The 144,179-nt window shown below is 42.6% G+C and overlaps 1 protein-coding gene across 1 annotated transcript; it reads left to right on the top strand.

Moving 5' to 3' along the window:
• The first annotated feature begins 52,708 nt into the window (after nucleotides 1-52,708).
• On the top strand, nucleotides 52,709-117,176 carry LOC123742560 (uncharacterized). Its single transcript, XM_045717628.2, has 3 exons — nucleotides 52,709-53,059; nucleotides 105,906-106,119; nucleotides 113,258-117,176. The coding sequence occupies exons 1-3, from the start codon at nucleotides 52,709-52,711 to the stop codon at nucleotides 114,199-114,201; spliced, it is 1,509 nt and encodes a 502-aa protein (XP_045573584.2). The 3' UTR covers nucleotides 114,202-117,176.
• Nucleotides 117,177-144,179: the final 27,003 nt, after the last annotated feature.

Below are 144,179 nucleotides of genomic sequence, written 5' to 3'. Positions count from 1 at the left end.
TTTTGAATTCAGTCTGTAACACAACAATATGTGGAATTAGTCAAGGGTTATGAAAATGTAAGGAGTGTAAAAGAAAAAGTACGTATTTACCTGATTTATTTGATATTAATGTTTAACAATTTATATTTAACTAACAGTAAGATATCTGTCCTTCTAATGCTGTGTTTTTATGATCTCCACTCTAGCTTCCTGCAGTTAGTCTGGGCGTGTGGTCAAGAAATGGGTTTTGATAGAGATAGCTTGAGCTGACATTGACTTTGTGATAAAAATCCATTAGCCGGCATTCCATAGACAAGATGTGGTGTGTGTGACCCGAGATAGAGATAGCCTGAAAGAGTTTGGAACAATCCCTCATTGTTCTAATCATCCTGGCATCTGGGAAACTAAGCCGGGGTCAGGTTAAAATGCCACCGGGTTGAGATGACCACAGGATGAACCCAGGATGGCTTGTGGTGCCCCATATCAGCATGGGAGGGGTGGAACCAGCCCTGACTAAGAATTTTAGTGTCAACCATATAAAAACTCTGCATTGTCTGTAAAGTTTAGGCTCTCGACTAGTCTCATTATTGCAATAATTCATCGATATTGAATAAAGATGATTGTTTGTGTAACGGCTGTTGAATGGATTAGACCAAGGCGCAGCGTGGTTAGTGCTCATCATGAAATTTAATGGAAAATGCGAAAACTTTACAACTAAACAAAAGACAACAGCCAAACAGTTCTGTCAGGTAACAAATGACTAAACAGAAAATAACCACCCACAAAACCCACAGGAAAACAGGCTGCCTAAGTATGGCTCCCAATCAGCAACAACGATATACAGCTGTCCCTGATTGAGAGCCATACCCGGCCGAAACAAAGAAATACCAAACATAGATAAAAGGACATAGAATGCCCACCCCAACTCACGCCCTGACCAACCAAAATAGAGACATAAAAGGATCTCTAAGGTCAGGGCGTGACAGTACCCCCCCCCCAAAGGTGCGGACTCCGGCCGCAAAACCTAAACCTCTAGGGGAGGGGTGGGCATCTACCCGTGGTGGCGGCTCAGGAGCAGGACGCAGACCCCGCTCCACCGCTGGCTCACCCCACTTTAATGGCTCCCCTAGAGCATGGTCTCTTGCCGCCGACCACGGACTGGGGACCCTCGCAGCGGGCCCCGGACTGGAGGGCGACTCTGGCTGCGCCCGGCTGGCGGGCGACTCTGGCTGCGCCCGGCTGGTGGGCGACTCTGGCGACTCAGGGCTGAGGAGCGTCTCGGCAGGCTCCGGACTGTGGGCCGTCTCGGCAGGCTCCGGACTGTGGGCCGTCTCGGCAGGCTCCTGACTGTGGGCCGTCTCGGCAGGTTCCGGACTGTGGGCCATCTCGGCAGTTCAGTTCAGTTCAATTCATTTTGATTCAGGAAATCCAGACAAGCATTTGACCAATTATTCTTAATAGCAATGTCTAAACATGTGTCAAAGAGAATAACAACACATTCTATTGAAACTATTTTTTCAAATTGGCTTATACTCCCCATCACACTGTCAACTTCATCACAGAGCCACAGGATCAGGAAGTTAGACCTATAACCCATCGGGAGAAATCCCAACAATCCAGCAGACCTAATCTGGTGAGATTTGTATCAAAACAGAACAGAACAAACTACACAAAAATACACTCCTTCACATAACTCACAAAAATACACTCCTACATATCACTCAAGGTGTGGAAACTTCAATCCAAAACCCCAGAGGACTGTTACCTCCCCCATTTTGACACATAACTCCCCATGTGAGTAATGTGTAAAAAAAAACCACTACTCCTGGTCAATAAATAAAACAAAAATAATTTCAAATAATTAAATCGAATTAGAATCACTACCCTTAATAACTCCATAAATAAAAATAATTGTACCCATGCGGTCATAGGAAAATAGACTTAAGATAGCCTACCCTTAGTTAAAGGCAACACCCTCTCCTTCTTCACATTGGTCCAAATCACAAATATGGCTAAGAACTATAAACTTCATTATAATTATTAATATTACAAATTACCTTCAAATCAGTATTACAAATAAACTTAAATTCATTATCCAAATGGCTTTCCAGTGAAGGTGATCAAACCACACTGGAAAGTCATGACAGAGGTCTGAGGTCATACAAATCCTTCAAATAAGTGTTTCTTATTATATTAGACAAATTAATTAAAAACAGTCAAACATTTCATACATGTCGTATCCCAGGTTTCCCATACATTTCTTTATCCAAAGAATTCATGTGTTTAATTAAAACTTCCGAAAATTCCATGTGTGTCTGTGCCCCTTTAATTAAGATACCTTGGCACTAAGACAAATGGAAAACTCACTAAACCCCAAAGGAAATAGAACACACAATAAATCAAACATAGTATTTTGAAAACACCAACACATAGTCATAACAAGTGTGCTGTGTGTGGGTAGTAGCAAACCTTAAGGTAAAACAAACTAAAATGGCCAGGCCTTATTTAATTTGGTAGTTTACGGCATCAATGGCAATCACTTCTCTCCCCAAGACTACAGTCCCGGGAAACATTCTATAAAGAGAGGCAATGAAACCCCCATTTTCCCAGAAAAAAAACACAAAACATTTAGTTTGCATTCACGATACTACACCGATTCAGCAACCCAACATTTTTTACTATAAACAAAACCTGATAATAATGATAAGTCCACTGTACTCCCTCAAATCATGAATCGTTTGTTTTAATCTACCCCAATGTTTATGTGGGCTTAATTTAGCATGCGCTACCCTTAGACACAGCAACATGTATCCTCAGGGTTTTGCCCGATTATTTTAACAGTTTTAGAAACTTTAGTGTGTTTTCTATACAAATCTACCAATCTACCAAATCTACCAAATCTATATGCATATCCTAGCTTCTGGGCCTGAGTAGCAGGCAATTTACTTTGGCCACGCTTTTCATCCGGACGTCAAAACGTCAAAATACCACCCCCTATCCCAAAGAAGTTTTTAAGTACCTTGGCATCATACTTGATTCAAACCTCTCTTTTAAAAAACAGGTGAAAAAAGGTAATTCAAATAACCAAATTCAACCTAGCTAATTTGCGATATCCACTACCGTTCAAAAGTTTGGGGTCACTTAGAAATGTCCTTGTTTTTGAAAGAAAAGCACAATGTTTGTGCTTTTCTTTGGATTAGCTAACACAATGTGCCATTGGAACACAGGAGTGATGGTTTCTGATAATAAGATATTCCATTAAAAAATCTGCCGTTTCCAGCTACAATAGTCCTTTACAACATCAACAATGTCTACACTGTATTTCTGATCAAGTTAATGTTATTTTAATGGACAAAAGAATGTGCTTTTCTTTCAAAAACAATGACATTTCTAAGTGACCCCAAACTTTTGAACGGTAGTGTATATGAAATTGTTTGACTATAGAGGTAGCAAAACAGTACATCTATGATACTCCCCCACTTAACATACTGCTTGACTAGTTGGCCCAAAGCTTGCTGTACAACATTAAAACGCATTCAGTCTGTCTGCAAACAGGCTCTCAAAGTGCTTGATAGGAAGCCCAACAGCCATCATCACTGTTACATCCTCAGAAAGCATGAGCTCCTGAGTTGAAAAAATCTTGTGCAATACACTGACGCATGTCTTGTATTCAAGATCCTTAATGGCCTGCTCCCCCTCCACTCAGCACTTTTGTTTAACAGAAAACCCAAACCTATGGCTGTCACATCTGCTCCTGCCACACCCTCTACTGCTCATCCTGTGTCTCCTTGACCTGCCGCCACTCCCCCAGTACTCTCTCCCTCTCCCTCTCCCTCTCTCTCTCTCTGTGTGTGTGTGATTGTGTGGGCCGAGACAGATGTGCTGGAGTGAGAGCAGATCCCCACCAGCTGCAACCATTTCTATAATCAAGACCTCCACAAATACTCAACCCTGCCACTTCCACGCTGCCAGATTGTAATCTCTGCTCAGTCAGTATATGCTTCTAGCCATTTGTTACTGTTAGATCCTGTTATCCTGTTGTGCCTGTTTTCCTTGCCTGACGCTGTTTTCCTCTCTGCTACAGTTCCGCCCGCTCTGACTCTGGTCCCTGTCTCCAGTTCCACGTCTCGTCATCCTGCTACTCTGTCCTGGATTCCCCACTCTACTACTCCCTTGGATTCCCCTCCGGACCTGCTTACTCTGTCCCAACCCCTCTCGCTCCAGCCTCAGCCTCTACACCTGGTTCCCTGCAACCCACCCGAGCTTCCCCTGGCCTGCACTCCATCTTCCCACTGTGTTTTAATAAATACCTTGGTTACTTCATCCCAGTTTCCTCATCTGAGTCTGCTCTTGGGTTCCCCTGTTCCACTCCACGTAACAATGGTAGCAGATCCACAAGGTCTGTCATGAGAGGTGACTGTATAGTTCCCTTAAGGAAAATCACCTTTAGTCAAGCTGCTTTCTCTGTAAAAGCTTCCCATGTCTGGAATACCCTGCCATCAGACACACACAGAAATAACATGAAGACATGGCTAAAGGCCAATCAGACTAGCGGAAATAATCCCTAGCTGTGTATTTCCGCTTTCTGTGTTGTCTGTAACTGGTGAAGAATGGAAACACTTTGCTGCTTTTATTTATTTTGTTTTGTTGCTTTTTGCATGCTAAGTGTTGCTTGTTCTATGTTGCCCTGCGTGTGCTCACTGCTCCTTGATTGTCTGTATTGTAATTGTTTTTAATAACTGCGGTTGAAAATTAGCTGGCTGGCTAAAACCGGCACTGTTACTGAAATGTTGATTAATGTGCACTGTCCCTGTGAAAATAAAAAGAAACTTAACTTCTTATGGATGGTGGCAGTATTGAGTAGCTTGGATGGCTGACGTGCCCAGAGTAAACTGCCTGCTACTCACTCCCAGAAACTAAGATATGCATATTATTAGTAGAGTTGAAAACACTCTGAAGTTTCTAAAACTGTTTGAATGATGTCTGTGAGCATAACAGAACTCATATGGCAGGCAAAAACCTGAGAAAAAACAGGTAGTGGTCTGTAGGACTTCAATTAATTCCCTATCCAAACTACAGTGTCTGTGGGGTCATTTTGCACTTCCTAAGGCTTCCACTAGATGTCAACAGTCTTTAGAACCTTGTTTGAGGCTTCTACTGTAAAGGGATGATGAATAAGAGCTACTGGAGTCAGAACACTGCCAGCAGGGCATGAGCCTCAGGCATGCGCGCTCATGTGAGAGGTACCTCAGTTCCATCTAATTTTTTGAAGACAAAGGATTTCTCCGGTTGAAACTTTATTGCGGATTTACGATAAAAACATCCTAAATATTGATTCTATACATCGTTTGGCATGTTTCTACGAACTGTAATGGAAATCTTTGAGTTTTTGTCTGACCTGCGCGTCCTGAATTTGATTTGTGAACTGAAGGCGCGAACAAAAAGGAAGTATTTGGACATAAAGGATGGACTTTATCGAACAAAACAACCATTTATTGTGGACCTGGGATTCCTGGGAGTGCATTCTGATGAAGATCATCAAAGGTAAGTGAATATTTATAATGCTATTTCTGACTATTGTTGACTCCAACATGGCGGATATATTGCTTGGCATGTTTTTGTGTCTGAGCGCCGTACTCAGATTATTGCTTTTTCGGTAAAGCTTTTTTGAAATCTGACACAGCGGTTGCATTAAGGAGAAGTTTATCTAAAGTTCCATGTATAACACTTGTATTTTCATGAACATTTATGATGAGCATTTCTGTAAATTGATGTGGCTCTCTGCAAAATCACCGGATATTTTGGGAGCAAAAGATTACAGATTTTTCTATATAAATATGAACTTTATCGAACAAAACATACATGTATTGTGTAACATGAGTCATATGAGTGTCATCTGATGAAGATCATCAAAGGTTAGTGATTCATTTTCTCTCTATTTCTGCTTTTTGTGACTCCTCTCTTTGGCTGGAAAATGGCTGTTTTTGTGTGTAGGCGCTGACCTAACATAATCATATGTTTTGCTTTCGCCGTAAAGCCTTTTTGAAATCAGACACTGTGGCTGGATTAACAAGATGTAAAGCTTTAAAATGGTGTATAATACTTGTATGTTTGAGGAATTTTAATTATGAGATTTTTGTTGTTTTGAAATTGCCGCCCTGCACTTTCACTGGCTGTCGTCATATCGATTCCGCTAACGGGATTCAAGCCATAAGAAGTTTTAAACTGCAATCCACCTTAAAACCTGTTGTGGATAGGGGGCAGTATTTTCACGGCCGGATAAAAAAATGTACCTGATTTAATCTGGTTACCACTCTTGCCCAGAAACTAGAATATGCATATAGTTAGTAGATTTGGATAGAAAACACTCTAAAGTTAAAACTGTTTGAATGGTGTCTGAGAGTATAACAGAACTCATATGGCAGGCAAAAACCTGAGAAGATTCCATGCAGGAAGTGGCCTGTCTGACAATGTGTAGTCCTTCTGTTGCATCTCTATCGAAATTACAGCATCTGAGCTGTTACGTGACACTTTCTAAGGCTTCCATTGGCTCTCTAAAGCCTTCAGAAAGCGGATTGATGCGTCTGCTGTCTCTGGCCAGATAACAGGAGCAGAGTTTGTCAGTGGTCTGCCTGGGGACAGAGAGACTGGAGATGCGCGGTCACGAGACCTCGCCATTTTTTTCTTTCCCTCTTTGAATGAATACAACGTTGTCCGGTTGGAATATTATCGCTATTTTACGAGAAAAATAGCATAAACATTTATTTTAAACAGCGTTTGACATGCTTCTAAGTACGGTAATGGAATATTTTGAAATATTTTGTCACAAAATGCGCTCGCGCATTACCCTTTGGATAGTGACCTGAACGCATGAACAAAATGGAGGTATTTGGATATAACTATGGATTATTTGGAACCAAAACAACATTTGTTGTTGAAGTAGAAGTCCTGGGAGTGCATTCTGCGAAGAACAGCAAAGGTAATCCAATTGTTCTAATAGTAATTCTGAGTTTAGTGAGCCCCGAAGTTGGCGGGTGTCTGAATAGCTAGCCTGTGATGGCTGAGCTATGTACTCAGAATATTGCAAAATGTGCTTTCGCCGAAAAGCTATTTTAAAATCTGACATAGAGTTTGCATAAAGGAGTTCTGTATCTATAATTCTTAAAATAATTGTTATGTATTTTGTCAACGTTTATGATGAGTAATTTAGTAAATTCACCGGAAATTTTCGGTGGGAATGCTAGTTCTGAACATCACATGCTAATGTAAAAAGCTGTTTTTTTATATAAATATGAACTTGATTGAACAAAACATGCATGTATTGTATAACATAATGTCCTAGGAGTGTCATCTGATGAAGATCATCAAAGGTTAGTGCTGCATTTAGCTGTGGTTTGGGTTTTTGTGACATATATGCTTGCTTTGAAAATGGCTGTGTGATTATTTTTGGCTGGGTACTCTCCTGACATAATCTAATGTTTTGCTTTCGCTGTAAAGCCTTTTTGAAATCGGACAATGTGGTTGGATTAACGAGAGTCTTATCTTTCAAATGGTGTAAAATAGTCATATGTTTGAGAAATTGAAGTTACAGCATTTTTAATGTTTTTGTATTTCGCGCCACGCTCTACCATTGGATATTTGGCGAGGCGTTCCGCTAGCGGAACGTCTGTCCTCAACTGGTTTTAATGACAGGTTTTAATGACCGGACATTGTTGTACATAATGGAAACAGATTATAATGCTAGAATACATTAACTAACCTCTCAAATTTACTGGTGTTACCTAAACTATGAAACCCAGCAACAGTAATCAGAAATGATCACAGAACGTTTCTGATTGAACTATTCAGACTTCTGCAAATGTCCCACTGAATCCTTTACAGCCCGATATAGCCCAGCGAGCACGACTTGCTTTCACCAAGTCTTGTATTCTTACCAGTAGACAAAAAACTATATATAACCCATTCTCAACAATGTTCAGCGTTTACTGTACCTCTACCGTAAGGTTAAAAACAAACTTGACAACTTTCTTTTCTCTTTCGGCTTCACACTTATGAAATGTCCAAGACTTTAAAAGTAACATGTAATGCGCCAAATGTATAAAATACATCAGTCAATCCATAAGAGGAAAAAAAACATTTCAGTGGGCACAGCTCTATTGCAATTACCTATCCACTATTATTAGAATTCATTTAGGTAACATTTAGGTAACTGTCTCTTCTTTGATTCAGTTATTTAAATATGACTCCATTCTCAATATGTTATTCCAGCAGACCATTTAGGTAACAGACAATGTATTACATTCAAATTGCCTCGCTATATATGTTGAATCAATTTGCCTTTCAATTTGAACTAAGCATGTTGTTAAAACATTCCGTTTATATTTTAAACAAACACTGGCGGCAGAATCTGTCCAGGCCAAACATACCAATACTTGAATTACAATCAGAAACCCAGATTTTAGTCAATACCATAGACCCAATGCTATTGAAATGATGAAGAAATCCCGCAAATAATCCAATTTACAATTGTCTGTAGTCGTAACATCAGGCACATAATAATGACACAATTCCCAGAAAACAGCCTTAATTAAAGGTCCAAGCGTTTCTCCGCAGAGATTCTCACATGCGCAAAAGGAATAGATTAGCAGTCAACGAGTTAAATCGACATTCATTCACTAGGAAACAGATCTTGAACTTTTTAATAAAAGCAGATTATGTTTTCTCATGCAACATATTTAAATTACTTTACTACATCACATTAATCCTGCAACGATAATTAGTTTGATGAATACCCTAGGCTTTGTACGACGTTATAAATTACGTTGAGATTCCATCTTAATTCGCTCTAACTTTATGGAAAAAGGTTTATTCAATAAATAAAGCAACTCCTCTCATACTGGGAAATAATTATAATAATTCAGGCCCTTAAGGGCAGTTTTATTTCAAATGTAGTACCCGGACAGAGAAAATCCAATAAGCATTTCATAGTTACATCGTTATGGTAAGTTAACCAAAAGTGGACACACTCCAATCAATTTCTGAGACAATTGTCCAGACTTTGTAGACAGTTTAATAATTTTTAAACCTCATCTTTATCCTTTAAAGAGACCAACTCAAAACCTACGTACATCTACGTATGGGTTGTTTAAGTTGCATTTAATTTTATTCCCAATATTACGTTTATCAAATCTCCAGTTACCGATTATACACACATACTGTAGAATTCATCACATATTCATATCTTCACAGAATCTATATAAAACGTAGGAAATTCTTAGGTACTCACATCAACCATCCCATTTGCATTTTCAAGGACTCTCCACAGCTACGAAGCAGCTCTCCAAACATAAGAAAAAAAGAAAAAAAAGTTGTTTCCCGGACAATGACCGGCCCGTCATGGGATCCTCAATGGTTCTCTAACCTCCCAGAAACCACCGCAAAATCAACCACCCCAGGAACTATAGACCATCCGCTGCTTTCTAAAATATCATCCCACTCTCAATACCACCCCGTGATATTCTATGATGGGCAGTGAAGGAACGGAACCCCAAGATAACATTATATCAAAGCTTATTAACCAAATGTATAATTATACAAATGTATATATCTTATTTACACACACACAACTTTCATATCACATTCACACTGTCATTCCCTAACATACCTAATCAACAAGTTGTTTTTCAACAATTTTTCGACAGTCTTCTCCCCTTTTTTGAACCATTAACCCCACTCACAAGGTGTATAAACAACAACAATAAATAAGATTAAATAAGTTATTTATAACTCAAAAATGACCCTAAGACAATCTTTGAACCCCGGTGATGTACAGCTTTCATGGAAATATGAACAAAGGCAATGTTTCACTTTTTCTAATGTTAGGGTCACTCTAGGAAAAGTAATCAAATTTCAAGTTGAAAAAATATCATTTAGTTTATTTTTTCTGCTATTAAACATAGTGGAGGATGTTTTACCCTTAAGACAACACAAGGGTTAAATCATCTTATTATACACATTTCTATATCTTATTATCCAAACTTCAGATTAACCCTTATTTCCACACGCACACAACTCTCATTCACATTCACACAGTACTGTTCCTAAAACATACTTAATCATTTAGTTGTTTTGTACAATATTTTTATAACTTGCAGGAATATTTTTTGAATTTCTTTCTCGGGGTTAGGTCCTGAGATAACGCAACTCATATATTTACATCTTACAATACTAACCCATGGAACAGGATCTCATAACCTTAAAACAGCAGTAACTTCAGAACTTATTTCTAAAATGGGGTTTGTTCTAAAACAATTACAGATGCAACTTACTATCTTATACTATATCATTATAATGCATTCTCTAATGCATTCTCTAATATTTCTCCAGCGCTTTTTTTGAGTCCACACAGGTCTCTAACCCACACAGGGTTTTTTGCTGGACTCTGTTTAATGTGATTTTCTCTACATAGTAAAATCCAGACTGGAGCTGTGAAAACACATGATGTAGCAGGTGACCTGAGAATGAAGTCTTAACTAGTCCACACAGGTCTTGTTTCCATCCAGTCCACAAAGGTTTGGATGGTCATCCTCTCCCCAAGGTTCTGGTCATACATCTGGTCACCACAGATTTAGATGCACAAGTTATTTTGATCAAAACTAGTTTCCACAGGTTTGGATGCTAATGTTAATTGGTCTTAACTAGTTCATACGGATCCTAGTCGTCATCCGATACACACAGATTTGGATGTTATTAATATGGCTAGGCGGCACACCTCGGCAACATCCGGTGAAATGGCAGAGCGTGAAATTCAAATTACAGAAAAATAAATATTTAACATCCATGAAAATACACGTTAAACATCAAAATAAAGCTTAACTTCTTGTTAATCCAGCCGCGGTGTCAGATTTCAAAAAGGCTTTATGGCGAAAGCACACCATGCAATTATCTGAGGACAGAAACATATTTCAACCAGGCAGGTGCGCCACAAAAGTCAGAAATAGCGATATAATAAATGCCTTACCTTTGAAGATCATCTTCTGTTGGCACTCCAAAAAGTCCCGGATGCATCACAAATGGTCCTTTTGTTCGATAATGTCCTTCTTTATATCCCCAAAAACTCAGTTTAGCTGGTGCGCTTCAGTCAATAATCCACCAGTTGCCCTCCTTCAAAATGCATACAAAATGAATCCCAAACGTTACCAATAAACTTATCCAAACAAGTCAAACAACGTTTATAATCGAACCTCAGGTATCATAATACGTAAATAAACGATAGAATTTAAGATGGAGAATCGTTATTGTCTTTACTGGAGATAAACAACAAAGAACGCACACTCATCCACGCCCATGAAAACACTACAGCCAAAATGGGAGCCACTTAGAAAAACTACAAATTCTACCTTATTTTTCCAAAAACAAGCATGAAACTCTTTCTAAAGACTGTTGACATCTAGTGGAAGCCCTAGGAACTGCAATCTGGGAGGACTTTGCCTTTAACTTGTTATGGATAGGGGGCAGTATTTTCACGGCCGGATAAAAAACGTACCCGATTTAATCTGATTATTACTCCTGCCCAGAAACTAGAAAATGCATATAATTATTAGCTTTGGATAGAAAACACTCCAAAGTTTCTAAAACTGTTTGAATGGTGTCTGTGAGTATAACAGAACTCATTTGGCAGGCCAAAACCTGAGAAGATTCCAAACAGGAAGCGCCCTCTCTGACCATTTCTTGGCCTTCTTGATCATCTCTATCCAAAACAGGGGATCTCTGCTGTAACGTGACATTTTCTAACGCTCCCATAGGCTCTCAGAAGGTGCCAGAACGTTGAATGATGACTTTGCAGGCCATGGCTGAAAAACAGTAGCGCATTTGGATAGTGGTCGTTCTGAGAACAATGAGTGTGGTGCACGCGTGCACGAGACGACTCCATGTTTTTATTTTCAGTCTTTGAACGAAAACAGGGTTTCCCAGTCAGAATATTATCGCTTTTTTTACGAGAAAAATCGCATAAAAATTGATTTTAAACAGCGTTTGACATGCTTCGAAGTACGGTAATGGAATATTTTGACATTTTTTGTCACGAATCACGCCGGGCGCGTCACCCTTCTTTACCCTTCGGCTAGTGTCTTGAACGCACAACAAAACGCCGCTATTTGGATATAACTATGGATTATTTGGAACCAAACCAACATTTGTTATTGAAGTAGAAGTCCTGGGAGTGCATTTTGACGAAGAACAGTAAAGGTAATCCAATTTTTCTTATAGTAAATCTGAGTTTGGTGAGTACCAAACTTGGTGGGTGTCAAAATAGCTAGCCATGATGGCCGGGCTATCTACTCAGAATATTGCAAAATGTGCTTTCACCGAAAAGCTATTTTAAAATCGGACACCGCGATTGCATAAAGGAGTTCTGTATCTATAATTCTTAAAATATTTTTTTTTTGTGAACGTTTATCGTGAGTAATTTAGTAAATTCACCGGAAGTGTTCGGTGGGAATGCTAGTTCTGAACGTCACATGCTAATGTAAAAAGCTGTTTTGATATAAATATGAACTTGATTGAACAAAACATGCATGTATTGTATAACATAATGTCCTAGGAGTGTCATCTGATGAAGATCATCAAAGGTTAGTGCTGCATTTAGCTGTGGTTTTGTTTTTTGTGACATTATATGCTAGCTTGAAAAATGGATGTCTGATTATTTCTGGCTGGGTACTCTGCTGACATAATCTAATGTTTTGCTTTCGCTGTAAAGCCTTTTTGAAATCGGACAGTGTGGTTAGATAAAGGAGAGTCTTGTCTTTAAAATGGTGTAAAATAGTCATATGTTTGAAAAATTGAAGTTTTCGGATTTTCGAGGAGTTTGTATTTCGCGCCACGCCCATCATTGGATATTGGAGCAGGTGTTCTGCTAGCGGAATGTCTAGATGTAAGAGGCTAATAAACATGACAGCCATTGGAAACAGTGGTAGGCTGAAATTTTATTTTTGGGATGGTTTGTCCTCGAGGTTTCGCCTGCCATATCAGTTCTGTTATTCTCACAGACATTATTTTAACAGACTTTGAAACTTTAGAGTGTTTTCTATCCAAATATATGCACATCCTAGCTTCTGGGCCTGAGTAACAGGCAGTTTACTTTGGGCACGCTTTTCATCCAGATGTCAAAATACTGCCCATCTAGCCCAAAGATGTTTTAAAGTCAAATGGCAGTTCCCTCAGAACCCCATGGTACATGTTTTTATATATTTTTTTTTATTGTTTCCAAGAAATGTCAGTCTCACATTATTTATGTGTTCAGAACGCCATAACCACCCACCTGACACCCTCCTAAAGATTTTAGGCAGGTCCCTGGCTTCTCCTTCAGTGGAGCACGGAAGTGTTGCCCCGTGCACAGTTAAACCCAGGTCCTCAGGAGCCATCAGCAGATGGAGTTTGGTGTCCCATCTGGGTCGCCAAATATTGTGGTGGAAATTCTAACCAAGTGAGAGAGACTTTGTCATTTCTTCAAACAATCATCCTTATTCAATATCGATGAATTATTGCAATAATGAGACTAGTCAACCCAACAGTCTTGACAGTTGGGCAGAGAGCCTAACCTTTACAGACAATGCAGAGTTTTTATATGACTGATACTAAAATCCTTAGTCAGGGCTGCTTCCACCCATCCCTTGCTGACCGGGGCGGCATCACAAGCCATCCTGGGTTGTGCTTAGCTCCATTCTGTTTCTTTTTTATTCTGAAAAACTCCCCAGTCCTTAACGATTACAAGCATACCTATAACATGATGCAGCCACCACTATGCTTCAAATATGGAGAGTGGTACACAGTAATGTGTTGCATTGGATTTGCCCTAAACATAACACTTTGTATTCAGGACAAAAAGTTAATTGCTTTGTCACATTTTTTGCAGTATTACTTTAATGCCTTGTTGCGAACAGGATGCATGTTTTGGAAAAAATGTATTCTGTACAGGCTTCCTTCTTTTCACTCTGTCAATTAGGTTAGTATTGAGGAGTTACTACAATGTTATTGATCCATCCTCAGTTTTTCTTCTATCACAGCCGGCAGGTAGCCTAGTGGTCAGAGCATTGGACTAGTAACGGAAAGGTTGCAAGATCAAATCCCTAAGCTGACAAGGTAAACATCTGTCGTTCTGCCCCTGAACAAGGCAGGTAACCCACTGTTCCTAGGCTGTCATTGAAAATAAGAATTTGTTGGTAGAGCATGGTGTTTGAAACACCAGGGTTGTGGGTTTGATTCCCACAGGGGACCAGTATGGAGGAAAAAAAATATGTATGCATTCACTACTGTAAGTTGCTCTAGATAAGAGCGTCTGCTAAATGTAAACAATGTCACTTTTTTGATTTCACTACTGGCCTCATGGTGAAATCCCTGAGCAGTTTCCTTCCTCTCCGACAAATGAGTTAGGAGGGACGCTTGTATCTTTGAAGTGACTGGGTGTATTGATACACCATCAAAGTGAAATCAGTAACTTCACCATCCTCACAGGAATGTTTACTACCAATAGGTCCCTTCTTTGTGAGGCATTGGAAAACTCGACTGAGGGACCTTACAGATAATTGTATGTGTGGAGTACAGAGATGAGTCAGTCATTAAAAAATCATGTTAGACACTATTATTGCACACAGAGTGAGTCCATGCAATTTATTATGTGACTTGTTAAGCAAATGTGTACTCCTGAACTTATTCAGGCTTCCAAAGGGCCTGAATACTTATTGACTCAAGACATTTCAGCTTTTCATTTTTAATTCATTTGCAAAAATGCCCAAAAAACATAATTCCACTTTGACATTATGTGGTATTGTGTGTCAGCCAGTGACAACAAATCTCAATTTAATCAATTTTCAATTCAGGCTGTAACACAACAAAATGTGGAAAGAGTCAAGTATTGTGAAAATTTTCTGAAGCCTGCGTGACTCCAGAGAATGCTTTAAGCTTTTAGAGGTCAACTGTTGGTTGTCAGCGCGTTGTGGGCCTACGCAGGCACACAGCTTCTGCAGGTAAAATATTTGTCTTATTCAAAGAATTCAAGACAGTTGTAGCTTCCTGGTAGCAAGTGGATGTTATTCTGGTTACTATGCTTATTGTTCTATTGATCAACCGGTAATATGAGTTCAGCAACTTTCCAAAAAATGAGAGACAGACATCTATTGAGATTACTTTTATATGTCTCTATGTACTATTTAATCAATATACAGTATTAAAGGTAATACACAACATCAGAACCGCCAGTCATTTTTGTTTGTTGAATTACATTCTCAAAGTTGAACATTATTGCATTTCTGTATTGAATATTGATTTGTTTTTTTTGTTATATATTTCTTATATACAGTTGAAGTCGGAAGATTCCATACAGTTAGGATGGAGTCAATAAAACTTGTTTTTCAACCACTCCACAAATTTCTTGTTAAGAAACCATAGTTCTGGCAAGTCGATTAGGACATCTACTTTGTGCATGACACAATTCATTTTTCCAGCAATTGTTTACAGACAGATTATTTCACTTATAATTCACTGTATCACAATTCCAGTGGGTCAGAAGTTCACATACACTAAGTTGACTGTGCCTTTAAAGGCTTGGAAAATTCCAGAAAATTATGTCATGACTTTAGAAGCTTCTGTTAGTCTAATTGACATATTTTGAGTCAATTGGAGGTGTACCTGTGGATGTATTTCAAGTCCTACCTTCAAACTGAGTGCCCCTTTGCTAAAGTGTAAAGTAAAGTGGTTGTTCCACTGGATATCATAAGGTGAATGCACCAATTTGTAAGTCACTCTGGATAAGAGCGTCTGCTAAATGACGTAAATGTAAATGTAAACTGAGTGCCCCTTTGCCTGACATCATGGGAAAATCAAAAGGAATCAGCCAAGACCTCAGAAAAACTATTGTACACCTCCACAAGTCTGGTTCATCCTTGGGAGCAATTTCCAGATGCCTGAAGGTACCACATTCATCTGTACAAACAATAGTACGCAAGTATAAACACCATGGGACCACGCAGCCTTCATACCGCTCAGGAGGAGATGCATTCTGTCTCCTAGATATGAACGTACTTTGGTGCGAGAAGTGCAAATCAATCCCAGAACAACAGCGAAGGACCTTGTGAAGATGCTGGAGGAAACAGGTACAAAGTATCTATATCTGTAACGGTTGTTGCAAGGAGTAGACCAAGGCGCAGCGTGGTGAGAGCTCATCATAAACTTTTAATAGAACACTTTCAACAAAACAAGAAAACAAACGACAGCCAAACAGTTCTGTCAGGAACATCAACTAAACAGAAAGTAACCACCCACAAAACCCAAAGGAAAACAGGATGCCTAAGTATGGCTCCCAATCAGAGAAAACGATATACAGCTGTCCCTGATTGAGAACCATACCCGGCCAAAACAAACAAATACAAGACATAGAAAAAAGGACATAGAATGCCCACCCTAGTCACACCCTGGCCTAACCAAAATAGAGAATAAAACCCTCTCTATGGCCAGGGCGTGACAATATCCACAGGAAAACGAGTCCAATATCGACATAACCTGAAAGGCCGCTCAGCAAGGAAGAAGCCACTGTTCCAAAACCACCATAAAAAAAGCCAGATTACGGTTTGCAACTGCAGATGGGGACAAAGATTGTACTTTTTGGAGATACGTCCTCTGGTCTGATGAAACAAAAATTGAACTAATGACCATCATTATGTTTGGAGCAAAAAGGGGGAGGCTTGCAAGCCGAAGAACACCATCCCAACCGTGAAGCACGGGGATTTCAGCATCATGTTGTGGGGGAGCTTCGCTGCAGGAGAGACTGGTGCACTTATCAAAATAGATGGCATCATGAGGATGGAAAATTATGTGGATATATTGAAGCAACATCTCAAGACATCAGTCAGGAAGTTAAAGCTTGGTCGCAAATGGGTCTTCCAAATGGACAATGACCCCAAGCATACTTCCAAAGTTGTGGCAAAATGGCTTAAGTCAAGGTATTGGAGTGGCCATCACAAAGCCCTGACCTCAATCTTATAGAAAATTTGTGGGCAGAACTGAAAAACCGAGTGCGAGCAAGGAGGCCTACAAACCTGCCCCAGTTACACCAGCTCTGTCAGGAGGAATGGGCCAAAATTCATTCTTTATGACAGGCAGCCCTGAACTGTCCACGTATGTATTCATGTATAAGAGCCATGTGTCAACCCATTTCAAAAAGGTATTTCCTCTCCCATGTCTACTCCTATGGGGACATATGACCAGTCCGGGTATGTTAGCTCGCCTTGCTCTTTCCATGCACGTAATGTACATATAACTGCCAAAATAATGGAAAAAATACATGTATTTCAGAATAAGACGACATAAAATGTCGCATGAGATTAAAACCCCCCAAGGTTTTCTGAGTTACCAGGTGTGTTTGTCCAGATACATTTGTTACCTCTTTAGAATCCATCCCCCTGGCATTTCGCCTAGATTCTTCAACCCAAAATACTTTTTCCTGTGGCAAATTCAACCAATTTATCATCATCAGGAATCCACAATATTTGATCCCTGGCATCTTTTAAAAAGTTGTGTACAGTGGGGGGAAAAGTATTTGATCCCCTGCTGATTTTGTACGTTTGCCCACTTACAAAGAAATGGTCAGTCTATAATTTTAATGGTAGGTGTATTTGAACAGTGAGAGACAGAATAACAACAACAAAATCCAGAAAAATGCATGTCAAAAATGTTATAAATTATTTCCATTTTAATGAGGGAAATAAGTATTTGACCCCTCTGCAATACATGGCTTAGTACTTGATGGCAAAACCCTTGTTGGCAATCACAGAGGTCAGACGTTTCTTGTAGTTGGCCACCAGGTTTGCACACATCTCAGGAGGGATTTTGTCCCACTCATCTTTGAAGATCTTCTCCAAGTCATTAAGGTTTCGAGGCTGACGTATGGCAACTCAAACCTTCAGCTCCCTCCACAGATTTTCTATGGGATTAAGGTCTGGAGACTGGATAGGCCACTCCAGGACCTTAATGTGCTTCTTCTTGAGCTACTCCTTTGTTGCCTTGGCCGTGTGTTTTGGGTCATTGTCATGCTGGAATACCCATCCACGACCCATTTTCAATGCCCTGGCTGAGGGAAGGATGTTCTAACCCAAGATTTGACGGTACATGGCCCCGTCCATCGTCCCTTTGATGCAGTGAAGTTGTCCTGTCCCCTTAGCAGAAAAACACCCCCAAAGCATAATGTTTCCACCTCCATGTTTGACAGTGGAGATGGTGTTCTTGGGGTCATAGGCAGCATTCCTCCTCCTCCAAACACGGCGAGTTGAGTTGATGCCAAAGAGCTCCATTTTGGTTTCATCTGACCACAACACTTTCACCAGTTGTCCTCTGAATCATTCAGATGTTCATTGGCAAACTTTAGACAGGATTGTATATGTATTCTTGAGCAGGGGGACCTTGCGGGCGCTGCAGGATTTCAGTCCTTCATGGTGTAGGGTGTTACCAATTGTTTTCTTGGTGACTATGGTCCCAGCTGCCTTGAGATCATTGACAAGATCCTCCCGTGTAGTTCTGGGCTGATTCCTCACCGTTCTCATGATCATTGCAACCCCTCGAGGTGAGATTTTGCATGGAGCCCCAGGCCAAGGGATATTGACAGTTCTTTTGTGTTTCTTCCATTTGCGCATAATCACACCAAATGTTGTCACCTTCTCACCAAGCTGCTTGGCGATGGTCTTGTATTATTATTCCAGCCTTGTGTAGGTCTACAATCTTGTCCTTGACATCCTTGGAGAGCTCTTTGGTCTTGGCCATCGTGGAGAGTTTGGAATCTGATTGATTGATTGCTTCTGTGGACAGGTGTCTTTTTTAGAGGTAACAAGCTGTGGTTAGGAGCACTCCCTTTAAGAGTGTGCTCCTAATCTCAGCTCGTTACCTGTATAAAAGACACCTGGGAGCCAGAAGTCTTTCTGATTGAGAGGGGGTCAAATACTTATTTCCCTCATTAAAATGCAAATCAATTTATAACATTTTTGACATAAGTTTTTCTGGATATTTTTGTTGTTATTCTGTCTCTCACTGTTCAAATAAACCTACCATTAAAATTATAGACTGATCCTTTCTTTATCAGTGGGCAAACGTACAAAATCAGCAGGGGATCAAATACTTTTTTCCCCCACTGTATATATTTTACCTCTTGGTGATGTCATTCGGAAACATAATGTTAACTTTCACTGCTATGCGGATGACACACAGCTGTACATTTCAGTGAAACATGGTGAAGCCCCAAAATTGCCCTCGCTGAAAGCCTGTGTTTCTGACATAAGGAAGTGGATGGCTGCAAATGTTCTACTTTTAAACTCAGACAAAACAGAGATGCTTGTTCTAGGTCCCAAGAAACAAAGAGATCATCTGTTGAATCTGACAATTAATCTTGATGGTTGTACAGTCGTCTCAAATAAAACTTTAAAGGACCTCGGCGTTACTCTGGACCCTGATATCTCTTTTGATGAACATATCAAGACTGTTTAAAGGACAGCTTTTTTCCATCTACGTAACATTGCAAAAATCTGAAACTTTCTGTTAAAAAATGATGCAGAAGAATGAATCCATGCTTTTTTCACTTCTACGTTAGACTACTGCAATGCTCTACTTTCCGGCTACCCGGATAAAGCACTAAATAAACTTCAGTTAGTACTAAACACGGCTGCTAGAATCTTGACTAGAACCAAAAAAAATGATCATATTACTCCAGTGCTAGCCTCCCTACACTGGCTTCCTGTTAAGGCAAGGGCTGATTTCAAGGTTTTACTGCTAACCTACAAAGCATTACATGGGCTTGCTCCTACCTATCTTTCTGATTTGGTCCTGCCATACATACCTACATGTACGCTACGGTCACAAGACGCAGGCCTCCTTACTGTTCCTAGAATTTCTAATCAAACAGCTGGAGGCAGGGCTTCTATAGAGCTCCATTTTTATGGAATGGTCTGCCTATCCATGTGAGCGACGCAGACTCGGTCTCAACCTTTAAGTCATTATTGAAGACTCATCTCTTCAGTAGGTCCTATGATTGAGTGTAGTCTGGCCCAGGAGTGTGAAGGTGAACGGAAAGGCACTGGAGCAACGAACCGCCCTTGCTGTCTCTGCCTGGCCGTTTCCCCTCTATCCACTGGGATTATCTGCCTCTAACCCTATTACAGGGGCTGAGTCACTGGCTCACTGGTTCTCTTCCATGCCGTCCCTAGGAGGGGTGCGTCACTTGAGTGTGTTTAGTCACTGATGTGATCTTCCTGTCTGGGTTGGCACCCTCCCTTGGGTTGTGCCGTGGCAGAGATCTTTGTGGTCTATACTTGGCCTTGTCTCAGGATGGTAAGTTGGTGGTTGAAGATATCCCTCTAGTGGTGTGGGGGCTGTGCTTTGGCAAAGTGGGTGGGGTTATATCCTACCTTTTTGGCCCTGTCCGAGGGTATCGTCGGATGGGGCCACAGTGTCTCCCGACACCTCCTGTCTCAGCCTCCAGTATTTATGCTGCAGTAGTTTATGTGTTGGGGGGCTAGGGTCAGTCTGTTATATCTGGAGTATTTCTCCTGTCTTATCCGGTGTCCTGTGTGGACTTAAGTATGCTCTCTCTAATTGTCTCTCTCTCTATCTCTCTTTCTTTCTTTCTTTCTTTCTTTCTTTCTTTCTTTCTTTCTTTCTTTCTTTCTTTCTTTCTTTCTTTCTTTCTTTCTTTCTTTCTTTCTTTCTTTCTTTCTTTCTTTCTTTCTTTCTTTCTTTCTCTCCCTCTCTCTCTCGGAGGACCTTAGCCCTAGGACCATGCCTCAGGACTACCTGGCCTGATGACTCCTTGCTGTCCCCAGTCCACCTGGCCGTGCTGCTGCTCCAGTTTAAACTGTTCTGCCTGCGTCTATGGAACCTATTCACCGGACATGCTACCTGTCCCATACCTGCTGTTTTTAACTCTCTAGAGACAGCAGGAGCGGTAGAGATACTCTGAATGATCGGCTATAAAAACCAACTGACATTTATTCCTGAGGTGCTGACCTGTTGCACCCTCGACAACCACTGTGATTGTTATTATTTGACCCTGCTGGTCATCTATGAACATTTGAACATCTTGGCCATGTTCTTTTATAATCTCCGCCCGGCATAGCCAGAAGAGGACTGGCCACCCCTCATAGCCTGGTTCCTCTCTAGGTTTCTTCCTAGGTTCTGGCCCTTCTAGGGAGTTTTTACAAGCCACCGTGCTTCTACACTTGCATTACTTGCTGTTGGGGTTTTAGACTGGGTTTCTGTACAGCACTTTGAGATATCAGCTGATGTAAGAAGGGCTATATAAATACATTTAATTTGACAGAACTCCCGAGTTCCTCTGTGGAGGCACATGACAACCCACTTTGAGTTTGCCAAAAGGCACCTAAAGGACTCTCAGACCATGAGAAATAAGATTCTCTGGTCTGATGAAACCAAGATTTAACTCTTTGTCCTGAATGCCTAGCGTCACGTCTGGAGGAAACCTGGCACCATCTCAACGGTGAAGCATGGTGGTGGCAGCATCATGCTGTGGGGATGTTTTTCAGTTGCAGGGACTGGGAGATTAGTCAGGATTGAGGGAAAGATGAACAGAGAAATACAGAGAGATCCTTGATGAAAATCTGCTCCAGGACCTCAGACTGGGGCGACGGTTCACCTTCCAATAGGGCAACGACTCTAAGCACACAGCCAAGACAACGCATGAGTGGCTTTGGGACAAGTCTCTGAATGTCCTTGAGTGGCACAGCCAGAACCCAGACTTGAACCCAATCAAACATCTCTGAAGAGAGCTGAAAATAGCTGGACAGTGACCCTCCCCATCCAACCTGACAGACCTTGAGAGGATCTGCAGAGAATGGGAGATTCTCCCCAAATACAAGTGTGCCAAGCTTGTAGCGTCAAACCCAAGAGGACCCGAGGTTGTAATCGCTGCCAAAGGTGCTTCAACAAAGTACTGAGTAAAGGGTGTGAATACTTATGTAAATGTGATATTTCAATTTTTAATTATTAATAAATTAGCTAAAATGTAAAAAAAACAGTTATTGCTTTGTCATTATGAGGTACAGTATTGTGTGTATATTGATGAGGAAAAAATATATTTTATACATTTTAGAATAAGGCTGTAACGTAACAAAATGTGGAAAAAGTCAAGGGGTCTGAATACTTCCCAAATGCACTGTAAGTAATAACTCCAGAGAGACTGAATGCAACCGGTCATCGCTGGATGGTGGAGCTGTCTAACTTCAATTTCAAAGTGTTGCTAGGGCAAGAGGGGAGCACATGTAATAGCAGTAATCCAGCCTCAGAAAATATTATATTTTGAAATAGAGCTCAAAGGGTAATTTTTAAGAATTTGGCAATTTGCAAAAGTCGCTTTTGGCACTCCGTTTCGTTTCTCTGCCTCTGGGTGCGTTCGTAAATTCGCTCTGACTATCTACTATACAGAGCGCAGAATAAGTAATGAATTTACGAACGCTCAACACCATTTGAATATGGAAGCGTAATACAATTGTTGCCAACAGGCACAATGAAAACAGCCTAACCAGCTCTGCTAGGGGGAGTAAAATGGTCAGAGTGAGGTGTTCTTTCATTTGCATCTGGAAGTAGCTTGTAAGCTTGCCAACGTTAGCCAGTTAGCTTGGGTACTTGACTGACGTTGTGAGGTCAGAACTCTCAGATCAACCCTACTCCTGAATGCTCGTAGAGCGAAACACTCTGAATTTACGAACACCCTGAGCACAGTCTTGCACTCCAGATTGAATTTACGAACACACCCTCTGTGTCAATTCTGCTGTGGATAACTTTTGTTGACGGATTTATCAGCACTCCTACTTCCCAACGCTATGGACATGTTCTCTTAAAACTGCTTATAACACAAATTCTGTAATTAAAAAAGTTTGTTTTGAGTCAATATGATGCTCTCTGCTCTCTTAGTGTTAAATAGTTACATTTGTGGCCTCCTAGCCTAGCCTCCTATCTCCTGGTCGCTGAGACTAGCCTACTAGCTCCTGGTCGCTGAGCCAGTGAGATGTTGCCAAGCCTATTGTGATTATTACTGTTAGTTCAGGGCATTATGTTCTAGTCTCATAGCCTATTAATTATAGGCCTATGATTTATTATGTGTGGGTCTATTTGAGTCAAATGTTAAATGCAAGAGTCATGGATTTACGTAGGCCTAAAAGGCTATTTGGTCTGTAATGCGAAATCACATGTTACATGGTTTGTTGTTGTGATCGATTACAGTAGGGTATTGGGTAAGCTATGATTTTATGATAATTTTATGATGATTTGAGTGCCCATCAATGGATTTCTGCCTACGCAACTGGCCCCAAGTGTAATGATCTGAGAGGATTGAAGAAGTAAAATCAGGTTCGGGCAGATGCCAAAGGCAGAACAGAGACACTGCCAGCCAGAAATTATTGGAACCACAACTATGTACCTACCACCATAGCTTACCTTGAGAGGAATGCAGACAGAAATACCAGATCAATGTTAAATAATTCAGGTCTTAAAACATTGAGGTTGGACTATAAAGATTTATTATACCTATAAACTGAACAGTTGAAAGTGTTTTTTATATTATTACGTATCGGTTTTCTGTTTGACTGTCATAATTTCCAACATGTTATGATTAGAAACCGTCAAAATGCTGACATCTTGGCATATTATCTTTATGTAACCTATAAACTGGCATATGGGTCTGTAGTTCTATTTCATACAAGGGCTTTGCTCTACAGTTGTACATCACGTCAACGGACATATCAGCTATATGTCAAATATCAGTCGTATTTTAAATACGTCAGTTACCTATGTAGCATACATTTCAACCAGTTTTTCTCACTGGATGTCTACATACTCTCATGTACAGTATCTATTCATATAATATAGTAATTTAAAAGCTACAATCTGTAATTCAAACAACAACAAAATGGCAGCCCCACCACTTTTTGGTTAACAGCTGAGCGATGGGGATAAAGAAATGAAACCACTGTCTAATTCAGAACTATGAAGGCAAGGACCGACCATCCATGGGATCAGAATTATGCTATAAAGCTATACAGTGTTTGTTTTCAAACTAAAACAAGCCTATTTGGGTTTTGTTGAGGTAAGACAGTTGAACTGCGCTCATGAGGCATTTATATGTTATATTCATCAGAACTCGATGACTATATTAATAAAATACTCTGATACTATATAGATAAATAAAAAAAATCGATGTGCAAATCACTTTAAGGAAAGATGCATACGATCAAAGTGAAAGGTGATGACATGGACACGTGTAAAACAGGATTTATTGGTCTCGGTTCATTGAGTGCATTTTAAAGGGAAACTTCTGGAAGTTTCTGAGAAGTCTTATGTATTATGAGAAATGATTAAGTCGTTAGATTGCACCAGGTGTGTTCCAAATGATCCAAGACGATAAAGCTAAGTCATGAAAAAACCCTAACACAACTTTGATGAATACTTGCTCAAGTATTTAGTTAATCACTGGTTACGTCATCTCACATTTCATTTTAGATGCTGAATATAGATATAGATGTATATTGATAATAATATACGATTGATTATTGAGTTTATTGATTATAATGTAGATACTTATTGACAATGCTGGTGTGATCAGACAAACTCAGAAGTCCCATGACAATAATTTAGAAGTCCCATTTCATTAATTTAGAAGTCGCATGACAGTATTCTCAATAATGGAAGAAACAATGATTATTTGACTCTATATTCATGAATCCTTTTCAATTAAATTATGAGGTGCATGCTCTATCGTCATTAGCAATTGTCGAACCCAGTAAGCAATTTAGAGACAGTAAGAAGTATTTTCACAACTACTCCCCTCTTACCCCATTCAACGAAAGAGCATAAACTAATATCATACTGTGATATCAATAACTGGCAATAACAGTGATATTATATACTGTATACAACTATTTGTCTAACTGAGTAAAGAAAAGATTAGTCTTCATTATTTGTTGACATACTTACAGGTCAGTAGTGTCAGATCTTAAGTGTGTGTACACAACACTGGTGGTGTTTTCTCTACGGGTTCTATCTAATCTAACTCAACAGTACACCCCTTGTAGTTGCTCGTAGTTCTTTGCAGAGGCCTACTGAGCACTTGGAGGTGGAATTGTAAACACTTGAATGCTGATTCATTCATGTAATGCTTAATATCTAAAAATATAAGAACTCGCTGTTTATTATCTGTGCATAGTCACTTCACCCCTACCTACATGTACAAATAACCTTGACTAACCTGTACCCCCGCACATTGACTCGGTACCGGTACCTGCTGTATATAGCCTCTTTATTGTTATTTTATTGTGTTACTTAAAAAAAGGTTTTTACTTTACTTTATTTGGTAAATATTTTCTTAACTCTTTCTTGAACTGCACTGTTGGTTAAGGGCTTGTAAGTAAGCATTTAATGGTAAGGTCTACTATTTGGTTTGATTTGATTTGATGAAATATGTATGTATTCCAATACAGTATAATATATGATGCAGATAATATAGTACAGACAGAGCATCTATTTACAGTTCCTAGATTGGGATTTTTCACTGATCTACACAACCTACTCCACATTTTCAAAGTGAAAGACATTGTCCTGATCCAGACAATTTTGTCTATTTCCTTCTCAGCGAGGGAGAAGACTTGGCATATGGTTTCAGGTTACAGAAATTCCCACCATGAGACGTCATAGTTTTGTGCTGCTACGCATATATACAGTACCACCACCAATAATAGCTCGACCAACAGCATCAGTAGTTCCATGACGTTTACACCTTTTGAATATTTGGAACGCACGAGGACTCCACTTTGCCAATAAACTGGTGTAAATAGCCCTAGTAATCTGACCGATCATCTCAGTACATGAGATCTTTTGAAAGACAACCGTGTGTTGCCCTGAAGTCACAAAGTGCACATTCCCCAACAAACCTCCCACTGAGTGACAGAAAGACCAGGTTAGGTAGGGCTGTCTGAAAGGGACAGAGAGGACCCAAGAACAAAAGCAGTCACTCATCACAGGTGGCAGTCAATAAACACATTGAGTCCAAAAATAGATTCCTTTTCATTTACCTGCACATTCTTGTCTTATGCCTCAACACCTAAACAGCAATAGAAATGTATAAAAGGGCGACCGTGAAGCAGATGAAGGAGACATAGGACACCTGCTATGACCAGATAAGAAGTTCAACCTGTTCTGTTCATCCTCCTTTCACTGCTACACATGTTGCTACTCAGTTATCTATTATTGTATTGGTTGTAATGTTGCAATGTTTAATATCAAGGGTGACCAACCATCCTCCTAGAGAGCTACTGGGTGTGCAGGCTTTTGTTCCAGCCCCCCTCTGACACAGCATATTCTAAAAATCAGCTGCTCAACAGGACCTTGATAAGCAGATTCGGGTGTGTTTCAGGGCTGGATCAAAAGCCTGCATTCCCAGTAGCTCTCCAGATGGAGGGTTGGCCACATGTTTTATACAGTGAAGTTAAGTGCCGTGCTCAAGGGCACAATGGCAGGAGATGGTACAGGAAATCAGAGAGCAGCCTCTCAGTATTAATAGCACATTTATGCTTACTTTTTCATGTATACTGTACATAGAGATGTATTGGTCATGGAAATGTGGTTAAAAGTAATGAGAAGTCATATAAAAGTAATGAAATTCCATCTCTCAAAATGTGTATGAATTCTGATCTATATACTGTCTTTACTTATATTTTTCAGAGAAAGTAATGCTTCTGCATCCAGAGGTGGAGACCTTGAGTGTGGCTCACTGCCAGAGAAACTTTCAACCCCCCAGAAATGCTTGTCAGGGAAAAATGTTAATAGTTAATTCCTTAGATTTTGATCGAATTCATTCTTTACAGTCTTGTTTTTACGTCGTATATGTAAATGACTGTATGTCAATAGCTTTTATTGGTTTAAATATAACTTATTTATATTGTTACAGTTACCATAGAACAAGTAGTTCACCAAAAAGTACCACATGAACATCCCAGTCAAAACAGCTGTGGTGAAGCTAAGACTACATGATAAACACATGCAGTGACTTGGGAAAGTATTCAGATCCCTTGACTTTATCCCCAATTTGTTACGTTACAGCCTTATTCTAAAATGGATTTAAAAAATATATATAATCCTCAACAATCTACACACAATACCATTTTTGCAAATGTATTGAATATAAAAAACAGAAATGCCTTATAAGGATTCAGACCCTTTGCTATGAGACTTGAATTTGAGTTCAGATACATCCTGTTTCCATTGATCGTCCTTGCGATGTTTGTACAACTTGATTGGAGTCCACCTATGGTATATTCAATTCAATGGACATTATTTGGAAAGGCACACATTTGTCTATACAAGGTCCAACAGTTGACAGTGCATGTCAGAGCAAAAACCAAGCCATGAGGTTGCGAGAATTGTCCGTAGAGCTCCGAGACACGATTGTGTCAAAGCACAGTCTGGGAAAGGGTACCAAAACATTTTGGCAGCATTTAAGGTCCCGCAAAACACAGTGGCCTCCATCATTCTGAAATGGAAGAAGTTTGGAACCACCAAGACTCTTCCTAGAGCTGGGCGCCCGGCCAAACTGAGCAATCGGGGAGAGTGGCCCTGGTCAGAGAGGTGAACAAGAACCTGACGGTCACTCTGACAGAGCTCTAGTGTTCCTCTGTGGAGATGGGAGAACCTTCCAGAAGGACAACCATATCTACAGCACTCTACCAATCAGGTCTTTATGGTAAAGGGGCCAGACGGAAGCCACTCCTCAGTAAAAGGCACATGACAACCCACTTTGAGTTTGCCAAAAGGCACCCAAAGGACTCTCGCACCATGATAAACACGAGTCTCGGGTCTGATGAAGCAAAGTTTGAACTCTTTGGCCTGAATGCCAAGAGTCACATCTGGAGGAAACCTGGCACCATCCCTACGGTGAAGCATGGTGGTGGCAGCATCATGCAGTGGGGATGTTTTTCAGTTGCAGAGACTGGGAGACTAGTCATGATCGAGGCAAAGATGAACGGAGAAAAGTACAGAGAGATCCTTGATGAAAACCTGCTCCAGAGCGCTCAGGACCTCAGACTGGGGCGACGGACAAGTCTCTGAATGTCCTTGAGTGGCCCAGCCAAAGCCCAGACTTGAACCTGATCGAACAGCTCTGGAGAGACCTAAAAATAGCTGTGCATTAACGCTCCCCATCCAACCTGACAGAGAGGATCTGCAGAGAAGAATGTGAGAAACTCCCCAAATACAGTTGTGCCATGCTTGTAGCGTCATACCCAAGAATACTCGATGCTGTAATCACTGCCAAAGGTGCTTCAACAAAGTACTGAGTAAAGGGTCTGAACGCTTATGTAAATGTGATATTTCAGTTTTTTATTGGTTAGAAATGATCAACAATAATAATTCAGACCACAGGAGTAAATGTCAGTTGGCTTTATACTGCCGAGCATTCAGAGGTTTAGACAGCAGTTGAGGTAGAGAGAGAGAGACAGAAAGAGAGAGGGAGAGGGTTGAAACAGCAGGTCCGGGATAAGGTAGCACGTCCGGTGATCAGGTCAGGGTTCCATAGATGCAGGCCAGGTAGTCCTGAGGCATGGTCCTAGGGCTCAAGTCCTCCGGGAGGAAGAGAAAGAGAACTAGAGAGAGAGAGCATACTTAAGATCACAGGACACCAGATAGGACAGACTGACCCTAGACCAACGGCACATAGACTTTTGCAGCATAGATATTGGAGACTCAGACGGGGGGGGGGGCCCGTCCAAAGTAAAGGTTAGACATATTAGTCCAATCAACAATAGATCATTGAACAACATGCAGGCTATTATTAATAAAACATAACTTCAGATGAACAAAAATAGTTAAACCTTGTTCCACTGATTCCTGATCTACTGGGTGAGCAGACTTCTATTCCAGCCCAGCAATAGCACCGTTTATTATCAACTCATTAGGTTGAATCAGTTGAATCAGGTGTGTTAGTGCTGGGCTGGAACAGAAGCCTGCACACCCAGCAGACTATACAATAGGGCTATTGTGTATGACTTTTAACTGTATACAACCTTTGCTAATAGGTACACATATAGCCTGTGGTATATAAGGATATACCCCTAGTCTCTTGGGACATTCATTGGGACCTCTTCATCTGCGGACAGGTTTTCACAGCTCTCCATATCTGAGGACAGAAAACATAAAAAAACGGGCTTCATTATACTAAAATTAGACCGCATTGAATATGATGTTACTATTATGTCTCTGTCCTCGAAGTTTTCCTTACTAGGGAATGGAACTGGAGAATGTTTTCATGATGCTCCCACATAATGACCTGCCCTATCCTGACTCGGATCGGCCTCTTAATTGTTTAAGTTCCCTGTTTCGCTCTGATGCTGAGAAACATGTACCATACAAAAGACTAAGGGTAAAAGACTGATGCAATGGTGTACGCATGAATTGTCTGAGAAATTACAGGAAATAAATGTAGCTTGGGCTATGGCTAGACGGACTGATTCTACATCTGCTTGGCAGTCCTTCAGAGGTTTGAGAAATCCAGTGCCTTCTGACAGTATTCACACCCCTTGACTTTTTCAAAAATGTATTGTGTTACAGCCTGATTTTAAAATAGATTACATTGAGATTTTCTGTTTCTGGCTGACACACAATACCCCATAATGTCAAACTGGAATACATTTTTTTCCCCAAAATTGTCCAACCCCTTTGTTATGGCAAGCCTAAAGTTCAGGAGTAAAAATAACTAATCTCTGTACCCCACGCATACAATTATCTATAAGGTCCCTAAGTCGAGCAGTGAATTTCTAACACAGATTCAACCACAAAGACCAGGGAGGTTTTTCAATGCCTTGCAAAGAAGGGCATCTATTGGTAGATAATCTGAGAAAATTCCTCTCATCCCACTAGACCTTTAGGCACCTGAGAACAGAATGTAGAGAATGATGCACTAACATTCTTACGTACTTTATTTTCATTTTAACCCTTTGATGTCTATGATTTACTAAGTGCTTTGCTAAAGATTGAGGTAAAAAAAAACAACAAAAGGGCTGATTCACACGATCCTTCTTACTGCAGCTTAATGTGCACCAATCCGGTTTTAGACCTGGATATAGCACAGTTTCAGCTGTTACGGTTGTTTTAGATGATGTGTTAAATTGCCTGGATGATCAAAATAATTGTGCTGCCTTATTTATAGACCTTTCCAACGCCTTTGATACCGTTGACCATCACATTCATAATCAACGGATGACTGAAATCGGCCTGGATCAGGCTTCTTGCAAGTGGCTTGACAATTATCTGTCAGACAGGACTCAATGTGTGATCTCTGATTGTCACGCTTGTCGTCGTAGAGAGAAAGGGACCAATGTGCAGCGGGTTTCGTGCTCAACATATTTATTTATAAAATAATGCGAACACCACGGAAGAAAACAATAAACAAACTAGCGACATGAAACAGTGACAGCAGGCTCAACAAAAAGCAGTGCTCTCAAACAACTACCCACGAAAAACAAAGACAAACACACCCTACTATATAGGACTCCCAATCAAAGGCAACTCAACACACCTGCCTTCAATTGAGAGTCCAACCCCAATCAACTAGACATAGAAACATAGACATAGACCAGTGACAAACCCCATAATACATACATCAACTACCCTCTGCCACGTCCTGACGAAACTACAATAACCAAATATACTCTATAATGGTCAGGACGTGACACTGATGGTGTTAAATCTAGTTTCCTGGATATCACAAAAGGTGTACCGCAGGGGACGGTCCTAGGACGTGTTCTCTTTACTATTTATATAAATATATATATCTGTTAAAACGTGTAATATTAATCTGTATGCAGATTTACACAACTTTTGACCAGGCTATGTTAGATCTCCAATCTGACCTTGTTACCTTACGGAAAGCTCTGGTTGGTTTAAAACTTGTACTTAATGCGGGCATGAAAAAAACATATTGTTCTTAAGTTCTCACATTTTTTTCAGATGGACTACATAGTTATTCATTGGATGGGACTCCCATTGATCGGGTTCCTGCCTACAAATATCTTGGCATTTGGATAACAAAGACTTAATGTTTAAAAAACATGGTTGAGCTAGTTAATCCCTAATAGCAGAAAGCAGATTGTTCAGTCAACTTCCTGACAGTTCTTGATTATGGTGACACCATTTACCAGATTGCAGCAGTCACTACTTTTAAATCTTTAGATGCCGTCTACCATAATGCCATTTGTTTTATCACTGGTGACAGTTTTAATACTTAATACCACTGCATCCTGTATCAAAAGGTTAGCTGGTCCTCATTGAAGTCCCATAGATCAATTCATTATTCCCTTTTTGCAAAATGCAATTGGTTGCTCTAATGCCACTTGGGTCTCAACGGTCTCAATGGTGACCTCCTGTTGAAATAAAGGTAAAATAAAATAAAATATCCAGTAGCCTACACTCTCCATTTTTGGAGCGAGTAGGGAAGAGTTGAGGTCTGAGTAGGAGGAATGAGGAGGAGGAATGAGGAAGTTCCTCATATTATCGTTGCCACTGCATCTTTGCCCCTATCTTGAGTATAGTAGGCTACACAGTGGATACACTTTTTGAAAGGCATGAATGATGCTCATCAATGGCAGCTGCCAAACGAGTCCTGCAAGTTTGAACCACCAAGCCTATAATTGGGTTAAAACCACACTGGTTGGCCAAATTTCAAGTCCCATTCTTTGTCATCATACAAAACACATCTGCCCAGAAGTTGTTCATCTTCAGTTTTCAGAAAGCGAGGAGGAGAAGGTATTCGTGCATCATTTCTCATTTGAGAAGGCTACAATCTGCAGGTCCTAGCTGACAACGTCTCGGATATAGGACAATTTATTCTCAGGTAAAATGCAGCTGTAGTGAATTTGATGGCCTGATTGCTTGATCAAATTTCACAGCAATTTGTCTTCATATGTCAAGACCTTGAAGGCTTACCTATGCAACTGAAAGCTGGCACATCTGCACCATCTTTTATTAACTGGACATCTTCCAAAGACAATAGGGCCAATTAATTCAGAGTTTTTTTAGAACTGTTTTGGTGGCAATTAAAGGCGTGGTGCATCTATAGGGAAAACCCATGGATGTACAACTGTTGAGTAATTGCTTGACAGGATATTTGTATAGCGGTGCACACAGTTGTTTATGTAGCCTAGGTGTTGATGTAGCCATTGTTTCTCAAACCTCTCCTCGGGGATGCCTGAACTGGTTTGATGATAAGTTGACAATTTAAAATAATATTTAAATAATATCTGCAGTAATTTTTTATGTATTTCCTATTGGTCAAACACATATTTCAGAAAACGTCCTTAATTGGGTTAATGGATTAAGACACCTAGTCATAAAAGTAGATGTACATGCACACTAATAATTAGACTAATATTAAACTAATTATAGAAATAGACTGAAGAAACATAAACACAACATGCTACAATTTACGATTTTACTGAGTTACAGTTCATATGAGGAAATCAGTCAATTGAAATACATTCATTAGGCCCTAATCTATGGATTTCACATGACAGAGAATACAGACATGCATCTGTTGGTTACAGATACCGTCAAAAGAATTGGCCTCGCAATGGGCCTCAGGAGCTCGTCGGCACCATGTTGTTCACAATGTTGACATCAGCAAACAGCTTGCCCACATGACACCATACACATGGTCAGCAGTTGTGAGGCCGGTTGGAAGTACTACCAAATTCTCTAAAACAATGTTGTAGGCGGCTTATGATAGAGAAATTAACATTCAATTATCTGGTGGACATTCTTGCAGTCAGCATGCCAATTGCATGCTCCACCAAACTTGAGACATCTGTGACATTGTGTTGTGTGACAAAACGGCACATTTTAGAGTGGTCTTTTACTGTCCCCAGCACAAGGTGCACCTGTGTAATGATCACCTGTCAGGTGGATGGATTATCTTGGCAAAGGAGAAATGCTCACTTACAGGGATGTGCAAAACATTTGAGAGAAATTAGCTTTTTGTGCATATGGAACATTTCTGGGATCAACACATGAAACATGGGACCAACACATTTCATGTTGCATTCATATTTTTGTTCAGTGTAGTATGGAAATAGTCATTTAAACAACTTACTCTGCTTATCTTAATCGGCATCAGGTTAAAATTGAAGTAAGCATACGCTGAATAAAACGCCTGGTTTTCTGAGCAATCTTTTGAATTATCAGGACATGTAAACAGCCTAATTGGGCAGCGGTTAATTTGATCTGCGCATGTGCTAGCACCGATAGAGCAAGCCTCGTTCTTCCAGCCGAGATCTTTTTAACATGTAAATACGGATAGCCAAGCTTGCTTTGCCTTCATGTTGGTGCTAGCAAGCTATCAAGCAGGCTAGGTAGTGCTACGTATCAACATCCAATCCAGTAGGGGCTGGAAACTATTGTGAGCTTCCATTATTATGAGCCGCCCTTCCCTCAACAGCCTCCTGTGCATCTTAGAAGTAGTTTTCACATACACACTTTATATGTCCGAACTCAGAATAAAAAGGCTTCACAAAAATAACATGGTCTCTGTGGTAGAATGTTTATTTGGTTGCCGATTTTCTGCATTCCTCAAAAGTCCCATCAGGCAGCCTAATGTCTGATTTCCATGTAAGCAGGATTATTAGCGAAATCGTTTTTCTTTCAAAGCATATAAGCGTTTTAAACAAACTTTTATATTAATCTGACTATCCACAATAATCGTATTATTGTGTGCATGTAACCGTGCTCACTTCAAGTAATGTCAGACTTGAGCATCTTCTCAGAATGCATATCTCTACCTTAAATTCTCTGAATAACCTCCATAAGTATATGAATGACTCGATATGAATGATTGTCCTATCAACTAAACCACTAAATGGTAGCCATTCTAACGTGACGATGGGGCTGCCTAACATGCTACCCTGCAAAGAAATATAATTTCTCCCACTGCAAAGACTAGAAGTTCTACTTTGATTGACGTTGTCATTGATAAAAGGTTCTTTGTTTTATGAACTTTATGATGCATGTGAAATATTCTACTCTGAAAGTGCGCAGGCTTTGAAAATTGATAAAAATCTGATCTTCCACATTGATACCAATGACTTATATATAGACTAGATGACCGATAGGGAGTGCTGTGTTGGAGCCACTGTGCCTCCTTCTTGGCACTCCATCACCGTTGTAGAAAATATTTTGGAAGCTTTAGAAATGCATTTATGAATTAGTTTTTGCCATGTTTATCATATTACAGACACCTTAATGCATACTTTTAAATTACATTACACAAACATTTTACTTAAAGTATAATTTTTTGGAGATGTCTAATGTTACTCACCCCACTAGAAAAATAATAATACTTAAATACATGTAATTTTGTCCTTGAAACATTTAATTGAAATACTGAAGAATCCCATTAATTCCTATGGGGGACTGCTCCTATGGGAAGTGGCAATATTATGGCCGACCGGTGGCTTCAAAGCCTCTTAATGGCCAATACATAGCAATCAGCAATCAAGGGTTTATATGCATCATTGATTGATACCTGTTCTGAAAATTGCACTGTCTGGAAAATAAGTTATTGTATATTGCATTATGTGATAATGAAGGATCCAACACCAAATGTTTGCAGTTCTATTGTGACATTGAAAGTGATCTGAGGATAAAGAGGGACACAATAATGAGTTCTATTGTGGTTAAATACACATTGTGTTCTTTGGAGGAGGTGGGGTTTTAAAGTCTTTAAAGATATAACAACTTGGGCTGCATTTCCAAAGATGTCAGCTGAAACCGTGAAGGCAAATTTTGTGAGCGGTAAATATTATTCTTCTGTAAAAATGTCAATTTACTTCCTGATAGACTGGGATCATTAGAGAACCATTTATAAAATAACATGTCCTTCAGCAGCGCAACGTGTACTAGCCAGCAAGTTTGTCAATGTGGGGGCTTATTCTAGTACAGAGAAGGATGATGCTCATCACCTTCGCAAGAAGTAGTTTCACAATTCATTTGTATAAAGCCCGCCTCAAATAGCCTGCCCCCAGGTTTGTCACAGCTAGTGACTTGACAGTTTGCTGCTCCAAAGTAAAGAAACAGAAACCTTAAACAGACACCTACACTAATGAGGTCATTTTGCTGAGTAATGTGAGTCACTTAGGAAGTTCTCCACTTGTTCATTGAGTTTTTACTTCAGTTGTTCAGAATTAGCTCAGTGTTTGTATTATTTATTTGATATAGTATTTTTTGCTGATCTTTATCAGTGGTGCCAATAGTTTTGGACCTGACTGTATCTATCAAGGTTTAAAGTTGATAGGTTGATAGCACAGACAAGACAGGTAATAGTTGATGCATAGTTGAGTTGCTTTGATATCAAATTAACCATCTTGTCATGAGAGAGAGAGCGAGCGAGAGAGAGAGAGAGAGAGAGAGAGAGAGTTGGCATAATCACTCATCCTCTCCAAGACTGGTTCTGTGAGCTTTGTTTGATTGCCAAACATTTACCCCCCAACAGGTTTTAATGTGTTGCTATAAATGGTTCTCATCTTTCAGCAGCACTGGGTGTTTGAAAGTCCAGATATAGATGACAGGGACAGATGAACAAGAAATGCAAAGTAGGCCGATGTTGAGCTGAGATAAAACAGAAATGGTTTTAGTCCATCTCTCTCAACTGTTTTAGAGTCTATTACATATAGGGGTTGTAACAACACTCACTAGGATAAGATCTACAAAGATTACACAGTAACATAGAATGGGGATGTGTAGGTTTGGATGTTATGTTTTGAAGTTCTGATCTGGTTGGATAAACTCATCACTGTGTGTGTACATTACAGTATGTACTGTCAGTGAAATACCAACCTACGGTTTGTCATCATAGGTTTGGACAACAAGTTTCTCTATGAAGTTAAACTCAGACATCTCAAAATTCATAAAGTCAAACACAGACTGCGCATCTCACCCACTTGACACATCAAAGTAGCCCAAGAAACGTTCCTGAATAAAGCCCTGATCATCCACATACCTGACGATAACTGACGATAACTGATAACTGCAAGCAGACTGCTGCCACCATAGGTCCCAGAGCGGTGGGGCAATTTTTATCTCTTAGCACCTGGAGTTTTTCCTTATATGTTAACCTAACTAGGAAAACTCTGGACCCTATAAGGTATGACAGTGATTAATCAGTTGTAAAAAGGTCTATATGGGCTATGATGGGACCAGTTTTTCCTAATAAAAAAACTCCTGAAAAAAAACTCCTGGCCCTGGGGGGGATGAAAACCCTGTCAAACTGCAGTTACCTTATGTTTGTTCATATAAATTATATTTAGACCAGATTTTGAGGGGAATTTCCTCTACCCAGACACGTAGACAACAACTGATAGACAGTATAACTCAGAGGGCTGAGCTTGCTTTATACATGTTTATATCATGCAGGTCTATGCAACTGTATTCTAAAAAAAATACTCACATCTGCCATCACTATTATATCGATTGATTAATTCCAGGTAATCATTTTGTAATAATTCCAGGTAATCATTTTTTTAAACATTTTGGATTTCATCTTTGCTCAGTAAATACCAGAGGAAAGTGCAAAGCCTACTTGAGTGCACGTGAAAACATTTGCTGCGTCAACCTCTCTCTTTAAACTAACTTTTAATGGATGATGCAATGGAAGCTATCAAATCATTTGGAATTGTTTTCGACAGAAAAAATGATCAGCGTGTAAAGCATCGTAATGTGCAATTACAGGCGGCTTGATGATAGTTAACCAGCTATACATTTGATACCAGTTGGTATTGAACGCTCTCACCTTTTCATCCTTCTTCATGAAACTAATCTCAGGCAGAGGTCGACCCTCGCTTCTAATTCCCACCTTTTCCGTGTACCCCAGAGAATGAAAGGGGTTTTTCAACATAGAACCCCCATAATGCTCTGTGGCATAATCCTAGTACAACACACTAGGTTCGTTCTCTGATCCTACATCTATGATTGGATGGACAACATGTCAGTTCATAATGCAATAGCTTTGATTGGTTGGAGGATGGTGGGGCCTAGCAGCCTCCTAGGTTTTGTATTGAAGTCAATGTAGCCAGAGGAGGACTGAAGCTAGCTGTCCTCCGGCTACACCATGGTGTTAGCCCAGACAGTGCTGTTGAAGTTACTGTAGACCTTCATTGCAAAACAGTATATTTTAACCAGTTGTTTGGTAAATATATGAATATATTTAGTATAGTTTTATCTAAAAAGGATAACTTTTTAATGTTTTCCCTTCCTCCTCTGAGGAGTCTCCACTGACAAAGTAGAGAACAGGGTTGAATGCATTTATCAAGCTTATGAGACATTGGCCTACGAGTTAATGCATAGGGATACTGTTAACAACTGTAAGTAGTTAGGGGATTTCTTTTTGAATATCAATTAACATTACACAGTTTTATCTCGATCTCTTCATTCAAAGACTCAATCATGGACTCTTACTGACAGTTGTGGCTGCTTTCCGTGATGTATTGTTGTCTCTACCTTCTTGCCCTTTGTGCTGTTGTCTGTGCCCAATAATGTTAGTACCATGTTTTATGCTGCTACCATGTTGTGTTGCTACCATGTTGATGTTATGTTGTGTTGCTACCATGCTGTGTTGTCATGTGTTGCTACCATGCTGTGTTGTCATGTGTTGCTGCCTTGCTATGTTGTTTTCTTAGGTCTCTCTTTATGTAGTGTTGTGTTGTCTCTCTTGTTGTGATGTGTGTTTTGTCCTATATTTATATTGTATTTATTTAAGATTTTTAATCCCAGGCACCCGTCCCCGCAAGGAGGCCTTTTGCCTTTTGGTTGGCCGTCATTGTAAATAATAATTTGTTCTTAAGTGACCTGCCTAGTTTAATAAAGGTAAAATAAAAATAAATAAATGAAATATATACGATTTTGGAATATTGACTGATCTCACATATTGTGGACTAATTAATATTAGTCTATATGATATGATAATTTCTTCAACATTGGTTAATGTAAGATCTAATTGGGTTCATTGATGATTGACATAAGTTAACATATTATGGACTAATTAATATTAGTCAATATCATGGATAATCAACTAGATTCAGCTGCGGGATGATTTTTTTGTTGAGCGGATGGTCAGGGGGCCGGAAACATAATTACAAATAATTAGTTGACTGCAAATAGACCGCAATAATTGACCACAATAAATTGACCGCAATAAATTGACCGCAAATTGACACCAAACAGATATAATATTTGAAAAAACAATAATTTAAACTTTGTTTACATTTGCATACAATCACATATATCTCTATATTATGTTAGGGAATATTTCAGAATAGATTTCCAAAATAAAAATCTATTTAAGCTGATTCTCTGGTGTTTTTACAGTCTTTTATGTCCAACAATAATAAAAAAATATATATATTCTCGGAGAACTTAGGGGGGCCAAAAAATCACCAGTTGGGGAACCCTGGACTATATCATAAGTATTTCAATATGGGTTAATGTGAGCTGTAATGGGCTTATTTTAAGATTTGATGTGCATGGATTGATGTTGTATACCTCTACAGGGACATCACAGATATGGAGCCTCTGATGATTCTCCTTCTGCTAGCAGGTAAAACACTTGGTGTGTGTGTTTTGTGTGTATGTGTGGGTAGTTATGTATGTATGTGTGTGTGTGTGTGTGTGTGTGTGTGTGTGTGTGTGTGTGTGTGTGTGTGTGTGTGTGTGTGTGTGTGTGTGTGTGTGTGTGTGTGTGTGTGTGTGTGTGTATCTGTGTGTGTTTTGTGTGTGGGGGGGGGTGGTTGTGTGTGGGTGTGTTCCTCAGTGGCTAACCTGATAGGTTCCTCAGGGGTTGCACTGCCACCTTTTACCACTATAGTTGGAAATAATAATTATGACTTTATCAGCCTACTTGGTGTTTCTTGGACAGTGTATAAGGTGGATGGATATACTGGACTCTAATGTATAGGCTTGTCTTACATTTGTATTAATTGTTTTCTAACAGGACTAGTAGGGAAGACATCAGCGACAAACACAACGGCAATGGGTAATGTACCTTCATATTAATAAAAATTCCAACTACTTCAACATAATCCATTGAAACAAACCCCACTTGGGAAACATATTCAATGTTAATTGATGCAGTAAAAATCCCTGCCTCATAACATTTAGAATGACAATATGCAGTTATCAACACAGCTACTGAACCTTGCCACAAACAGATGCTACCAAGTGGTTAGGGTAAACGTACAAAACAAAATGTATTCTATATGTCAGATATACAGGCGACTTTGACACTGACAAACTGAGCATCTGAGATGAATAAAAATGACCCTGTTTTGAATCCGTCAATAGCCTAGGTGTGTGAAAACACATATTGTACAACATTAAGATCATATTATAGTCCTCAAAAAGCTTTCAAGTTTCACTGACTCACCAAATGATGTGCAGCTCACTTGCGATGACCAATGCGCTGGTGAAACAAAAGCCTATCTCTCTTGTTTTACTTTCTAAAACAATGTTCTTCGCTCAATAGGCTTATTGGAAGTTGATTACATATTTGGTCGCCTACAGACAGATTAGTCTTCCCTTTCCGCAGGAGCCATTTGCTTTCCAACCTGTGTTTTCCCGCTATTGTATTTTAAATATTGTGAAAGACCTGTTTTGGTTGCATGTTGTTCACTGACAGATTTCCACGTGTTCCCAACTTTAGCTAAATAAGCTATTGATCCTCTGTGGCTAAATTATAGGTCTACTCCTGGTGTAGTATTCTGAATAATACATTTTCTTTCTGGACAGCAGTAATTCTATAACTATGGCAAATACATTTTTATTCATCAGGGGTGTTCAGCACTTTCAGCACCCTTCTAGGAGCTATGATTCTATGAGGAAATACATGAAGTGCAATGCTGGACAGATGAGAGTTGCAGGCTCATTGTCTATCAGGGCAAGGAGAGAGAGATCATAGAAAGAGAGATCATGCTGGTCCTGTAAAAGATACAGGTGTGCTTCTCTCTCACCACAGCAATGGCTACGCATTGGTATAGGCTAGAATGTTGCGCAAACCGTAAACCAGGGCCGGACCAAAACAAATAAATTCTTAGAATATCAGGAACATTTTTAAATTACAATTTTTTTAGAGGGTGGGATAATTACAGAGGAGGCAACTTGAATTAACTCTGAATGCTTTCATTATCATTTTTACACTGCAAAGAGTGACAATTATTTTTCATGCCACAAGAGGTACTAGATTGTGGCAAATGGATTCCGGAACTAAACAAAACAAAACACAAGGCATGTTTTTTATGTATTATGTTTTTGTATATCCTAAAGCACTCAACGCATGTTATTGCTATTTCAGAATGTGTGTGTGTGTGTGTGTGTGGGGGGGGGGGGCACATCCCCAGTGAAAGATGCGCCCCTGCCTATAGGGCGCAAAATTGCTGGGACCATGGCTGGCAAGTGAGCTGCATCACATATGACTAAAATAATATTGCGGGACTGCAGTTGGGTTTGGGACCAGATCTTGTGGTAGCGGGTGGGAGTCGGACAGAAAGCCAGCGGGTGCTGGTGGAGTGTGGAATGGAAACCGTGTGGGCGGTAGTGGGATGAAGAAATCAGTCTCGCACAGAACTCTACCTCCAACTACACATATCACTGCAATGACATCATATACAAATGCTACATTGACAATAAAAGCAATATTTTCTACACAACCAGGCAACAACTCCACTTCCACAACACCAGCCCCTCCACCACCAGAGGTTAAGCTGGAGTTCATATCGGAGAAAAACTTCACCGCAGACTTGAATAATGCATCATCACCACATTTTCAAGCTTTAGCAGCAAGTGTGGCTACAGTGGTAAATTCTGATTAATATTCCATCCTTTTCAAGTCACGCCTTTACTTTTCCTCACCAACAGGCTTAAAGAAGCAGTTATTACATAAATGTTTTTTACTTATATATTAATTATAATATATATGTACCTATTGTAAAAAATTAAATATAAACAATCATGTATAGCCTTAAAACATGGTTAAAACTATTATTTTGATATATTGGATGGTCAGTCCTTGCATCCATAGCTCTGGTCTATGAACTTGAGCGTGACAATATTTCTCCAGCCCCATCCCTCAGCTTCTTATTGAAACAGTGGCGGGAAGTCTCTTTGTTATTGTTTCAACTGCTGATTGGTCCTTTAAGTCACTTTCAGTTAATTAAATTAAGTAAAGTATTTCAAATTGTATTAATTCAATGAATAAAAGGCAACTCTTTATTTGAAGGTACTACTTTCTGTGAACAAATATGTGAACATATTCTATATGATTTATAAATAGTTTGAGGAAACTATTAAATATTTGATCATGATAAGCAGTTAATAAGCAGACCTTCAAATAAAGTCAATGATTTTAACTATGATTAGTTATGCCTTTTTTATGTTATAATATCTATCTTCAGCTGTACCTTCTGATAGATTTTCTAAGTAATAGGATCTATTCATGACTAAATATGATAAATAACACTTATATTTACAGCTGGACATTGAATACAAAGAAACATTGGGATCCATTTTCAATCACACAGTGGTTCTTGGTTTCAGGTAGGTAGTTATTGACATTGGGACATTCATGGGTTTCTTTTGTAGATTCACATTATATTCATCAATTAATTTAGAGGTTAATAAGTAATGTATTTAATTGTATATAATTCCAAAAATAATAATAATATGAACATGATTTGCTGATGGACTAATAAAAAAAGGTTTTGTTTTGTTTTCCAGTGAAGGTTCGGTTGTAGCATATACTGTGCTAGTATTCAACAATAACACCACAGCTGCTCCAGCAACAACCACAGCTGCTCCCACAACAACGACAGCTGCTCCTACAACAACCACAGCTGCTCCCACAACAACCACAGCTGCTTCCACAACAACCACTTCTGCTCCCACAACAAGCACAGCTGCTCCCACAACAACCACAGCTGCTTCCACAACATCCACAGCTGCTCCCACAACAACCATAGCTGCTCCCACAACAACCACAGCTGCTTCCACAACAACCACAGCTGCTCCCACAACAACCACAGCTGCTACCACAACAACCACAGCTGCTCCCACAACAACCACAGCTGCTGCCACAACAACCACAGCTGCTCCCACAACAACCACAGCTGCTCCCACAACAACGACAGCTGCTCCTACAACAACCACAGCTGCTCCCACAACAAACACAGCTGCTTCCACAACAACCACAGCTGCTCCCACAACAACCACAGCTGCTCCCACAACAACCACAGCTGCTTCCACAACAACCACAGCTGCTCCCACAACAACCATAGCTGCTCCCACAACAACCACAGCTGCTTCCACAACAACCACAGCTGCTCCCACAACAACCACAGCTGCTCCCACAACAACCACAGCTGCTCCCACAACAACCACAGCTGCTTCCACAACAACCACAGCTGCTCCCACAACAACCACAGCTGCTTCCACAACAACCACAGCTACTCCAACAACAACCACAGATGCTATGACCACAGTTACAACTCGTTCTTCAACCACTACCACAACACCGGCACCTCCACCACCAGAGGTTAAGTTGGAGTTCAAACTGGAGCAAAACTTCACAGCAGATTTGAATAATGTTTCTTCACCAGAGTTCCAAACATTAGCAAATACTGTGGCTACAGCGGTAAATACTGTTTTACTTTCATTTTCAACCCTTTTAATATCATACTTTTAGATTCCCTAACAAAAAAGGCTTAGTCTAGTCAATTCAGTAAACAACATATCATGTTATTAAATCAGGGAATAAAATCTAAAACTTTTCTACTCAATGATTGCTTCGACTGAATTTAAATGATTGATTGATATATTGATTTAGAAGTAGATTACAAGTAATGAAGAAAATATTTCATAATGATAAGCAAACCTTTACATTAGGGTTAGGGTGAGTTGTAAAGTATATTTCAATGTAAAACCAACGCAATGTCTCAGGACATATTCATGTATAAAACATGATATATTCATATTATTTTTACAGCTGGAAGATGTGTACAAAAATAAATATGGATCCAGTTTCCTTCGCATAGAAGTTATAGGTTTCAGGTAAGAAGTAATTCTAAGCATTTTTTCTGACATCGTGTTTGGGGTTATATTTAAGGTAGAAGTGATTTGTTTAATTGTTCAGAATTATCATAGAATTTAAACATAAATCTGATCTGTTGATGAAATCATAATTTAATAGAATAATTGTGGTTGTTTTCCAGTCAAGGTTCAATTGTGGTAATCACTAAGCTGGTATTTAACGATACCAGCTCAGTCCCTGCGAACAGTGATGTAGCTAACACGATGAAAGAGGCAGTTTCAAGCAACAGCTCTAATTTCTCTCTCCCAGTGAACACAGCCTCTATTGTGGCAACACGTAAGACTCACATATTATTTGTACTAGTTGTTCAACACAGATTTACAGTTACTAATTTGTTATAACATATCAGTTAATTATAACTTGCATATGCAAGGAATGGTCAATTCAAGACTGTGCAATTCTATTAAAATAAATCACAACATAGGGGTTGTGATATGGTACCAAACAGGTGAAGTCGGTCATTTAAATTTAACTACACAGCCTGGAGTTGATTATCTGTCTTTTATATTTTCTACTTGACATAGAAAACAAAGTAACAAATGAGGTTGTAAAAAATTAACGACATCTACTTCCACAACAACCACAGCTGTCCCTGCAACAACCACAGCTGCTCCCACAACAACCACAGCTGCTCCCACAACAACCACCGTTGCTCCCACAACAAGCACAGTTGCTAACACAACAACCACATCTGCTCCCTCAACAACCACAGCTGGAACAACAACAACGACAGCAGCTCCCACAACAATCACAACTGCTCCCACAACAACCACATCTGTTCCACAAACAATCACATCTGCTCCCACAACAACCACAGCTGCTCCCACAACAACAACAGCTGCTCCCACAACAACAACAGCTGCTCTCACAACAACCACAGCTGCTCCCACAACAATCAGCGATGCTCCCACAACAAGCACATCTGCTCCCTCAACAACCACACAAGCTCCCTCAACAACCACAGCTGCTCCAACAACAAATACAGCTACTTCCACAACAACCACAGCTACTTCCACAACAACCACAGCTTCTCCCACAACAACTACAGCTGTTCCCACCACAATCACAGCTGCTCCCACAACAACTACAGCTGCTCCCACAACAACCACGGCTGCTCCCACAACAACTACAGCTGTTCCAACAACAACCACAGCTGCTCCCACAACAACCACAGCTGTTCCACAAACAACCACAGCTTCTCCCACAACAACCACAGCTGCACCCACAACAACCACAGCTTCTCCCACAACAACCACAGCTGCTCCCACAGCAACCACATCTGTTCCCTCAACAACCACAGTTGCTCACACAACAACCATAGCTGCTCCCACAACAACCACATCTGATCCCACAACAACCACAGCTTCTCCCACAACAACCACAGCTTCTCCCACAACAACAACAGCTGCTCTAACAACAACTACAGCTTCTCCCACACCAACTACGGCTGCTCTCACAACAACCACGGCTGCTCCCACAACAACCACAGTTGCTCCCACAACAACCACAGCTGCTCCAACAACAACCACAGCTGCTCCCACAACAACCACAGCTGCTCCTACAACAACCACAGCTGCTCCAACAACAACGACAGCTACTTCCACAACAACCACACCTGTCCCCACAACAACCACAGCTGCTCCCACAACAACCACAGCTGCTCCCACAACAACCACAGCTGCTCCCACAACAAGCACAGCTGCTCTCACATACACCACAGCTGCTTCAACAACAACCACAGCTACTTCCACAACAACCACAGCTGTCCTGTCAACACCCACAGCTGCTCCCACAACAACCACAGCTTCTCCCACAACAACCACGGCTGCTCTAACAACAACCACGGCTGCTACCACAACAACCACAGTTGCTCCCACAACCACCACAGCTGTTCCAACAACAACCACAGCTGCTCCAACAACAACGATAGCTACTTCCACAACAACCACAGCTGTCCCCACAACAACCACAGCTGTCCCCACAACAACCACATCTGCTCCCACAACAACCACAGCTGCTCCCACAACAACCACATCTGCTCCCACAACAACCACAGCTGCTCCCACAACAACCACAGCTGCTCCAACAACAACCACAGCTGCACCCACAACAACCACAGCTGCTCCTACAACAACCACAGTTGCTCCCACAACAAGCACATCTGCTCCCTCAACAACCACACAAGCTCCCTCAACAACCACAGCTGCTCCAACAACAAATACAGCTACTTCCACAACAACCACAGCTGCTCCCACAACAAGCACAGCTGCTCTCACAGCAACCACAGCTGCTCAAACAACAACCACAGCTACTTCCACAACAACCACAGCTGTCCCCGCAACACACACAGCTGCTCCCACAACAACCACAGCTTCTCCCACAACAACCACGGCTGCTCCCACAACAACCACACCTTCTCCCACAACAACTACAGCTGTTACCACAACAACTACAGCTGTTCCCACAACAACCACAGCCTCTCCCACAACAACTACAGCTTCTCCCACAACAACTACGGCTGCTCTCACAACAACCACGGCTGCTAGCACAACAACCACAGTTGCTCCCACAACAACCACAGCTGCTCCCACAACAACAACAGCTGCTCCCACAACAACCACAGCTGCTCCCACAACAACCACAGATCCTCCTACAACAACCACTGTTGCTCCCACAACAAGCACATCTGCTCCCTCAACAACCACACAAGCTCCCTCAACAACAACAGCTGCTCCAACAACAACGACAGCTACTTCCACAACAACCACAGCTGTCCCCACAACAACCACAGCTGTCCCCACAACAACCACAGCTGCTCCCACAACAACCACAGCTGCTCCCACAACAACCACAGCTGCTAACACAACAAGCACAGCTGCTCTCACAACAACCACAGCTGCTCCAACAACAACCACAGCTACTTCCACAACAACCACAGCTGTCCCCGCAACACCCACAGCTGCTCCCACAACAACCACAGCTTCTCCCACAACAACCACGGCTGCTCCCACAACAACCACAGCTGCTCCCACAACAACTACAGCTGTTCCCACAACAACCACAGCTTCTCCCACAACAACCACAGCTTTTCCCACAACAACAACAGCTGCTCTAACAACAACTACAGCTTCTCCCACAACAACCACAGCTGCTCCAACAACAACCACAGCTGCTCCAACAACAACCACAGCTGCTCCTACAACAACCACAGTTGCTCCCACAACAAGTACATCTGCTCCCTCAACAACCACACCAGCTCCCTCAACAACCACAGCTGCTCCAACAACAACGACAGCTACTTCCACAACCACCACAGCTGTCCCCACAACAACCACAGCTGCTCCCACAACAACCACAGCTGCTCCCACAACAAGCACAGCTGCTCTCACAACAACCACAGCTGCTCCAACAACAACCACAGCTACTTCCACAACAACCACAGCTGTCACCGCAACACACACAGCTGCTCCCACAACAACCACAGCTTCTCCCACAACAACCACAGCTTCTCCCAACACAATTACAGCTGTTCCCACAACAACCACAGCTGCTCCCACAACAACCACAGCTTCTCCCACAACAACAACAGCTGCTCTAACAACAACTACTGCTGCTCTCACAACATCCACGGCTGCTCCCACAACAACAACAGTTGCTCCCACAACAACCACAGCTGTTCCAACAACAACCACAGCTGCTCCAACAACAACGATATCTGCGCCCACAACAACCACAGCTGCTTCCACAACAACCGCATCTGCTCCCACAACAACCACAGCTGCTTTTACAACAATCACCTCTGCACCCACTACAACCACAGTTGCTCCCACAACAAGCACATCTGCTCCCTCAACAACCACAGCTCCACCAACAACAGACACAGCTACTTCCACAACAACTACAGCTGCTCCCACAACAACCACAGCTGCTCTCACAACAACCACAGTTGCTCCCACAACAACCACAGCTGTTCCCACAACAACCTCAGCTGCTCCAACAACAACGATAGCTACTTCCACAACAACCACAGCTGTCCATGCAACAACAACAGCTGCTCCCACAACAACTACCGCTGCTCCCACAACAACCACAGCTGCTCCCACAACAACAACAGCTGCTCCCACAACAAGCACAGCTGCTCTCACAACAAGCACAGCTGCTCTCACAACAACCACAGCTGCTCCAACAACATTCACAGCTGCTCCCACAACAACCACAGCTGCACCCACAACAAACACAGCTGCTCCCATAACAACCACAGTGGCTCCAACAACATCCACGGCTGCTCCCACAACAAGCACGGCTGCTCCCACAACAACTACGCCTGCTCCCACAACAACCACATCTTCTCCCACAACAACCACAGCTTCTCCCACAACAACCACATCTTCTCCCACAACAACCACAGCCTCTCCCACAACAACCACAGCTGCTCCAACAACAACCACAGTTGCTCCCACAACAAGCACATCTGCTCCCTCAACAACCACAGCTGCTCCAACAACAACGACAGCTACTTCCACAACAACCACAGCTGTCCCCACAACAACCACAGCTGCTCCTACAACAACCACAGTTGCTCCCACAACAACCACAGCTGTTCCCACAACAACCAAAGCTGTTCCAACAACAACCACAGCTGCTCCAACAACAACCACAGTTGCTCCCACAACAAGCACATCTTCTCCCTCAACAACCACAGCTGCTCCAACAACAACGACAGCTACTTCCACAAAAACCACAGCTCTCCCCACAACAACCACAGCTGCTCCCACAACAACCACATCTGCTCCCACAACAACCACAACTGCTGCAACAACAACCACAGTTGCTCCCACAACAACCACAGCTGTTCCAACAACAACCTACGCTGCTACAACAACAACGATAGCTACTTCCACAACAACCACAGCTGTCCATGCAACAACCACAGCTTCTCCCACAACAACCACAGCTGCTCCCACAACAACCACAGCTGCTCCCACAACAAGCACAGCTGCTCTCACAACAAGCACAACTGCTCTCACAACAACCACAGCTGCTCCTACAACAACCACAGCTACTTCCACAACAACCACAGCTGCTCCCACAACAACCACAGCTGCTCCCACAACAACCACTTCTGCTCTCACAACAACAATTGCTGCTCCCACAACAACCACGGCTGCTCCCACAACAACCACGGCTGCTCCCACAACAACCACAGCTGCACCCACAACAACCACAGCTGCTGCAACAACAACCACAGTTGCTCCCACAACAACAACAGCTGTTCCCACAACAACCACAGCTGCTCCAACAACAACCACAGCTGCTTCCACAACAACCACAGCTTCTCCCACAACAACCACAGCTGCTCCCACAACAACCACAGCTGCTCCCACAACTACCACAGCTGCTCCTACAACAACCACGGCTGCTCCCACAACAACCACATCTGCTCCCACAACAACCGAAGCTGCTCCCACAACAACCACAGCTGCTCCAACAACAACCACAGTTTCTCCCACAACAAGCACATCTGCTCCCTCAACAACCACAGCTGCTCCAACAACAACGACAGCTACTTCCACAACAACCACAGCTGCTCCCACAACAACCACAGCTGCTCCCACAACAACCACAGCTGCTGCAACAACAACCACAGTTGCTCCCACAACAACCACAGCTGCTGCAACAACAACCGCAGTTGCTCCAACAACAACCACAGCTGTTCCCACAACAACCTCAGCTGCTCCAACAACAACGATAGCTACTTCCACACTAACCACAGATTTCCATGCAACAACCACAGCTGCTCCCACAACAACCACAGCTGCTCCCACAACAACCATGGCTGCTCCCACAACAAGCACAGCTGCTCTTACAACAAGCACAGCTGCTCCCACAACAAGCACAGCTGCTCTCACAACAACCACATCTGCTCCAACAACAACCACAGCTACTTCCACAACAACCACAGCTTCTCCCACAACAACCACAGCTTCTCCCACAACAACCACAGCTTCTCCCACAACAACCACAGCTGCTCCCACAACAACCACAGCTGCTCCCACAACAACCACAGCTGCTCCCACAACAACCACAGCTGCTCCCACAACAACCACAGCTGCTCCCACAACAACCACGGCTGCTCCCACAACAACCACGGCTTCTCCCACAACAACCACAGCTGCTCCAACAACAATGATAGCTACTTCCACAACAACCATAGCTGTCCTTGCAACAACCACAGCTGCTCCCACAACAACCACAGCTACTTCCACAACAACCACAGCAGTCCCCACAACAACCACAGCTGCTCCCACAACAACCACAGCTGCTCCCACAACAAGCACAGCTGCTCTCACAACAAGCACAGCTGCTCTCACAACAACCACAGCTGCTCCTACAACAACCATAGCTACTTCCACAACAACCACAGCTGCTCCCACAACAACCACAGCTGCTCCCACAACAACCACTGCTGCTCAGACAACAACCACGGCTGCTCCCACAACAACCACGGCTGCTCCCACAACAACCACGGCTGCTCCCACAACAACCACAGCTGTTCCCCCAACAACCACAGCTGCTCCCACAACAACCACAGCTGCTGCAACAACAACCACAGTTGCTCCCACAACAACCACTGCTATTCCCACAACAACCTCAGCTGCTCCAAAAACAACGATAGCTACTTCCACAACAACCACAGCTGTCCATGCAACAACCACAGCTGCTCCCACAACAACCACAGCTGCTCCCACAACAAGCACAGCTGCTCTCACAACAAGCACAGCTGCTCTCACAACAACCACAGCTGCTCCTACAACAACCACAGCTACTTCCACAACAACCACTGCTGCTCCCACAACAACCACAGCTGCTCCCACAACAACCATTGCTGCTCCCACAACAACCACGGCTGCTCCCACGACAACCACGGCTGTTCCCACAACAACCACAGCTTCTCCCACAACAACCACAGCTGCTCCCACATCAACCACAGCTGCTCCCACAACAACCACAGCTGCTGCAACAACAAGCACAGTTGCTCCCACAACAACCACAGCTATTCCCACAACAACCACAGCTGCTCCAACAACAACGATAGCTACTTCCACAACAACCACAGCTGTCCCTGCAACAACTACAGCTGCTCCCACAACAACCACAGCCGCTCCCACAACAACCACAGCTGCTCCCACAACAACCACAGCTACTCCCACAACAACCACAGCTGCTCACACAACAACCACAGCTGCTCCAACAACAACCACATCTACTTCCACAACAACCACAGCTGCTCCCACAACAACCCATGCTGCTCCCACAACAACCACAGCTGCTCCCACAACAACCACTGCTGTTCCCACAACAACCACAGCTGTTCCCACAACAACCACGGCTGCTCCCACAACAACCACGGCTTCTCCCACAACAACTATAGCTGCTCCAACAACAACCACAGCTTCCCTTATAACATCCATAGCTGCGGCTATAACAACCACAGCTGCTCTGACAACAACCACAGCTCCTCCCACAACAACCACAGCTTCCCTCATAACAACCACAGCTGCTCCCACAACAACCACAGCTGCTCCCACAACAAGCACAGCTGCTCTCACAACAAGCACAGCTGCTCTCACAACAACCACAGCTGCTCCTACAACAACCACAGCTACTTCCACAACAACCACTGCTTCTCCCACAACAACCACAGCTGCTCCCACAACAACCATTGCTGCTCCCACAACAACCACGGCTGCTCCCACAACAACCACGGCTGTTCCCACAACAACCACAGCTTCTCCCACAACAACCACAGCTGCTCCCACAACAACCACAGCTGCTCCCACAACAACCACAGCTGCTGCAACAACAAGCACAGTTGCTCCCACAACAACCACAGCTATTCCCACAACAACCACAGCTGCTCCCACAACAACCACAGCTGCGGCTATAACAATCATATCTGCTCCATCAACAACCACAGCTGCTCCCCTAACAACCACATCTGTTCTAACAACAGTCACAGCTTCTCCCACAACAGTCACAGCTGCTCCCACAACAAACACAGCTGTTCCAAAAACAACCACAACTGCTCCCACAACAACCACAGCTGCTCACACAACAACCACAGCAGTTCCAAAGACAACTACAATTGGGGCTACAACAACCACGGATAATCCAACAACAACCACAGCTGCTCCCACAACAACCACAGCTACTCCAACAACAACCACAGCTGCTCTGACCACAGTTACAACCCGTTCTTCAACCACTACCACAACACCTGCTCCTCCACCACCAAAGGTTAAGTTGCAGTTCAAATTGGAGCAAAACTTCAAAGAAGATTTGAAAAATGTTTCTTCACCAGCGTTCAAAGCATTAGCAAGTACTGTGGCTACAGAGGTAAATTCTGTTTTACTTTCCAGTCTTTTAATACTGTTCATCTTCAGTTGTACAGTTGTCAGGTTCTTAAAGGGGCATTTCATCCCCCAAATAGGTTTCATATTTGTCATTATGTCGGACACATTCCCTCAAATTGTTTATGTCAACATTTCAGTTCTCAAGATAAATTGCTAAAATTGCTAGTAATACTTTTACAGCTGGACACAGTTTATCGAAACAGATATGGGTCCAGTTTTAATCGCACAGAGGTTCTAGGTTTCAGGTACGTAGTTATTCTTGAGTTTTTATTTTGGGACATTATTGGAAATAATTTGAAGATAATTGTATTAATCAATTATTTTGTGTAAGTGTTCATAATTGTCATAGCATTTAAATATGATTCTGCTTTACTGGTATCATATTAATTGTTTTTCATTTTGTTGTTTTCCAGTCAAGGTTCGATTGAGGTAGACACTAACCTGATATTTAACAATGCCAGCTCAGTCCCTGAGTCCAGTGCAGTGGTTGCAACCTTGAAAGAGAATGTCTCAAGCAACAGCTCTAATTTCTCTCTCCCATTGAACACTACTTCTATCGTGGCAACAAGTACGACACCTTAATAATATTCTAAATTCTGAACTCTAAATTACTTAGTATTTCCCTGCATTCTCTCTACCTCATGTGTTTTAAATACCAAGTTATCATACAGCTGCACTTCTTTATATGTCTGCATTTTATCGTCCTAAGTTTGAGTATATTAAATTAATTATAGTTATCTGGTCTCTATATTACTTAACTGTTTAACATTATAAGAATATTATAACAACTGAAACAAATTCCTAGAAACGATTATTGATTGGACATTAAGTAATCTATTCTATCGTGTCATGTCACAATAAAATTCTGATAGTTAACAATGATCAGATGTTGTCAAAGCTGTGTGCAATGCTTATTGTTTATTTTTTCTTTAAGATCAACACATCTTCTGTTATACACACATAATGATATCTGATGATTTGCTGTCTTGCAGGAGTTGTTTCAACCTCAGCTCCAACTACTACTTCTACTCCAGATCCTCCAATATCAACACCATATATGGTCATAAACGCAACTTCGGCTCCCTCAAACAGGTCAACTACAAACATGATTGTCAATGCAACATCGGATCCTATGAACATGCCAACAACACACATAGTGCCCATAGCAGCCACCACCACCGCTGTTCCGGCAGCAGCCACCACCACCGCTGTTCCGGCAGCAGCCACCACCACCACTGTTCCGGCAGCAGCCACCACCACCGCTGTTCCGGCAGCAGCCACCACCATCGCTGTTCCGGCAGCAGCCACCACCACTGCTGTCTTATCAACTGACCCTCCATCTTCTAGTGAAGGAACCCTGATTTTTCGGTTCAGTCTCAATCAGGCATTCACCGTGGATCTTGCCAACCAGTCCTCTTCAGCATTCAAGGCTCTGGCTGGCAAAGTGGTCTCGGAGGTAAGTATCTAGATCCCTTTTCATCAATACACACCACACCAAAGAGACTGGATATGAGTGGGCATCCTATTGTTAGGTAGAAAAAAATATTATTCAGTACAAAGATGTCGTACTCTGGGACATCCCCATTGAGAACAATGTCCAGACTTTTTTTACGGTACTTTTAGTGGACATGAACCCTTGTGCCTGCCTATAAATCCTTGTGCCTACCTAACTGCTGTTATGGGCAACAGAGAGTGCAATGTGCACAACATGGGAAACATTTACAGTTTTGCATGTCAGTTATCAAGTCATTAAGATATACAACTTTGAAATGCAGAAATGCAGCCAGTGTGATGCATTTTGCATCATATGAAGCAAACGCAGCATCTTATGATGCAAAATGGATCATACCTGCTGTGTTTCTGTATTTTGAAGGTTAAATATCTTGAAAATGTGATTGCTGACATGCAAACATTTTTGGGATTATATCAACAATGGACTAATGAAACAAATACCAAAAGACAGTTTTTGAGTGGCGTTTTCCTAACTTTGAAATTTGAAGTTGTATAGCATGTCAGCATTTATGTATAGCATAACACCTTTTCCATTAATGGTTAAGGTTTTTGATAGGGTTAAAACAGTACATTTAGGCATTCATTCCAAAAGGTTAAGTTAACGGTTAATGTTTGGGATAGATTTGAAACAAAAACATAAAAAACTAGTGCCTACAACTGATATTGAACATGCAACCTTTGAATCCGTTGTTATGGGATTATGGGATTTCCCGATGTCTTTACGACATGGACAGGCATCCAATTCAAGGTCAATTTTGAGCAATCTGTCTGGGCTTTGTTCTATGACATCAAAGCGTTATTTATTATAATCCTCAACATCTCATTTTTCAGAACACATCAAGTCCTCTTGATTTACACCATTCCCCTTTCTCAGACAAAAAAAACAGCTAAAGTATCCCAATTAGGAGGAGGGTCTGGGGCACCTTCTTGTAGCGCTTGGTGTTTTGACTCTGTGAGTTCTGGCCCTGTTTTAATTTTCATGCGAATTATGTTAAGCTTTGGTAATCATATTGTAATCTTTCAATGCAGGTGAACAAGATTTTTGCTAAAACCCCAAGCTTCCTTCGTTCCATTGTCAACTCATTCAAGTAAGTATGAATTCTCATTACCGACTTAAAAACTTTGATGATGACAGTGATGATAATGATTTCTGTGGGTTGTCTATTTTCTTTCCTAGGAAAGGATCTGTAGTTACCAACATGACTCTCGTGTTCAGAAACAAATCTTCAGTTCCCAGCGCATTCAGCGCACAGGCAACTTTCACCATCAGTAATACCTCCCTGAACTTCATATCGGACAGCGTCAGTGTTGGTATGTATTAATCGTCACCATACAACTACACATCTGTAAGAGCAAAGTCAACATTTGAACAGAAACATGAAAAGACAATCCACTTTCATCATTCACTGAACCATATCTCTATTTTTCCTACTTTTTCCAGAGTCATCAGTCAATTCAGGAAGTGCTCCCCGACCCACTGCCTTCTGTCTGGTTGCCTTGCCTCTCACTTTGGCACTGCTAATGGTCCAGTTGCTGGCTAACTAATAGCCTGTGTCATAGCTCCTGTGGCATTGGTTTCACCAATGAACGGTTTTCCAGCTCTCATAGAGACAGCCTTAAGATTAAGGACCTGCTTTGGCAGAAGAATGCACAATGGATTGTGCCTGTGTTAATTGGCAAAATAGATATGTATTTCATGTACATTCCCGCAAATACATACACAAACAAAAACACACCTAATTGTACTTTTTGATGTGAAGTATGATATTTGTGACAATCCTTAAGAATTCATATACTTTTTTTTCTGCTTATGAATATTAAATGCATATTCCTTTTCTTTGAAGTGACTGTATTTATACTTAACCATATAGGCTCTCAAAGACATTACTTATTTATTTGCATCTTGTACACAGCAGCTTGCACTTGTTTTATCTGTTAGATTAATATGGATAATAACTGAAAGATTAGAAAACCTTTCCTTCAACATGTGACATCCAAATCCTATTGTATACTTTTTTATTGTGTTATTTGATCATAGTTGCATTTTTAATTATTAACTGATTGGTACTACTTTATATCTGTATTTAAATTCACCAAGACAAAATACCAATTACCTTTATTACATTTACTTTGAGTTATTTTGGGAATATCACTGAAGTGTGTCAAAGGGGCCGAGGAACTAATGCTGACCACTGCACTGTTTTTAAAACATTGTAACGTCTTATCTTGTTAATATTCAATCCAGTATGTAAAACACGTAGAAGTACATTTTCTTCATTACTGTTTTAATATAATTCTATTTTGGGTTATGTAATTGGGTTGAATAATTTATCCATAAAACATTTACAGTATGAGTTACCATGTGAGTAACAATTTACAAACCTGCACCCCAAATTATGTTTATAAACAGTAATCTTATATTTACACTGAACAAAAATATAAACACAACATGTGAAGTGTTAGTCCCAAGCTTATTTTTCTCAAATATTGTGCACAAATTTGTTTACATCCCTGTTAGTGAGAATTTCTCTTTTGCCAAGATAATCCACCCCCCATAACAGGTGTGGCATATGAACACTTTACACGTTGCATTTATACATTTGTTCAGTATACCTGTCCATCTATCTATGTATCTTTCTATCTATCATTAAATAAACTTTTTGAATGAAACATTGAATAATTGTTTTTTCTTTGAGAAACTAGTGTTCCAATTTCTAAACACAGTAGAAAATGGTGACTTGCACTCAACATTGAAAAATACCAGTTCATATTCTGAGCGAAACCCTGACCAAGGAGGTCCTGCTCCTCCTCTCAATGGCAGACGCAGGAGGGATGACGCTTACTTCCATCCACCCCCGTCTGACCAACACTCTACAACTAGCGTCTCGTCGGCTTCCAGTGGTAGTTTTTTCGGGGTAAGAAGAAGCGACTATCAGAGGCAGAGGAGACCGTTCACACGGTCCCAGAACCCACGGGACTGATTGTCTTTCATTTTTCAAGCAAGATATTTAGCCCTGCTCATGTCTCTTTGATTAATAAAGCGTTATCTTTGTGCCTACAACCCAGTGCAACGATTTTGATGTTAAGGTAGACATGTTTAAGTTTTTTTAGAAACATCCGTTTTAGGGAATACTTTAGCTCCCGTAATCGTGATGTTTCTATTGAACCAGTAGGTTTCTCACCTGTACATACTCCGACTCCTTTTAGAAGTAAGAGTTATTTTGTACCTCCAGCCAATCGCAATCACTCTATTGAGACAAATTGCAGACTCGTTGAAAAAGATGTTGTTCATCTCCTTAAGAACAAACAGGAGTCCAAATCTTTCCATAATTTACCTAAGGATGAAAAACAAGCTTTGCTTGATTTACAATCTGATACGTCAGTCCTTATTCGTCCTGCTGATAAGGGTGGGTCGGTGGTATTCATGGTGGACAGCTTATGTAAATGAGTGTCATAGACAGCTGCTTGACAACACCTTTTACAAGAAACTCAGAAGTGACCCTACTTCCCAATTTCAGAATATTATCTTTTCTGTCCTAGATGGGTATTTAAGTTCTGGTCAGATAACCAAAAAAGAACATGACTTTTTGGATATTCAACACCCTAAAATTGCCACTTTCTATACTTTGCCAAAATTACACAAGAATGTTACAAAACCTACAGGGCGCCCTATTGTACCGGGCAGTGACGCCGTAACGGCCCCTCTATCTACTTTTGTTGATTTTTTTATTAGACCACTCACAGAACAGCTCCCCTCCTTTGTAAAGGACACCAGCGGTATGATCTCTATCATTGAATCTCTCAATCCTCTCCCTGAGAATACCTTGTTAGTTACTTTTGATGTTGAGTCGTTATACACTAATATTCCACACGAGGGTGGTATTGAAGCTATGGAACATTTTCTTCTGCAACGTGACCCTAATGAACTACCTTCCAGTGCCTGCATTATAACATTGGCTGAAATAGTGCTCACACATAACTATTTCATGTTTCTAAATGATTTGTTTATTCAAACGAAGGGTACTGCTATGGGATCCCCCATGGATCCTAACTATGCTAATTTGTATGTGGGTTACATGGAGAAACAGTCTATTTTCAATCATCTCAAAAATGTTTTCTTGCCTAACATCATTATTTGGAAACGGTATATTGATGACATTTTTGTTCTATGGAGGGGTGATGCAGAACTGCTCCAGGCATTCCATGCTTTTCTTAACTCTTGTTCTGAACATTTGAGATTTACTATGCAATCTGATACACGTCAAATCAGTTTTCTTGATCTTCTGATCTTGTGTGAAAATAATGTTCTATACACTGATCTTTACAGGAAACCTACTGATCGTAACAGTTTGTTGAGGGCTGACAGTTGTCACCCACTTCCCTTGAAAAATAGTTTGCCATATAGCCAATTCTGTCGAATCAAAAGAATTTGCCCAAAAAATCTGATTTCGACAGAAATATGGCTGAGACGCAAAGAAAATGATCAGATTAATATTGCCATTGATACAATTCAAAACAAAACGAGACATGACCTTTTTCAAGGTCAGTCTCACAAAAAGACGCATTCTTGCGTTCTAACTACCCGCTATTCAAAGTGCTCTGAACAAATTAAGGGAATCGTTCACAAACATTGGCACATTCTATAATAGATAACCGCCGCTGGAGGATCTGGGCTGCAGGCCGCCGCTGGAAGCCCTGGGCTGCAGACCGCCGCTGGAGGCCCTGGGCTGCAGACCGCCGCTGGAGGCCCCTGGCTGTGAGGCGTCGCTGGAGGTCCCGGGCTGAGAGGCGTCACTGGAGGCCCCGGGCTGAGAGGCGTCGCTGGAGGCCCCAGGCTGAGAGGCGTCACTGGAGGCCCCAGGCTGAGAGACGTTGCTGGACGCCCCGGGCTGAGAGGTGTTGCTGGACGCCCCGGGCTGAGAGGCGTCGCTGGAGGCCCGGGACTGGAGAGCGTCGCTGGAGGCCCGGGACTGGAGAGCGTCGCTGGAGGCCCCGGACTGGAGAGCGTCGCTGGAGGCCCCTGGCTGTGAGGCGTCACTGGAGGTCCCGGGCTGAGAGGCGTCACTGGAGGCCCCGGGCTGAGAGGCGTCGCTGGAGGCCCGGGACTGGAGAGCGTCGCTGGAGGCCCGGGACTGGAGAGCGTCGCTGACACAGGCATCCTTCCTAACTAATCTGTTGGAGAGGAAGGAAACCGCTCAGGGATTTCACCATGAGGCCAATAGTGACATTAGAAAAGTTACAGTGTTTAAAATGGCTGTGATAGGAGAAAAACTGAGGATGGATCAACAACATTGCAGTTACTCCACAATACTAACCTAATTGACAGAGTGAAAAGAAAGAAGTCTGTACAGAATAATTGTTTTCCAAAACATGCATCCTGTTAACAACAAGGCACTAAATTACTACTGCAAAAAATGTGGGAAAGCAATTCACTTTTTGTCCTGAATACAAAGTGTTATGTTTAGGGCAAATCCAATGCAACACATTATCAAGTACCACTCTCCATATTTTGAAGCATAGTGGTGGCTGCACCATGTTATGGGTATTTGTTGTTTAACTAGGCAAGTCAGTTAAGAACAAGCTCTTATTTACAGTGACGGCCTAGGAACAGTTGGTTTTTCAGAATTACATATTTATACTTTGTCAGCTCGGTTTGTCAGGCTGATTGAGGTAGTATGTACATGTAGATATGGTTAAAGTGACTATGCATATATGATGAACAGAGAGTAGCAGTAGTGTAAAAGAGGGGTTGGCGGGTGGTGGGTGGTGGGTGGGACACAATGCAGATAGCCAATGTGCGGGAGCACTGGTTGGTCGGCCCAATTGAGGTAGTATACACACGAATGTATAGTTAAAGTGACTATGCATAAATGATAAACAGAGAGTAGCAGCAGAGTATAAAGAGGGTTGGGGTGGTTGGGAGGGGGCACCAAATGCAAATAGTCCGGGTAGCCATTTGATTACCTGTTCAGGAGTCTTATGGCTTGGGGATAAAAACTGTTGATAAGCCTTTTTGTCCTAGACTTGGCACCCCGGTACCGCTTGTCATTCGGTAGTAGAGAGTACAGTCTATAACTGGGGTGGCTGGGGTCTTTGACAATTTTTAAGGCCTTTGACACCGCCTAGTGTAGAGGTCCTGGATGGCAGGCAGCTTAGCCCCAGGGATGTACTGGGCCGTACGCACTACCCTCTGTAGTGCCTTGCGATCAGAGGCCGAGCAATTGCCGTACCAGGCAGTGATGCAACCAGTCAGGATGCTCTCGATGTCGCAGCTGTAGAACCTTTTGAGGATCTCAGGACCCATGCCAAATCTTTTTAGTTTCCTACTATCTCCTGGTCGCTGAGCCTAGCCTATTATCTCCTGGTCGCTGAGCCTAGCCTTCTATCTCCTGGTCACTGATCCTAGACTAGCCTACTAGCTCCTGGTCGCTGAGCCAGTGAGATGTTGCCAAGCCTATTGTGATTATTACTGTTACATCAGGGCATTATGTTCTAGTCTCATAGCCTATTAATTATAGGCCTATGATTTATTATGTGTGGGTCTATTTGAGTCAAATGTTAAATGCAAGAGTCATGGATTTACATAGGCCTAAAAGGCTATTTGGTCTGTAATGCAAAATCAAATGTTACATGGTTTGTTGTGTGTGAGATCGATTACAGTAGGGTATTGGGTAAGCTATGATTTTATGATAATTTTATGATGATTTGAGTGCCCATCAAGGGATTTCTGCCTATGCCACTAGCCCCAAGTGTAATGATCTGAGAGGATTGAAGAAGTAAAATCAGGTTCGGGAAGATGCTAAAGGCAGAACAGAGACACTGCCAGCCAGAAATTATTGGAACCACAACTATGTACCTACCACCATAGCTTACCTTGAGAGGAATGCAGACAGAAATACCAGATCAATGTTAAATAATTCAGGTCTTAAAACATTGAGGTTGGACTGTAAAGTTTTATTATACCTATAAACTGAACAGTTGAAAGTGTTTTTTATATTATTATGTATCGGTTTTCTGTTTGACTGTCATAATTTCCAACATGTTATGATTAGAAACCGTCAAAATGCTGACATCTTGGCATTTTATCTTTATGTAACCTATAAACTGGCATATGGGTCTGTAGTTCTATTTCATATAAGGGCTTTGCTCTTCAGTTGTACATCACATCAATGGACATATCAGCTATATGTCAAATATCAGTCGTATTTTAAATACGTCAGTTACCTATGTAACATACATTTCAACCAGTTTTTCTCACTGATGTCTACATACTATCATGTACAGTATCTATTCATATAATATTGTAATTTAAAAGCTACAATCTGTAATTCAAACAACATAAAAACGGCAGCCCCACCACTTTTTGGTTAACAGCTGAGCGATGCGGATAAAGACATGAAATCACTGTCAAATTCATACACAGAACTTTGAAGGAAAGGACCGACCATCCATGGGATCAGAATTATGCTATAAAGCTATACAGTGTTTGTTTTCAGACTAAAACAAGCCTACTTGGGTTTTGTTGGGCTAAGACAGTTGAACTGCGCTCATGAGGCATTTATAAGTTATATTCATCAGAACTCGATGACTATATTAATAAAATACTCTGATACTATATAGATAAATACATTTTTAAAAATCGATGTGCAAACCACTTTAAGGAAAGATGCATACAATCAAAGTGAAAGGTGATGACATGGACACGTGTAAAACAGGATTTATTGGTCTCGGTTCATTGAGTGCATTTTAAAGGGATAGGTCTGGAAGTTTCTGAGAAGTCATATGTATTACGAGAAATGATTAAGTTGTCAGATTGCACCAGGTGTGTTCCAAATGATCCAAGACGATAAAGCTAAGTCATGAAAAAACCCTAACACAACATTGATGAATACATGCTCAAGTATTCAGTTAATCACTGGTTACGTCATCTCACATTTCATTTTAGATGCTGAATATAGATATAGATGTATATTGATAATAATATATTTTCGACAACTATTTGTCTAACTGAGTAAAGAAAAGATTAGTCTTCATTATTTGTTGACATACTTACAGGTCAGTAGTGTCCGATCTTAAGTGTGTGTACACAACACTGGTGGTGTTTTCTCTACGGGTTCTATCTAATCTAACTCAACAGTACACCCCTTGTAGTTGCTCGTAGTTCTTTGCAGAGGCCTACTGAGCACTTGGAGGTGGAATTGTACACACTTGAATGCTGATTTATTCATTTAAAGCTTAATATCTAAAGATATAAGAACTCGCTGTTAATTATCTATGCATAGTCACTTCACCCCTACCTAGATGAACAAATTACCTCAACTAACCTGTACCTCCGCACATTGACTCGGTACAGGTACCCCCTATATATAGCCTTGTCATTGTTATTTTATTGTGTTATTTTTTTTATGATACTTTAGTTTATTTGATAATTTTTTTCTTAACTCTTTCTTGAACTGTGCTGTTAAGGGCTTGTAAGTAAGCATTTCACGGTAAGGTCTACACATGTTGTATTTGGCGCATGTGACAAATAAAGATTGATTTGATTAAATATGTATGTATTCGGATACAGTATAATATATGATGCAGATAATATAGTACAGACAGAACATCTATTTACAGTTCCTAGATTGGGATTTTTCACTGATCTACACAACCTACTCCACATTTAAGTGAAAGACATTGTCCTGATCCAGACAATTTTGTCTATTTCCTTCTCAGCGAGGGAGAAGACTTGGCATATGGTTTCAGGTTACAGAAATTCCCACCATGAGACGTCATAGTTTCGTGCTGTTATGCATATACAGTATCACCGCCAATAATAGCTCAACCAACAGCATCTGTAGTTCCATTGTGTTTACACCTTTTGAATATTTGGAACGCACGAGACTCCACTTTGCCAATAAACTGGTGTAAATAGCCCTAGTAATCTGACCGATCATCTCAGTACATGAGATCTTTTGAAAGACAACCGTGTGTTGCCCTGAAGTCACAAAGTGCACATTCCCCAACAAACCTCCCACTGAGTGACAGAAAGACCAGGTTAGGTAGGGCTGTCTGAAAGGGACAGAGAGGACCCAAGAACAAAAGCAGTCACTCATCACAGGTGGCAGTCAATAGACACTTGAGTCCAAAATTAGATTTATTTTCATTTAACTGCACATTCTTGTCTTATGCCTCAACACCTAAACATTAATAAAAATGAATGAAAGATAAGCATAAATACCACATTTATGCTGACTTTTTCATGTATACTGTACATAGAGATGTATTGGTCATGGAAATTTGGTTAAAAGTAATGGAGAAGTCATATAAAATTTATGAAATTCCATCTCTCAAAATGTGTATGAATTCTGATCTATATACTGTTTTTACTTATATTTTTCTGAGAAAGTAATGCATCTGCATCCAGAGGTGTAGACCTTGAGGGAGACTTGCTGCCAGATTGACACATTTTCAACCCCACCAGAAATGCTTGTCAAGGAAAAATATTAAGTGTTAATTCCTTAGATTTTGTTCTAATTCATTCTTTACCGTCTTGTTTTTTTACATCGTATTTGTAAATTACAGTATTTCAATAGCTTTTATTGGTTTAAATGTAACTTATTTATTTTGTTACAGTTACCACACACCAAGAAGTACCACAGGAACATATAGTCCCAGTCAAAACAGCTGTGGTGAAGCTATTTACGTCATTTAGCAGACACTCTTATCCAGAGCGACTTACAAATTGGTGCATTCACCTTATAATATCCAGTGGAACAACCACTTTACAATAGTGCATCTAAATCTTTTAACCTGTTGGGGCTAGGGGGTAGTATTTGCACGGCTGGATAAAAAAATGTACCCGATTTAATCTGGTTACTAATCCTACCCAGTAACTAGAATATGCATATACTTATTATATATGGATAGAAAACACCCTAAAGTTTCTAAAACTGTTTGAATGGTGTCTGTGAGTATAACAGAACTCATTTGGCAGGCAAAACCCTGAGACATTTTCTGACAGGAAGTGGATACCTGATGTGTTGTATTACCTTTAAACCTATGCCATTGAAAAACACAGGGGCTGAGGAATATTTTGGCACTTCCTATTGCTTCCACTAGATGTCACCAGCCTTTACAAAGTGTTTTGAGTCTTCTGGAGGGAGATCTGACCGAACAAGAGCCATGGAACGATGATGGCCCATTAGACACCTGGCGCGCGAGTTCATGTTGGGTACCCTCGTTCCAATACGTTATAAAAGAGAATGCATTCGTCCACCTTGAATATTATTCATGTTCTGGTTAAAAAAGGCCCTAATGATTTATGCTATACAACGTTTGACATGTTTGAACGAACGTAAATATATTTTTTCCCCTCGTTCATGAAGTGAAGTCCGGCGGGCTTAGATCATGTGCTAACAAGACGGAGATTTTTGGACATAAATGATGAGCTTTTTTGAACAAAACTACATTCGTTATGGACCTGTGATACCTGGAAGTGACATCTGATGAAGAGAATCAAAGGTAATGGATTATTTACATAGTATTTTCGATTTTAGATCTCCCCAACATGGCGGCTAGTCTGTATCGCAACGCGTATTTTTCTGGGCGCAGTGCTCAGATTATTGCAAAGTGTGATTTCCCAGTAAGGTTATTTTTAAATCTGGCAAGTTGATTGCGTTCAAGAGATGTAAATCTATAATTCTTTAAATGACAATATAATATTTTACCAATGTTTTCTAATTTTAATTATTTAATTTGTGGTGCTGACTTGAATGCCGGTTATTGGAGGGAAACGATTTCCTGAACATCAACGCCACAGTAAAACGCTGTTTTTGGATATAAATATGAACTTGATAGAACTAAAAATGCATGCATTGTCTAACACAATGTCCTAGGAGTGTCATCTGTTGGAGATTGTAAAAGGTTAGTGCATAATTTAGCTGATTTATGGTTTTGGTGACGCCTGTCTTTGAATTGGCACAACATTACACACAACTCTTGTAAATGTACTGTCCTAACATACTCTAAATTTATGCTTTCGCCGTAAAACCTTTTTGAAATCGTAAAACGTGGTTAGATTAAGGAGATGTTTATCTTTCAAAGGGTGTAAAATAGTTGTATGTTTGAAAAATGTGAATTTTGACATTTATTTGGATTCAAATTTGCCGCTCTTGAAATGCACCTGCTGTTGATGGAGTGCACCACGGGTGGGACGCTTGCGTCCCACCTAGCCCATAGAGGTTAAGGGGGGGTTAGAAGGATTACTTTATCCTATCCCAGGTATTCCTTAAAGAGGTGGGGTTTCAGGTGTCTCCGGAAGGTGGTGATTGACTCCGCTGTCCTGGCGTAGTGAGGGAGCTTGTTCCACCATTGGGGTGCCAGAGCAGCGAACAGTTTTGACTGGGCTGAGCGGGAACTGTGCTTCCTCAGAGGTAGGGAGGCGAGCAGGCCAGAGGTGGATGAACGCTGTGCCCTTGTTTGGGTGTAGGGGCTGATCAGAGCCTGAAGGTACGGAGGTGCCGTTCCCCTCACAGCTCCATAGGCAAGCACCATGGTCTTGTAGCGGATGCGAGCTTCGACTGGAAGCCAGTGGAGAGAGCGGAGGAGCGGGGTGACGTGAGAGAACTTGGGAAGGTTGAACACCAGACGGGCTGTGGCGTTCTGGATGAGTTGTAGGGGTTTAATGGGGAGCCCAGCCAACAACGAGTTGCAGTAATCCAGACGGGAGATGACAAGTGCCTGGATTAGGACCTGCGCCACTTCCTGTGTGAGGCAGGGTCGTACTCTGCGAATGTTGTAGAGCATGAACCTACAGGATCGGGTCACCGCCTTGATGTTAGTGGAGAACAACAGGGTGTTGTCCAGGGTCACGCCGAGGCTCTTAGCACTCTGGGTGGAGGACACAAGGGAGTTGTCAACCGTGATGGCGAGATCATGGTTCAGCTTGAGGTGGTGATCCGTCATCCACACTGATATGTCTGCCAGACATGCAGAGATGCGATTCGCCACCTGGTTGTCAGAAGGGGGAAAGGAGAAGATTAATTGTGTGTCATCTGCATAGCAATGATATGAGAGACCATGTGAGGATATGACAGAGCCAAGTGACTTGGTGTATAGCGAGAATAGGAGAGGGCCTAGAACAGAGCCCTGGGGGACACCAGTGGTGAGAGCACGTGGTGCGGAGACAGATTCTCGCCACGCCACCTGGTAGGAGCGACCTGTCAGGTAGGACGCAATCCAAGCGTGGGCCCCGCCGGAGATGCCCAGCTTGGAGAGGGTGGAGAGGAGGATCTGATGGTTCACAGTATCAAAGGCAGCAGATAGGTCTAGAAGGATGAGAGCAGAGGAGAGAGAGTTAGCTTTAGCAGTGCGGAGAGCCTCCGTGACACAGAGAAGAGCAGTCTCAGTTGAATGCCCAGTCTTGAAACCTGACTGATTAGGATCAAGAAGGTCATTCTGAGAGAGATAGCAAGAGAGCTGGCCAAGGACGACACGTTCAAGAGTTTTGGAGAGAAAGGAAAGAAGGGATACTGGTCTGTAGTTGTTGACATCGGAGGGATCGAGTGTAGGTTTTTTCAGAAGGGGTGCAACTCTCGCTCTCTTGAAGACGGAAGGGACGTAGCCAGCGGTCAAGGATGAGTTGATGAGTGAGGTGAGGTAGGGGAGAAGGTCTCCAGAAATGGTCTGGAGAAGAGAGGAGGGGATAGGGTCAAGCGGGCAGGTTGTTGGGCGGCCGGCCATCACAAGACGCGAGATTTCATCTGGAGAGAGAGGGGAGAAAGAGGTCAAAGCACAGGGTAGGGCAGTGTGAGCAGGACCAGCGGTGTCGTTTGACTTAGCAAACGAGGATCAGATGTCGTCAACCTTCTTTTCAAAATGGTTGACGAAGTCATCCGCAGAGAGGGAGGAGGGGGGGAGGGGGAGGAGGATTCAGGAGGGAGGAGAAGGTAGCAAAGAGCTTCCTAGGGTTAGAGGCAGATGCTTGGAGTTTAGAGTGGTAGAAAGTGGCTTTAGCAGCAGAGACAGAAGAGGAAAATGTAGAGAGGAGGGAGTGAAAGGATGCCAGGTCTGCAGGGAGGCGAGTTTTCCTCCATTTCCGCTCGACTGCCCGGAGCCCTGTTCTGTGAGCTCGCAATGAGTCGTCGAGCCATGGAGCAGGAGGGGAGGACCGAGCCGGCCTGGAGGATAGGGGACAGATGAAATCAAAGGATGCAGAGAGGGAGGAGAGGAGGGTTGAGGAGGCAGAATCAGGAGATAGGTTGGAGAAGGTTTGAGCAGAGGGAAGAAATGATAGGATGGAAGAGGAGAGAGTAGCGGGAGAGAGAGAGCGAAGGTTGGGACGGCGCAATACCATCCGAGTAGGGGCAGAGTGAGAAGTGTTGGATGAGAGCGAGAGGGAAAAGGATACAAGGTAGTGGTCGGAGACTTGGAGGGGAGTTGCAATGAGATTAGTGGAAGAACAGCATCTAGTAAAGATGAGGTCAAGCGTATTGCCTGCCTTGTGAGTAGGGGGGGAAGGTGAGAGGGTGAGGTCAAAAGAGGAGAGGAGTGGAAAGAAGGAGGCAGAGAGGAATGAGTCAAAGGTAGACGTGGGGAGGTTAAAGTCACCCAGAACTGTGAGAGGTGAGCCATCCTCAGGAAAGGAACTTATCACGGCGTCAAGCTCATTGATGAACTCTCCAAGGGAACCTGGAGGGCGATAAATGATAAGGATGTTAAGCTTGAAAGGGTTGGTAACTGTGACAGCATGGAATTCAAATGAGGAGATAGACAGATGGGTCAGGGGAGAAAGAGAGAATGTCCACTTGGGAGAGATGAGGATTCCAGTGCCACCACCCCGCTGGCTCGATGCTCTAGGGGTACGCGAGAACACGTAGGCAGACGAGGAGAGAGCAGTAGGAGTAGCAGTGTTATCTGTGGTAATCCATGTTTCCGTCAGCGCCAGGAAGTCTAGGGACTGGAGGGTAGCATAGGCTGAGATGAACTCAGCCTTGTTGGCCGCAGACCGGCAGTTCCAGAGGCTGCCGGAGACCTGGAACTCCACGTGGGTCGTGCGCGCTGGGACCACCAGGTTAGAGTGGCAGCGGCCACGCGGTGTGGAGCGTTTGTATGGCCTGTGCAGAGGGGAGAGAACAGGGATAGACAGACACATAGTAGACAAGCTACAGAAGAGGCTACGCTAATGCAAAGGAGATTGGAATGACAAGTGGACTACACGTCTCGAATGTTCAGAAAGTTAAGCTTACGTTGCAAAAATCTTATTGACTAAAATGACGAAAATGATACAGTACTGCTGGCTGGTGGAGTAGGCTAGCTAGCAGTGGCTGCGTTGTTGACTTTGAACGTGTAGCTGGCTAGGTAACCTCGATAGTTTCAGTACTACACCTTGTCATGATACAAAGCAACTTTGTAGCTAGCTAGCTAACATAACACTAATCAAGACGTTCCTTGTAATGTATTTAGTTTCTACAATGCTGCTCGTCGGTAATAGTTGGCTGGGTTAGGAAAAATGGCGTCGCGGGGGACGGAAATAGCTGGCTAGCTAACCTCGATGGCTGGCTAGCTAACCTCGGTAATTACTAAACTACGCAATTATCAAGCTATGACAAAGACAACTAAGTAGCTAGCTAGCTAACACTGCACTAGTCAAATCGTTCCGTTGTAAAGTATTAGTATCTACAGCGCTGCTAGTCAGTAACGGTTGGCTAGCTAGCAGTGGGTTAATGATGACTAGGTGTGTTGACTAAGTCTGGCGCCGCGTCGCGGCTGGCTAGCTCACCTCGATAATTACTCAAACTACACAATTATCTTAGATACAGAGACAGCAAAGACAACTATGTAGCTGGCTAACTAACACTACCACCACACTAATCAAGTCGTTACGTTGTAATGTAATAGTTTCTACAGTGCTGCTAGTCGGTAGAAGTTGGCTAGCTAGCAGTGATGACTAGCTAGCTAGCAGCTAGCAGTGTTGACTACGTTAGGAGGACGAAGATAGCTAGCCTCGATATTTACTCTAATTACTCTAAACTACACAATTATCTTTGATACAAAGACGGCTATGTAGCTAGCTAAGAAGAATTGCTCAGATCAAACAAATCAAGCCGTTGTACATGATTAACACATACAATGACTTCGGAAAGTATTCAGATCCCTTGACTTTTTCCACATTTTGTTACCCTGAAAAGTTCTAAAATGGATAAAAATATATATAATCCTCATTAATCTACACACAATACCACATAATGATGAAGCAAAAACAAGTTTAGACATTTTTGCAAATATATTAAATATAAAAAACAGAAATGCCTTATTTACATAAGTATTCAGACCCTTTGCTATGAGATGTGAATTTGAGTTCAGATGCATCCTGTTTCCATTGATCTTGGAGTCCACCTGTAGAAAATTATATTGATTGGACATGATTTGGAAAGGCACACACCTGTCAATATAAGGTCCCACAGTTGACAGTGCATGTCAGAGCAAAAAACAAGACATGAGGTCGCAGGAATTGTCCTTAGAGCTCCGAGACACGATTGTGTCAAAGCACAGATCTGGGGAAGGGTACAAAAACATTTCTGCAGCATTGAAGGTCCGCAAAAACACAGTGGCCTCCATCTTTCTTAAATGGAAGAAGTTTGGAACCACCGAGACTTCCAAGAGCTGGCCGCCGGCCAAACTGGGCAATCGGGTGAGAAGGGCCTTGGTCAGGGAGGTTACCAAGATCCCAATGGTCAGTCTGACAGAGCTCTAGTGTCCCTCTGTGCAGATGGGAGAACCTTCCAGAAGGACAACCATCTCTGCAGCACTCCACCAAATCAGGCCTTTATGGTGGAGGGGCCAGACGTAAGCCACTCCTCAGTAAAAGGTACATGATAACCCACATGGAGTTTGCCAAAAGGCACCTACAGGACTCTCAGACCATGATAAACACGAGTCTCTGGTCTGATGAAATGAAGATTGAACTCTTTGGCCTGAATGACAAACATCATGTCTGGAGGAAACCTGGCACCATCCCTACGGTGAAACATGGTGGTGGCAGCATCATGAAGTGTGGATGTTTTTCAGTTGCAGGGACTAGGAGACTAGTTAGGATCGAGGCAAATATGAATGGAGCAAAGTACAGAGAGATCCTTGATGAAAACCTGCTCCAGAGCGCTCAGGACCTCAGACTGGGGCGACGGTTAACCTTCCAACAGGACCACAAGCACACAGCCAAGATAATGCAGGACTGGCTTTGGGACAAGTCGCCGAATGTCCTTGAGTGGCCCAGCCAAAGCCCAGACTTGAACCTGATCGAACAGCTCTAGAGAGACTTGAAAATGGCTTTGCAGCAATGCTCCCCATCCAACCTGACAGAGCTTGAGAGTGATCTGCAGAGAAGAATGGAAGAAACTCCCCAAATACAGGTGTGCCAAGCTTGTAGCGTCATACCCCAGAAGACTCGATGCTGTAATTGCTGCCAAAGGTGCTTCAACAATGTACTGAGTAAAGGGTCTGAACACTTATGGAAATGTGACATCTCTGTTTTTTATTTGTAATAAATTTGCAACAATAATACATCTTCACCACAGGAGTAAATGTCAGTTGGTTTATATTGCCGAGCATTCAGAGGTTGAGACAGCAGGTGAGGTAGAGAAAGAGAGAGAGATAGACATAGACAGAGACAGAGACAGAGAGAGAGAGAGGGAGAGGGTTGAAACATCAGGTCCGGGATAAGGTAGCACGTCCGGTGATCAGGTCAGGGTTCCATAGATGCAGGCCAGGTAGTCCTGAGGCATGGTCCTAGGGCTCATGTCCTCCGGGAGGAAGAGAAAGAGAAGTAGAGAGAGAGCATACTTAAGATCACAGGACACCAGATAGGACAGACTGACCCTAGACCAACAGCACATAGACTTTTGCAGCATAGATACTGGAGACTGAGACGGGGGGTCAGGGGACACTGTGGCCCCGTCCAAAGTAAAGGTTAGACATATTAGTCCAATCAACAATAGATAATTGAGCAACATGAAGGCTATTATTAATAAACATAACTTCAGATGAACAAAAATAGTTCAACCTTGTTCCACTGATTCCTGATCTACTGGGTGAGCAGACTTCTATTCCAGCCCAGCAATAGCACCGTATATTATCAACTCATTAGGTTGAATGAGTTGAATCAGTTGTGTTAGTGCTGGGCTGGAACATAAGCTTGCACACCCAGCAGACTATACAATAGGGCTATTGTGTATGACTTTTAACTGTATACAACCTTTGCTACTAGGTACACATATAGCCTGTGGTATACAAGGATTTACCCCTAGTCTCTTGGGACATTCTTTGGGTCCTCTTCATCTGCGGACAGGTTTTCACAGCTCTCCGTATCTGAGGACAGAAAACATAAAAAATACTGTCTTTGTTATACTAAAATTAGACCGAATTGAATATGATGTTACTATTATATCTCTGTCCTAGAAGTTTTCCTTACTAGGGACTGGAACTGGAGAATGTTTTCATGATGCTCCCACATAATGACCTGCCCTATCCTGACTCGGATCGGCCCCTTAATTGTTTAAGTTCCTTGTTCGCTCTGATGCTGAGAAACATGTACCATACAAAATACTAAGGGTAAAAGACTGATGCAATGGTTTACACATGAATTGTCTGAGAAATTACAGGAAATAAATGTAGCTTGAGCTATGGATAGACGGACTTATTCTACATCTGATTGGCAGTCCTTCAGAGATTTGAGAAATACATTGCCTTCTGACAGTATTCGCACCCCTGGACTTAAAAAAAAAATGTATTGTGTTACAGCCTGATTTTAAAATAGATTACATTGAGATTTTCTGTCTCTTTCAATTAGCGTGCTGATTATTTTGCTGAGAGCGACGCGCTGTTTTCCAAGTTATATTTTATTTTATCTCTGCAACCAACTCTCTCCAGTATTAGAAAGGGAGACGAAACACACATATGCCATCCCAATGCAAACCCAAGTCCTCTCCCCCCTGGGATTTTTGGCCACTGGAGCATTCCAACGGGAGATTGCGGATTGTTCTGGCATTTCACAACCACCCATGAGCCGAATATTGCCTGCAGTCCTTCATGGCATTATTTCAATGACCCCACAATACATACAGTTTCTGTACACTGCTGCGCAACATGCCAGAGTGAAAAGGGATTTCCATACCATAGCTGAATTTCCCAATGTCGTTGGAGCAGTTGACTGCACCCACATCGCAATAAAAACACCATCATTGAACGAACTTAACTTCGTCAACAGAAAAGGTTTCCATTCTGTCAATGTGCAGGTCATCTGTGATTCACATTTGGCTTTGTTGAATGTAGTGGCCAAATGGCCAGGTGGGACACACAATTCATTCATTGTACAGAACAATTCAGTCGGCCTTAACCTTCATGAAGGAGTTGTTGAGGATGGATGGCTTATTGGTAAGTGACTTTTGTTTTATTTGCAAGGTTTTATTTGCCATGTTAGACCTCTACTGGGAAACAATATCTGAATGTTGTGTTCATAACTGCAGGAGACCGGGGCTACCCATTAAAAACATGGCTGATGACTCCCCTCACAAACCCCTCAAACCAGCAAGAGGCAAGGTACAACCAAGCCCACGCACAAGAACAACAGTGGAGCGCACCATAGGCCTGCTGAAAGGGCATTGGCTGTGCTTGTCTGGGACAGGAGGCACACTGCAATACCAGCCCAGCAGGGTTTGCTTCTGAAATGGCATTCCTGTTTAAGTCCAGTAATTTATGTGTTGATCTCTTCTTGTTGTTTTAGGACTGCGTCAGTCAAAACATGCGGCGCAGCTGAAGTGCTCGCCAAAGAGGACACCCTTCTTGTAGGCCTGTGGATGGCTGAGGGATCAGGCAAATCACCCACATCTGTGAAGATTTCATGTGTTGTTATTTTTGTTATATTCATTTTGTTACATTTATTATGTTATAAATAATTGTTATATTTATTGTCAAGAAAAAAATATTTAGATGTTGTCACGACTTCTGCCGAAGTCGGTTCCTCTCCTTGTTCGGGCGGTGTTCGGCAGGTGACGTCACCGGTCTTCTAGCCATCGCCGATCCATTTTTCATGTTCCATTTGTTTTGTCTGGTTGTCACACTCACCTGGTTTCAATTCCCTAATTACATGTTGTATATGTTCCCTCTGTTTCCCCCATGTCCTTGTCGGGAATTGTTTATTGTAAGTACGTGTGCTTTATGTGACTGGTGAGATACGGGTTTTGTTGACCATGTTTTTTGTTATTTTTGTATGTCGGTAGTTATGTACATTAAACGGTTCCGGCTATTTACCAAGTTCTGCTCTCCTGCGTTTGACTTCCATGCCACCAGTTACGCACCCCTGACAGATGTGGTCCATGTCTGAAAATGGTTGCAAAAATAAAGCTTGACATACCATCAGTTGGTGTGTCTGGCATTCCTTCAGGGTCTGGGAGAGGGTCCTCAGTATCACCATCACAAATGATTCCAGACACCGAGGTCTCTCCAATTATGCTGCCAATGCGCTGGCCCATAGCAGACAGCAAGGAGTCACTCTGCCCTCCTCCTGTTGCATTTATATCCCTTTTGTGGATCATATTTTTATGTTGTTGCATGTTTTCAAATCAAACCATGTCTTTTTAATTTCATTAACTGTTCTGCACTCAGATGAGGCAGAATTTACCACAACTCTAACCTGCTCCCAAGCAATATTTTTTCCCTTATTTGTCAAGCCATTGCTGAGGGCTCCAAAAGTATGGCTTGTTTTGCTTCCACTTCGGTGATCAAAAGTTCTATTTCTGCATCTGGAAAGTTTTTTTTCATATCTTCTTTGATTTCCCCATGTTGACGGACAGAAATTAGCGACATTTCTTGCAGCTTCAAAGGGAAGGTTTGTGACCAAATATGGTCATTTAGGGCGGATCTTTATGTAAATGAGACTTCACATGCACTAGCACAGTGTTTTAGAATGTGTCTGATTCATCAAGGCAAAATACTTACAGGTGTGTGTAAATCAAGCCTTTCTGAGAAATTGATAAATACCAACTTTTTTGTACTTGTGAACATTCTAAATGTTCTTCTTACGAGTTAATTTTTAAGCTTTTCTATGCAACATTGATAAATGAGGGCCCTGGGAATAGCACAGTTTCAGCTGCTACACATGTTTTACATTATTTGATAAATTGCCTGGATGATAAAATGTATAGACCTTTCCAACGCCTTTGACACCGTTGACCATCACATTCTTAATCAACGGTTGACTGAAATCGGCCTGGATCAGGCTTCTTGCAAGTGGCTTGACAATTATCTGTGTGATCTCTGATGGTGTTAAATCTAGTTTCCTGTTAAATCTAGTTTCCTGATATTACAAAAGGTGAACCTTAGGGGTCGGTAATAGGACGTGCTCTCTTTACTATTTATATAACCATAAATCTGTTAAAAGTGTAATATTAATCTGAATGCAGATTTCCCCAACTGTTGACCAGGCTATGTTAGATCTGCAATCTGACCTTGTTACCTTACAGAAAGCTCTGGTTGGTTTAAAACTTGTACTTAATGCAGATAAGAAAAAAATATATATTGTTCTTTAGTTCTCACAAAAATGTTTCAGATGGACTACATAGTTATTCATTGGATGGGTCTCCCATTGATCGGGTTCCTGCCTACAAATATCTGGGCATTTGGATAACAAAGACTTAATGTTTAAAAAACATGGTTGAGCTAGTTAAAAAGCTAAGACTTAAAGAGGCTTCTTTTTTAGAAATAGATCTTCTTGCCTCTCCCTAATAGCAGGAAGCAGATTGTACAGTCAACTTCCTGACCGTTCTTGATTATTGTGACACCATTTACCAGATTGCAGCAGTCACTACTCTTAAATCTTTGGATGCGGTCTACCATAACGCCATTCTTTTTATAACTGGTGACAGTTTCAATACTTAATACCACTGCATCCTGTATCAAAAGGTTGGCTGGTACTCATTAAAGTCCGGTAGATCAATTAATTATTCCCTTTTTGTTTACAAAACCCTACTACACAAGCTTCCAACTTACCTAATTTTGTTGTTAACGTATAAAAACATGAGATACTAATCCCGATCACCGAATTAGGTCCTAATTTTATTAATGTACCTCATTGCTGGAACCAAAAGCAAAATGCAATTGGTTGCTCTGATGCCAGTTGGGCAATTAAACATATTGATTCGGGGAACTATTTTCTGAGGAATGTGGCTGTTTTTCTTAATTGTTTGTTGTGCTGTATTTCAGTAATCTGATTTGATTTTGTCTATGAATTGTATGTGCAGGACTCCCTTGCAAAAGAGACCCTTAAGGCTAGGCGTCCCGCTAGCGGGACAACTTCCGGTGAAACTGGAGGGCGTGCAATTCAAATAAATAATCACAAAAATTATGGATATTAAACATTTAGGAACATACAAGTGTCTTTTATTGGTTAAAAGCTTAAAATCTTGTTAATCTAACTGCACCGGCACAGTTTTCATAAATTCACAAATAGCGATTAACCTCTCTAGGGTATGTGGGACGAAATCGTCCCACCTACTCAACAGCCAGTGGAATCCCGTGGCGCGATATTCAAATACCTTAGAAATGCTATTACTTCAATTTCTCAATCATATGACTATTTTACACCATTTTAAAGACAAGACTCTCGTTAATCCAACCACACTGTCCGATTTCAAAAAGGCTTTACAACGAAAGCAAAACATTAGATTATGTCAGCAGAGTACCCAGCCAGAAATAATCAGACACCCATTTTTCAAGCTAGCATATAATGTCACATAAACCCAAACCACAGCTAAATGCAGCACTAACCTTTGATGATCTTCATCAGATGACACTCCTAGGACATTATGTTATACAATACATGCATGTTTTGTTCAATGAAGTTCATATTTATATAAAAAAACAGATTTTTACATTAGCATGTGACGTTCAGAACTAGCATACCCACCGCAAACTTCCGGTGAATTTACTAAATTACTCACGATAAACGTTCACAAAAAACATAACAATTATTTTAAGAATTATAGATACAGAACTCCTTTATGCAATCGCTGTGTCCGATTTTAAAATAGCTTTTCGGCAAAAGCACATTTTGCAATATTCTGAGTAGATAGCTCGCCATCACGGGCTAGCTATTTTGACACCCACCAAGTTTGGCACTCACCAAACTCAGATTTACTATAAGAAAAATTGGATTACTTTGCTGTTCTTCGTCAGAATGCACTCCCAGGACTTCTACTTCAATAACAAATGTTGGTTTGGTTCAAAATAATCCATAGTTATGTTCAAATATCCTCTGTTTTGTTTGTGCGTTCAAGACACTATCCAAAGGGTGACGAAGGGTGACACGCCCGACGCGTTTCGTGACAAAACATTTCTAAATATTCCATTACCGTACTTCGAAGCATGTCAACCACTGTTTAAAATCAATTTTTATGCGATTTTTCTCATAAAAAAGCGATAATATTCCGACCGGGAAACCCTGTTTTCGTTCAAAGACTAAAAATCTAAAATGGACTCTTCTCGTGCACGCCCGCCCCTGTCTCATTGTTCTCTGATCGACCACTATCCAAATGCGCTACTGTTTTTCAGCAATGGGCTGCAAAGTCATCATTCAACGTTCTGCCGCCTTCTGAGAGCCTATGGGAGCCGTAGGAAGTGTCACGTTACAGCAGAGATCCTCCGTTTTCAATAAAGAGAGTGTAGAAGGCCAAGAAATGGTCAGAGAGGGCACTTCCTGTAAGGAATCTTCTCAGGTTTTTGCCTGCCATATGAGTTCTGTTATACTCACAGACACCATTCAAACAGTTTTAGAAACTTTAGGGTGTCTTCTATCCAAATCAAACAATTATATGCATATTCTAGTTTCTGGGCAGTAGTAATAACCAGATTAAATCGGGTACGTTTTTTATCCGGCCGTGCAAATACTGCCCCCTACCCTAGAGAGGTTAAATATTCACTTACTGTTTTAAAATCTTCCTCTGATTTGCCATCCAAAGGGTCCCAGCTATAACATGTAGTGTCGTTCTGTTAGTTAAAATCCTTCTTTATATCCCAAAAATTCTGTTTAGTTGGAGCCATCGATTTGAGTAATCCACTTGTTTAACATTTCAAGATAGGAATCCGAAAATCTTACCCTAAACTTTGTTTCAACAAGTCAAAATACATTTCTATTTAATCCCCAGATACCCTAAAATGTAATTAAACTATAATATTTCATACCAAAAGGAGTTTAGGAAATTCGATATTAGCAGGTGCGTGTCCTCTTCCTCACGCGCGCATACACAAATTTCCAAGTCTGTGTCCCTGTACTAAAACTCATTATTCTTCCTCATTTTGGAAGAAACAAGCCTGGAACCTTGAACATTGAGTGCTGACACCCAGTGGAAGCCATAGGAATTGCATCCTGAGAGCTAGATTTCAGAATGACCCAAGCATGGGCTCTCAAAAATAATTCTGGTTGGTTTGTCTTTGGATTTTCTCGTACCATATCTATTGTGTCACAGTCTCCTACATTATTTTAACATTTCTCCAAACTTCAAAGTGTCTTCTTTCCAATGGTACCAAATATATGCATATCCTGGCTTCAGGGCCTGAGCAACGGCAGGAAACCTAACTATTGTGAATAAAAGAGTGCAAGGGTGAGGAGAAGGGAAGCTTGACTAGAACAAGGTTGATAACTGACTAAGGCAGGAGTGAGGGTTGAGGAGGAGGGGTGACATTTGACTAGTGCAGGGTTGATACTTGACTAGGGGAGGGTGAGGGTTGAGGAGATGGTGTGACACTTGAGTACTGCAGGGTTGATACTTGACCAGGGGAGGGTTGACATGTGCAGGAAAGAGCTGGAACGAGGGGTTCCGAAAGTGGATTCTCAAACCTTGTAACCTGTGGTGATTTCAAATATTAGCGAAATTACTGTGCAGCATAGACATTCTATTTTCTACCGAGATAGTAAAACAATTCGTATATTATTGTAGTGCCCATCGGTAATGAATGTTTCACATCTGTGTTGAGAAAGAGCACTAAAACCTCCACTAACCATAATCCTCGCTCTCTGTATCGTCCAATCACACATGATGTGCCATCACTAAAAGATCACTTGACTTGTATCTGCTTTGTGATTGGACGATACTGCTGCTATCGAGTGCCATCATGTGATCACTAACAGATCACGTGACTTGTATCTGCGCTCTAATTTGATGATACATACTGCAATGTTGTATGGAATGAGTAGGTTGTTTGCCCCCTAACTCTGGTATGTACACAGCGTTGTACCCTTGGCTTTTTTTCTTCACAGATCAAAGTTTTTTAAGGGAGTTCTAATCTTTTAAATGAATGGTTCACCCCAGACATTTTTTTCTTTGCTATTGAACATTTAAACCACGATAACCAGAATGTTGTTGAAATGTGTATACAAAAAATTTGTGGCCGTGTCAGTTCCTGGAACAATAACCGTGGAAAGAGGGTGCGGCCCGTTACAGCCCGATTGATACTTGACTAGGGAAGAGTTGAGGTCTGAGGAGGAGGAAGGAGGAAGTTCCTCATATATACACTGATTAAAAAAATAAAGGGAACACTAAAATAACACATCCTAGATCTGAATGAATGAAATAATCTTATTAAATACTTTTTTCTTTACATAGTTGAATGTGCTGACAACAAAATCACACAAAAATAATCAATGGAAATCCAATTTATCAACCCATGGAGGTCTGGATTTGGAGTCACACTCAAAATTAAAGTGGAAAACCACACTACAGGCTGATCCAACTTTGATGTAATGTCCTTAAAACAAGTCAAAATGAGGCTCAGTAGTGTGTGTGGCCTCCACGTGCCTGTATGACCTCCCTTCAACGCCTGGGCATGCTCCTGATGAGGTGGCGGATGGTCTCCTGAGGGATCTCCTCCCAGACCTGGACTAAAGCATCCGCCAACTCCTGGACAGTCTGTGGTGCAACGTGGCGTTGGTGGATGGAGCGAGACATGATGTCCCAGATGTGCTCAATTGGATTCAGGTCTGGGGAACGGGCGGGCCAGTCCATAGCATCAATGCCTTCCTCTTGCAGGAACTGCTGACACCCTCCAGCCACATGAGGTCTAGCATTGTCTTGCATTAGGAGGAACCCAGGGCCAACCGCACCAGCATATGGTCTCACAAGGGGTCTGAGGATCTCATCTCGGTTCCTAATGGCAGTCAGGCTACCTCTGGCGAGCACATGGAGGGCTGTGCGGCCCCCCAAAGAAATGCCACCCCACACCATGACTGACCCACCGCCAAACCGGTCATGCTGGAGGATGTTGCAGGCAGCAGAACGTTCTCCACGGCGTCTCCAGACTGTCACATGTGCTCAGTGTGAACCTGCTTTCATCTGTGAAGAGCACAGGGCGCCAGTGGCGAATTTGCCAATCTTGGTGTTCTCTGGCAAATGCCAAACGTCCTGCACAGTGTTGGGCTGTAAGCACAACCCCCACCTGTGGACGTCGGGCCCTCATACCACCCTCATGGAGTCTGTTTCTGACCGTTTGAGCAGACGCATGCACATTTGTGGCCTGCTGGAGGTCATTTTGCAGGGCTCTGGCAGTGCTCCTCCTGCTCCTCCTTGCACAAAGGCGGAGGTAGCGGTCCTGCTTCTGGGTTGTTGCCCTCCTACGGCCTCCTCCACGTCTCCTGATGTACTGGCCTGTCTCCTGGTAGCGCCTCCATGCTCTGGACACTACGCTGACAGACACAGCAAACCTTCTTGCCACAGCTCGCATTGATGTGCCATCCTGGATGAGCTGCACTACCTGAGCCACTAGTGTGGGTTGTAGACTCCGTCTCATGTTACCACTAGAGTGAAAGCACCGCCAGCATTCAAAAGTGACCAAAACATCAGCCAGGAAGCATAGGAACTGAGAAGTGGTCTGTGGTTACCACCTGCAGAACCACTCCTTTATTGGGGGTGTCTTGCTAATTGCCTATAATTTCCACCTGTTGTCTATTCCATTTGCACAACAGCATGTGAAATTTATTGTCAATCAGTGTTGCTTCCTAACTGGACAGTTTTATTTCACAGAAGTGTGATTGACTTGGAGTTACATTGTGTTGTTTAAGTGTTCCCTTTATTTTTTTGAGCAGTATATATTCAGTATCATCGTTGCCACTGCATCTTTGCCCCTACCTGTATTATAGTAGGCTACACAGTGGATACACTTTTTGACAGGCATGAATGATGCTCAACAATGTCAGCTGCCAAACAAGTCCTGCAAGTTTGAACCACCTAGCCTGTAAATGGGTTAGAACCACACTTGTTGGCCAATATTCAAGTCTCATTCTTTTCCATCATACAAAACACATCTGCCCAGAAGTTGTTCATCTTCAGTTTTCAGAAAGCGAGGAGGAGAAGGTATTCGTGCATCATTTCTCATTTGAGAAGGCTACAATCCGCAGGTCCTAGCTGACAACGTCTCGGATATAGGACAATTTATTCTCAGGTAAAATGCAGCTGTAGTGAATTTGATGGCCTGATTGCTTGATAAAATTTCACAGCAATTTGTCTTCATATGTCAAGACCTTGTAGGCTTACCTATGCAACTGAAAGCTGGCACATCTGCACCATCTATTATTAACTTGACATCTTCCAAAGACAATACAGCCAATTCATTCTGAAGATTTTTAGAACTGTTTTGGTGGTAATTAAAGGCGTGGTGCATCTATAGGGAAAACCCATGGATGTACAACTGTTGAGTGACTGATTGACAGGATATGTGTATGGCGGTGCACACAGTTGTTGATGTAGCCTAGGTGTTGATGTAGCCATTGTTTCTCAAACCTCTCCTCGGGGACGCCTGAACTGGTTTGATGATTAGTTGACAAATTAAATCAAGTTGGTTGGACGTACTGCTAAATTCTCTAAAACAACTTTGGAGGCGGCTTATGGTAAAGAAATAAGCATTCAATTATCTGGTGTACAGTCCTGCAGTCAGCATGCCAATTACATGTTCCCTCAAAACTTGAGACATCTATGGCATTGTGTTGTGTGACAAAACTGCACATTTTAGAGTGGCCATTTACTGCCCCCAGTACAAGGTGCACCTGTGTAATGATCACCTGTCAGGTGGATGGATTATCTTGGCAAAGGAGAAATGCTCACTTACAGGGATGTGCAAAACATTTGAGAGAAATTAGCTTTTTGTGCATATGGAACATTTCTGGGATCAACACATGAAACATGGGACCAACACGTTACATGTTGCATTCATATTTTTGTTCAGTGTAGTATGGAAATAGTAATTTAAACACCTTACTCTGCTTATCTTAATCGGCATCAGGTTAAAATTGAAGTAAGCATACGCTGAATAAAACGCCTGGTTTTCTGAGCAATCTTTTGAATTATTAGGACATGTAAACAGCCTAATTGGGCAGCGGTTAATTTGATCTGTGCATGTGATAGCACCAATAGTGCAAGCCTCGTTCTTCCAGCCAAAATCTTTTTAACATGTAAATACGGATAGCCAAGCTTGCTTTGCCTTCATGTTGGTGCTAGCAAGCTATCAAGCAGGCTAGGTAGTGCTACGTATCAACATCCAATCCAGTAGGGGCTGGAAACTATTGTGAGCTTCCATTATTATCAGCCAGCCTTCCCTGTGCATCTTAGAAATAGTTTTCACGTACAAACTTTATATGTCTGACCTCAGAATCAAAAAGGCTTCACAAAAATAACATGGTCAATGTGATAGAAATTTTATTTTGATTGCCGATTTTCTGCATTCATCAAATGTCCCATCATGTAGCCTGATTTCTGATTTCCATGTACGCTGGAATTTTAGGGAAATCTTCTTCTTTCAAAGGATTTAAGCGTTTTAAACAAACTTTTATATTAATCTGACTATCCACAATAATCGTATTATTGTGTGCATGAACCGTGCTCACTTCAAGTAATGTCAGACTTGAGCATCTTCTGAGAATGCACATCTCTACCTTAAATTCTCTGAATAACCTCCATAAGTATATTAATGACTCGATATGAATGATTGTCCTATCAACTAAACGGTAGCCATTCTAACGTGACGATGGGGCTGCCTAACATGCTACCCTGCAAAGAAATATAATTTCTCCCACTGCAAAGACTAGAAGTTCTACTTTGACTTTGTCATTGATAAAGGATTCTGTGTTTTATGGACTTTATTATGCATGTGAAATATTCTACTCTGAGTGTGCAGGCTTTGAAAATTGATAAAGACCTGATAATCCACATTGATACCAATGACTTATATATAGACTAGATGACTGATAGGGGGGGCTGTGTTGGAGCCATTATGCCTCCATCTTGGCACTCCATCACCGTTGTAGAAAATATTTTGGAAGCTTTAGAAATGCAATTATCAATTTCTACATTCGTTTTTGCCATGTTTATTGTATTATAGACACCTTAATGCAGACTTCTGAATTACATGTTATATATATATATATATATATATATATAAACTCTGCAAAAAAAGAAACATCCTCTCTGTCAACTGTGTTTATTTTCAGCAAACTTAACATGTGTAAATATTTGTATGAACATAACAAGATTAAACAACTGAGACATAAACTGAACAAGTGCCACAGACATGTGACTAACAGAAATGGAATAATGTGTCCCTGAACAAAGGGGGGGTCAAAATCAAAAGTAACAGTCAGTATCTTGTGTGGCCACCAGCTTCATTAAGTTCTGCAGTGCATCTCCTCCTCATGGACTGCACCAGATTTGCCAGTTCTTGCTGTGAGATGTTACCTCACTCTTCCACCAAGGCACCTGTAAGCTTCCCGGACATTTCTGGGGGGAATGGCCCTAGCCCCCACCCTCCGATCCAACAGGTTCCAGACGTGCTCAATGGGATTGAGATCCGTGCTCTTCGCTGGCCATGGCAGAACACTGAACATATTCCTGTCTTGCAGGAAATCATGCACAGAATGAGCAGTATGGGCTGGTGGCATTGTCATGCTGGAGGGTCATGTCAGGATGAGCCTGCAGGAAGGGTACCACATGAGGGAGGAGGTTGTCTTCCCTGTAACGTACAGCGTTGAGATTGCTTGCAATGGATATGTCCCACAGGTGCATGTTCATTAATTGTTTATGGTTCATTGAACAAGCATGGGAAACAGTGTTGAAACCCTTAACAATAAAGATCTGTGAAGCTATTTGGATTTTTACGAATGATCTTTGAAAGACAGGCTCCTGAAAAAGGGGTATTTCTTTTGTTGCTGAGTTTATATAAACATTTTCCTTAAAGTATAATTTTTTTGGATTTCTAAATTTACTCTGCCCACTACAAAAATTATAATACTTAAATACATGTAACTTTGTCCTCGAAACATTTAATTCAAATACTGAAGAGTCCCATTAATTCCTATGGAGAACTGCTCCTATAGGGAGTGGCAATATTATGGCTGAACGGTGGCTTCAAAGCCTCTCAATGGCCAATACATAGCAATCAGTTATCAAGGGTTTATATGCATCATTGATTGATACCTGTTCTGAAAATGGCACTGTCTGGATAAAAGGTTATTGAAGGATAATGAAGGATCCAACATCAAAAGGCTCAAAATATTTGAAGTTCTATTGTGACATTGAAAACGATCTGACGATAAAGAGGGACACAATAATGAGTTCTATTGTGGTTAAATACACATTGTGTTCTTTGGAGGAGGTGGGGTTTTAAAGTCTTTAAAGATATAACAACTTGGGCTGCATTTCCAAAGATGTCAGCTGAAACCGTAAAGGCAAATTTTGTGAGCAGTAAATCTTACTATTCTGTAAGTATGTCAATTTTCTTCCTGATAGACTGGGAGCATTAGAGACACCATTTATACAATAACATGTCATTCAGCAGCGCAACGTGTACTAGCCAGCAAGTTTGTCAATATGGGGGCTTATTCTAGTACAGAGAAGGATGATGCTCATCACCTTCGCAAAAAGTAGTTTCACAATTCATTTGTATATAGCCTGCCTCAAATAGCTTGCCCCCAGGTTTGTCACAGCTAGTGACTTGACAGTTTGCTGCTCCAAAGTAAAGAAACAGAAACCTTAAACAGACACCTACACTAATGAGGTCATTTTGCTGAGTAATGTGAGTCACTTAGGAAGTTCTCAACTTGTTCTTTAAGTTTTTACTTCAATTATACATTCCAGATTCAGGAATATCTCAAACATCATGCAATGTGGAACATTTCATATTCAACAGAAGCTTAGAGATTTAAAGCTGAAGTCAAGTCCAAAATGATTCTCATCCTTGATACAGATTAGCAAAAAAGACTGTATATAATAAATAATTAAAATACTGAGTTATATGGCATGCTCAATAATTGTTTTACAATTATTTTGGCCGGGACGATACCAGTATCTCGTTAGAAGCCTATCGTGGCTAGAAAACAAAACAGGAAGTGGATGTAACTTCTTTAGCAACCAGCCCTAATGTTGAAAACAAATCATTATGTTGTCATTCAGAGTCACATTTATTTATTTTTCAAACTATAGCACACAATATTTTACATTCAGAAGGTTTTTGAAGGACTACAGCGTTTTTTATGCTTCGTGTTTTCATTTTTACCATAGCATTGTCACAGCCCTAAAATGTGTACTATTTTATACTAGTACAATTGCTCAGAGACAAACAAAAAATAAAATAAAAGATAGGGGTCAAAAGCACAGACGAAGGATATCAAGGGTCTGGAAAAAGTCTGTGGGAGGAATGGTCTAAGATCCTCCCCCCCATTGTGTTCTCCAATCTCATAAGCATTTGTTGTTATCCTCCCAAAGGAAGGGTGCTGTAGTATTAAAAACAGGGGGCACCTGTTTAGTGGTAGTATTAGTATAAAATTATATAATTTCAATTTTTTTAGAGCATGCAATATAGCTCAGTATTTGTATTATTTATTTGATATAGTCTTTTTTGCTCATCTTTATCAATGGTGCCAATAGTTTTGGACCTGACTGTATCTATCAAGATTTAAAGTTGATGGGCTGATAGCACAGACAAGACAGGTAATAGTTGATGCATAGTTGAGTTGCTTTGATATCAAATGAACCACAAAGATATTTATTCTCCTGAGGGTGTCTTGTCACGAGTGAGAGAGAGCGAGAGAGACAGTTGGCATTATCACTCATCCTCTCCAAGACTGGTTCTGTGAGCTTTGTTCGATTGCCACACATTTCCCCCCCAACAGGTTTTAATGTGTTGCTATAAATGGTTCTCATCTTTCAGCAGCACTGGGTGTTTGAAAGTCCAGATATAGATGACAGGGGCAGATGAACTAGAAATGCAAAGTATGCCGATGTTGAGCTGAGATAAAAAAGAAATGGTTTTGGTCCATCTCTCTCAACTGTTTTAGAGTCTATTAAATATAGGAGTTGTAACAGCCTTCGGAACACTCACTAAGATAAGATCTACAAAGATTACACAGTAACATAGAATGGGAATGTGCAGGTTTGGATGTTATGTTTTGAAGTTCTGATCTGGATAAACTCATCGCTGTGTGTGTACATTACAGTATGTACTGTCAGTGAAATACCAACCTATAATTTGTCAAATGAAGTAAGTAGGAATTCTCTGTTGGAATTCTGAGCTCTCACCCTTAGCTGTTGAGTCCCGGTTGTAAGCCTTAAAGTCACATATTTTTGGCATATCTTTTTATTAAGATAACTAGGATTTACACCTTTGGAGGCACCCTCTACAACTTTACAGGTGGGGTCTGGACAACTGTAACAAAGGGACCCCAGAGTGCTTACTGTAAAAGCTGTTGATGAAGAAATTGTTTGAATTTGGCTGTGTTTACACAGGCAGCTCAATTCTGATATTATTTTCACTAATCAGTCTTTTGAAGAATCAGATCAACTCCGAAAAAGATCTGATGTGAAAAGATCTGATGTGATTGGTCAAAATACTATTTAGTGGAAAGAATATAACAATTAGGCTGCCTGTCTAAACACAGCCCTTGTGATCTAGATGGGGCCATTGTGGTTTTGGTCAAAATCACTACATTTTGGGTACATCCAGTCACAACTTTTATAGATTGACAATGTTGTCAAAAAAAAGCCACACTGCTAACCTTAGCCACACCTATTTTTTCTTATCGATTTTAGGACAATACATTAATCTACACTAAAAGCAGTGGAGGCTGGTGACTTTGAGGAGGATGGTAGACCCACAAAGTGTGTTTCAAAAATCATCAAAGACTCATTATTTTAACCTAAAGCATTTAATAAAGACATTTATAGCACAATATTTTGGGGAAGGGGAATGAGAGGGCCACTTACACCGTGTTGGAAAGGGATCATAGCAGTCATTGAATGAGGGTATGTGGCATGAGTTGAGGTGTTCAGAGGCTTGACCAGTGCAGGACAGGATTGTATTGGTAAGACAAAAAAACGTAACACAAACACTACACAGTTAGACAAAAGAGCTAAGAATGAGTTAGTCTAAGCAAGGAATAAAATCTTTGATGTGTAATAATGTGATTGTTTATGTGATTGACTCTACATACAGTAATGAGAGAAAATTGATAGAGGTACTCATGGTGCTTGGAAGGAAAACATTCAATGTGCCAGTGGATGAGCGGGCACCTGAGACGTGTGTCACCATAGGTCCCAGAGCGGTGGGGCAATTTCTACCCCTTAGCACCTGGAGTTTTTCTTTATATGTTAACCAAACTCGGAAAACTATGGACCCTATAAGGTATGATAGTGATTAATCAGTTGTAAAAAGGTTTATATGGGCTATGATGGGACCAGTTTTTCCTAATCAAGTCACATGGTTTTTAAAAACTGAAAAAAATTCCTGGCCCTGTGGGGATGAAAACCCTGTCAAACTGCAGCTACCTTATGTTTGTTCATATAAATTATATTTAGACCAGATTTTGAGGGGAATTTCCTCTACCCAGACACGTAGACAACAACTGATAGACAGTATAACTCAGAGGGCTGAGCTTGCTTTATACATGTTTATATCATGCAGGTCTATGCAACTGTATTATAAAAAAAATACTCACATCTGCCATCACTATTATATCGATTGATTAATTGCAGGTAATAATTTTGGATTAAAAACGTTTAGGCAGCCCAATTTTGAATATAATCTAAATTTGATCACATTCACATTTTCCCCTGACACACATAAATACAAAACTTTACCAATTAGTTTACCCTGACCATAGACTGTATGCAGCTGCTCTTATTAGTAGCCTACAGTTGATCAGACTGAAAAATTGTCTCGTTTTCATCCCATACATCATGTCAGATTTCTAAAGTTCAGGTGTAGCCTAGGCTGCTGCAACATTTATGTCATGAGTTTTTGCTTGTGTCTGTCCGTTGTGATTATGTGTTTTCATCTTTGCTAAATAAATACCGGAGGAAAGTGCAAAGCCTACTTGAGCGTGCGAAAAAATGTTCTGCGTCCAACCTCTCTTTAATCTAACTTTTAATGGATGACACGGTGGAAGCTATCAAATCATTCGGAATTGTTTTCGACATCCTAGAAAAGATGCACAGCATGTAAAGCATCGTACTGTGCAATTACAGGCGACTTGATGATAGTTAACCAGCTATACATTTGATACCAGTTGGTATTGAACGCTCTCACCTTTTCATCCTTCTTCATGAAACTGATCTCAGGCAGAGGTCGACCATCGCTTTTATTTCGCACCTTTTCCATGTACCCCAGAGAATGAAAGGGGTTCTAACACATAGAACCCTCATAATGCTCTATGGCACATTCCCAATACAGCACACTAGGTTCGTTCTCTGATCCTACATCTATGATTGGATGGACAACATAATGCAAAAGCAACATAATGCAAAAGCTGTGATTGGTTGGAGGACGTCCTCCGGAAGTGGTCATAGTTACCATGTATGTCTATGGAAGGTGGTGAGGCCTACCAGCCTCCTAAGTTTTGTATTGAAGTCAATGTAGCTAGAGGAGGACGGAAGCTAGCTGTCCTCCGGCTATACCATGGTGCTAGCCCAGACAGTGCTGTTGAAGTTACTTCATTGCAAAACAGTATATTTTAACCAATTATTTGGTGACATATGAATATATTTAGAATAGTATTACCTAAAAAGTATTACTTTTTCAATGTTTCACTATTTAAAAAAATTAAATTTCACTGAGGAGGATGGTCCTTCCCCTTCCTCCTCTGAGGAGCCTCCACTGACTGAAAGTAGAGTACAGGGTTGAAAGCATTTATCAAGCTTATGAGACATGGGCCTACTAGTTAATGCATAGGGATACTGTTAACAACTGTAAGTAGTTAGGGGATTGTTTTTTGAATATCAATTAACATTATACAATTTTGGGATATTGACTGATCTCACATATTATGGACTAATTAATGTTAGTTTTTATGATATGATAATTTCTTCAACATTGGTTAATGTAAGGTCTAATTGGGTTCATTGATGATTGACATAAATTAACATATTATGGACTAATTAATATTAGCCTATATCATGGATCATCAACTAGATTCAGCTGCGGGACAATTTTTTCTTGAACGGATGGTCAGGGGGCCAGAAACATAATTACAAATAATTAGTTGACTGCAAAATGACCGCAAAAATTTACCGCAAATTGACACCAAACAGATATAATATTTGAATTAAACAATAACTTAAACCTTGTTTACATTTGTATACAATCACAATTAGCTCTATATTATGTTAGGGAATACTTTGGAACAGATTTCCAAAAGAAAAATCTACTTGAGCTGATTCTCTGTTTTTTTTACAGTCTTTTATGTCCAACAATAATTACTAAATATTTTTTTTGCAGAAAACTTAGGGGGCCCAAAAAATCACTCGGCCCACGGGCCACCAGTTGGGGAACCCTGGACTATATCATAAGTATTTCAATATGGGTTAATGTGAGCTGTAATGGGCTTATTTTAAGATTTGATGTGCATGGATTGATGTTGTATACCTCTACAGGGACATCACAAATATGGAGCCTCTGATGATTCTCCTTCTGCTAGCAGGTAAAACACTTGGTGTGTGTGTTTTGTGTGTATGTGTGGGTAGTTATGTTTGTGTGTGTGTGTGTGTATCTGTGCATGTTTTTTTTTTGTGGGGGGGGGGGTGGTTGTGTGTGGGTGTGTTCCTCAGTGGCTAACCTGATAGGTTCCTCAGGGGTTGCACTGCCACCTTTTACCACTATAGTTGGAAATAATAATTATGACTTTATTAGCCTACTTGGTGTTTCTTGGACAGTGTATGAGGTGGATGGATATACTGGACTCTAATGTATAGGCTTGTCTTACATTTTTATTAATTGTTTTCTAACAGGACTAGTAGGGAAGACATCAGCGACAAACACAACGGCAATGGGTAATGTACCTTCATATGAATCAACGTTCCAACTACTTCAACACAATCCATTGAATCAAACCCCAATTGGGAAACAGATTCAATGTTAATTGAGACCACACTAGATGCAATAAAAAAAAACTGCCTCATAACATTTATAATGGCAATATGCAGTTATCAACACAGCTACTGAACAATGCCACAAACAGATGCTACCAAGTGGTTAGGGTAAACATTGAAAACAAAACCACAGAAAAAACATGCCTTCATTCAATTCATCGTCACTTGCCGGTAGTGTGATTTCAGGCTGAATATGACTATTCTGCCACCAGATACCAGCAGTACTTAAACACTTCGAGAAGATACTTGTCTTATCTTTGCATGCAAAATCCCTGGTTTACTTTCTGTCTGACATTACAATAAATGTCCCTAATACCTTTACATTTACATGGTAGTTACATGGGCAGTGTAATGTACTTACATTATAGGTATTTGTAACTGGTAAACCTGTTCGTAAGCAGTAACTAGTGCTGCAAAGGGAGAGAATATTCCCAGTTTGTTTTGTAATTTACCGGTAATTTTGGAAAGTTTCAGGAATTTTTTTAATTTTAATAAGCTGTCAGATATACAAAAAATAATACAATAAGATGTTTTTAATTTAGCAAAAAAACATATGAATAAAGTTCTATGTGCTGTTAACTATTAAGGTTTCAGAATGGAATGTTATTTATACAGTATTTGACAAAGGCTTACTGCCACTTTAGCATAAACATATGACTCCAACACAACTTCAAACATAACAACCCTACGAGCAGATACCAACAACTTCAAACGTAACAACGCCCAAACCAAATACCAACACCAAACATCACATCACCAAAAGCAGACAACTTCAGTGTCTTTTCATTTGAAAACACAACCAGACATTAATGCTACTTCAGTGCCTCCAAAATAACAACGCCATATCAAGATACCAATGCATTGGTTTCCAACGCAACCACACCAGCAGTGCTTAATTTGTAAATAGGGAGGTGCCGGAACAAAAAGTGAGCTGAGAGGGGGGTGAACTGGGGGGCTGTGAAGTACCGGTAATGCATAAAAAAACAAACATCTAAAATCCAAATACGTTACAATAAAGCATTGCATGCATTATCATTGCTTTTGTGTGCTGGCATAGAGCAAGTAGTAGAGTAGAGGCTCTTGCAGAAGTTGCACATATGGGAAAATATGGGAAAAAGCCAAGCCTTTTATAAGCCTTGGCCTTTTATAAACACAATTCTTCCTCATTTTAGATGACTGGAGACTTTAGCATCATCTTTTTGAATACCTCACAAATGATTGAAATGACAGGCAACTTTGACACTGACAAACTGAGAATTTGAGATCAATAAAAATGACCATGTTTTGAATCTGTCAATGGCCTAGGTGTGTGAAAACACATATTGTACAACATTAAGATCATATTATAGTTCTCAATAAGCTTTCAAGTTTCACTGACTCACCAAATGATGTGCAGCTCACTCGCGATGACCAATGCGCTGGTGAAACAAAAGCCTATCTCTCTTGTTTTACTTTCTAAAACAATGTTCTTCGCTCAATAGGCTTATTGGAAGTTGATTCCATATTTGGTCGCCTACAGACAGATTAGTCTTCTCTTTTCAGCAGGAGCCATTTGCTTTCCAACCTGTGTTTTCCCGCTATTGTATTTTAAATATTGTGAAATACCTGTTTTGGCTTCATGCTGTTCACTGACATATTTACCACGTGTTCCCAACTTTAGCTAAATAAGCTAAATTATAGGTCTATTCCTTGTGTAGTATTCTGAATAATGTATTTTCTTTCTGGACAGCAGTAATTCTATAACTATGGCAAATACATTTTTATTCATCAGGGGTGTTCAGCACTTTCAGCACCCTTCCAGCAGCTATGATTCTATGAGGAAATAAATGAAGTGCAATGCTGGACAGATGAGAGTTGCAGGCTCATGTCTATCAGAGCAAGGAGAGAGAGATCATAGAAAGAGAGATCATGCTGGTTCTGTGAAATATACAGGTGTGCTTCTCTCTCACCACAGCAATGGCTACGCATTGGTATAGGCTAGAATGTTGCGCAAACCGTAAACCAGGGCCGGACCAAAACAAATCAATTCTTCGAATATCAGGAACATTTTGAAAAAACTTTTTTTTTTTTTTAGAGGGCAGGATAATTACAGAGGAGGCAACTTGAATTAACTCCTTTTTACATTGCAAAGAGTGACAATTATTTTTCATGCCGCAAGAGGTACTGGACAGGGGCAAATGGGTTCCGGAACTAAACAAAACAAAACTGAGAGGTGCCGGATCCTGTTCCAGCATGCTCAAATGAAGCACTGCACACCACCACAACCAGATGCCAACACAGCTTCAGTGTCTTTAAATGTGACAACACCACAACCAATTAGCAACATCACTGGATCCATCATATGACTACACTGACAACAGATATGAATACTACATTACCACTGAATGTTACTGTTTCCCCACAACCACACACCAATACAACTCCATCACCTACTAATGTGACAACTACTTTGCAACCAGTCTTAAATACAACTTCAATTTCTCAAATGTGATAACAATTCCAACTAGAGGGCTGCGTTCCCGCAAGATGCCTGCGGGGCCTGACAGAGATCATTGCATTGTGGTCAGACAGATTACTTTGGGATTACATTTTATTTTTTTTGTCCAGCAGATTGTTTGCAGATTGTTTGCTTTGTATATGTTAACACTCTCCCAGTTGGGCGTGCAAGTTAAAGTGCTCCTAGTATGTGTGATCTCATTGAAATAGAGTAGGCTGCCTACATGGATGGAGAATAACAGGGCAGTTATCTTTCTTAGGAAATGAACTTACATATGATTAGACTGTAGTTTCCCACTGTGTCTGCAGATACATATTGATAATGAAAAGAAGTCGAGGGCGCTCAAACAAACTTGAGGCAAGGTTCAATCTTTTTTTTCATAATTGAAAAGGAGGTTACTATGGCGAGCGAGCGTTGCACCTTTTCGTTTTCAATAAGTATCGGTTACCCATTTATTTGTCTCTGCCTGTAAAATGTACTCCTAAAATGTAGGCTGTGTTCTACAGTATATGCAAAACGTAGCAAGTGTCGCTTTCATAATTCTTGCTGCTTCAAGTTCAGTCGGTATACGTGCACGTGTGGTCTCGGTTATATAGAGTAGGCTGTAGCATGGGCGGAGAAGCACAGGGCAGATATTTTTCCAAAGAAGTGTACTTCCTAAATATGATTAGGCTATAGTCTACTTCATTACCTAGAATTAGACCTAAATATTGATGACATGTATTTCTCAGTCTGAAAATCTGCTCTCTTCAAACTACATCTAGCATATTGGCTGATATAGCCCATTAATACCGATAACCTAATATAATGGACCACATGAGAATCTCTGGTAATTTAACCCATTTCTTAAGTTATTTTTGCACATTTGATATTGCTAATAGGCAGGGGCACAACTTGGGTTTTTAGTGATGATGAGTGAGAAAGTTATAGATGCACTAATATCCCCCCCCCCCCAAAAAAACAAAAAAAAACAAATGCTAACCTCTCCTGTTATTCAAATGGTGAGAGGTTAGAATGTCCTGGGGTTATGATATTTGTGCATCTGCAACTTTATCACTCATCATTATTCAAGATTCATTCAGGATTATTTGTAATCATGGTGGCACCCACATTAATGTAGAGGTGTTTAGAAACAAATTCTATTTATTTACAATAAAAGTGACTCCAAAATGACACAGTACATTATTTTCCATTAATTTCTATTGGGTCCAGAATTATCTGAAACACAACCATAACCTCCCACTTCATATCTACTGTATTAATAATATGTTCCACTTTCTTCCTTTTTTCCTTGTCCGCCATCTTCTTCCTCCTCATCAGCTACAAAACCTAGAGAAGCTAGGTCTATTTGCAAGCTACACAGCCGTCTCCCAGCAATTGCCTCTCTTCATCTCTCCCGTGAAGCTTTTCTTTTGGTGTCCACATGGTCCTAAATCTAGTTGGCAGACACTACTAAACAGCCTACCCGTCCGCTTTGAGGCATCCGCATAGTCCTAAAGCACACAAGGCACGTTTTTGTATTACAGTGCAGTGATAGAACTGGGGGGACAAAAATGCTATTTCAGAATGTGTGTGTGTGGGGGGGGGGGGTCATGCCCCCCCTGTCCCCAGTGAAAGATGCGCCCCTGCTTATAGGGCGCAACATTTCTGGGACCATGGCTGGCAAGTGAGCTGCTGTCACGTTCTGACCAGTATAGAGGATATTTTGTTATTGTAGTTTGGTCAGGACGTGGCAGAGGGTAGTGTATTTATGTATTACGTTTTTTTTTGGTCACTGGTTTTTGTGTGTTTTCTATGGGTATGTTCTAGGTTAGTTTTTCTATGTGTAGGTTGGGTGCTGGACTCTCAATTGGAGGCAGGGGTTTCTAGTTGCTTCTGATTGGGAGTCCTATAAGTAGGTGTGTGTTTTGTTTGTTCACTTGTGGGTAGTTGTTTGATAGCACTGCTTTTGTTGAGCCTGCTTCTCTGTTTCTGTCGGTAGTTTGTTTATTGTTTTTCCGTGGTGTTCGCATTTTGATTAATAAATATGTTGAGCATGCAACCCGCTGCGCTTTGGTCACATTCTCTCTTCATCGACAGCTGTGACAGCTGCATCACATATGCTTAAAATAATATTGCGGGACTGCAGTTTGGTTTGGGACCAGATCTTGTGGTAGTGGGTGGGAGTCGGACAGAAAGCCCAGCGGGTGCTGGTGGAGTGTGGTATGAAAATCTACCTGTGTGGCCTGTAGTGGGATGAAGAAATCAGTCCCGCACAGAACTCTACCTTCAACTACACATATCATTGCAATGACATCATATACGAATTCTACATCGACAATAAAAGCAACATTTTCTCCACCACCAGGCAACAACTCCACTCCAACAACACCAGCCCCTCTACCACCAGAGGTTAATATGGAGTTCAAATTGGAGCAAAACTTCACCGCAGACTTGAATAATGCATCATCACCACATTTTCAAGCATTAGCAGGAAGTGTGGCTACAGTGGTAAATTCTGATTAATATTCCATCCTTTTCAAGTCACGCCTTTACTTTTCCTCACCAACAGGCTTAAAGGAGCAGTTATTACATCCATTATTTTTTACTTATAAATTAATTATAATATATATGTACCTATTGTAAAAAAAAATATATAAACAATCATGTATAGCCTCAAAACATGGTTAAAACTATTATTTTGATATATTGGATGGTCAGTCCTTGCATCCATAGCTCTGGTCTATGAACTTGAGCGTGACAATATTTCTCCAGCCCCATCCCTCAGCTTCTTATTGAAACAGTGGCGGGAAGTCTCTTTGTTATTGTTTCAACTGCTGATTGGTCCTTTAAGTCACTTTCAGTTAATTAAATTAAGTAAAGTATTTCAAATTGTATTAATTCAATGAATAAAAGGCAACTCTTTATTTGAAGGTACTACTTTCTGTGAACAAATATGTGAACATATTCTATATGATTTATAAATAGTTTGAGGAAACCATTAAATATTTGATCATGATAAGCAGTTAATAAGCAGACCTTCAAATAAAGTCAATGATTTTAACTATGATTAGTTATGCCTTTTTTTATGTTATACTATTTATCTTCAGCTGTACCTTCTGATAGATTTTCAACAATTTAGGATGTATTCATGACTAAATATGAGAAATAACACTTATATTTACAGCTGGACAGTGATTGCAAAGACAAAAATGGATCCAGTTTCAATCGCACAGTGGTTCTTGGTTTCAGGTAGGTAGTTATTCACATTGGGACATTCTTGGGTTTCTTTAGTAGATTCACATTATATTTATCAATTAATTTAGAGGTTAATAAGTCATGTATTTAATTGTATATAATTCCAAAAATAATAATAATATGACCATGACTTGCTGATGGACTAATAAAAAAAGGTTTTGTTTTGTTTTCCAGTAAAGGTTCGGTTGTGGTATATATTCTGCTAGTATTCAACAATAACACAGCTGCTCCAACAACAACCACAGCTTCCCTCATAACGACCACAGCTGCTGCTACAACAACAGCTTCTCCCACAAAACCTACAGCTGCTCCAGCAACAACCACTTCTGCTCCCACAACAACCACAGCTGCTCCAACAACAACCACAGCTTCTCCCACAACAACCACAGCTGCTCCCACAACAACCACGGTTGCTCCCACAACAACCACAGCTGATACCACAACAACCACAGCTGCTCCCACAACAACCACAGCTGCTCCAACAACAACCACAGCTGCTCCAACAACAACCACAGCTGCTCCCACAACAACCACAGCTGCTCCCACAACAACCACAGCTGTTCCCACAACAACCACAGCTGCTCCCACAACAACCACATCTTCCCTGACAACAACCCGAGATGTTCCAACAACAACCACAGCTGCTCCAACAACAACCCCAGATGTTCCAACAACAACCACAGTGGCTCCAACATCAACCACATATGCACCCACAACAACCACAGCGGCTCCAACAACAACCACAGCTTCTCCCACAACAACCACAGCTGCTCCCACAACAACCACATCATCTCCGACAACAACCCGAGATGTTCAAACAACAACCACATCTGCACCCACAACAACCACAGTGGCTCCAACAACAACCACAGCTGCTCCAACAACAACCACAGCTGCTCCCACAACAGTCACAGCTGTTCCCACAACAACCACAGCTGCTCCAACAACAACCACATCTGCAACCACAACAACCAGAGTGGCTCCAATAACAACCACTGCTTTTCCCACAACAAACGCAGCTTCTCCCACAACAACCACAGCTGCTCTGACAACAACCACAGAATCTCCCACAACAACCACAGATGCACCCAGAACAACCACAGCTGCTCCAACAACAACCACAGATATTCCAACAACAACCACAGCTGCTCCGACAACAACCTCAGACGTTCCATCAACAACCTCAGTGGCTCCAACAACAACCACATCTGCAACCACAACAACCACAGTGGCACCAACAACAACCACAGCTGCTCCGACAACAACCACAGCTGCTCCCACAACAACCACAGATGCCCCCACAACAACCACAGCTGCTTCAACAACAACCACAGATGTTCCAACAACAACCACAGCTGCACCCACAACAACCACAGCTGCACCCACAACAACCACAGTGGATCCAACAACAACCACTAAATCTCCCACAACAACCACAGCGTCTCCGACAACAACCACAGCTGCTCCCACAACAAACACAGCGGCTTCCACAACAACCACAGCTGTTCCCACAACAACCACAGCTGCTTCGACAACAACCCCAGACGTTCCAACAACAACCACATCTGCACCCACAACCACCACAGTGGCTCCAACAACAACGACATCTGCACCCACAACAACCACAGTGGCTCCAACAACAACCACAGCTGCTCCCACAACAACCACAGCTGTTCCCACAACAACCACAGCTGCTTCGACGACAACCCCAGACGTTCCAACAACAACCACATCTGCACCCACAACAACCACAGTTGCTCCAACAACAATCACAGAATCTCCAACAACAACCCCAGACGCACCCACAACAACCACAGCTTCTCCCACACCAACAACATCAGCTCCAACGACAACTACATTTGGGGCTACAACAACCACAGCTACTCCTAAAACAACCACAGATACTCCTAAAAAACCCACAGCTGCTCCCACAACAACCACAGCTGCTCCCACAACAACCACAGCTACTCCAACAACAACCACAGATGCTCTGACCACAGTTACAACTCGTTCTTCAACCACTACCACAACATCGGCCCCTCCACCACCAGAGGTTAAGTTGGAGTTCAAATTGGAGCAAAACTTCACAGCAGACTTGAATAATGTGTCTTCACCAGAGTTCCAAACATTAGCAAATACTGTGGCTACAGCGGTAAATACTGTTTTACTTTCATTTTCAACCCTTTTAATATCATACTTTTAGATTCCCTAACAAAAAAGGCTTAGTCTAGTCAATTCAGTAAACAAAATATCATGTTATTAAATCAGGGAATAAAATCTACAACTTTTCTACTCAATGATTGCATCGACTGAATTTAAATGATTGATTGATATATTGATTTAGAAGTAGTTTACAAGTAATGAAGGAAATATTTCATAATGATTAGCAAACCTTTAAATTAGGGTTAGGGTGAGTTGTAAAGTATATTTCAATGTAAAACCTTCACAATGTCTCAGGACATATTCATGTATAAAATATGATATATTCATATTTTTTTTACAGCTGGAAAATGTGTACAAAATTAAATATGGATCCAGTTTTGTTCGCATAGAAGTTATAGGTTTCAGGTAAGAAGTAATTCTTAGCACTTTTTTTCTGACATCGTGTTTGGGATTCTATTTAAGGTAGAAGTCATTTGTTTAATTGTTAATAATTATCATAGAATGTAAACATGAATCTGATCTGTTGATGAAATCATAATGTAAAATAATAATTGTGGTTGTTTTCCAGTCAAGGTTCAGTTGTGGTAATCACTAAGCTGGTATTTAACGATACCAGCTCAGTCCCTGCGAACAGTGATGTGGCTAACACGATGAAAGAGGCAGTTTCAAGCAACAGCTCTAATTTCTCTCTCCCAGTGAACACAGCCTCTATTGTGGCAACACGTAAGACTCACATATTATTTGTACTAGTTGTTCATCACAGATTTACAGTTACTAATTTGTTATAACATATCAGTTAATTATAACTTGCATATGCAAGGAATGGTTAATTCAAGACTGTGCAATTCTATTAAAATAAATCACAACGTAGGGGGTGTGATATGATACCAAACAGGTGAAGTCGGTCATTTCCATTTAACTACGCAGCCTGGAGTTGATTATCAGTCTTTTATTTTTGCTATTTGACATAGAAAACAATCTAACAAATGTGGTTGTAAAAATGTTTACTTCTGAAGAGAAAACCCAATACCTTCTTATCTTAAGCTTAACAACAAGAAGCAAAACTGAGTAACCCTACGTCCTCAACACTTGATGAAACGTCTGTAACTTTGTTGACTGGATTTTTTGTCAATTTGTTTAGAGTTGTACACAATTTTTAGCCACTGTACAGTTACAACGTTTCAGGTATAATGAAATCCTATAGAACACCATTGGACCAATAAGAATAAAATACCTAACATCCATTTCATAATTACAGAGGTCATTGCACCAACACAACCCCCAGCAGCCTCAACTCCAACTTCAGCTGTGGATACAACAATCACAGTTGCTTCCACAACAACCACAGCTGTTCCCACAACAACCACAGATTCTCTGACAACAACCCCAGATGTTCTAACAACAACCACAGCTTCTCCAACAACAACCACAGCTTCTCCCAGAACAACCACAGCTGCTACCATAACAACCACAGCTGCTCTCCCAACAATTACTGCTTCTCCCACAACAACCACAGCTGTTCCAACAACAACCACATCTTCACCCACAACAACCACAGCTGTTCCAACAACAACCACATCTCCACCCACAACAACCACAGTGGCTCCAACAACAACCACTGCTTCTCCCACAACAAACACAGCTTCTCCCACAACAACCACAGCTGCTCCGACAACAACCACAGAATCTCCCACAACAAACACAGATGCACCCACAACAACCACAGCTGTTCCCACAACAACCACAGATGTTCCAACAACAACCACAGCTGCTCCAACAACAACCACAGATGTTCCAACAACAACCACAGCTGCTCCGACAACAACCTTAGACGTTCCATCAATAACCACAGTGGCTCCAACAACAACCACATCTGCAACCACAACAACCACAGCTGCTCCAACAACAACCACAATTGCACACACAACAACCACAGCTGCTCCCACAACAACCACAGCTGCTCCAACAACAACCACAATTGCACCCACAACAACCACAGCTGCTCCCACAACAACCACGGTTGCTCCCACAACAACCACAGCTTCTCCCACAAGAACCACAGCTGCTCCAACAACAACAACAGATCCACCCACAACAACCACAGCTCCTCTCACAACAACCGAAGATGCTCCCACATCCACCACAGTGGCTCCAACAACATCCACATCTGCAGCCACAACAACAACATTGGCTCCAACAACAACCACAGTGGCTCCAAAAACAACCAGAGATGCACCCACAACAACCACAGCTGATCCCACAACAACCACAGATGTTCCAACAACAACCACAGCTTCTCCCACAACAACCACAGCTACTCCGACAACAACCACAGATTCTTCCACAACAACCACAGATGCACCCACAACAACCACAGCTGCTCCCACAACAACCACAGATGTTCCAACAACAACCACAGCTGCTCCAACAACAACCACAGCTGTTCCAACAACAACCACAGCTGCTCCGACAACATCCTCAGACGTTCCATCAACAACAACCACATCTGCAACCACAACAACTACAGTGGCTCCAACAACAACCACTGCTTCTCCCACAACAAACACAGCTTCTCCCACAACAACCACAGCTGCTCCGACAACAACCACAGAATCTCCCACAACGACCACAGATGCACCCACAACAAACACAGCTGCTCTCACAACAACCACAGATGTTCCAACAATAACCACAGCTGCTCCAACAACAACCCCAGATGATCCAACAACAACCACATCTGCACCCACAACAACCACAGATGCTTCCACAACAACCACGGTTGCTCCCACAACAACCACAGCTTCTCCCACAACCACCACAGCTGCTCCAACAACAACCACAGATCCACCCACAACAACCACAGCTGCTCCCACAACAACCGAAGATGCTCCCACAACCACCACAGTGGCTCCAACAACAACCACAGATGCACCCACAACAACCACAGCTGCTCCCACAACAACCACAGATGTTCCAACAACAACCACAGCTTCTCCCACAACAACCAAAGCTGCTCCGACAACAACCACAGAATCTCACACAACAACCACAGATGCACCCACAACAACCCCAGCTGCTACAACAACAACCACAGATGTTCCAACAACAACCACAGCTGCTCCGACAACAACCTCAGACGTTCCATCAACAACCACAGTGGCTCCAACAACAACCATATCTGCAACAACAACAACTACAGTGGCTCCAACAACAACCACTTCTTCTCCCACAACAAACACAGCTTCTCCCACAACAACCACAGATGTTCCAACAACAACCACAGCTGCTCCAACAACAACCACGGCTGCTCCCACAACAACCACAGCTTCTCCCACAACAACCACAGCTGCTCCAACAACAACCACAGATCCACCCACAACAACCACAGCTGCTCCCACAACAACTGAAGATGCTCCCACATCCACCACAGTGGCTCCAACAACAACCACATCTGCAGCCACAACAACAACATTGGCTCCAACAACAACCACAGTGGCTCCCACAACAACCACAGATGCACCCACAACAACTTCAGCTGCTCCCACAACAACCACAGCTGCTCCAACAACAACCACAGATGCACCCACAACAACCACAGCTGCTCCCACAACAACCGAAGATGCTCCCACATCCACCACAGTGGCTCCAACAACAACCACAGCTGCTCCAACAACAACCACAGCTGCTCCAACAACAACCACAATTGCATCCACAACAACCACAGCTGCTCCCACAACAACCACGGTTGCTCCCACAACAACCACAGCTTCTCCCTCAAGAACCACAGCTGCTCCAACAACAACAGCAGATCCACCCACAACAACCACAGCTCCTCCCACAACAAACGAAGATGCTCCCACATCCACCACAGTGGCTCCAACAACATCCACATCTGCAGCCACAACAACAACATTGGCTCAAACAACAACCACAGTGGCTCCAACAACAACCACAGATGCACCCACAACAACCACAGCTGATCCCACAACAACCACAGATGTTCCAACAACAACCACAGCTTCTCCCACAACAACCACAGCTGCTCCGACAACAACCACAGAATCTCCCACAACAACCACAGATGCACCCACAACAACCACAGCTGCTCCCACAACAACCACAGATGTTCCAACAACAACCACAGCTGCTCCAACAACAACCACAGATGTTCCAACAACAACCACAGCTGCTCCGACAACATCCTCAGACGTTCCATCAACAACAACCACATCTGCAACCACAACAACTACATTGGCTCCAACAACAACCACTGCTTCTCCCACAACAAACACAGCTTCTCCCACAACAACCACAGCTGCTCCGACAACAACCACAGAATCTCCCACAACAACCACAGATGCACCCACAACAACCACAGCTGCTCTCACAACAACCACAGATGTTCCAACAACAACCACAGCTGCTCCAACAACAACCACAGATGATCAAACAACAACCACATCTGCACCCACAACAACCACAGATGCTTCCACAACAACCACGGTTGCTCCCACAACAACCACAGCTTCTCCCACAACAACCACAGCTGCTCCAACAACAACCACAGATCCACCCACAACAACCACAGCTGCTCCCACAACAACCGAAGATGCTCCCACAACCAACACAGTGGCTCCAACAACATCCACATCTGCAGCCACAACAACAACATTGGCTCCCACAACAACCACAGTGGCTCCAACAACAACCACAGATGCACCCACAACAACCACAGCTGCTCCCACAACAACCACAGATGTTCCGACAACAACCACAGCTTCTCCCACCACAACCACAGCTGCTCCGACAACAACCACAGAATCTCCCACAACAACCACAGATGCACCCACAACAACCTCAGACGTTCCATCAACAACCACAGTGGCTCCAACAACAACCACATCTGCAACCACAAAAACTACAGTGGCTCCAACAACAACCACTCCTTCTCCCACAACAAACACAGCTTCTCCCACAACAACCACAGCTGCTCCGACAACAACCAAAGAATCTCCCGCAACAACCACAGATGCACCCACAACAACCACAGCTGCTCCCACAACAACCACAGATGTTCCAACAACAACCACAGCTGCTCCAACAACAACCACAGATGTTCCAACAACAACCACAGCTGCTCCGACAACAACCTCAGACGTTCCATCAACAATCACAGTGGCTCCAACAACAACCACATCTGCAACCACAACAACTACAGTGGCTCCAACAACAACAACTGCTTCTCCCACAACAAACACAGCTTCTCCCACAACAACCACAGCTGCTCCGACAACAACCACAGAATCTCCCACAACAACCACAGATGCACCCACAACAACCACAGATGCACCGACAACAACCACAGCTGCACCCACAACAACCACAGCTGCTCCCACAACAACCACAGATGTTCCAACAACAACCACAGCTTCTCCCACAACAACCACAGCTGCTCCGACAACAACCACAGAATCTCCCACAACAACCACAGATGCACCCACAACAACCACAGCTGCTCCCACAACAACCACAGCTGCTCCAACAACAACCACAGATGCACCCACAACAACCACAGCTGCTCCCACAACAACCGAAGATGCTCCCACATCCACCACAGTGGCTCCAACAACAACCACATCTGCAGCCACAACAACAATATTGGCTCCAACAACAACCACAGTGGCTCAAATAACAACCACAGATGCACCCACAACAACCACAGCTTCTCCCACAACAACCACAGCTGCTCCGACAACAACCACAGAATCTCCCACAACAACCACAGATGCACCCACAAGAACCCCAGCTGCTCCAACAACAACCACAGATGTTCCAACAACAACCACAGATGCTCCGACAACAACCTCAGACGTTCCATCAACAACCACAGTGGCTCCAACAACAACCACATCTGCAACCACAACAACTACAGTGGCCCCAACAACAACCACTCCTTCTCCCACAACAAACACAGCTTCTCCCACAACAACCACAGCTGCTCCGACAACAACCAAAGAATCTCCCGCAACAACCACAGATGCACCCACAACAACCACAGCTGCTCCCACAACAACCACAGATGTTCCAACAACAACCACAGCTGCTCCAACAACAACCACAGATGTTCCAACAACAACCACAGCTGCTCCGACAACAACCTCAGACGTTCCATCAACAACCACAGTGGCTCCAACAACAACCACATCTGCAACCACAACAACTACAGTGGCTCCAACAACAACAACTGCTTCTCCCACAACAAACACAGCTTCTCCCACAACAACCACAGCTGCTCCGACAACAACCACAGAATCTCCCACAACAACCACAGATGCACCCACAGCAACCACAGATGCACCGACAACAACCACAGCTGCACCCACAACAACCACAGCTGCTCCCACAACAACCACAGATGTTCCAACAACAACCACAGCTTCTCCCACAACAACCACAGCTGCTCCGACAACAACCACAGAATCTCCCACAACAACCACAGATGCACCCACAACAACCACAGCTGCTCCCACAACAACCACAGCTGCTCCAACAACAACCACAGATGCACCCACAACAACCACAGCTGCTCCCACAACAACCGAAGATGCTCCCACATCCACCACATTGGCTCCAACAACAACCACATCTGCATCCACAACAACAATATTGGCTCCAACAACAACCACAGTGGCTCCAATAACAACCACAGATGCACCCACAACAACCACATCTTCTCCCACAACAACCACAGCTGCTCCGACAACAACCACAGAATCTCCCACAACAACCACAGATGCACCCACAACAACCCCAGCTGCTCCAACAACAACCACAGATGTTCCAACAACAACCACAGATGCTCCGACAACAACCTCAGACGTTCCATCAACAACCACAGTGGCTCCAACAACAACCACATCTGCAACCACAACAACTACAGTGGCTCCAACAAAAACCACTGCTTCTCCAACAACAAACACAGCTTCTCCGACAACAACCACAGCTGCTCCGACAACAACCACAGAATCTCCCACAACAACCACAGATGCACCCACAACAACCACAGATGCACCCACAACAACCACAGCTGCACCCACAACAACCACAGCTGATCCCACAACAACCACAGATGTTCCAACAACAACCACAGCTTCTCCCACAACAACCACAGCTGCTCCGACAACAACCACAGAATCTCCCACAACAACCACAGATGCACCCACAACAACCACAGCTGCTCCCACAACAACCACAGCTGCTCCAACAACAACCACAGATGCACCCACAACAACCACAGCTGCTCCCACAACAAACGAAGATGCTCCCACATCCACCACAGTGGCTCCAACAACAACCACATCTGCAGCCACAACAACAATATTGGCTCCAACAACAACCACAGTGGCTCAAATAACAACCACAGATGCACCCACAACAACCACAGCTTCTCCCACAACAACCACAGCTGCTCCGACAACAACCACAGAATCTCCCACAACAACCACAGATGCACCCACAAGAACCCCAGCTGCTCCAACAACAACCACAGATGTTCCAACAACAACCACAGATGCTCCGACAACAACCTCAGACGTTCCATCAACAACCACAGTGGCTCCAACAACAACCACATCTGCAACCACAACAACTACAGTGGCTCCAACAACAACCACTGCTTCTCCAACAACAAACACAGCTTCTCCCACAACAACCACAGCTGCTCCGACAACAACCACAGAATCTCCCACAACAACCACAGATGCACCCACAGCAACCACAGATGCACCGACAACAACCACAGCTGCACCCACAACAACCACAGCTGCTCCCACAACAACCACAGATGTTCCAACAACAACCACAGCTTCTCCCACAACAACCACAGCTGCTCCGACAACAACCACAGAATCTCCCACAACAACCACAGATGCACCCACAACAACCACAGCTGCTCCCACAACAACCACAGCTGCTCCAACAACAACCACAGATGCACCCACAACAACCACAGCTGCTCCCACAACAACCGAAGATGCTCCCACATCCACCACATTGGCTCCAACAACAACCACATCTGCATCCACAACAACAATATTGGCTCCAACAACAACCACAGTGGCTCCAATAACAACCACAGATGCACCCACAACAACCACATCTTCTCCCACAACAACCACAGCTGCTCCGACAACAACCACAGAATCTCCCACAACAACCACAGATGCACCCACAACAACCCCAGCTGCTCCAACAACAACCACAGATGTTCCAACAACAACCACAGATGCTCCGACAACAACCTCAGACGTTCCATCAACAACCACAGTGGCTCCAACAACAACCACATCTGCAACCACAACAACTACAGTGGCTCCAACAAAAACCACTGCTTCTCCAACAACAAACACAGCTTCTCCGACAACAACCACAGCTGCTCCGACAACAACCACAGAATCTCCCACAACAACCACAGATGCACCCACAACAACCACAGATGCACCCACAACAACCACAGCTGCACCCACAACAACCACAGCTGATCCCACAACAACCACAGATGTTCCAACAACAACCACAGCTTCTCCCACAACAACCACAGCTGCTCCGACAACAACCACAGAATCTCCCACAACAACCACAGATGCACCCACAACAACCACAGCTGCTCCCACAACAACCACAGCTGCTCCAACAACAACCACAGATGCACCCACAACAACCACAGCTGCTCCCACAACAAACGAAGATGCTCCCACATCCACCACAGTGGCTCCAACAACAACCACATCTGCAGCCACAACAACAATATTGGCTCCAACAACAACCACAGTGGCTCAAATAACAACCACAGATGCACCCACAACAACCACAGCTTCTCCCACAACAACCACAGCTGCTCCGACAACAACCACAGAATCTCCCACAACAACCACAGATGCACCCACAAGAACCCCAGCTGCTCCAACAACAACCACAGATGTTCCAACAACAACCACAGATGCTCCGACAACAACCTCAGACGTTCCATCAACAACCACAGTGGCTCCAACAACAACCACATCTGCAACCACAACAACTACAGTGGCTCCAACAACAACCACTGCTTCTCCAACAACAAACACAGCTTCTCCCACAACAACCACAGCTGCTCCGACAACAACCACAGAATCTCCCACAACAACCACAGATGCACCCACAACAACCACAGATGCACCCACAACAACCACAGATGCACCCACAACAACCACAGCTGCACCCACAACAACCACAGCTGATCCCACAACAACCACAGATGTTCCAACAACAACCACAGCTTCTCCCACAACAACCACAGATGCACCCACAACAACTCCAGCTGCTCCCACAACAACCATAGCTGCTCCAACAACAACCACAGATGCACCCACAACAACCACAGCTGCTCCCACAACAACCGAAGATGCTCCCACATCCACCAGATTGGCTCCAACATCAACCACATCTGCAGCCACAACAACAATATTGGCTCCAACAACAACCACAGTGGCTCCAATAACAACCACATCTGCAACCACAACAACTACAGTGGCCCCAACAACAACCACTCCTTCTCCCACAACAAACACAGCTTCTCCCACAACAACCACAGCTGCTCCGACAACAACCAAAGAATCTCCCGCAACAACCACAGATGCACCCACAACAACCACAGCTGCTCCCACAACAACCACAGATGTTCCAACAACAACCACAGCTGCTCCAACAACAACCACAGATGTTCCAACAACAACCACAGCTGCTCCGACAACAACCTCAGATGTTCCATCAACAACCACAGTGGCTCCAACAACAACCACATCTGCAACCACAACAACTACAGTGGCCCCAACAACAACCACTCCTTCTCCCACAACAAACACAGCTTCTCCCACAACAACCACAGCTGCTCCGACAACAACCACAGAAACTCCCACAACAACCACAGATGCACCCACAACAACCACAGATGCACCGACAACAACCACAGATGCACCGACAACAACCACAGCTGCACCCACAACAACCACAGCTGCTCCCACAACAACCACAGATGTTCCAACAACAACCACAGCTTCTCCCACAACAACCACAGCTGCTCCGACAACAACCAGAGAATCTCCCACAACAACCACAGATGCACCCACAACAACCACAGCTGCTCCCACAACAACCACAGCTGCTCCAACAACAACCACAGATGCACCCACAACAACCACAGCTGCTCCCACAACAACCGAAGATGCTCCCACATCCACCACATTGGCTCCAACAACAACCACATCTGCATCCACAACAACAATATTGGCTCCAACAACAACCACAGTGGCTCCAATAACAACCACAGATCCACCCACAACAACCACATCTTCTCCCACAACAACCACAGCTGCTCCGACAACAACCACAGAATCTCCCACAACAACCACAGATGCACCAACAACAACCCCAGCTGCTCCAACAACAACCACAGATGTTCCAACAACAACCACAGATGCTCCGACAACAACCTCAGACGTTCCATCAACAACCACAGTGGCTCCAACAACAACCACATCTGCAACCACAACAACTACAGTGGCTCCAACAACAACCACTGCTTCTCCAACAACAAACACAGCTTCTCCCACAACAACCACAGCTGCTCCGACAACAACCACAGAATCTCCCACAACAACCACAGATGCACCCACAACAACCACAGATGCACCCACAACAACCACAGCTGCACCCACAACAACCACAGCTGATCCCACAACAACCACAGATGTTCCAACAACAACCACAGCTTCTCCCACAACAACCACAGCTGCTCCGACAACAACCACAGAATCTCCCACAACAACCACAGATGCACCCACAACAACTCCAGCTGCTCCCACAACAACTACAGCTGCTCCAACAACAACCACAGATGCACCCACAACAACCACAGCTGCTCCCACAACAACCGAAGATGCTCCCACATCCACCACATTGGCTCCAACATCAACCACATCTGCAGCCACAACAACAATATTGGCTCCAACAACAACCACAGTGGCTCCAATAACAACCACAGATGCACCCACAACAACCACAGCTTCTCCCACAACAACCACAGCTGCTACGACAACAACCACAGAATCTCCCACAACAACCACAGATGCACCCACAACAACCCCAGCTGCTCCAACAACAACCACAGATGTGCCAACAACAATCACAGATGCTCCGACAACAACCTCAGACATTCCATCAACAACCACAGTGGCTCCAACAACAACCACATCTGCAACCACAACAACTACAGTGGCTCCAACAACAACCACAGCTTCTCCCACAACAACCACAGCTGCTCCGACAACAACCACAGAATCTCCCACAACAACCACAGATGCACCCACAACAACCACAGCTGCTCCCACAACAACCACAGATGTTTCAATAACAACCAAATCTGCAACCACAACAACTACAGTGGCCCCAACAACAACCACTCCTTCTCCCACAACAAACACAGCTTCTCCCACAACAACCACAGCTGCTCCGACAACAACCAAAGAATCTCCCGCAACAACCACAGATGCACCCACAACAACCACAGCTGCTCCCACAACAACCACAGATGTTCCAACAACAACCACAGCTGCTCCAACAACAACCACAGATGTTCCAACAACAACCACAGCTGCTCCGACAACAACCTCAGACGTTCCATCAACAACCACAGTGGCTCCAACAACAACCACATCTGCAACCACAACAACTACAGTGGCCCCAACAACAACCACTCCTTCTCCCACAACAAACACAGCTTCTCCCACAACAACCACAGCTGCTCCGACAACAACCACAGAATCTCCCACAACAACCACAGATGCACCCACAACAACCACAGATGCACCGACAACAACCACAGATGCACCGACAACAACCACAGCTGCACCCACAACAACCACAGCTGCTCCCACAACAACCACAGATGTTCCAACAACAACCACAGCTTCTCCCACAACAACCACAGCTGCTCCGACAACAACCACAGAATCTCCCAAATAAACCACAGATGCACCCACAACAACCACAGCTGCTCCCACAACAACCACAGCTGCTCCAACAACAACCACAGATGCACCCACAACAACCACAGCTGCTCCCACAACAACCGAAGATGCTCCCACATCCACCACATTGGCTCCAACAACAACCACATCTGCATCCACAACAACAATATTGGCTCCAACAACAACCACAGTGGCTCCAATAACAACCACAGATGCACCCACAACAACCACATCTTCTCCCACAACAACCACAGCTGCTCCGACAACAACCACAGAATCTCCCACAACAACCACAGATGCACCCACAACAACCCCAGCTGCTCCAACAACAACCACAGATGTTCCAACAACAACCACAGATGCTCCGACAACAACCTCAGACGTTCCATCAACAACCACAGTGGCTCCAACAACAACCACATCTGCAACCACAACAACTACAGTGGCTCCAACAACAACCACTGCTTCTCCAACAACAAACACAGCTTCTCCCACAACAACCACAGCTGCTCCGACAACAACCACAGAATCTCCCACAACAACCACAGATGCACCCACAACAACCACAGATGCACCCACAACAACCACAGCTGCACCCACAACAACCACAGCTGATCCCACAACAACCACAGATGTTCCAACAACAACCACAGCTTCTCCCACAACAACCACAGCTGCTCCGACAACAACCACAGATGCACCCACAACAACTCCAGCTGCTCCCACAACAACCACAGCTGCTCCAACAACAACCACAGATGCACCCACAACAACCACAGCTGCTCCCACAACAACCGAAGATGCTCCCACATCCACCACATTGGCTCCAACATCAACCACATCTGCAGCCACAACAACAATATTGGCTCCAACAACAACCACAGTGGCTCCAATAACAACCACAGATGCACCCACAACAACCACAGCTTCTCCCACAACAACCACAGCTGCTACGACAACAACCACAGAATTTCCCACAACAACCACAGATGCACCCACAACAACCCCAGCTGCTCCAACAACAACCACAGATGTGCCAACAACAATCACAGATGCTCCGACAACAACCTCAGACGTTCCATCAACAACCACAGTGGCTCCAACAACAACCACATCTGCAACCACAACAACTACAGTGGCTCCAACAACAACCACAGATCCACCCACAACAACCACAGCTGCTCCCACAACAACCGAAGATGCTCCCACAACCACTACAGAAGCTCCAACAACAACCACATCTGCAACCACAACAACAACACTGGCTTCAACAACAACCACTGCTTCTCCCACAACAACCACAGCTGTTCCCACAACAACCACAGCTGTTCCCACAACAACCACAGATGTTCAATAAACAACTACAGCTGCTCCAACAACAACCAAAGCGTCTCCCACAAAAACCACAGATGCACCCACAACAACCACAGCTGCTCCCACAACAACCAAAGATGCTCCCACAACCACTACAGAAGCTCCAACAACAACCACATCTGCACCCACAACAACGACATTGGTTCCAACAACAACCACTGCTTCTCCCATAACAACCACAGCTTCTCCCACAACAACAACAGCTGCTCCCACAACAACCACAGCTGCTCCCACAACAACCACGGTTGCTACCACAACAACCACAGCTTTTCCCACAACAACCACAGCTGCTCCGACAACAACCCCAGATGTTCCAACAACAACCACAGCTGCTCCAACAACAACAACAGCTGCTCCAACAACAACCACAGCTGCTCCTACAACAACCACTGCTTCTCCCACAACAGCCACAGCTGCTCCCAAAACAACGACAGCTGCTCCCACAACAACCACGGTTGCTCCCACAACAACCACAGCTTTTCCAACAACAACCACAGCTGCTCCGACAACAACCACAGATGATCCAACAACAACCAAAGTGGCTCCAACAAAAACCACGGTTGCTTCCACAACAATCACAGCTGTTTCCACAACAACCACAGATGCTCCGAAAACAACCCCAGACTTTCAAACAACAACCACAGTGGCTCCAACAGCAACGACGGTGGCTCCAACAACAACCACTACTTCTCCCACAACAACCACTGCTTCTCCCACAACAAACACAGCTTCTCCCACAACAACCACAGCTGCTCCGACAACAACCACAGCTGCTCCGACAACAACCACAGAATTTCCCACAACAACCACAGATGCACCCACAACAACCACAGATGCACCCACAACAACCACAGCTGCTCCCACAACAACCACAGCTGCTCCCACAACAACCACAGATGTTCCAACAACAACCACAGCTGCTCCAACAACAACCACAGATGTTCCAACAACAACCACATCTGCAACCACAACAACTACAGTGGCTCCAACAACAACCACTGCTTCTCCCACAACAAACACAGCTTCTCCCACAACAACCACATCTGCTCCCACAACAACCACAGATGTTCCAACAACAACCACAACTGCTCCAACAACAACCACAGATGTTCCAACAACAACCACAGCTGCTCCAACAACAACCCCAGATGATCCAAAAACAACCACATCTGTACCCACAACAACCACGGTTGCTCCCACAACAACCACAGCTGCTCCCACAACAACCACAGCTGCTCCAACAACAACCACAGATCCACCCACAACAACCACAGCTGCTCCCACAACAACCACAGCTGCTCCCACAACAACCACAGTGGCTCCAACAACATCCACATCTGCAGCCACAACAACAACATTGGCTTCAACAACAACCACTGCTTCTCCCATAACAACCACAGCTGTTCCAACAACAACCACAGCTGCTCCAACAACAACAACAGCTGCTCCAACAACAACCACAGCTGCTCCTACAACAACCACTGCTTCTCCCACAACAGCCACAGCTGCTCCCAAAACAACGACAGCTGCTCCCACAACAACCACGGTTGCTCCCACAACAACCACAGCTTTTCCAACAACAACCACAGCTGCTCCGACAACAACCACAGATGATCCAACAACAACCAAAGTGGCTCCAACAACAACCACGGTTGCTTCCACAACAATCACAGCTGTTTCCACAACAACCACAGATGCTCCGAAAACAACCCCAGACTTTCAAACAACAACCACAGTGGCTCCAACAGCAACGACGGTGGCTCCAACAACAACCACTACTTCTCCCACAACAACCACTGCTTCTCCCACAACAAACACAGCTTCTCCCACAACAACCACAGCTGCTCCGACAACAACCACAGAATTTCCCACAACAACCACAGATGCACCCACAACAACCACAGATGCACCCACAACAACCACAGCTGCTCCCACAACAACCACAGCTGCTCCCACAACAACCACAGATGTTCCAACAACAACCACAGCTGCTCCCACAACAACCACAGTGGCTCCAACAACATCCACATCTGCAGCCACAACAACAACATTGGCTTCAACAACAACCACTGCTTCTCCCATAACAACCACAGCTGTTCCCACAACAACCACAGAGGTTCCATAAACAACTACAGCTGCCCCAACAACAACCACAGCTTCTCCCACAAAAACCACAGAAGCTCCAACAACAACCACATCTGCAACCACAACAACGACATTGGCTCCAACAACAACCACTGCTTCTCCCATAACAACCACAGCTTCTCCCACAACAACCACAGCTGCTCCCACAACAACCACGGTTGCTACCACAACAACCACAATTTCTCCCACAACAACCACAGCTGTTCCCATATCAACCACAGCTGCTCCCACAAGAACCCCGGTTGCTCCCACAACAACCACAGCTTTTCCAACAACAACCACAGCTGCTCCGACAACAACCACAGATGATCCAACAACAACCACAGTGGCTCCAACAACAACCACATCATCACGCACAACAACCACAGCTTCTCCCACAACAACGACGGTTGCTTCCACAACAATCACAGCTGTTTCCACATCAACCACAGATGTTCCGACAACAACCCCAGACTTTCAAACAACAACCACAGTGGCTCCAACAGCAACGACGGTGGCTCCAACAACAACCACTACTTCTCCCACAACAACCACTGCTTCTCCCACAACAAACACAGCTTCTCCCACAACAACCACAGCTACTCCGACAACAACCACAGAATCTCCCACAACAATCACAGATGCACCCACAACAACCACAGATGGACCCACAACAACCACATCTGCTCCCACAACAACCACAGATGTTCCAACAACAACCACAGCTGCTCCAACAACAACCACAGATGTTCCAACAACAACCACAGCTGCTCCGACAACCACCTCAGACGTTCCATCAACAACCACAGTGGCTCCAACAACAACCACATCTGCAACCACAACAACTACAGTGGCTCCAACAACAACCACTGCTTCTCCCACAACAAACACAGCTTCTCCCACAACAACCACAGCTGCTCCGACAACAATCACAGAATCTCCCACAACAACCACAGATGCACCCACAACAACCACAGCTGCTCCCACAACAACCACAGATGTTCCAACAACAACCATAGCTGCTAAAACAACAACCCCAGATGATCCAACAACAACCACATCTGCACCCACAACAACCACAGATGCTCCCACAACAACCACAGTTGCTCCCACAACAACCACAGCTGCTCCCACAACATCCACAGCTGCTCCAACAACAACCACAGATCCACCCACAACAACCGAAGATGCTCCCACAACAACCGAAGATGCTCCCACAACAACCACAGATGTTCCATAAACAACTACAGCTGCTCCAACAACAACCACAGCTTCTCCCACAAAAACCACAGATGCACCCACAACAACCACAGCTGCTCCCACAACAACCAAAGATGCTCCCACAACCACTACAGAAGCTCCAACAACAACCACATCTGCAACCACAACAACGACATTGGCTCCAACAACAACCACTGCTTCTCCCATAACAACCACAGCTTCTCCCACAACAACCACAGATCCACCCACAACAACCGAAGATGCTCCCACAACAACCGAAGATCCTCCCACAACCACCACAGTGGCTCCAACAACAACCACAGCTGCTCCGACAACAACCACAGATGATCCAACAACAACCACAGTGGCTCCAACAACAACCACATCATCACCCACAACAACCACAGCTGTTCCCATAACAACCACAGCTGCTCCCACAAGAACCACTGTTGCTCCCACAACAACCACAGCTTTTCCAACAACAACCACAGCTGCTCCGACAACAACCATAGATGATCCAACAACAACCACAGTGGCTCCAACAACAACCACATCATCACCCACAACAACCACAGCTTCTCCCACAACAACGACGGTTGCTTCCACAACAATCACAGCTGTTTCCACAACAACCACAGATGCTCCGACAACAACCCCAGACTTTCAAAAAACAACCACAGTGGCTCCAACAGCAACCACGGTGGCTCCAACAACAACCACTACTTCTCCCACAACAACCACAGCTTCTCCCACAACAACCACAGCTGCTCTAACAACAGCCACAGCTGCTACCACAACAACCAGAGATGCTCCCACAACCACCACATCTGCTTTAACAACAGCCACAGCTGATACCACAACAAACACAGCTGGTCCCACAACATCCACAGCTGCTCCTACACCAACCACAGTTGCTCCCACAACATCCACAGCTGTTCCCAAAACAACCACAGCTTCTCTGACAACAACCTAATATGTTCCAACAACAACCACGGCTTCTCCAACAACAACCACAGCTGCTCCAACAACAACCACAGCTGCTCCCATAACAACCACAGATGCTCTCCCAACACTCACAGCTTCTCCTACAACAAACACAGTGGCTCCCACAACAACCACAGCTACTCCCACAACAACCACAGCTTTTCCCACAACAACCACAGATGCTCCGACAACAACCCCAGACGTTCCAACAACAACCACTGTGGCTCCAACAACAACCACATCTGCACCCAAAGCAACCACAGCTGCTCCCACAACAACCACGGTTGCTCCCACAACAACCACAGCTGCTCTGACAACAACCCCAGACTTTCCAACAACAACCATAGTGGCTCCAACAACAAGCACATCTGCACCCACAACAACCACAGTGGCTCCAACAACAACCACTACTTCTCCCACAACAACCACAGTTTCTCCCACAACAACCATTGCTGCTCCCACAACAACCAGAGCTGCTCTACCAACAGCCACAGCTGATACCTCAACAAACACAGCTGCTCCCACAACAACCAAAGCTGCTCTCACAACAACCACAGCTGCTCTCACAACAACCACAGCTGCTCCCACAACAACCACAGTTGTTCCCACAACAACCACAGCTGCACCCACATCACCCACAGCTTCTCCCACAACAACCATAGCAGCTCCAACGACAACTACATTTGGGGCTACAAGAACTACAGATACTCCCAAAACAAACACAGCTGCTCACACAATAACCACAGCTGCTCCCACATCAACCACAGCTTCTCCCACAACAACCACAGCTGCTCCCACAACAACCACAGCTGCTCCCACAACAACCACAGCTGCTCCGACAACAACCCCAGATGTTCCAACAACAACCACTGATGCTCCCACAACATCTTCAGCAGCTCAAAAGACAAATACATTTGGGGCTACAACAACCACAGATACTCCAACAACAACCACAACTGCCTCAACAACAATGACAGTTGCTCCCACAACAACCACAGATACATCCACAACATCCTTAGCACCACAACAACCACAGCTTCTCCAACAACAACCACTGCTTCTCCAACAACAGCCAAAGACGCACCCACAACAAACACAGCCGTCCCCACAACAACCACAGCTTCTCCCACAGCAACAACATCAGCTCCAACGACAACTACATTTAGGGCTACAACAACAACAGATACTCCTAAAACAACCACAGCTGCTCCCACATCAACCACAGCTTCTCCCACAACAACCACAGCTGCTCGCACAACAAGCACAGCTGCTCCCACAACAACCACAGCTGTTTCCACAATAACCATAGAATCTCCCACAACAACCACAGATGCACCCACAACAACCACATCTATCCTCAGAACACCCACATCTGCTCCCAACACAACCACAGTAGCTCCAATGACAACTACAACTGGAGCGACAACAACCACAGATACTCCAACAACAACCACATCAACTCTCACAACAACCACAGATGCTCCCACAACCACCACAGCTGCTCGCATAACAACCACAGCTGCTCGCACAACAACCACAGCTGCTCCCACAATAACCACAGAATCTCCCAAAACAACCACAGATACATCCACAACAACCCCAGAAGCTCCAACGACAACTACAATTGGGGCTAAAACAACCACAGATACTCCAACAACAACAACAACTGCTCCCAAATCAACTACAGCGTCTCCAACAACTACCACAGCTGCTCCAACAACAACCACAGATACTCGCACAACAACCACAGCCATCCCCACAACACCCACAGATGCTCCCACAACGACCACAGCAGCTTCAACGACAAATATTGTTAACACAACAGCTCCTCCAGCTAACCCAGCACCTATAACTGATGTAGGGTGGGCTAGTACCAGCAAAGGAAGCATACGACAAATTACCACAAAGGGTGGGGTTATAGGTCCAACCAGTTCGAGTTAGTCATCAGAGGCCAGTTATAGGAGGCTAAAGTAGGCACAGGAGGAGTTTTGACCAGGATGGGAGTAGCTTTGTCTAGATGGATGCTATTGGCATCTTCAGGGAAGTTCCAGATGAATACAAAGCTGTGAATCAAATATGTGAAGGCTTTAACACTACATTATTTTGGTGGTTGACAATAAATAAAAATGTGGATTGGATTAATGACACCTTTTATAATCAACAGAGATTCATGAATGAAACCGGGGATGCAGTAAAGAGGTTCTCTGACCAATTATCCGCCATCTCCCTCATGGCCGGGTAAAATAGACTGACTCGCGATATGTTATTGGCAGAAGAGGGCGGTGTAGGTAGAATGATTAGGTTCATTGCTGCACGTACATTCCTGATAACACAGCCCATGTTTGGGAAATGGAAAAGTGTGGTAAGAACTGTATTATGGGCTGCTTTCACCTGTATGAGTGTGTTTGTGTTGTGTGGATGTTGTATCGTCCCGTGCTAGAGGTTTAATCACCAGGACTCTCGAGAGATCGATGACGCAGCAGTTGGTGAGATATGGACCGATTCCGAGCACCGATCAGTGGGATGGCGAATGCGGCCCTCCAGGCCAGGAAGATGGCTCCGTTTCTTTTTATTATCATGAGATGCCAATGTTTGATGAAACAATTTTCAACGTTTAGATTGACTGTTCCTTTAATGAAAATTATGATGAAAATCCTGAATCGAAGTGTCATAATTGGAAATAGGCCTAGGACAGTCATTGATGAGTATAGGAGGAATATTCATGTCTTGGTTTTGTTAAAGTCTTGTATCACAATTGTGTTTACTTATAGCGTGTGATTAATTGTGTTTACATATAGCATGTGATTAATAGTGCTTACATATAGCATGTGATTAATTGTGTTACATATAGCATGTGATTAGTAGTGTTCCCATATAGCGTTTGATCATCATGGTGAATTATTTAATCATTTAAGGGTGGAATTGATAAGAGAATTATCTAATAAAGCTAAATGAATCAATAAACCATGATGAATTATTAGTCATACAGCATGGTTAATGAATAATCAATGTAATGATCAATGTAGTGATTGATTAGTCCGATTAGTCCCAGAAAATCTAGTAGAGGCTGTAGAGGGAAAGAAATGTGTGTGAGTATTTAGTGTGCCCATGGTCACAGAGGACAGATGGTAAAAGGAGTAAAAACTGCCAGAGGTTTCTAACCTTGAGGGAAAGGAACAGACTCAGCTGGATAGTGATAAACAGTGTGGGAAGTCAAAAGGGGATGCAGTTCACCAACAGTTTGTGTGTAAATGCATGTGCGTAAGTACCACAGTAGTCAACACAACAGCTACAAAGTTAACCTCAGCAACAGATGCTCCACCGACCACACTTCAATTGTCACTGCAGTTCAGCCTAACATTGACCTTCAATAGCTCTCTGATCAACAGCAGTTCACCAGAGTTCCTGAAATTGGCAAATCAAGTGGCTACCCAGGTAACTAATTTGATTGAATTTTACCATTGATAGTGTCGTTAGTTGTTCTGAAAGGAGCTTCACAAGATCATAATCATGATCATCTTCTTCATGATCATCTTCATTTTAATTCATCATATGCCATCTTGATACCATCCTTACATTGTTTAATTGTTAATATAATAAAACGTATTATTCGGTGTCCATTTTTTTCAGCTGGATAATTTCTTCAAGACTCAATTTGGAGCCATATTCATTCGAACTGTTGTCAATAGTTTCTGGTGGGTACATAATTATCATCTAAATGACTTTGAACAGTGTGGATGATGGAGAAAAATAAAATGTCTATGTGTATTGTTATTTGTATGCCTTGGGAGTGGGTTGTTACTGAAGTAACGCTTGCAAAAGATCTTAACCTTTTTTTCATATTATTTTCAAGTCAGGGTCAATTGTGGTGGAGTCTAAGTTGATATTCAACAACATCAGCTCAGTGCCTAACAATAGCCTGGTAGCACAAACTTTACAAACTGCCATTACCTCCAACACGCCTGGCCTGACCTTACCTATCAATTCATCCTCCATTGTGGTCACACGTAAGACAATTCACCAACACATTACTTAACTTTTTCTCACACACTCAAAACACTAGATGGCGCCAAAAGAGAGGGCTGCCTCTCTTCTAGTTCTTTGGAAACTTTGCAGTGTTTCGTTTATGTATTTTTTTCTTACATTGTTAGACCAGAAAATGTTATGTGTTATTAAATACAGCTGGGAAGCACTATTAGATATCAGGGCGACGGTAACTCACCAGCACTACCAGCATTGCAACCAGCAATACGACTTTCCCCAAGCAGATCCTTTGTTTTCACCACCTAGGGTAATTGAACTGATTCCAGAGGCTCACACAAAACAACGCCGGTAAGAAAGGGGTACTCGAAGAGTTCTTCTAGTCCAACTTAGGAGGCGCACACATCACACACCTCTCCCGAGTATAATATTCGCTAATGTTCAGTCCCTGGATAACAAAGTTGACGAGATCAGGGCAAGGGTTTCTTTCCAGAGAGACATCCGGGATTGTAACATACTCTGTTCCACGGAAACATGACTCTCTCGGGATATACTGCCAGATGTCGGTCCAGCCATCTGCATTATCAGTTCATCGCACAGACTGTAATAAATGTTTCATGATTAACAACAAATGATGTATTTGTGATAACATACAGGAACTCAAGTCCTTTTGTTCACCCGACCTAGAATACCTCACAATCAAATGTATATCCCCCCTCAAGACGATAACACAACGGCCCTCAAGGAACTTCACTGGACTTTATGCAAACTGGAAACCATATATCCTGAGGCTGCATTTATTTTAGCTGGAGATTTGAACAAAGCAAATTTGAGAAAAAGGCTGCCTAAATTCTATCAGCATATCGACTGTAGTACTCGTGCTGCTAAAACACTAGCCCACGGTTACTCCAACTTCCGGGATGCATACAAGGCCCTCCTTTCGGAAAATCTAACCACAACTCCATTTTGCTGCTCCCTTCCTATTAGGCAGAAACTCAAACTGTTAGTACCCGTGCTAAGGACTGTTCATCGCTGGTCTGACCAATCAGAATCCATGCTTCAAGACTGTTTTGATCACGCGGACTGGGATATGTTCCGGGTAGCTTCCGAGAATAATATGGACGATTTCACTGAAACGGTAACTGAGTTTATCAGGAAGTGTATAGGAATGTTGTACCCACTGTGACTTTTAAAACCTACCCTAACCAGAGACCGTGGACAGATGGCAGCATTCGCGCAAAACAGAAGCACGAACAACCACATTTAAACATGGCAAGATGACTCGGAATGTGGAAGAATACAAACAGAGTAGTCCTTCCCTCCACAAGGCAATCAAACAGGCAAAACGTCAGTATAGCGACAAAGTGTTTTCGAAATTCAACGGCTCAGACAGAAGACGTATGTGGCAGGGTCTACAGACAATAACGAACTACAAAAGGAAAACCAGCCATGTCGCGGACACTGACGTCTTGCTTATTGGTTACAAACACAATGCAATGAAGGGTCCCTAGTGGACTAAACCGATATGATGGCTTGGAAGACTATGGAAAGGGGTGGGGACAGATGAAGAGTGGGAAAGACATAATGGGACCCAGTACACTCAGTTGATAACTAGGCTCATTGAAATGATAATACTTTTCACATGAACAGCCGCTCATTTGAAAAGAATTCCAATATATATATACTGCTCAAAAAAATAAAGGGAACACTTAAACAACACAATGTAACTCCAAGTCAATCACACTTCTATGAAATCAAACTGTCCAGTTAGGAAGCAACACTGATTGACAATACATTTCACATGCTGTTGTGCAAATGGAATAGACAACAGGTGGAAATTATAGGCAATTAGCAAGACACCCCCAATAAAGGAGTGGTTCTGCAGGTGGTGACCACAGACCACTTCTCAGTTCCTATGCTTCCTGGCTGATGTTTTGGTCACTTTTGAATGCTGGCGGTGCTTTCACTCTAGTGGTAGCATCAGACGGAGTCTACAACCCACACAAGTGGCTCAGGTAGTGCAGCTCATCCAGGATGGCACATCAATGCGAGCTGTGGCAAGAAGGTTTGCTGTGTCTGTCAGCGTAGTGTCCAGAGCATGGAGGCGCTACCAGGAGACAGGCCAGTACATCAGGAGACGTGGAGGAGGCCGTAGGAGGGCAACAACCCAGCAGCAGGACCGCTACCTCCGCCTTTGTGCAATGAGGAGCAGGAAGAGCACTGCCAGAGCCCTGCAAAATGACCTCCAGCAGGCCACAAATGTGCATGTGTCTGCTCAAACAGTCAGAAACAGACTCCATGAGGGTGGTATGAGGGCCCGACGTCCACAGGTGGGGGTTGTGCTTATAGCCCAACACTGTGCAGGACGTTTGGCATTTGCCAGAGAACACCAAGATTGGCAAATTCGCCACTGGCGCCCTGTGCTCTTCACAGACGAAAGCACGTTCACACTGAGCACATGTGACAGACGTGACAGAGCCAGGAGACGCCGTGGAGAACATTCTGCTGCCTGCAACATCCTCCAGCATGACCGGTTTGGCGGTGGGTCAGTCATGGTGTGGGGTGGCATTTCTTTGGGGGGCCGCACAGCCCTCCATGTGCTCGCCAGAGGTAGCCTGACTGCCATTAGGTACCGAGATGAGATCCTCAGACCCCTTGTGAGACCATATGCTGGTGCAGTTGGCCCTGGGTTCCTCCTAATGCAAGACAATGCTAGACCTCATGTGGCTGGAGTGTGCCAGCAGTTCCTGCAAGAGGAAGGCATTGATGCTATGGACTGGCCCGCCCGTTCCCCAGACCTGAATCCAATTGAGCACATCTGGGACATCATGTCTCGCTCCATCCACCAACGCCACGTTGCACCACAGACTGTCCAGGAGTTGGCGGATGCTTTAGTCCAGGTCTGGGAGGAGATCCCTCAGGAGACCATCCGCTACCTCATCAGGAGCATGCCCAGGCGTTGTAGGGAGGTCATACCTGGGAAAGGATATAGTAATCCTTCTAACCCCCCCCCCCCAAAAAAAAAAATTATATAGATGTACTATTTTAAAGTGGTTGTTCCACTGGATATCATAAGGTGAATGCACCAATTTGTAAGTCGCTCTGGATAAGAGCGTCTGCTAAATGACGTAAATGTAAATGTAAATACAGGCACGTGGAGGCCACACACACTACTGAGCCTCATTTTGACTTGTTTTAAGGACATTACATCAAAGTTGGATCAGCCTGTAGTGTGGTTTTCCACTTTAATTTTGAGTGTGACTCCAAATCCAGACCTCCATGGGTTGATAAATTGGATTTCCATTGATTATTTTTGTGTGATTTTGTTGTCAGCACATTCAACTATGTAAAGAAAAAAGTATTTAATAAGATTATTTCATTCATTCAGATCTAGGATGCGTTATTTTAGTGTTCCCTTTATTTTTTGGAGCAGTGTATTTACGCCTGTATGTCTTGTGGCGTCTTTGTTGAAATCTCCGGTCCGTCCGCTGGAGAGTCGGTTGACAGAAATTCTCTGGCTGTGTTCACCAGAGATCAAAGTCTTTCATAGTTGCTCTGTTATAATTCATATGTCAGACGTACCAATGGTCGTTCGATAGGGAAATGTTCTCCAGAATGGATATTTCAAATTGAGTCAAAATTTAAACAAGATGGCAACCAGCAAGTTCGGCATGGTGGCTGCACTTTTACTTTATGTGTTTGTTTGCATCTGCTATTTAGATGAAAGAATAGTAAATTCTCAGCAACTTCTCAGTCATGCAAACACTTTTGATGGCATCCAGCACTTCGGATTTGGAAGGAATGTTATATACCAAACTTTCATACCTTGGCACAAACCAAAACCATCATCGAAATCCAGTCTGAAATTGCAAATTAATGGTGGAGATCTTATAATAACTCTATGCCTTCTCTTATCGGGTGATATCCATCAATGCCCAGGACCTCACTTTATCACGAACCCCATCAAACGGCCTATGCACCCATGCTCCTCTTGCGAACGTTGGATAAAGAGTAACAGCAAAGCTTTGGTATGTTTGGAATGCGCGCAGTGGATTAATCTAAAATGCAGCGATTCTAGCTTTGGGCATGGGGTCAATGAAGCTTACCGTTGCTGTCGGTGTGCTGTACCCGCAGGGTGTGTGAGCATTGAAGGTGGAGTGGGACCAGATGACTTACCGAGGGTGGAGAGTGCACCGAGGAGGGGGGGTTCACAGCAGAGCGGAGGCAACCAGAGGCAAGTGACGGGGGACGCGGTGGTGAGGACGATGGAGTGGCACCTGGGGAGGGGTGCTCCATGGCGACAGAGAGGCCACCAGAGGCAGGGCAGTGGGAAGATGGCAGCGCAGTGGGAGGCGAGTTACAAGTGGATCAGGAATTCAATGAGACCTTTGGGAAGAAGGGCTTACATTTTGTGGACTTAAACGTCCGAAGCCTACTATCGAAGATCGATGAGATACGCCTGTTGCTTTGTAAATCAGAGGTGGGTGTCTAATGTTTTACTGAGACATGGTTGGATTCATCTGTTTGTGACTCAGAAATTAAGATAGGTAATTACTCTGTTGTCAGGAAGGATCGGAATCGGAACGGTGGGGGAATATGTGCGTTTGTAAGATCAGACATTGCTTTTAACGTAAGATCGGATTTAAACGCTGATCTGGAGATTGTCTGGCTGGATATCTGCCTTCCCAAAACCAAGCCGATTTTGTTGGGGGGTGTGTTATCTTCTCTAGGGCCGGCGGGACGAAATCGTCCCACCTACGTAACAGCCAGTGGAATCCTGTGGCGCGTTATTCAAATACCTTAGAAATGCTATTACTTCAATTTCTCAAACATATGACTATTTTACACCATTTTAAAGACAAGACTCTCGTTAATCTAACCACACTGTCCGATTTCAAAAAGGCTTTACAACGAAAGCAAAACATTAGATTATGTCAGCAGAGTACCCAGCCAGAAATAATCAGACACCCATTTTTCAAGCTAGCATATAATGTCACAAAAAACAAAACCACAGCTAAATGCAGCACTAACCTTTGATGATCTTCATCAGATGACACACCTAGGACATTATGTTATACAATACATGCATGTTTTGTTCAATCAAGTTCATATTTATATCAAAAACCAGCTTTTTACATTACCATGTGACGTTCAGAACTAGCATACCCCCGCAAACTTCCGGTGAATTTACTAAATTACTTACGATAAACGTTCACAAAAAGCATAACAATTATTTTAAGAATTATAGATACAGAACTCCTCTATGCACTCGATATGTCCGATTTTAAAATAGCTTTTCGGTGAAAGCACATTTTGCAATATTCTAAGTAGATAGCCCGGCATCACAGGGCTAGCTATTTAGACACCCAGCAAGTTTAGCACTCACCAAAGTCAGATTTACTATAAGAAAAATGTTATTACCTTTGGTGTTCTTCGTCAGAATGCACTCCCAGGACTTCTACTTCAATAACAAATGTTGGTTTGGTCCCAAATAATCCATTGTTATATCCAAATAGCTGCGTTTTGTTCGTGCGTTCAAGACACTATCCGAAAGGGTAAAGAAGGGTGACGAGCATGGCGCATTTCGTGACAAAAAAATTCTAAATATTCCATTACCATACTTCGAAGCATGTCAACCGCTGTTTAAAATCCATTTTTAGGCCATTTTTCTCGGAAAAAAAGCGATAATATTCCGACCGGGAATCTGCATTTAGGTAAACAGACGAAAGAAAATAAAGCATGGGGTCGACTCGGGCACGCGCCTAAGCCCATTGTCCTCTGATCGGCCACTTGCCAAACACCCTAATGTGTTTCAGCCTGGGGCTGCCTCAACATCATTCAGCTTTTTCCCGGGCTCTGAGAGCCTATGGGAGCCGTAGGAAGTGTCACGTTACAGCAAAGATCCTCAGTCTTCAATAAAAAGAGCCAAGATGAACAACAACTTGTCAGACAGGCCACTTCCTGTTCAGAATCCTCTCAGGTTTTTGCCTGCCATATGAGTTCTGTTATACTCAGACACCATTCAAACAGTTTTAGAAACTTTAGGGTGTTTTCTATCCAAAGCCAATAATTATATGCATATTCTAGTTACTGGGCAGGAGTAGTAACCAGATTAAATCGGGTACGTTTTTTATCCGGCCGTGTCAATACTGCCCCCTACCCCCAACAGGTTATAGGCCGCCCAAGCAGAATGCATTCTATGAAGGCCTTGAAATTGTGTTGTCAAACTGTAATGATTCGCTGTTGAAGGAAATAATTTTGTTAGGGGATATTAATACTGATGTCTGCAAAAGGAATAGCCCAACCCACAATGTATTTATGCACTTTTCTAGATCACTTGCTCTGACCCAAATGATAAACGATCCCACCAGGATATGTGAAACAGTGCAAAGTACGATTGACTTAATATTGGTGTCTGATAAATCTAAAATATCGCAGAGTGGAGTAATAGTCTATGGAATCAGTGATCATTTTATTGCATTTTACACAAGGAGGATTTTTAAAGATATATTTAAGTGTCACAAAACCGTTAGAATCAGAGGACTCAAAAAATACTGTGTAGAAAAGTTTAGGGAGGAAGGGGGTAAAATTGACTGGTCACCTGTGCTAGATAGTGTAGGGGTAGACAGTGCCTGGGAAGCCTTTAAATGTAGATTCCTTGATGTGGTGAATGTGGTGGCTCCTATTAGACGGGTCAGGGTAAAGCAGAGATCTAGCCCTTGGTTTAATCATGAGATTTTACAATCTATCCAAGCAAGGAATAAGGCCTTTAAGAAATGTAAGAACTCTCAAAAGCAGCATGATTTTGTCCTATATAAACGTCACAGAAATGAAGCACAGAGCAGGATGGATGAAGCTAAAAGGGGTTACTTTGCTGAGAAAATAATTAAAAACATAAATGACCCTAAAAAGCTTTGGAAATCATTTAAGGAACTAGGCTGTAGTAGTACTACCCAAAACAAACTAAACAGTATTGGACTGAACATCAAAGGGGAGATGGTATATGAAAAAGCAGAGGTTGCCAATGAATTCAACTCTTTTTTTACTTCTGTTGCCAGCAAGCTGGTTAGCAAGCTGCCCACCAGTTCTGGTTTGTATGGAAGCAACCAAGTCAAGAAGTATTATGTACAGTTAGGGGTTCAGCCAAACTCTTTTTCTTTTGCAAAGGTAGCAACAGCCAAAATAGTCAGTATGCTGGCAGAGCTTCTTCAGCGTCTCATCCCGTCAGCGGGATCAAAATCCAGCGAAAAATCATATCGGCAATTAGCATAAAAAAAATATCTTAATTTTTACATTTTTTTTTTATTTTTATTTTTATAGATACACCTCTCCTGAATCGACCCACATCGTCCGATTTCAAAAAGGTTTATAGGAAAAGCAAATCATTAGATTATGTTAGATGAGTCCATCGTAAAAAGCAGCTTCATAGCCATTTTCCGACCAACCACTTGCATCACATATAATCAAAAAACAGCTAAATGCAGCACTAACCTTTTACAAACTTCATCAGATGGCACCCCTAGGACATCATGTTATACAATGCATGCATTCTTTTGTTCAATAAAGGTCATATTTATATATAAAAACAGCATTTTTACATCTCTGTCTGAGGTTGACTAAATAATTTCCCCTCAAATGCGTCCCGGTAAACAATGCTACATTTCCCTAAATTACTATCCTATAACGATTTTTTAAATTTATATTGTCAATCTAACATTTATAGATGAATATCTCTTGAGAACACCTGTCATACCAGATTTTAAATTAACTTTACTGGGTAATCACACTTTGCGATAAAAGGAGATGCGATACTCAGAAAATGAGCTAATATACAGAGCTCGGCGCCATCTTGGAAACAATCGCATGTCACATCTCATCTTGTATAATATTGTCAATAATCGCCTACCTTTAGTTGTCTTCATCAGAAAGCATCCCAGGTCCACAACAGATGTATTTTCGGTCAAAAAGTCCATACTTCACGTTCCATTAGCCTGCTGTTGGTAGCGCGTCCTATGGCTCTCTCCAAGCGCAGGGCTGAAGTTCCGGGTAAAATGCGATTCTCCCGCCTGTAGGTTCGTTCAAACATGTCAAACGTTGTAAAACATTAATCTTCAGGGCCTGTAACACCAAGAGAGCCAATAAGATTCGAGGTGGATGATTTCATGGCCTTTAAAACCGTTTCCAAAGGTGGGGGCAGACATGGCCGCCGGCGTCATAATGGTGATGGCCCATCCCCTGTGACCAATTTCCAACTCGTCTCATTCACTGAGTTTTGACTCTATAAGGCTCAAACCACTGTGAAAAGACGGGCGACATCTAGTGGAAGCAATAGGAAGTGCTCACTGAACCATGGTTAACGGTGTTATTTATAGGGAAAGATGAGAAGTCGAGTCCACAATTCAGAATTCCACTTCCTGTTTCAATCGGTCTCGGGGTTTTGACTGCCATTTGAGTTCTGTTATACTCACAGACACCATTCAAACAGTTTTAGAAACTTTAGAGTGTTTTCTATCCATATATAATAAGTATATGCATGCCCTAGCTTCTGAGTTTGATTAGTAGGCCGTTGAAAATGGGAACGATTTTTTTTCAAAATGCGCTGTGGCGCCCCCTATCCTAGGGTATCCTCAAGAGGCTCCAAAGCCACAGGCCTGGATAATATCCCTGCAAGGTTTCTAATAGATTCTGCTGAGCAAATTGGCCCTTGTATTACGCATATTGTTAATCTCTCTCTTGAACAAGGCACCTTTCCCAGGGACATGAAACAAGCTAAGGTTATACCTCTGTATAAGAAGGGGATAAAGTCTGACCCTGGGAATTATAGGCCTGTATCTATCCTCTGTGTATAATCAAAGATCCTGGAGAGAATTGTACATGAGAAAATGTATGAATATGTTAACAAACAGGGTCTAATGTATGATTTTCAGTTGGGTTTTAGAAAAACATACTCCACTGATTCATGTCTATTTACTTGACTGACTTCATCAGGAAAGAGATTGATGAGGGAAATCTGTGGGTAATGGTACTGCTTGACCTAGAGAAGGCCTTTGATACAGTTAACCACTGTCTCCTAATCTCCAAACTGGAGGCACTGGGGTTAAGCAGTATCCCTCTAGGCTGGGTAAAGTCCTATTTATCAGGAAGGGAGCAAGTAGTAGAGGTTAATGGTTCACTGTCTCAGGCAAAACCAATGAGTTGTGGCGTTCCGCAGGGGAGCGTTCTTGGGCCTCTGCTGTTTTTATTGTATATTAATGATATGATAGATGCTTGTTCTTGCCGTCCTTTTCTTTATGCGGATGACTCTACACTTCTGGTGTCTCACAAAAGTAAAACTATGTTGGAGAGCATACTTAGCACAGAGCTTACCAACATTAGCAAATGGCTTGGAGATAATAAGCTATCTCTGCACTTAGGGAAAACTGAAGCAATTATTTTTGAATCCAGACATAAATTGTGTAGGTCGTCTGAAATCAGAGTGGAGTTAGGGGGGGAGGTGTTGACTACTAAAACCTCTGTTAGCTACTTGGGATGTATCCTTGATGGAAGCTTGGGAGGTGTGAGCATTGCCAATAAGGTGCTAGGGAAGGTTAATGCCAGGACTATGTTTTTGGCTAGAAAGTCCAAGCTGCTTGATAAGGACTCCATGAAAGTGCTAGCTACTGCCCTCATTCAATGCCATTTTAAATATGCTAGTACTTCCTGGTTTGGGGGCTTATCTAAACTTATGAAGGGTGTGAGATTTGGCCCTGCATAATGGGGTGTTAAAGTTTAACCTATACCTTTAAGCTAATAAGTATTGTTGGGTTTTATTTCACTTATTAGATATGATGCATTGCCATTTACAGTAGATGTAGGCCTAAGTATGAACGGACTGTAATGCACTAAGAGGTTTATATTGTATTAACATATATTGAGCAACATATAATAGACATGACTAACTGGAGGGTTGCTGGCTAGTAGGAGTGTAGGCTGAGTAGACTCGTGACACACACACACACACAATGCCTGGTTGTGGGGTCGCTCAAGGACAGGTGAACGGGAGGGGCTGGTAGAATGGAAGCAGAAACTGTCCTAACTGTAGCATAAAAACAGGCACTGTCCTTGGGTGTCTGACTCTCGGGTACACACATGAAGATAAGCTAGAAGACAACTATGGTTGGCAACAAAGATGCGTCTAGATGCTGGGACCAGCCGCCAACGATAGGATGAGTAAGTTTAAACCACGCTCATCCTCCCTCTGACAGGCCAGCAGTGAGCTGGAACTATCTCTGTCAAAGTATTTAATGAAGAACTTATGATGTCATTTTCAGTTCTCTGTTTGCCCTGCGAGGTGTTACAGTGAATACGGAATTTGCATTTGCCATTTATTAACTGCTGAATAAATATTGACATTAATATAAAATATAATTGACTCTTTGTTCCTATATCAGATTCGAACACATGCAGCCTTAACAATTTGGTGACCCCGACGTGATCTGAAGGAACTTCGCTGGAAACACCAGCCTTTTGGGCACGGCTGTCGCCGAACGGGGTCCTCTCACAAAAAGACCGGTCTTCAAATAACAGGTAAGCAGATACCTATTGTGATAACTGAAATTCTGCATATTGGCATTATCCAAATTTATTTTGTGAGATTACCACTCTGGTGTAAGTCGCTAAAAATTGTAGAACCAACCTACAATATAATTATATATATATATATGTATATGGAAATTATATAGAAAATATAAAGGAACAATGGTCAATGCCTTTTCAATTGGCCAATAAGAATGAATGATTAAGTGTGTGCGATTGAATTGTTATTAAAAGACTGACTGTATGTATGTATGTATGAGATATGCAATAACTGTAAAAGGAGAATAACAGTTAAATGAATATGTGTGTGTGAGGGTAGACGGCAGCACAACCTCTGTGCGCGATGGAATATTGGAAATAAGATAAATTCAATCGTGATCGAATTGAACGGCAATATTCCGGGTTCACAGGATTTTAACTCGGTATGTTGGATATAAAATAAGCTCAATCGTGAACGAATTGAACGGCAACATACAGAGAGGGGTGCTGGACATTAAAAGGGTTCAATCGTGAACGAATTGGACAGTTTACCGATAATAAGAAACAGTGAACGACAATACAATCCGCGGCAAACGACAGAGTATTGGATATAAGATAAATTCAGGAAATTGCATTAACTGAATGGCAATACTCTGGGGATAAATTAAGTTTTCCGCTCAAGTAAACGGCAGAGTATTTAAATTGGGTAACTAGTGCTAGTTGTTTGACGACAATATTCTGGAGATAAGATACGTTTACTGTTTGAAACAAGGTGTATTGGACATACGATAAGTTCACTGGGCGAATGAGAGCTTGTATGAGTGAGTGAAAGTGTATACAGTCACACAAGGGATTATAAAAATAAAAATAAAAACTAGACCATTAATTTAGTATTACAAAACAAATTACTAGAGCTCAAGATATGACCCAAATTGAGTAACGGACTCCCAGTCGACGGGGAGCCCGGTAGAATATTGGAAACGCTAAAACGAAAAACAGACAAAACCTGTTCCGAGTGGAAGCAGGAGGGGGAAGCGTGTAAAGGCAACTTTAAAGAAGCAATGGAGAAGGCTCAATTAAAGGAGCAGAATCACTACGTCGCTAATTTAACAAACATGGGCAGTAAATCCTCAAAGGAGGTGCAGGAATTAACGGGAGATGAGCGATACATGGAGTTAAATGTTATAAAATAAACATTTATTTCGGTCCAATGTGGAGAAGGAAGTATGAATTTGATGGAAGTTTGGATGTGGAGAAGTTGGGACTAATGGTAAGAAAGTAGAAAGAGAGAGAGGCAGAGTCAATGGTCACAGGAGTACGTGCCTAATTGTACGACTACAGACATTGATAAATAGGGTTATTTGCGAAGAGTGTCCATCAGTTCAATATCGCATTGGTGGTTCAGTGATAGAAGTCTCTCCTGCAATGCGGGAGACTCGGGTTCGCTTCTCAGCCTATGCATCAGTGGATACAAATTTTAGGTGCTGATTGTTATTCAACTGTTGGTATGTTTTGCCTGGAAAGATACGGTTGTTAGTGGTTGTTTAAGATATAAACCGAACGTTTTGATGGCTTGTTTAGTTTAAACTGAAGAGACAGTTACCGAAATCTAATGAATTATAATGAGCGGATAGGTTTGAAGGGAGTTGTATTAAGTATTTTATAAATATGGCAATTTACATGGTACATTTAAGGTCATAGACATTTCATAAGTGTGAAGCCAAACGAGAGATACAGTTGTAACATTGGTTTTAATCTTGCGATAGAGGAAAGGCAGAACGCTGTTTGAAAAGAGGTCATATTTTTTCCTACGGGTATGTGGCTGGAAGCGGTTCTGGTCTGAATAATGGAATCGTAAAAGTTTTGTGATAAATTCTGGTTATTGATTCGTGGTATTGATTGTTTAGTAACACCAGTAAATTGAACATTGCATGGAAAAATATCAAATCATTAAAGTGAATTACAGGTGGAGTTAATTTAATTTTTACAGGGACGGTGCACATTAAACACAGTTGTGTATAATGGCAGGGTATTCCTAGCAAACAGAATGGGCCAGTTTGCAGACAAACTGAAGGGGTTTTAAGGTTTTAAGCAATCTTGGGTCAAATTAGTCAAATAGTACGTTAAAATATGGGGTTTCATAGATTGGAAGTAAAATATTTTATCCAAGGGTAGTATATGTTCAATTAAAGTACACAGAGCCGTTGAGGAAGTTTAAAACAAATGATTAATGATTTGAGGAAGTACAGTGGAGTTATTATTAGGTTTTGTTTGTAGTTAACTTTTGGGTTTTTGAATCGGTGTAGTATGATGAAACGCTGACCAAGTGGTTATTTTATGGAAAAAGGAGCGCTTAGCTCTCTTTGGGAAAAATTCTTAGAGACAGGATATCTTAAAGGGGTATACACACACATGGCATTTTGAAGTTTTGTTTTCTGAGTTTTAATTAAACACGTGAAATTCTTTTGATAGGGAATGTTCTGGAAACTTGAGATACAAAATGTAGATAAAGTTCTTAGCTTTCATGTGTCTAATGTAGTAAGAAACACATTTTTGAAAGGGTGGTATGACGTGTGACCCCTCTGGTGGCTTCCCTGTGTGGTCTGATCAGCCACATTGAAAAGCCATTTGGATAGTGAATTTAAGGTCATTTGTGATACTGACTTTAAGGGAATTTGTATAACTGATAATTATGATGAGTTAAAGTTCTTAGACACAATTGATAATTTGAACCAATGAGAAGACTAAAAGGGCAAAGCCTTAGAATAAGGGTAGGCTTTCTTAAGTCTATTTTCCTAGAACAATAAGGGTACATACATTTTCCTTTATGGTAGTTCAGATGTTTATTTTCCCTTAGGAAGTCAGCTGTGGTTGTAAGCAGTGGAAGAGATTTAACACAACAGGGCTGTGGAATTGACATAATAGTATTACTATATTTTGTTGTGAATAAGTTTAATAATGGTAGACTTATGTCAACAGGACAGGGATATATGACATCTGTAGGTGATCCAAGATTATTGAGAGTATCAAGATAAATTTAAGTAGATATGCAATATCTAGACAGGTTGATTTTTCTAAAGTTCAGGAGTGCAACCAAGGAGACAATGAGACATTTAGTCAATATTTAGAAACAACCCATATTATGAGAAAAAGCTGGAGACAGATAGAAGGGCAGACAGAGAGATTCTCCCCTGCACTGCTGAAACCTTGAGGGTTGGGGAGTAGCAGGAAGAAAGGAGGGGGGCCAGCAGGAGTAGATAGGAAGAGAATTTGTTTCACTTAGCTTTAGGATATTAATTCATGGAGAGACTAGCGGCTCCATTGGCAGGCATGTATTTTAGTTTTGATTTTAAGTTTATGTTTGGTAAATTCGCTAGGAGGAGATATGATCATTTTGTTCAAAGTAATTGTTACCCTAACTAAAAGGGCTTAGTTGGTTTCAGGTGTTAGACACTGAACCATTGCCCAGACACTATTCTGCACAGTAGGCCGAAATAGTAGCACTGACTAGAGCCGGCGAAATAAGAAAGGAGAGAAAAGTTACTATTTACACAGACAAGCACATAGACATTTAAAACCATACAAAGCAGCACAGATAAATCTTAAATAAGACACTTGACAGAGAATTGTTACAGGGTAGCTTAGGATGAATGCCCCAGGGAGAATTGGACATGTGGAAAATGAAAGGGGGCAATCCTACAAGAGAAGGGCTGACATAAGGATAATTTGTTTAGATATGCAGCAATATTTATACATGGCTTGAGCCATGTATAAATAGGGGGAGTATGGTAGAGCAATCGTTAGAGGCGATAGAACAGGTTAGGATAATTACGTAAACAAATTGTTTGTTGTAGAATATCCATTCCAACATTTGGAAATTGACTTATTGAACTATTCCGAATTGAGGGGAAGAAGGGGTGTTTAACAAGAATAGATAAGTATAGCAAATGGGTAGAAGCGTTCCCAACTTACTTGGTGGACATGATTATGGTAGCTAAAATATTAAGTCAAGATATTATCCCTAGAGTTGGTTTACTAGGAGCCATCTTTTTAAATGATGGATGACAGTTTAGCTAATCAGGTACAGCCTATAGAATGCCAGAGTTAGAGATACCAGAACAGGTAGACATAGAAGTTGAAGAAATACTAGCAGAGCACATGAGAAGACTGTTTGTTAACCAAACCCGTATGTCCAAGATTTTGTGTCCAACAGGTGAATTACAGGAGAAGGTGATTCACTCAGTACAACCAGGAGACTGGGTGTGGATCCAGTCCCTGAGGAGAAAAGACGGGAAGCAGCCCCGTGGGGAAGGCCCATACCAGGTGCTGTTAAACCAATGCCTTTGCCATTAGAAAAGCTGAGAGAGTCACTTGGGTCCACGTTACCCACTGCAAGGAGGTATGTACACATATCCACTGCTGATCACACACAGAGTTAGGAGAAGAACCGATACCAACAGGGTCCGGGGGTTACCTCCTTAACGAAGATTTCCTATCCCGACCGTTCATCACTGTGTGTGCTCCTAGAGGTGTGAGTATGGGGTGGTACCTAGCAGAGAGACTAAGGGCAGGAGAGGGTTGGCGGTTTTGGGGAAGAGTAGAGACTCTGAGCTGCATCATAGTCTAATCTTTCTGATACATTCAGATCCACCACCTTCTGGTACTAATCATACGATACCGTTGTCATTGAGAAGAAGTAGAAGATAAACTATATAATACACTGATGAGTGACTTACAGAATAAGGAATCAAAGAAGATCAAGATGTAGGATTTAAGGTAAACATTAAACAACTTCCTGGGAAAGCAGACAACTGTACAGGAATTGGGGTTGGCCAGATAGAAGTGCTCAGCCAACCCACCTTGGTTCACCTTAACTCCTGATGAGTACCAGTGTTATAGATATAAGATTGGCACCGAGAACTTAGATGATTTTAATGGCTGAAAGTAATCGTTAATGTGACTGACTTAAGTTTGAAAGCACAGGAGAAAATGTTTAACCTCATAGCACCTATAACTGATGTAGGGTGGGCCAGTACCAGTAAAGGACGCATACGACAGAAATTACCTCAAAGGGTGGTTAGGAACTTGCGCCCTGGGGTTATTGGTCCAACCAGTTCGAGTTAGTCATCAGAGGCCAGTTATAGGAGGCTAAAGTAGGCACAGGAGGAGTTTTGACCAGGATGGGATTAGCTTTGTCTAGATGGATGCTATTGGCATACTCAGGGATGTTCCAGATGAATACAAAGCTATGAATCAAATATGTGAGGGCTTTAACACTACATTATTTTAGTAGTTGACAATAAATAAAAATGTGGATGGGATTAATGACATCTTTTATAATCAACAGAGATTCATGAATGAAACCGGGGATGCAGTAAAGAGGTTCTCTGACCAATTATCCGCCACCCCCCTCATGACCTGGTAAAATAGACTGACTCTCGATATGTTACTGGCAAAGGAGGATGGTGTAGGTAGAATGATTAGGTTCATTACTGTACGTACATTCCTGATAACACAGCCCATGTTTGGGAAATGGAAAAGTGTTGTAGGAACTGTATTATGGGCAGCTTTCACCTGTATGAGTGTGTTTGTGTTGTGTGGTTGTTGTTTGGTCCCTTGTGCGAGAGGTCTCATTTCCAGAACTCTAGAGAGATCGATAACGGAGCAGATAGTGAGATATGGACCGAGTCAATGTTCAGATCAGTGGGACGACAAATATCTACCGCCGAGCCTGGTGGAGGATTCATTCAGTTATGAGGAGCCCATGATAAGATGAGACCATCTTTAGAGTTTCCTGAATTAGTTTGATTTTGTGTGAAATTTCTGAATCCAATAAAAATAGATGTGTTATAATGTATGTGAAATATTTAGCCAATCGGGTGGATGTAATGAAAGGTTTGACTAAAAGATTTTACTCAGAAACCTTATAACCTGTTGGAATGTATTGGAAATACAGCTATAATAATGGGTTAAAAACTATATTATAATACTGTGTGAGTAAGACACTGTTACCAGAATGAGCAGGGCAGAGTTGATAAGACGACCTTGGGAAGGGAACAGGAGAAGAAGCCTCCCTGAGTTAGGGAGAGTAACACCGGCCTGGGAACGGCTAGTGGGCAGGAGATTAGAAGACAGGTGGCAAGGTTGATAAGGAATGTATGTGTACTGTGGGAAGAATACTGCCGCCTAAAGCTGGGTTGAGTTCTTTACTGATGTGTGTGTAACAGAGATTTGTTAACTATACTCGCACTGCACTGACAGGTATGGCTGAGCAACTAGAGGCTACCACTACAACCGCTAGACAAAATAGGATGAATGCCCTAAAAAAGTATTTCAAAACATGCATCCTAAGGCACTAGTTAAAAAAAGTAAATAAGAGGATAAATCTAATTTCTCCTGAATACAAGGTGTTATGTTTGGTGCAAATCCTACACAACACAGTACCACACACGTTGGGTATGATATTGGCTAATAATGGGGGGTGTATAAAACGTTTGGTGAACAATGCTGTACTTTTATCCCTAATAACACCAGCCCTATGGTAGCATGACCAAAGCCCTACTGGGACTTGACAACCTATCTGCTGAAATGAAGGGTGTAGCAGGGGTAGACGAGGAGAATTGGATGAGTACATTTTTTGGTAAGTACACATCTATGGTGGTTACTGGATTTCTGACCCTGATTGTTATGTTGATGCTATTAATGTGCTGTGCTGCCTGTGTAATACAATGTTTTAAGAAATCTATTACAGATGTAGCAACTGCTTCAGGTATGATGCCTCTCTTAGAGGTTCCTGGGACTGATACGGAGGCTCAATTCCGTGCCACCATGGGGCTTGCTAAGGATGACCCCTGGTTTGCAGTCAAGGAAATTGATGAATAAATTGTGCTCTCCCTATAGGTGGATTTAAGTTCCAGATTGGCAACGAGCCCAATTTGTACAAAGGTTAAAGGGATGGAGCCAATGTTTTGGTTGTGACACCTTGCAGGTGTCAAAAGGGGGAATCTCAAAATTGTATTACATTTTTACGTTTTTACTAATTCTTTTTATGTTTTCTACTAATTCTGTTTTTATTTTTCAATTATTTTGTTAAATGACACCTAGTTGGTGTCAAAGGGGGGATTGTGAGATTTGGCCCTGCATAATGGGGTGTTCAATTTTAACCTATACCTTTAAGCTAATAAGTATTGTTGGGTTTTATTTCACTTATTAGATATGATGCATTACCATTTACAGTGGATGTAGGCCTAAGTATGAACGGACTGTAATGCACTAAGAGGTTTATATTGTATTAACATAGATTGAGCAACATATAATAGACATGTCTTCCCTGTAGCTCAGTTGGTAGAGCATGGTGTTTGCAACGCCAGGGTTGTGGGTTCGATTCCCACGGGGGGCCAGCACAGAAAAAAAAAAAATGTATGAAATTTATGCATTCACTACTGTAAGTCGCTCTGGATAAGAGTCTCTGCTAAATGACTAAAAATGACTAAAATGTACATGATTAACTGGAGGGTTGCTGGCTAGTAGGAGTGTAGGCTGAGTAGACTCGTGACACACACACACAATGCCTGGTTGTGGGGTCGCTCAAGGACAGGTGTACGGGAGGGGCTGGTAGAATGGAAGCAGAAACTGTCCTAACTGTAGCATAAAAACAGGCACTGTCCTTGGGTGTCTGACTCTCGGGTACACACATGAAGATAAGCTAGAAGACAACTATGGTTGGCAACAAAGATGCGTCTAGAGGCTGGGACCAGCCTGCACGCCAACGATAGGATGACTAAGTTTAAACCACGCTCATCCTCCCTCTGACAGGCCATCAGTGCGCTGGTACTATCTCTGTCAGAGTATTTAATGAAGAACTTATGATGTCATTTTCAGTTCTCTGTTTGCCCTGCGAGGTGTTACAGTGAATACGGAATTTGCATTTGCCATTTATTAACTGCTGAATAAATATTGACATTAATATAAAATATAATTGACTCTTTGTTCCTATATCAGATTCGAACACATGCAGCCTTAACAAGGGGAAGCTCCAGATAGCCCAGAATAAGTTGATCAGGGTAGTATTGAAGGTGAGTCCACGTACTCACATAGGCAGGAGCTGTTTTCAGGAACTAAACTGGCTGCCTGTTGAGGCTAGGGTGTCCCAGATTAGACTAGGTTTGGTTTACAGGAGTATTTATGGTCCTGCGCCCAGATATCTAAGTGATTACTTTCCTCGTGTCAGGGATGCACACAATCACAGCACCAGATCAGGTGTTGCTGATGTGTGCTTATACAGGTTCAGGAGTAATGCTGGGAAAGGTACTTTCTTGTATACTGGAGCCTCAGAATGGAATGAGTTGCCTCTGCCTATAAAAACAATGTCCTCTCTGGACAGCTTTAAAAATATGTTTGATGTCTTCTGTGCCCATATGTATAACCCCTATGATGTAACTGGAATGATGAGATAGATGTTCTTCTTTTATGTTTTTGTTTTATTATTTCACTGCCAAACTGTGTTCGATCTTGTCTAGCCATCTTGTCTCAAGAGGACCACAATGGAAATAAGTCCCAGACTTGTGTGTTATCCTCGATGATTTTATTCATGTGCATGTATGGCTTTTAAGTTTTATGTGTGCTTGTTTTTTAAAATGGTCAAATTAATAAACTAAACAAAAATTTCAGAGTACCATTTGATTGTGAAATGTTATCCTCTCGTGTTCGAGTTTCCTAGACTATATTACATTTGCAGCTGCAGACTGTGAATCTGTAGTCTTTAGTTTTGTAGATTTCCTAACCATTCGGGATGTCCGGTTCAACACCGTCCACCTGCTTGGTCTGGACTGTAGAGTAGTTGCCATTTCAACGTGGGGACTCCCGTCCCTGCGTTTTCTTGACTATTTGTACATTTTGTCACGAGTGGGTTTTATGCACTTGGGGGAAAAGGGGTGTTCCCTCCTTTTGTCGTAATGTCTGTGCTTACGTGGGCGTGGCCACTGACTTGGTTAAGACTTCATATGAAAGACAATTCTCTAATTTAGAAGGCTAACATCACATTACATCTTCTCACAAATAGTTTCATATTTAATCATATCAGTTCCCCAAAATGTGGGTATGACCCTGACACCTGGGAAATATATACATTCAAAGATACAGTTAGGTTGTTATTCTGTCCTTTATGAGATCCCAAAACACAACTGAACTGACACATCATCTCATATGTATATACTGTATTCTATAATATTCTACTGTATAGCTATGTCAGAGCTATGCCGCTCTGACATAGCTAACCCATATATTTATATATTCTTAATTTCATTCGTTACTTAGATTTGTGTGTTTTGGGTATATATTGTATATTTTTATTGTTAGATATTATTTTTTATATATTGCTACACTGTCGGAACCAAAAGCACAAGCATTTCTCTACACACGCAGTAACATCTGCAAACACATGTATGGAAACAATAAAATTGAATTTTGTATTTGTATTTGATTTGATTTATTGCAATATGTAAACATTGCATTGAATGTTGCATTTTTTGCAGGTGCTACTACAATGACTAGTGCAACCACCTCTGCTGCAACAACTGCTGCTCCAACTGCAGCTGTGACCACCACCACTCTGGCAGATGTCACCACGACCCCTCCAGCAGTGGCCAAAACCACCACCACCACTGCTGTCGCATCAACTGACCCTCCATCTTCTAGTGAAGGAACCCTGATTCCTCGGTTCAGTCTTGATCAGATTTTCACCTTGGATTTTGCCAACCTGTCCTCTTCAGCATTCAAGGCTCTGGCTGACAAAGTGGTCTCATAGGTAAGTATCCAGATCCCTTTTCATCAATACACACCACACCAAAGAGACTGGATATGAGTGGGCATCCTATTGTTAGATAGAACCAAAGATTATTCAGTACGAAGATGTCGTACTCTGGGACATCTCCATTGAGAACAATGTCCAGACAATTTTTACGATCTTCTTAGTGGAAATTAACCCTTGTGCCTGCCTATGAACTCTTGTGCCTGCCTAACAGCTGTTATGGGCAACAGAGAGTACAATGTGCACAACATGGGAAACATTTACAGTTTTGCATGTCAGTAATCAAGTCATTAAGATATACAACTTTTAAATGCAGAAATACAGCCAGTGTGATGCATTTTGCATCAAATGAAGCAAACGCAGCATCTTATGATGCAAAATTGATCATACCGGCTGTGTTTCTGTATTTTGATGGTTAAATATCTTGAAAATGTGATTGCTGACATGCAAAAATTTTTGGGGCTATATCAACAATGGACTAATGAAACAAATACCAAAAGACAGTTTTTGAGTGGCGTTTTCCTAACTTTGAAATTTGAAGTTTGGAGCAACTTTGAAATGTGATGTTATATAGCAAGTCAGCACTCATGTATAGCATGACACATTTTCCGTTAATGGTTAAGGTTTTGGATAGGGTTAAGTTCACTTTTTAAGGTATAGGGGGCAGTATTTTCATTTTCGGATGAAAAGTGTGCCCAGAGTAAACTGCCTAATACTCGGGCCCAGAGTCAAATATTTGCATATTATTAGTAGATTTGGATAGAAAACACTCTGAAGATTCTAAAACTGTTTGAATGATGTCTGTGAGTATAACAGAAATCATATGGCAGGCAAAAACCTGCCTTTTGAATCCCTATCAAAACTACAGTGTCTGTGGGGTCACATTACACTTCCTAAGGCTTCCATTGGCTGTCAACAGCCGTTAGAAACGTGTTTCATCCTTCTCCTGTTACTGGGCAGAAAATAGGAGCTCAGTCAATGAGTGGACTGCCTGGGACCAGAGAGTTGTTTACTGCGCAGGCACGTTTGGCGCGCCGCTCCTTTTGTCACGGTTGTCGTAGGGTAAAGTGGACCAAGATGCAGCGGGGAAATGTACACTCATCTTCTTTATTAAACGGACAAAGAAGGGAAAAACCAAAAACAACACGTATACAAAAAAACACAACGACGAATAACAGGCCGGTAAGGCAACAAAGCTATACCCAGCACAATCTCCCACAAAAAACCCATGAAAACAAACTCCTACTTATAGGACCTTCAATCAGAAGCAACGATAACCAGCTGCTTCCAATTGAAGGTCCAACCCCAATAAACTAAACATAGAAATAGACTAGACAGAACATAGAAATACACTAACATAGAACAGTTCCCAAAACCCAGAATAATAAATCAAACACACCACTAAACACACAACCACCCCGAACCACAAAACAAATACCCTCTGCCACGTCCTGACCAAACTACAATAACAAATAACCCCTATTACTGGTCAGGACGTGACATTACCCCCCCAAAGGTGCAGACCCTGTATGCACCTCAACAAAAAAAACTAAAAATAAACCCCTAACTAAAGGGAGGGAAGGGAGGGTGGCTGCCGTCAACAACGGCTTCTTTGCTACACCCCCCCCCCCTCCCCAACCCACTTATACTGGAGGTGGCTCAGGCTCAGGTCTACTTCCCCCACCCAACCTGTCCACCCCTGCTGAATGCTCAGGGCTGTAGAGCATCTCTGGGAGCTCTGGACTGTAAGCCGACTCTGGAAGCTCCAGACTGTAGCCAGAATCACTCGGTTCCGGACTGTAGGCAGACTCACTCGGATCCGGACTGTAGGCAGACTCACTCGGATCCGGACTGTAGGCAGACTCACTCGGATCCGGACTGTAGGCAGACTCACTCGGTTCCGGACTGTAGGCAGACTCACTCGTATCCGGACTGTAGGCAGACTCACTCGGTGCTGGACTGTAGTCAGACTCACTCGGTGCCGGACAGTAGGCCGTCTCACTCGGTGTCGGACAGTAGGCCGTCTCACTCGGTTCCGGACAGTAGGCCGTCTCACTCGGTTCCGAACAGTAGGCCGTCTCACTCGGTTCCGGACAGTAGGCCGTCTCACTCGGTTCCGGACTAGACACTGTTGCTGGACACTCTGGACGAGGTACTGTTGCCGGACACTCTGGACGAGGTACTGTTGCCGGACACTCTGGACGAGGTACTGTTGCCGGACACTCTGGACGAGGTACTGTTGCCGGACACTCTGGACGAGGTACTGTTGCCGGACACTCGGGACTGGGCTGACGCACTGGAAGCCTGATGTGTGGTGCTGGTACTGGATGTGCCAGTTTGGGGACACGCACTTCAGGGCTAGTGCGGGGAGCAGGAACGGGCTGAGTTGGACTGGGCTGACGCACTGGAAGCCTAGTGCGTGGTGCTGGTACAGGAGGTATCAGACTGGAGACACGCACTTCAAGGCTAGTGCGAGGAGCGGGAACAGGACGTACTGGACTGGGCTGATGCACTGGACCGTAGAGGCGCACTGGTGATCTCGAGCACAGGACTGGCACCGCCAGGACTGGCACCGCCCGTACTGGCTGGGTGCCCAATTCCCCCTGGCAAATGCGGGGCGCTGGCACTGCGCACACCGGCCTAAAAACACTTGGCCTCTCCACAGTACACAATAACCCGAAGCACGGGACCTGTCCAGTCAAAGGTTGCTCAACAAAAGCATGGGGATTTGGCTTGGGACTTAATCCTTGCCCAGCCAAACTACCCGTGTGACCCCCCCAAAAAATTATTGGGGCGGCCTCTCCACCTTTACCTGCTTTCCAGGCAGGCTGTCACAATGGTCCAGTAGTTGTTCCCACGTCCAGTCAATCCTTGCCTCTAATACCTCCAGCGACCAGGATGCCATTACCTCCCGAGCGCTCTGTTTTCTCCACTCCAGGTGCTGCTCCCAACAGTCCACCCGTTGCTCTTTCCTCCGGTGCTTGGTCCTTGGTTGGTGGGAGATTCTGTCTCGGTTGTCGTAGGGTAAAGTGGACCAAGACGCAGCGGGGAAATGTACACTCATCTTCTTTATTAAACAGACAAAGAAGGAAAAACCAAAAACAACACGTATACAAAAAAACACAACAACGAATAACAGGCCGGTGTCGTGTCTTTGGGGGTACCATTAAACTGAATATATGTTTATCAATTAGCTCCCTGTAATTATTATCACGCGATTAAATTGATTAATCGTTTAATTGTAATTAACTAGGAGATCGGGGCACCAAGGAGAATATTCAGATTACAAAGCTATAATTTTCCTAATATAACTTTCCTGTACTATAATATTCTATTCTATTATAGTATAGGCCGATTATCTTCTGGTTTAAATGGTGTATTTTACCTCTAGTCCAGTCTCATTCCAAACGTCGTAAATTGTTGTATCTGCACGAACCCAGTCTTTACTAAAATCATCCATACATCAATTGTCTTAAAATCATTTATTTACTACACTAAGTAATTAACAGAAAACATACAAACAGTAATTATCGTCACAAAGGATTGGTATAGTAATGTGCCCTAATGGCTAACAAGCATGGCTGGTCTGTTAGACAATGGGTCATAAACGGTCAGCTGAGAAGTTACACAGAGTTCATTAATATTAACAATTGACAATTGAAGGCTCACTCATTCGGGAACAATTGCAATCAATACATATTTACGCTCATGTGTCGTCGTGATCCTTGTTCGAGAGTTCTGTTCTGTTGGGGAGTTTTGTCCGCGTTCTCTCTCTCTCTCTCGGTTAGAATGGATCTTTCAGAGCGACATTCATTAATGTCGTCATAGAATGGTTGTTTCGTTGGTCTTCGCGTTCGATGATATAATTTACTTAGCTGCAGACTAATAATTAATATCAAAGACTTGTTCTTATTCTGTCGGTCTCGATAGTCTAAAAGTTAACCACGTGGTATAGTTCACTTTCAGTAGAGTACTTGGATGGTCAAACCTCTGGCCATAGAGTGTAGGCCTGGTCTCAAGAAATGTAAATCAGGGGGTGTTTTATAGTGCCCATAGAACAGGCTTGTCAAATGACGCCTGGTCCTGTATGGGTCCCTGGGGGCGTGCCTATGACTGAGTTAGATTTGGTTACAGAAATACAATTCTATCACATTACATCAGTACAATAGCATCTCATGTGTATTATAAAAGCTTTATCCTTATTAATACATTCTATACAACCATTAAGTTGCAAGTCTCAAGCTGATGCTATTATATAAACAGTTTTATGGTAATATGGCTATATTGTCTCTTCTGAGTATCACAAAATTGTACCAAGCGGATCAGTTCGTAGCTGGATTCTTCACCAATCTTCCATACCTCCTCCAGAACACAAAATGTCGCTTGGCTCTCCCATTCTATGAGTTGGAAGAATTTCCTGTGTCTCTCTATGGGCCATGTGGCCAGAGACTCTCCTGGAATTTTAGAGTTTTTACAACCCTTTACACACAGGGTGGATTGGGGGGAAGGTAGGGGGGGGGGGTGATGCAAAAGGGAGGGGGTCAACTGTCCTCCCTGTACCAAAAGAGGCCAACGTCATGACACCGGTAAGGCAACGAAGCTATACCCAGCACAATCTCCCACAAAAAACCCATGAAAACAAACTCCTACTTATAGCACCGATAACCAGCTGCTTCCAATTGAAGGTCCAACCCCTATAAACTAAACATAGAAATAGACTAGACTAGACAGAACATAGAAATACACTAACATAGAACAGTTCCCAAAACCCGGAATAATAAATCAAACACACTACTAAACACACAACCACCCCGAACCACATAAAACAAATACCCTCTGCCACGTCCTGACCAAACTACAATAACAAATAACCCCTATTACTGGTCAGGACATGACAACACCATCACAATAAATCCATTATTTATTTTAGACAGATCTAAAGAAACATGATATGAAGAAAATGTAGTCTATTTCAGAATAACAGGATAGCATACTATGTTGTCCTTATGTTAGGCCCTGATCTGGCTATGCCATATGGCTGTGGACTACACTAGTTAATTTAGCAGACAAGATTGTTTAGAATTCTGTGGCATTGTTTTATATTTCTTAATAGTATGAAGAATACAATTGAACATAGCTGAATAAAATAGTAGGAATATTTTCTCCAAACTAATTGAGTTCTGTGTTGAGCATTTAACAAAGTAACAGGTACTCCTATATGCTTCATTTAAAGTTATTTATGTAACTTTAGTTGTGATACAAACACAAACGTTGGACTATATGTTTCGATTTGTTATACATGCTAAGGCTGCATGATGTGACTCTAATAATGATTTGAAAAAAGACGACTGAAGGCCATGAGCTCTGCTTTGTTTTTTTGTGCAGGCTGTACACACTTCCTCAGTCTCTCATTCACAATTTGAAAAGCACTTGATAATGCCTCGAATTTCCTGGCGGCATCCCGTTTGTCTGGCCATAATTCTCCATTAAAAAATGTATGCCTTTTGCAGCCAGTGGCCGTTGTGCCCCTGGGCTGATTGGAAACATCATAATTCCCGGCTGCACCTCTCACTCACATGGCCCTCCGGCACATGATCGGGTCATTCTCATAGGCTACAAGTGAA

The sequence above is a fragment of the Salmo salar genome, chromosome 04 (assembly GCF_965601325.2).
Source record: "Salmo salar chromosome 04, fSalSal1, whole genome shotgun sequence".
Taxonomy (NCBI): Eukaryota; Metazoa; Chordata; class Actinopteri; order Salmoniformes; family Salmonidae; genus Salmo; species Salmo salar.
The sequence above is the reverse complement of the archived record's forward strand: the minus strand, read 5'-3'. Positions and strand labels throughout refer to the sequence as shown.

Excerpts from the sequence above, each read along its gene's own strand:
- LOC123742560 (XM_045717628.2), top strand. The coding sequence starts at position 52,709 with ATGATTGTCAATGCAACATCGGATCCTATGAACATGCCAACAACACAC. Across the intron at positions 53,060-105,905 it reads CTGGCAAAGTGGTCTCGGAG|ATTGGCTCCAACATCAACCA; the intron begins GTAAGTATCTAG and ends CACATCCACCAG. Across the intron at positions 106,120-113,257 it reads CTCCCGCAACAACCACAGAT|CTGCTCCAACAACAACCACA; the intron begins GCACCCACAACA and ends AAACAACTACAG.